Raw genomic sequence first — 121,896 nt, 5'->3', positions numbered from 1 at the left:
GAGGCTCTGTCCTTCTCTCCCTATGCCTCCCCCCACAGCATGTTTGGCTGCTCTCCCTGGCAGCTGGGTGGAGAGCAGGACAGAGCTGCTTCTGCCTGAGAGACCCTGGTCAGAAGAGCTATGTGTAAGCTCAAAAACTTGTCTTGCTCTCCAACAGAAGTTGGTCCAATAAAAGATATTACCTCACCCACATTGTCTCTCTAATATCCTGGGACCAACACGGCTACAGTAATACTGCCTAAAACAAAGGAAGATATCTTGCTGACATGGCAATATAGCAACTGCCAATCAGCAAGCTGGGTTTTCGCTAAAAGGGCACACATGCACTCAAGCAAATTAGGAGAAAGACACCTAGGAATGATTGCAGCTGGTCAGGATCTCAGCTACATCTCAACTGAAAGAAGGTATCTTCAACCTCAAGGCATTGGTTCAGATGGAAGAACACTACTCACTGAATCTCCAGTTTAGCTCGGAAATTCCCAGCTTCCTTTTGGACTCAGACTTTAAGGCCAGAAGGGACTATCATGATTTTCTGGTCTGACCTCCTGCTCATCGCAGGCTACAGAACTTCACCCACCTACTCCTTTAATAGACCCATAACCTCTGGCTGAGTTACTGAAGTCCTCAAACCATGATTTAAAGACTTCAAATGACAGAGAATCCACCATTTACTCTAGTTCAAACTAGCAAGTGACCCGTGCCCCACACTGCAGAGGGAGGCAAAACACCTTCAAGGTCTCTGCCAAATCTGAGCTGGGGGAAAATTCCTTCCTGACCCCAAATATGGTGATTAGTTAGACCCTGAGCACGTCAGGGAGACCTGTCCATCAGACATCTGGGAAAGCCTCCCTCCACTCGCATGGAAGTTCCCACCTGCCATGTCCTGCTACACCAAATCATGGCACAGTTGCTCCGTTCTCTCTTGTTGGTCCACTTTTCTAGCCTTTTCAGCCAATCTTCTCCTTATCTTTTTGCTATCCCTTTTCCATTCACTTGAGCCTACATGCTCCACAGAGAGCGGATGTCTACTGGTGGTTCCTTTGGCAGGGCCTGCTGTGCTCTTACAGCTGAGAAGTGTGGAAGCAGAGCAGAGAGGTTTGGGTGGGCAGGCTGCCGCCTGAGTTTGCACTCCTGTATGATACACAGGAACTTCTCCTGTGATTGGCTGCATTAGTGGCAATGGGAGCGACAATGCATGTCTGACAGCTTTCAAGGAGCCACATGCAGCTTTATCACAACTAGAGCAGAATCTTTGTAGAGGGAGGTGGTATGAATCTGGAGTTGTCAAACTTTCTCGATGATCAGAGCTTTTCTTGCCTGCCCCCCCAGTACTCTGGACTCATCTGTAAGTAAATTCCACTGTAAGTGTTCCTTTTAATCAGTTTCTTGATGTTAAAGAGAAAAGCCCTGTTTAAAGCAATGTTCCGTTAAAGACTAAAACCTTGTTTCCTGGACTGAATTTTATTTACAAACATAAAAGTTTAGAAAGATAAATATAAAAGCACCAGGACCACAGGCCCCAACACAGATCTACTTTCCATTTGGGGCTATTACAAGGACAACCAAAACTGCAAGACCCAAGAGCGTTTGTAACTTGCCAAGTTCCCAAGGGCTGCACATACTCACAGGCATACATGATTTTTAAAAAGATAAATGCACTATCTATGTGCTTCTCAATAAGTGAGCAGATACTGGTCATTGTTGAGTTCATCAGCAGTAAGCTGTAGTTGATCTGTTTTATCCTCATCCTGCAGATACAGGAAGAGGACAGTCCCAGGCCATGTTTAGGGCTCTCCATAGGCTGTATGTGACTCTCAGCCCAGGGCAGTTCTGTTCTAACAGGAAAGTCTAGTCCTCAGCTAACCATGATTTCATGATTCTCATGATACAGGTAATCTGAAAAAGAAGCTAAGACTTGATCTTTTCCATTCTCCACTAGGTACATTTCAAAATAAAAAGAAATATCAAACCCACCACCACACCCCATGCCAGTGGTCCCAACCTTCCCCTCTGTACTACGTTAGAGAGAGAAAAGCAACCTGGTTTTTTTCCTTTGCTCTTCAATTCATCCTTCCCTCCCTCCTAAAGGGAAGTAGTCACTATTATCTTCTGGAAGTTCAGTGGTATGACCCATAGTATATGCCCTACATCAGCTGATGTTTTCTGCCCTTGGAAGGCAGAGTGGGAACAATGCTGACAGTAGGATCAGGTACAATCACTTGCTTTGAGTCAGTTCTTGTTTGCCTCTGCTTCTGCCGCAGGCCATGCAACCTGGATGTGGTATGGCTCTAGCTCCTCAGGGGTGATGTAATCTGGAGCGTTGCTCATAAGGTCATGTCCCTTGAAGGATTTGGGGAATGCAATGACATCTCGAATACTTGGAGCTCCAGCCACGAGACAGATCAGTCTGTCAAGTCCTAGAAGCAGACATCAAATTAGTTAAAATACTTGTGTTACAGCCCCACATTACTTCCCTCTGAATCTATAAAACTTTATGCAAGGTAGGAAACAACATTACTGGAAACCAGGAGAAGGTAGCACATCTGGGGAAAAATAATCAGAAACTGGGACTGAATGGGCAGGAGAACATGATAAGCTGGCCTAGGGCTGACAGTGAATAGCAAATTAAATAAGAGTGTGCAGTGCAGTGTTGCTAAGAAAAGCCCTATGCAATTGTGCTGAAAAGGCAAAGACATCACACCACAGACCAGGAAGGTGGCAGTCGCTCACTAGGGTTTGGCTGAGACTACACCTAGAACAAGGGGTCAGGTCTCAGCACCTTAACAGATGTAGATAAACAAGGGTGGAGGTGTCAGGGAAGAACAAGGGCAAGCAGATAATTAGAGGGGATTGAGCTATACGGGAAGACTAAAGGTGAAAGCAAATCTTAGTTTAAAAGCTATAGCCCAAACCCGCAAAATTCTAAGAGGAAAACACTACATGGCCATTGCTGTAAAGCTGTGTAAATAGCACTGGAGACTGACCACTTCTGAGATGGATTACCACATCCTTAAGGTCATGAGCAATCTCAGATGCAGGCATTCTGGTTTTTCTGCCAGAATGAGTGATATCACAAGCACCCCCGAGAAAGCAGGAAGCAAGCAGCTCAGATTTCCAAGTAGCTTTCTTATATCATAGCACTTGTATTAACACATCAACTACACACTCCTTGCCTTGTTTGGAGATTTAAAACCTGCTTTTAAGTTTTAGAAAAGCTTCTCACAATGCACTTGAAGAGTGAAATATGCACTAGCAGGGTTCAGTGACAATCAAGTAGGAGCTATGACTGGGGAAAGGCATCTACAGATCTTTGAAGGGTGGAAATACCAAGGAGGAAGAGGAATTATTTAAGGTGACACGAAGGACCGATGGGATGAAATTAAGAAAAGGGCTGATGGGTTAAAGTTCCGTAATGGTGATATCTTTCAGGCTGTAGAATAGTTTCCTTTAGGAAGGGGTAGGTGTTGCTTGGGACATTTAGGACTAGGTTGGATATAAACACTAGGACATGCACTGAAGGGAAACAATCCTGCAGTGGCCAAGTGACAAGATGGACTAAATGACTTAATTTCTATGAGGGTGCTATCTCTAGGGCTGCAGACAAGGACTGTTCTCAGGACCCAGATGCCTGCAACCAAGTCTGCATGTAAGAACTGAAAACACAACACTATGGGAACCTGTCTCCTCCCTCACACTCACTGCAGTCCTATGAGCACAGTGCGTGCCCCTTTGGTGTTGCCAGGTTAAGTGATGCCTGGGATCCATGTTCCTCTCTGAATGCTCTAGGCAGAATGAAGAGAGACAGTAATGCAGGATCAGAAGTGGAGAGACAAGGTGAGCATGAACAGTGATGCCACCACTGCAGTCCTGATCAGGAGGGGAAAGGGTTTTTGATAACCGGCACAAGCCCCCTTTCTTGATATTTAGTTTGTTGCTATGATTTGAGTCCTGATATGCCAGTGAAAAGTCACCAGCACAGTTGTGTCTTGAGGAAGCATCTCCCACTGGGAGAGCTACAGTGCACCTACCTAAAGCAATTCCTCCATGAGGGGGCGCTCCACACTTCAAAGCCTCAAGCAGGTGGGAAAGCAGCTCAGGATCCTCCTGGAACATTACACACAAAATGTCATCTTGAGCAACAAACGCTTGGATATATATGTGAAACTGTTTCAGAAGGCAACGCTAGTTATAAGTTATGTTTTGTATCCAAAGCCAGTAATTAGTTGCTTGATGTTTTATACACAATAAATGCTTCTTTGACAAGCTCCCAACTTCCTTAGTGAGACACCAGGAATTAGATGAACTCCAGGGTTCAGCAACCCAGTAGCACAGGGTTTTTTAATTGAAACAGAAGTCCTTGTATACTGGTACTATAGGCACACATGATTCTTCACCTCTTGTATGAGTTATGGTCCCTTCCTCACACTTCATGGAAGACAGAACTGGTATTCCACCTCCAGTCCTATCTAGATTTGGGAGACAGTGTTGCCTATTGGATAGTGCACTGGACTGAGACTTGGGAAACCTAGGTTCTATTCCCAGCTTTGCCGGTGACCTTGGACAAGTGACTTCATAGCTCTGTGCCTCAGTTTCCCCATCTGTAAAATGATACCGCTTTCATCTGTAAAGTACTTCAAGATCTAAAGATGAAAAACAGTATATAAAAGATAGATATCATGAGCATCACCATTCTCAGGGAGCTAGGAGGGAAGAAATTTACATGCATGACTCCCAAAAGCATGAGAGGAGTGAGAGATATCAGTCTCAACAGAGGAATAAGCCAGTGTATCGTATCAATGGGACCACTCATGTAAGTAAACAGGTGCATAAATGTTTGCGAGATTGGGTGCTATAATTTTTTACTTTACAGAGTCCCTTTAGTGTCCTCACAAATAGGGCATCTGTGTGTCAATGAGATGCTCCTATTGGCACAACACTGTTGTTAGTAAACATAATTCCTCTGGATTTCTATAACCAATAATTGCACCATTTGCAAACTAGTTTGAGGTTTTTAAATGCGTCTATTTTAATTTAAAAATTCCGAGAGGGCATAGGAAACTTTTGCAGGCTGTTACCTTCAGCACTGTCTCAAGAACAAAACGTTGCTGCTCTGCATTATGGATTCGGATGGAGCCACCTCCAATCTCACTGCCATTCAGCACAAGATCATAGTGCTGGCTACGGACCTGGAGGATGGGAGACAGACAAGTGCATTAGCATGCCCGGGGTGCAGTTCACTGTGCTCAGATTATTCGTAGCTCAGATTGCCAACAGTCTGATGAAAAAAAAGACACATTACAGTTTTGCTTTATCAACGGAATCTCAGACATTTGGAGGGGTCCAACAGGATGTTTAAACCACTACCAGGAGGAATCTTTCTAACTAATTCCATTGTGGGTCTCAAACTTCATGCTTTGGTAAGTGAAGGATGCTTATCCTGGACCTGATCCAAAGCCCACTGAAGCCAAGAGAAAGATGCATTTCTGTGGGCTTTGGATCAGCACTGCACAATGCCAGGCACAGTGCAAGTAGTTGCTGTGCAAGCCTCCCTTCTCCCCCCCCGGCAGCTCTCCCAGTGCCTCATTTGTGATATTGCTCTCTCCCTCTTGCTGATCCAGTCCCGGGAACCACACACAGCCATGGCACCACCAACTGGTGCACCACCAATCCTGATCTGCGACACACTCAGGAAGCCAAATGCAGGGCTTCTCTCTCAGAAAGTCCTTCATAGATTGAACAAACTCCCACTAAGACTTGGTTGCGGCCACTGTTCTCATTGCAACTGGATTCTTAGGAAAGCTGTAAAACAAAACAAATTTTCCCAAAACCCTTTCTGCAGATGTTGCTGTCATTCCCCCAAATCTCCTGGGACTGGCAGTACTGACAATTAATCAAATCCCTCTCTTACTGCCCCTGGGTAGTGAAGCCCTTAGGTTGCTCCTGTTAAATGACCCCTTACATCTGAGCTCAAGATCAAGACTGTACTATTGAAGCAGAAACACATCAGATAGTAACTGCCTAATCCTTACAGCTCTACAGACGAATGTAACACCCATCTTCAGAGACTTGTAGGGAAGAGTTCTGACCCAGCTTTGCCTTCCAGTGAAACTCCTCTATATCAATTGTTTCCCATAAGTCTTCAGGAAGCAAGCCAGTTAACTGGTGACACACACTTAGGTATTTGCCAGTTCTGGGTAACCTGGGATCCACCTTTCCTCAGCAGATATGTAGAATGCATATTTTTCTTCCATTAGTTAATGTCCCTTAATACAGCAGCTAAAGTTGCACCTCGCACACTTTTTCAAGGAAAGTCAATATGAAAAAATTAAGCCAGAGTGAAAGGCATGAAGGTCATAGTCACCTTTGCAGGCTCAGAGTACAGGAGCCCGGTGTCTGATGGGTGAGGGGCCGTGAAGGGGTGATGAGCAGATTCCAGTTCTGCAGGGTTTTCTTCCTTGGGAAGGAATAGCGGGAAATCCACCACCCACAGGAAGTGAAAAGCAGCGGGATCACGGAGCACCAGGCCTCTCGACTCCAGAAAGTTCGCACACTCCAAGCGCATATTTCCTAACACTGAGCACTGAAAATAGGGGGGAGAAGGGAGGGAGGGAAAGGAAATAGAGAGAGACTGATGAAGTCCAGTTTAATGTCATGAGCAGAGAGCTCTAGGGAGGGTCTCATCGTACCCTCTGGCGGGGGTGTGTGTGTGTGTTAATTTTCTACAGAGACAGGATCTCTCACACACACACACACACACACACACACACACAATCATGTCAGTTTCACTGCATTTTTTGCATTAGCTGCAGCATCTTTAGAAGGCATCATCCTTTTGCTGAGACAGCATCATAACAGGGGAGGCATTTGTGTAGCTATTGCCAGTCCTCAGCATTCTAGATTCTGCAAAGTAAGGCTGAGCAGGAGCAGGAAAGTTCATCTTTCCCAAATGCTCCAGTCTCATTGGGACAACGCCTGGCCAACCACAGTGATTCACAGCATAAAAAGACACTCTGCCCCTCTATTGCATCTTTTGTGCATGGATCTCAAAGCACTTCACAAACATTATTTACTTCTCACAACACTTTAGTGAGTTAAGACAGCAATAATATCCCCATTTTACATATCAGGAAATGGAGGCACAGAGAGGCAGGGCAACCTCACGCAAGGTCCAGAATACGTTAATGGCAAAGCCAGGAACAGAATCCAAGACTAAGTCACAGCTTACTGGCTCTAACAACTAGATACAACATTGCTTCCCTAATCAACAACAGCAAGAATTGCAAGCACAGTTTTCAGAGATATACTTAATCGGGAGTATCCTGACATCCACATCAGGGTCAGATCCTCTGCTGATGTAAGCCAGTCTGTCTTCATTATATCGATTTGCATGAGCTGAGGATCTGGTTCCAGGACCAGAACTGATTTTTAAACATGAAATAGTGTGGTTTTCACCACCTTGACTGGTATGTTTTCTATTGTAAAACCTTTCTTACAGCTGACTAACACAAGCATTAAGATCCTAGTTGCAAGCTGTACTTACTTTGTATTCCCATGTTAGGATCAGAGGAAATTCAGACTGTTTAACTATAATCCCTATATCAGAGCTGTAGCTGAGATCATTAGTCTCTATCGAGAGTTGGACACTCATTTAAAGTCATATTTCCGTAAGAGATACTATCGCCGCTTTGAGTAAAGGACTTCCTAAGCAGAGAGGAGGGCTCTCTTTAGCCACAGTACCCTGAATTCACAAAGTGAGCTAGAGAGAAAAATGGTCACTCTTTTTGGGCTTGTGCCTCACAACTCTGGATAGTGGAAGCACTTTGCATGACCACACACCTTGTCACCTGTTCCTGCTGCTTGGAAGAGAACACATTTACATTTGTCCAGGTTCTCTTCCCAGCTCTGCTCTTGATGTATGATTTGGGGCAAGTCACTTCATCTCTCAGTGCCTCCCTCTCCCCATCTATGAAAAGGAATTCATAGCACCTCTCTCACAGGGGGTTGTGGGACTTCGTTCATTAATCTTTGCAGCGTGCTCTGAGATCCTCAGGTGGAAGGAATTACAGATATGCTAGGTATTAATATTAACAGACAGTGATGTTCAGTCCTCACAGACAGCCAGGGATTTCCCTACCACTTTTTCATGCTCTCCAGCTGCCAGCAGCACCACATCATCTGCCTGGACATTCAGTGCTTGGATGAGTTCCGACTGCTGCTCCTCACTGAGAAACTTGCTGATTGGAGATTTCAAGCTCTCATCAGGCTTCAGGATCAAGTGTAAAACTTCCTATTGCAAAAGAGAGGCAAAGATGTGAAGCTTGTTCAGTTCCTGCAGTACATCCACACATCTGATCAGGTTGTTCCTTGTCTTTGTGTTGCTGAGAGTCTGTCTCTTTCTCTCTCAGCAGAGGATGCATTATTAAAAACCTCCTACATCCTGAAGTTCTTATATCCTATAAAACCACCTAACATAATTTACCATCTCATTTACTAGAATACTCAAGGGCACTGTAGGAAGACACAGAACCATTATGCAGTGCACAATGAATACATACAGCTGCCTGGCTATTTACCTTCAACAGACAAGAAGTTGCCATCACCTATATTAAGTGGTCTCAAAACAAGATGATTATATGTACACAAAGTGGAAAACTTAACTTACTTTTCTATCTAGTATCTGATGCAAATTCCATGCAACACTTTATGCATTTTACCTGCCCCTTTCAGATGAACTCTCTACAGTGTAGAAGGTTTGTGCCTCACCTGATTAAACTGGGATTTTGCAGATTCCTTTAAAGACTCAAAATCTTTATTTTGAAGATGTCTCTGGAAAAAAGGGGAAAAAATAGAGACATTAAACAGTTATAACTGCTGTAAGTCAAGTCAGAAACTGAATCCAGTGGCTCAGCTCACTTTCCTACATGAAGCACTCGATTTCAGAATTACTTTTTTGGGAGACATGACCAACATTCCATTTTTGCTTTTTTAAATACACACCACATCACCACCTAATGGGATGCCTCAGACTTGCGCCTTTCACTGCCAAACTAACAATAACTAGTGAGAAACTGCGGTTGGAGAGCTCTAGCCTGTGCAGCAAGAGTGCAAGGAGATAAATCAGAATCTACCACCCTCTGTACCCAACATACATTTTATCACATGATAAACTTATTTGATACTGTCCTCCTTTGTAAAATGCTTTGACATCTATGGATGAAAAGTGCTATATAGGAGCTAGGTATGGTTGTATTTTTGTAAGAAGAATATCCCTACTACTACTTTGCAAACCCCTTGCAATCTTTCACTTTTCTTGCACCACTGTTGTTCAAGCCCATGTGTTACAAAACAGAGTCAGCTATAATTTGGAGAGTCACAGTGCATCAACTGTTAGATACAAACTCCTCCTAGATTATTAGGAGTTGAAAGTCATGCCCATATATTACTCCTGGGAGAATTCTGCACCAAAAATTTAAAAATTCTGTGCACAGTATTTTAAAATTCTGTGTATTTGTCAAATAACATAATATAATCACACCTATTTCAATTATTTTTAGTCATTTATTTCAAAATACTGGTCACCAAGTATGTCGGGGTAACAATACAGACAACAAAAAAGATTCAGGAAATGTTTTTTGACAAATAGATTCCTTAGTAGGCATATTAATACAGAACTCTGAGTAATAATTCATTTAAACTACAATACAGAAACATATATCCCACACCCCTCAGAAGCAATGCGAAGGCTTGGGGGAGTCTGGGGTAATGGAGGAGCTGAGGGAGAGGGAAGCAAATTGCAGGGAAGGAGCCTGGGTGTGAACTTGGAGGGTTGTTGGATATGGGTGGGGAAAAGTATGGAACAGGTTTTTTTTTTTTTGGGGGGGGGGGGGAGGGAGGGAGGTGGGGAGGAATTGTTAGGGAGCTTCCCCCATGGAGACCCTGGCTGACCCCAAGCCCTTCCCATTCAGTCAGGCACCTCTGCCCCATCCCCATGTGTTCCTGTATCCCTATGTGTCCCTCCACCCCCACTCAGAAACCCACTCCCTCCATCCCCATATGGCCCTGCACCCGCTTCCCCTATGTGGCTCTGTACCCCCACCCAGCCACTCCCCTGTCCCTATGTGTCCTTGTACCCCCTCCCCCATGTGTCTCTGTGCCCCCACTCAGCCACCCTCTGTCCCTATGTAGCTCTGCACCCCCTCCCCCATCACCATGTGGCCCTGAACCTCCCTCCCACCTGTGGCCCTGTGCTTCCACTCCCATTCAGCCCCTGCCCCAGTCTGTCCTCCTCCATTAGCTCTTATGAGCCTGTCTGACCTCCCCAGCACCCCACACCGTCTGTCTCCCTACAGCCCCGGTCTCACTACAGCCCCTGACCTCGCCTGACAGGTGCTGCGAAGAAGGCAGGCTCTTTCTCTTCCCTAGCTGGCTGGGAGCTGCTGCTGTGTTCTATCACCACAACGCCCTCTGATGGACAAAAGACAGAACGGCAGCAACATTTTGACAGCTTTTTTCTGCACAAAAAATTAAAAATATGCGAAGCTCATTAATTATGCATGTGTGCAGTATTCCCCCAGGAGTAATATATTACTGAGGTACACTGGACTGCGTAGGCGCCAACATCCCCTCTTTTCCGTGGGTGCTCGACCCCACCCTGCCCCAAGCCCTGCCCCCACTCCACCCCTTCCATGAGCCCCCATGCCAACCCCTTTTTCAAAGTCCCCACCCCAACTCGACCCCCTCCCTGCTCCTATTTCAATTCCTTCTGCAAATCCCTGCCCCGGCCCTGCCTCTTTCCTGCATCCTCCCCTGAGCTCACCACATTCCCGGTCTTCCCCCCGCCCTCCCAGAGCGTGCAAACAGCTATTTGGCGGTGGCTGGGCGGGAAATGCTGGGAGGTAGACAGAGGAGCAGGCATGCAGTGCGCTCAAGGGGGGAGGAGGAGGAGGTGGGGCGGGGGGGAGCTTGGCTGCTGGTGGGTGCAGAACACCCACTAATTTTTCCCTGTGGGTGCTCCAGCCCCACGGAGCTCCAACCCACGGAGCTCCAGCTCCAACCCACGGAGTCGGTGCCTATGCTGGACTGTATCTTGACCTTTAAGGAATACCTTACCAAGATGTCACTCAAAACTAAGACAAGGAACAACCTGATCAGCAAACTAGTTGGGTCTACCTGGGGAACCAATGAGCAGACACTAAGACACTCTTGGCTTGCCTTGTGCTATTCTACTGGGCTACCATCTCAGCTCAAACCATCCTGTTTGGACAAATCACCGCCAGGTGACAAGAACAAGCTTCAAACATAGCCAATGCCTATCTCATGACAGATCCAGCAGTCCAGCCCCCTGGTTTTGATTTTCTATGCCATCTTTAGGTAAAACTCAATTGCTTCAGATGTGCTGCTAATGACTATATGTGGGGCCTTCGTGACTTTGCCTTTGTGGTCCGTTAGAAAATGTAGATAATATACCTGCAGGCTGCAACCATTGGCAAAGGCTACCAGGTTCCCTTATGGACTTGTACAATGCCCTTCCCATAGCTTCTGAATCGTTAAGACACTTCAGCTAACTCGCTTACTTGACTATTTATGTAGATGCAATTGCAATATATATAAGGCATGTCAAGTGATTAAAAACATTAATCGCGTCATTAATTGCACTGTTAAACAATAATAGAATACCATTTATTTAAATATTTTTGGATATTTTCTACATTTTCAAATATATCGATTTCAATTACAACACAGAATTGAACGTGTACAGTGCTCACTTTATATTTATTTTTTATGACAAATATTTGCACTGTAAAAAACAAAAGAAAAAGCATTTTTCAATTCACCTCATACAGGTACTGTAGTGCAATCTCTTTATCATGAAAGTTGAACCTACAAATGTAGAATTATGTAAAAAAAACCAAAACAACAAAACCTGCATTCAAAAACAAAACAATGTAAAACTTTAGAGCCTACAAGTCCACTCAGTCCTACTTCTTTAGCCACTTGCTGAGACAAACAAGTTTGTTTACATTTGCAGGAGATTTGCTGCCCTCTTCTTGTTTACAATGTCACCTGAAAGTGAGAACAGGCATTCGCATGGCTCTGTTGTAGCTGGTGTCGCAAGATATTTACATGCCAGATGCGCTAAAGATTCATGTCTCTTCATGCTTCAACCACCATTCCAGAGGACATGCATCCATATTGATGATGGATTCTGCTTGATAATGATCCAAAGCAGTGCGGACTGACACATGTTCATTTACATCATCTGAGTCAGATGCCATCTGCAGAAGGTTGATTTTCTTTTTTGGTGGTTCGGGTTCTGTAGTTTCCGCATTGGAGTGTGGCTCTTTTATTTTGAAAGCATGCTCCACACCTCATCCCTCTCAGATTTTGGAAGGCACTGCAGATTCTTAAACCTTGGTTCAAGTGCTGTAGCTATCATTAAAATCTCACATTGATACATTCTTTGCGTTTTGTCAAATTTACAGTGAAAGTGTTCTTAAAACAAACAACATGTGCTGGGTCATCATCTGAGACTGCTATAACATGAAATTATGGCAGAATGCAGGTAAAACAGCACAGGAGACATACAATTCTCCCCCAAGGAGTTCAGTCATTAAGTAATTCAAGCATTATTTTTTTAACGAGCATCATCAGCATGGAAGCATGAAGGGGCATATGAATGTTTAGCATATCTGGCACGTAAATATCTCGCGACGCCAGCTACAACAGAGCCACGTGAACGCCTGTTCTCACTTTCAGGTGACATTGTAAACGAGAAGAGGGCAGCAAATCTCCTGCAAATGTAAACAAACTTGTTTGTCTCAGCAAGTGGCTAAAGAAGAAGTAGGACTGAGTGGCTCTAAAGTTTTACACTGTTTTGTTTTTGAGTTCAGTTATGTAACAAAAAAAAAAAATCTACATTTGTAAGTTGCACCTTCACGATAAAAAGATTGCACTACAGTATTGTATGAGATGAACTGAAAAACACTATTTTTTTATCATTTTTTAACAGTGCAAATCTTTGTAATAAAAAATAATAATATAAAGCGAGCACTGTGCACTTTGTATTCTGTGTTGCAATTGAAATCAAAATATTAAAAAAATGTAGAAAAACATCCAAAAATATTTAATAAATTTCAATTGGTATTCTATTGTTTAACAGTGCGATTAAAACTGTGATTAATCACAATTACTTTTTTTATATATAAATATACACATAAAATAGAAAGTAACAATTACTTCTAGATTTACAGTCAAGCTTGGATTTGATCTTTGACCTTAGTGTTATGAGTTACTGTACTAATGATCTCCACACAGGTAACAAACGCCCACATGGGAGGGAGCTGTTATCTGCGGGTCTGTATCACCAGTCCAGGAAGGAGTGATGCCTTGCTCAAGTCTATTTCAGACCCTTGCCTCTGGGCACAATTTATTATTCAAGCCCAAAACAAAACTGCTCCTCTAACCAAAGCAGGCTGCAGTCCCCCCAGAGGCTTTTCCCCTTGGCCTCTCTCAGCTCCCTCTGGGTTCTTGCCCTAACCAAGGGACACTGCAGTTTCTCTAGCTCAGCTGAGCTCTTGCCGGCCTTTATAAGGACCAGATGCTCTTCACACTATTACCTGATGACCTAACACCACAACCTCAGCTGAGAGGCAACTAATCAGTCAGAGGTGGGACTAGGCCAATGTCCCCAGAAAGGGGCCAGTCACACTGTGACAAAGGGATTGTTATTAAATCAATAGAACTTATTAATTTCTAAAATTTACTTTCTTTATACTGTGCTTTGCCACTAACAATACAGAACTACACCACTCACCACTCCCTGAGGAATGCAAATGGCTTTGACAGAGCCTTGGGGCTTGTTGACAGCATTCTGCACAAATCCGATTTCCGTCCTCCTAAACACGTCACTGACATCAGTTATCTGAGAAAGAGCACATAAAAGAGAAGAGATGTCAGGAACATGCAGTGGGGAACTGTTCCTGTGTCCTCCATTTGCAGCAGGATCTCCCAAGACAGCAAACCATGCTTCAAGAAACCACAGAGCATTTATAAAGAAACAAATGGAGCAGTGGTTTAGAAGTCACAGACTTCAGGAAGAGAAAGTCTAAATATGAGACTGAGTGAGAGACTGGATGGCTTAAGGGATTGCTAATGGAATCCAAAGACTTTCACGTCCAGGTGACCAGTCTGAACGTGGCCCTCGTCAGCAGTGGCCAAAGGGTGTCAGCAGATAGTATCGATGAGAGCTCCTATAAGACATGAGTTTGGTGATCTCAGCCCAAGTTCCCCAGAACACATACCCACAGTGGGATAACATCAGCTCAAATCAGCCATGATGCAGCCCTTTCAAATCTTCAAATAGCAGCAAGTATAAAATATTGTGTAACATTTTTCAGTACTGCTTCCCCCATTATATTTATGAACAGTTATTTTCTGCACAATAAAAATTATTGAAGAAAGAACCAAAATCACAACTGGTAAGAGTCTCAGAGGGACCAAGGACTGAACTGGACTGGGGAGACTGAACTAGCCTATCTCTTGAGCAGGTCCTGGCAGGTCAGGAGCGAGACACATTGGTGAGCAATCCAGACAATTTTGCAGTTTCTATGGATGATTCGAGGACTTTCATTCCCAGCACTGTCAATCCTTCCTGCCCTACATGGCGTGTCCTTAGTGTTAATGTATCCTTGTTAGGATATAAATGAGAAAGACAGGACACCCCTCCCAAAAGAACAAGTTGGTTGGAAGATCCCAAATCCATCTTGCATCACCTGCCTTAATATCCCATTAGTACAGCTTCCGGTGACATAAGGGGCCAGCTATAGTTGCAGGGCTTTCAGAACTTGTAGATATTGTGGCACCAAGACACACACACTTCCATTCATGTGGAGAAGTGGAGTATAAACAGAGATGATCAGGAAACACTACAAAGGAGAAGGAGAAAGGATAGATGTTTCCAATGGGAGACAGCGCACCTTCATACCAAAGCGAGTGTCTGGCTTATCGGTCCCATACTCAGCCAATGCCTCAGCGTAGCTCATGGAAGGGAAAGGGGTGGCAATAGGGCCGCTCTCATTAGGCCAGGAATACTGGAGCAGGCCCTCAATCAGTCTCCGGATCCCAGCTTGGTCTACAAACGACATCTCAATATCGATCTTAAAGACATAAGAAGAGGATCATTACACATTAGCTACAGGCACCAGGAAAGCTGCATTCTATTCCCCCCTTATAGCTCTTCTTGGGACCCAAAGGCTTTGTATATAAAGTGATCATAAAGATGATTAGATTCAATATACTGTATATACCACAACTGCCTTACACAAAGGGCATGTGGCTAACCTCACATAGTTAGATACATCATCACAGAGAATCCTGCCCAGGGTATCAGCAATAACCCCCTGTTCAGAAGCCTAATGACCATTTGTGAATTCAGGGCACAAGGAGAAGACTTGGAATGAGCTGGGTCAACCAGTCCTGTTCAGGAGCCAAAAGCTGTGAAGCACACTGCCCTGGGAGCTCCGGTGGAAGAGGAGCAGGCCAGCCCTGGAGAGCAGCACACGTTTCACCACCAAGGTGAACCAAACTAGCTGACACTGGTACCTGTAGCAGTTGAAACCATCCTTCATCCCAGACCTCAGTGAATACCCACTAGGACACGTGAAATACATGTCCCCAAACACTAGGCCAAATAATGTTTCTAAGGTGAACAGTGATGAACAAGTCTGATACCAAATGGATGGACTGTACCAGTGGTTCTTAATCAGGGGTTCGTGTACCCCTGGGGGTACTCAGAGGTCTTCTAGCGGGTACTCAACTAATGTAGATCAATGTTTCTCAACCTGGGGCTTGCAGCCCTGTGGGCAGTCATGGGATGGGTTTGGGGGGGTCGCAAATGCTGGGCTGGCATTAGGAGGTGGCAAGCAGGGCAACTGCCCAGGGCCCCATGCCATAGGGGCCTCCGGCAAAGCGGTTGTATGCTTCAGCGCCAGGCTGCAGGGCTTTGGCTCCAGCCCTGAGAGGCAGGGCTTGGGCTTCCGGCAAGGCTCACATGTGAAAAATAGGCTCAATATCACACTGAAATGTACGTACAATACTTCTATTCCAATCGATTTATTTTATAATTATATGGTACAAATGAGAATGTCAGTGATTGTTCAGTAATAGGGGGCTGTGACAGTTCTGTATTTTCATGTCTGATTTTGTAAGCAAGTAGTTTTTAAATGAGGTGAAACTGGGGGTACTCAAGACAAATCAGACACCTGATAGGGGTGCAGTCATCTGGAAAGGTTGAGAACCACTGGGCTATACCAATAATACTTGCAACTAACAATTCTGTTTGAGATCTAAGTGGCCTGAGACCTTGCCAGAGTTAAGCAGCTAAAGAGTCTGTTTGGGGATACGTTACCTGAGTGAACTCAGGCTGCCTATCTGGCTTTGAACCTTCATCTCGATAGCACCGGGCAACCTGAAAGTACCTGCAATTGAAATTAAAGGCACCCTAAATTAAATTGTGGCTAAAGGATTGCACCCTCAGCAAGTTCATGGATGACACTAAGCTGGAGGGAGAGGTAAATACCCTGGAGGGTAGGGATAGGGTCCAGAGTGACCTAGTCAAATTGGAGGATTGGGCCAAAAGAAATCTGATGAGGTTCAACAAGGACAAGTGCAGAGTCCTGCACTTAGGGCGGAATCCCATTCACTGCTACAGGCTGGGGACTGACTGGCTAAGCAGCAGCTCTGCAGAAAAGGACTTGGGGATTACAGTGGAGGAGAAACTGGATATGAGTCAACAGTGTGTCCTTGTTGCCAAGAAGCCTAACGGCATATTGGGCTGCATTAGTAGGAGCATTACCAGCAGACCGAGAGAAGTGATTATTCCCCTCTATTTGGCACTGGCGAGGCCACATCTGGAGCATTGCGTCCAGTTTTGGGCCCCCCACTATAGAAAGGATGTGGACAAATTGGAGAGAGTCCAGCAGAGGGCAACGAAAATGATTAGGGGGTTGGGGCACATGGCTTACGAGAAGAGGCTGAGGGAACTGGGCTTATTTAGTTTACAGAAGAGAAGAGTGAGGGGGGATTTGATAGCAGCCTTCAACTACCAGAAGGAGGGTTTCAAAGAGGATGGAGCTAGGCTGTTCTCAGTGGTGGCAGATGACAGAACAAGGAGTAATGGTCTCAAGTTGCAGTGGGGGAGGTTTTAGACTGGATATTAGGAAAACTATTTCATTAGGAGGGTGGTGAAGCACTGGAAGGGGTTACCTAGGGAGGTGGTGGAATCTCCATCCTTAGAGGTTTTTAAGGCCAGGCTTGACAAAGCCCGGCTGGGGGTTGGTCCTGCTTTGAGCAGGGGGTTGGACTAGATGACGTCCCGAGGTCTCTCCCAACCCTAATTTTCTATGATTCTAAGGTTCATTATGTAGTCCTGCCATGAGTGCAGGGGACTGGATTAGATCTCCTCTCAAGGTCCCTTCCAGTCCTATGATTTCTCCTGATGATTCGTGCTGTAGATACCAACCAGGATAAGCCACCTTCCAGCAGTGACCTCTTGGAGGAGGCCAACATCTCAGTGGCGCTCCACCAGTGCCATCTAGGACTCTAGGCAAAACCCCCCAACCAAACCTCCTCTTCTTCTATGTTATACTGGGCTATGCAAGCACATCAATGGCATATGAAGAATTCTTATGGGGTTGTCCTCGCAACTGGTCTGATGCTGCTAGGAACAGAGGTTCCTCTAGAATGTTTCCCTACCACTCTCTGGCATTTCCTGCTTTTATTTCACAAAGCAGGCATGTTACAAGGTATTGCACTCCTGTGCTGAGACTGTGCGTCTTTTCCAAGTCTCAATCACACACAACAGTCTAGTTTTATCTCAATGGGAGTTGGTTATATTGGTCAACCCCAGGTGAGGGCTGCATCATGCTTTCATTTTCTGCTTTCAAGCATTCCTTTCCTTGAAAAGCCTCCTCCCAAGTTTTAGTTCAGAATGAGACTAAAATGGAAAATTTCACACCTGCAACTATGTGATTTGGCCACACCCCTCCCATTCATTTCAATGGGAGTCATGTGGCTAAATCATTACTTGGCTTTGAGAGTCACAATGTATGCTTTACAATTTCTAAGCTTCTCCCACATTAGGTCATTTACCTCATCCATTTAAGGCCATCCTACCCCCACAAAAACAGCTCTAGGGCCCAGATCCTCAAAGGTTAATTTAGTTGCCTAACTCTGACTGAAATCAGTTCGTGGGGGAATTTTTAACTTCTCCCAAGTCAAAGAGAATGGACCCCATAACATTAATATCTCAGAGAAAAGAAGGCAAAGGAATGCTCACCTGTCCAGACCTCCAACCATCAGGAGCTGCTTAAACTGCTGAGGACTCTGTGGCAGACAGTAAAACCTTCCAGGCTCTCTGGAAGGTACCACAAATTCCTTTGCACCCTGGTACGGAAGAGGGGAGAGAGACTTTTTAATGGGTGTACAACTGCCATCTTGAACCCTGCAATAGCATCTTATTGATGCAAATAATGTAGTAAGTTTCAAAAGAGAACTAAACAATTATGAACCTGACCAAAAGCCAGCTGAAGTCAATGGCAGACTTTCCACGGACTTCAAAGAGCTTTTTGTCAAGCCCCTATGAATAAGAACAGCACCTGTGGTTTTACGCTAATTAGGATCAAATTACAAAAGTTGGTGCTAATGGGGCATAAGAGCCTCACCAGCGGGATGGAGTGAGGAGGATATCTCCTCGCAGGGTACAGAACTGAAGAATTAGGTACACTAGGCAACAGCAGGGTGTGGGGGGACAGGACAGGATGGTCTACCTCTCTGGTTCTCCCCCCCCTTAGCTATTTTTCCTGTACCAGGTTCTCTGCGTGGTATGGTCGGATGGGATATGAATGCAGAGTGAAAGGGGCTGCGCTCTTTGTTTTCTTTCTTCTTTTTGTTAATAGCAGCAGCGTTTTTTTTTTTCTTTTATCCTCCCACAGAAAACTAGGAAAAGGAGAAATAGGCAAATGCAGCTGCCCATGTATAAGCGACTCTTGGTGGCTGCCAATGACCAAAAAGCCAGATTAGCTAAATCTTGCTGGAAAGATAGGAACCTGAGGCACACCAAATGGGTTAAAAGTTATAAGCCTCAGGAGATGGTGGCCAGCCAGGGAAGTTCTGGTTCAGAGTTTGTGGGTGAACTTCATGTTACGTTTCTAACCATCAGAGGAGTGAGGTTCTGGAACAGCCTTTCAATCAGAATAGTGGTGGCAAACCATCTAACTAGCTTTAAAATGAAGCTTGATAAATTTATGAATTGGATTGATTGTATGACAGCATTGCCTGTGATAGTAAGGGACTGGACTTGATGGTCCAGGAGGTCTTTTCCAGTCCTACATTCCCATGTTACAACATAAGGATCTTAGCCCAAAGTATTTCACAGTGACCTTTGTTGTATTGGGGGGTTTTGGTGCCATTTTCCAAGGCGCAGGGAAGGATTAATACATTCTATTTCTTTTACCCTATCTGCACCTGTTTTCTTTATAAATCCATCCCATCTACTTGGCCTCTCTGTTAGAGGCTGACCCTTCCACTGAGACATCTGGCATTAGTAACTATTGTGGAGAGGATACTGGACCAGAGGGGACATTGGTCTCATGCTCTCTCTCCATATCACACACCCACCCCTATTGTTTCAAAATAGTCTAGATAGAAATCCCTTCCATTAAAACTGCCTCAAGCTTCAGGTCTCTGAACTTTCCTGACAGGTGAATATGTTTTGAGATGACGATCGACCAAACTCAGAGATGATGCACATGATGGCGTAGGTTTCACTTTAATTTGGTGTAAGTTAGGCAATGGAGGGGGAGGTTGTGGCAGAAACAACCACCAATAGGAGGGGATGAGATAAAACAACTGCCCACCCCACATACCTTACAGCTCCTTACACCCTCCTGTTGCTTATTGTTCTGCTGCAACTTTGGCTTTCTGTCCTCTCAGCAGGTCAGTTACAACACCTTACCAACAGGAAACTCATACACCACCATGCAAATCCCCTCCGACTCTGGCCCAGCATCCAGGCTCTGAGAGGGGAATATTGGGTGCGTCACTATCTTGTCCTCAATTCTATGTCATCAGGATGAATACCCGTCCCTGCATACTGGGGGAGCTGACAAGCCGGTTCTTTTTTCGGCTCCTGGCAGGTTGCCTGTCTCTCAAGACAGAGCTAAGTGGAAACTCTAGCCACTGTTTTCTCAGGTGACCAAACCTCAGATGCAGGAACAGGCTACAAACAGTAGCTAGAAATGGGTGAGCTGCAGTCTTTTGCAAAACTAAGAAAAATACTATTCTAATCATCACTACTGAAATCTGGGGCCACCCCTGGTGGCTGGGCACTTAGGACTTTGAACTGGCACGTGTACAATGTGGGTGTGAATCCCAGTTCTGGTGCCACATTCCAAGGGTCACCAGGGATTGGCAGCCACAGTTTGGTCAGCCTCAAAGGGAGGAAATGCCTGGTGTTTTCTACACTGACCCTTCTTGTCACTTAAGGAGTTGCATCAGGGGGCTCCGAAAAGATTCCTGTCCTCTGGCAGAAGGCTAGTGAGTGGGGTTCAGCTTTGATTGGCAGGTTAACAATGGATTAAAATGGGAGGAACTGAGAACTGGGCTCTGAAAATACAAAGGAACCCCTCAAAGAGAAGAGAAAAATATTTACAAACCCATTATATTCATTCATTTTCTAATTCAATAGTTAATCACTCCTATCTCTTTCATGGGATTCACTGACATGGCCTGCCTAGGCAAGAAGTTAATAAGCTGAAATAGTCAATGCAGCATTGACCCTAGTATGGCTACTCAGGAGAGGTTAGCACATTGGTTAAGGATGAGATGTACAAAGGAAAATGAGCATAACAGAACTTCAGGCTGTACTCAGAATTCTCTAGTCACTGTGGTAAATCATTCCCCTGTAAGGGCCTAATCCAAAGCCCACTCATGTCAACAGGAGTCTTTCTATTGCATTCAATGGGCTTTGGACAGACCCTCGCTATCTTTGCTCCTGCTACAGTCCGACTTCTATGCCAGCACGTAAAAGGCAGCTCTGTGTTGAGCTCAGTGCGACCAGAGCTAGATCCAGGACCAACAACCTGGCTTCTGCCTTGCAGAAAAAAATGACGCAAGCTCTGACAAACTTACTCCTGAAGGACTCACACAGTCTGGCCTAGGTTTATATGGTGCAGAAACTGGGTGGACTTTTGTTAATGCTTGTGGTATGGGTCTCCACAAATGGCTAAAATCTGTTGTGAGAGGCTGGACTGAACATTTACAAATGTGTACATAAATTAGAACTTAAAAACCAGCACCCCCTAGAAGTTTGAGAAGAAAATGTCCTGTGTACAGCTTGTTGAATCTACTCAGCCAGGACTGGATGGTTCCCTTCCGTATATTTGATAAAACTTTCTCCTATTTAGTCTTAAACATCCCAAAGGATTGTCTTCATCACTTCTACAATAACATGCTATCCAATTATATGGATTTAAGAAGGCCATCTAACCCATGTTTTGACTCAGAATCTTTTAGTATCATGAAAGAACAAAGCTACTTTCTTGCAGTGCAATGCATTTGTTGACTCTGAATCCTGTTTTTCGAGGATCATATTCCAGAAAACACCCATCCTCCAAGCATTGCATTCTACTGGCATGTATCTCTTGTGCAAGTCACTACAGTAGTACACCTATACCCCGATATAACGTGGTTCTCGAGAGCCAAAAAATCTTACTGCGTTATAGATGAAACTGCGTTATATCGAACTTGCTTTGAGCTCGAGCATTTCCGTTATTAATACAGTATTTGACAAGAAGTTTTATTCTTGGTGTTGTTTTAGAAAGGGCGCATCTGATGTCGTCCTTCACATCAAGCCTGGGGATGTGAGTTGGGGTTGGGGCTCGCAGCCCAGCACCGGGGTCGGGGCTCGCAGCCATGCATCCCTTTCGGGGTCGGGGCTCACAGCCTGGCGCAGGGGTCAGGGTCAGGACTCTCAGCCGCGTGCTGGGGTCGGGGCTCGTAGGCCCACAGCTCAACACAAGGGTCGGGGCTCGCAGCCATGCATCACGGTTGGGGCTCACAGCCCGGCGCTGGGGTCAGGGCTTGCGACTCCCCACATAACCGGGTCGCGACCCCCAGTTTGAGAACCAATGTTGCAAATGAGACAGAAAACCATTTTTTGCTTTACTGCGTTGTATCCAAATTCGTCTTATATCGGATCGCATTATATCGGGGTAGAGGTGTATTCCCATTTAAGGCTATTTAATTTCCAATTTTATATTCTGGATTTTTATTTTGTTAAATAACAATGTGATGGTAGAGACTGCTAGCCGAGTAATGAATGGTGTAAGGATCTATGCTCTGTCCTCTAACTGACCTATCTTATAGTTCTCACTTTGTCCTATCCACCCCTCATGCCTCAAAAGGACCCATTTGACATATTAGTAACTGGCAGCAGAAGCAACATTTGCTGAGGGGCAAGGGAGGCAGTTCCCCCTCAACATGTTCGTTTGCCATCCCCTGACTTCACAGTATACAATATAATCACATATAATGTTCTATATGCTGACACGACTGTGCCTGCCTCCCACACCTGGAATTTTCTGAAATGATGCCCCTGACTGGCAGGTAAACAGTTAAGTGGTAACACATGACAGAAATAAAGGCAGGGGGCGGACAGGGACACATGAGCAAATAAGTAGTCTATATTATTGCAGGAGGCCAAGATGGATGACTATACATACCCCTGGAGTTCTCTTAAATAGTGTTGGAGTTTCTACATCCACAAACCCTAAAAAACAAGCATAAGCTTCAGACATTGAATATGCTGAGAATGTTGGTTTCAGACAAGTTGGTTGGAGACTTTGGTTAATCAGCTTGAGGTAGTCTGGCAGAGCATGCAGGTCCTCAGTCATATACAGACTCATTTGACTTTTTTTCCTCAGGATGACTAAGGATTACTTATGCAGGCACAGCCTGATCCTGAAGGGTGCTGAGCACCCACCATTCCTATCACGACTAGTTCTCAGCCTCCCCTGCCATAGTTGCTTATATTTGCATTGGCTACTCTGAACAACTAGGCTAAAATTTTGCAAAAGTGACCAGTAAGTTTAAGATGAGCACCTGCCTCTGAAAATTAGGCCCTTATAAAGGCATATAAAGAAAGACACCCAAAAATTGAGATGCCCAAATATCACTAATCACTTTTTAAAATCTTAGCCTTAACATTTATTGTATAGATACTGCTCATTCAAAAATGATCATCTGTGGCATGATAAGGGACTTAGAGCCGCTGTGCTCTTTAGACATCCCAGTATCCCACCCCATGGTATGTTCCTGGGATATAGAGCCATGTCAGGGCAGCACTTTGCCCAGCACCTCTCCCCTACCATGTCAGGCAGTAGTAGAGCAGATAGCAAGAACAAGAAGAAAAGAAAAAGATGATAAAGTGCTAAGAACTAGATACATTTCTCTTACCATGGAGATTACAGAGGTACTCCCGCATTTTCATAACCATCTGCGACCTCAGCCGCAGGTTATGTTGCATCTGGAAGCTGCGCAAGTCCAAGTAGCGATACTGCATGCGCAAGGCCTCAGATTTCTAAAGAGAAAAGGATTGTGATTAAAGAGCAAAAGCCAAACCAGATGCCTATAAAAGCTTCTTCAAAGACCACAATGGAAAGGTGGAAGCAAACATAGGACCCTGCATTACTGCCAGTAACTCATCACCTATGTGGAAGAGCATTAGTAATCTAGGTCACACTTTGACTCTAACTGTGAGAGGAGCTGCATGCTATAAGCTCTATATTCCGGAATGCTCACTTTTCACTTGGCAGCAACAGATCATAATAATCCTACTTGGGACTTGTAGGATATTTTCAATCATAGGTCTCAAAGCATTTTGCAAAGGTGAGCAAGCATTATTAAACTAATTTTACAGATGGAGAAAACTGAGATACAAGGCATTGTGTGAGTTGCCCAGAGTCACATAGTGAACCAGTGGCACAGAGGATATAGAGCCCTGTTCTCTTGAATGCTGGTCCCAACCCCTATCCACTGGTCCACATTTCATACGACATACCTAACCATCAGTCTGATTGATCTTACTGTCCTGGACGGATATAGTCTCTTGCTAGCTGGCCGCATGCCTGGGTGAGGCTATATACCTTAACTTTTAAACACACTAGTCCTCCTGCTTCACAATCACAAAAGATGGACATGAGCCTAGATTTTCCTTGTTCCCATAATACCACCAATTCTTACTGTCATTATATTTTTAAACCCAAAGCACAGAGCAGATTTAGGCATTACATTCTACTTTGCTATTACAGTATTACAATTTCACTGTCAGAGCTCACTCTAGGCATGTTCCATTGTGAACAACTCTTTCCCCAGAGCACAGAAGGTGGGAGTAAGAAGAGAATGCCCTACAACAGTGCAATGACACTGCTCTGCAATTCAGCATGGCAAATTCTAACTCTTCTGAAGAGCCAGTGCTTAATGCCAAAGGCAGGCAGCCACCTTGATAAAGTCTTTAATTTCAAAGGGCAGCTTCTTGCAGGAATTCAGGACCTCAGCTGTCTTCACATTCACTTCAATGTCGCCTGTCGGCATTCTCTGAAACAGAGAAAAATAGATTTGAACACCGGGCAAAATACTTGGACAAGTTTCTTTCTAGGTGTCAAGGTTCCTTCCCAACTCTGAACTCTAGGGCACAAATGTGGGGACCCGCATGAAAGACCCCATAAGCTTATTCTTACCAGCTTAGGTTAAAAACTTCCCCAAGGTACAAACTTTGCCTTGTCCTTGAACAGTATGCTGCCACCACTAAGCATTTTAAACAAAGAACAGGGAAAAAGACCACTTGGAGACGTCTTCCCCCAAAATATCCCCGCAAGCCCTATACCCCCTTTCCTGGGGAAGGCTTGATAATAATCCTCACCAATTGGTACAGGTGAACACAGACCCAAACCCTTGGATCTTAAGAACAATGAAAAATCAATCAGGCTCTTAAAAGAAGAATTTTAATTAAAGAAAAGGTAAAAGAATCACCTCTGTAAAATCAGGATGGTAAATACCTTACAGGGTAATCAGATTCAAAACATAGAGAATCCCTCTAGGCAAAACCTTAAGTTACAAAATGACACAAAAACAGGAATATACATTCCCTCCAGCACAGCTTATTTTACCAGCCATTAAACAAAAGAAAATCTAACGCATTTTCTAGCTAGATTACTTACTAACTTAACAGGAGTTGGAAGGCTTGCACTTCTGAACTGTTTCCGGCAAAAGCATCACACAGACAGAGAGAACCCTTTGTTCCCCCCGCACCAGATTTGAAAGTATCTTGTCCCCTCATTGGTCATTTTGGGTCAGGTGCCAGCAAGGTTACCTTCGCTTCTTAACCCTTTACAGGTGAAAGGGTTTTGCCTCTGGCCAGGAGGGATTTTATAGCACTGTATAAAGAAAGGTGGTCACCCTTCCCTTTATATTTATGACACTAGGTTAATGGATTTTTAGGCTAGAAAGAATTCTTATGATTATCCAGTCTGACCCCTTACAGCATAGGGCAGAGAATGTCTCTTAATGATCAGTTTCTCCAAATCTTCCTCAATATTCATTGGCAGGTTAAGGCCAATCAGTTCCTATTTAAGACACACTGGGTCTCACTCTCCGTCAGTAGTGTATCCATCCCTATTAGAAGTGAACCTGCTTTCTTGCCCATAACCTGCTCTCCCCCTTGATACGTATGAACTACAAGACAAGAGTTAGGGCCTGATCCTGCCAACACTCATGCCCATGCTTAACTTTATGCACAAGAGTAATCTCCTCAGGTTCACTGATGTATAAACAGAGGAATTGCATACAAGAGTAGGAAGGCATTTGACACTGGTGTGACCACTGCTGGAAACCTGTGTAAAAAATTCAAGAAGGATGTTGATAAATTGGAGAATGTTTAGAGAAGAGCCACAAGAATGATTAAACAATTGAAAAACCATACTTTATAGTGATAAACTCAAGGAGCTCAATCTATATAATTTAACAAAAAGGTTAAGGGGTGACTTGATCACAACCTGTAAGTACCTACACATGGGGAACAGAAATTTGATATGGAAGGTCTAGCGACAAAGGTATAACAAGATCCAATGGCTAGAAGTTGAAGCCAGAAAAGTTCAAACTAGAAATTCGATGCACACTTTTAACAGTGAGGGTAACTACCCACTGGAACAACTTACAAAGGGTAGTGGAGGATTCTCCATCACTGGCAATTTTAAAATCAAGATGGGATGTTTTTCTAAAAGATATGCTCTTGTTCAAACCAGCATTAATTCAGGAAAATTCTACAGCCTGTGTTATACAGGAGGTCAGACTAGATGATCAGTGTCCCAATTGGATTAATAATCTATGAATCGATAAATGCTGGCAGTATCGGGCCCTTAACCTTTAATGTGGAGGAGAGCTATGGTTCAGCTCATTGGTAAATGAATTGCCCCCCATGATACCCAGGAACCATAAAGGTTACACTAGTTTCCATAAGTAGAGTTCCCACTTGAATTCTAAGGTAGACTTGAGTTTTTCTCCCATCTATCATCGCGGCCACAATAAAGACCACTAAACTCTGTTATCCATTCCTTCCCATCTTGCAGGACAGAGTGGAACACCTTCTACTAACCAGAGAAGAACACATTCAAGTTTCCAATACGTGTCTTAAAAAAAAAAGATAACTGTGGAACCCAGAGCTGGCATACTTTGTGGTAGCATCTAGTGGTTAGAGAAGTGGACTGGGCATTCGAACTCCTGGGTTCTGTACTCAGTCCGGCCAATGACTGGTGGTGTATGGTCTTGGAAGAGTCACTTAAAGCTTCTGACAACGAGAGCTGTGGGTATGGAACACCTCTGAACAATCAGGCCATTAACCTCCATGCTTCAGCTTCTCGATCTATAAAAAGGAGCTAATTAAACTTACCTACAGCAGGCATGAGTAAAAATGGTCAACAATTACTGCAGAAGCACTATAGCATTTCTTATATTTAGACTAGAAAACCAAAGCATGGATGGTAAAGTCTAGCCTTTTTCAATGGTGACCAGTAGTTGTCAAAGGAGTATTGTTTGACTTCATTCATTAGTGTTTGTGAAGTGCTTTGAAGTTCCTGGAAGGTGCATGCCATAGTAGTTATTTTTATTTCACTGTATTCACAATTCTTTCACATCACTCCAAGATGGATTATCATACCTTGGAGAAAACAAGCTTGCTAATGGCAAAGCAATGACACAACGTGTGCAGCATGAATCCACCTGCCAAATCTCTGTGCTAAATTCAGTGCACTTTACCAGAGTGCCAAACTCTAGAAAATCCCAGGAAGATTTCAAAGCACTAACCGGGTTCTTCTGCCCCAGGGGCCGAGAGATGACCGTCCCAGTTACCCTCACAACAGATTCCAGAGGGGCATCATACAAGACCTTCTTAACATGGGAATGTGCCTGCAGGAAGAAAATACTGAGATGTCATGGAAACTGAAGTCACATTGCAGACTGTGCCATGCTTGGATGCTTTTCTGTTTTCTTTATGGCCCCCTCTCAGACAAAATGTAAAGATCATTCTTTATAAACCAGGTGTATGACATTATTACTACTTGCATTGCAGTAGCATCTGGGAACCCCAGTCGTGGACCAGAACCTCACTATGCTAAGTGCTGTATACAGACAGAACAAAAAGACGCCCCTTTCCCAAAGATCTTACGATCTAAGAAATCTTACATTCTGAGCACAGCTCACTCCAAGTTAGGTCTCTAGCTCAGCCAAAAGCTTTAGTAATCACAGTCCTTTTGCTTTACTTCAGGAGTGCTCACTTTTTGCCCAACCCGGGGCTACGCTAGCAATCTGTCAGGAGACTGAGGGCCACAGATGATGTACATAAATCAGAGCAGACTGCAATATGTAATATAAATTCAGTTTCTTCATTCTGCCCTTGACACCATGGGGGACAACAAGCCTTTAAAGCAAAAAAATCTAGAGACTCATCCCTTGGTAGCCCTTACCTCATCCTGTGGAATGATGATTTGTGTCAGCCCCTGGAAGTCCCTCAGAACCAGGAACAGGCCCTGTCTGAACATGATGAAAACAAAATGGAAAGAGTTGTTTCTGCCAGGGTTCAATCTTTTTGCTTTCTAAGCCAAAGCCTATGTTAATATCTTGTATTTATGGGGATATTGTGGCTTTCATCTCAAAGCACTTTAGAAACAACATGAATCTAGGAATCACTTTACTCACTTTGGAAATCAGGGATGAAACAAATCTTTAATTTGGATTAGATTCAAGTACCAAACCAGACTATAAAAAACGATAGCAGCAGCGCTTGAATGTGAACACTCATCCATGAAGAATAAGAGTTTTGAATACACAACATAACATTTACAGCCCCTTGGTACTGAACATGCTCTGTTCTACTACTAGCAAGATCTCCTATAGCACTTTTCACCTGTAGATCTCAGAGAACTTTACAAAGGAGAAAAGTATCACTCTCTCCACTTTACAAGAGGGAGCTAGTAGGAGGGAATCCCCTCTGACTGATTAAACAGGATGCTGCTCTCAATATGGTAGGAAAAACAACTGAAGCTCCTCAGCCTCCCCCACAGAGAGCTTCACTGGATACAGTGAAAGCCAATGGACATAAGGAAGCCTGTCCATAGCTTCCAGTCCCACCTCCCTTCTGGGTCCTTGCAAGTTTTAAATACTAATCTGACATGAATCTCATTGTTCAATACCAACACTTCAGACAGGGCAGAGCTGGGAGGAATGTGTGCGCGCAAAGGTGACTTTAAACCCCTCTTCTGGGACCATGAGGGGGCCTGCCTGACCACTGCATAAGATAAAGCAGCCTTAGAGCTACTCTAATTTACACTGTGCTTTCTGCAGCTCCTCAGTAGGCCCAGGAAGCAGAGAACAGCCATAGTGCATGCACTTCGGCCAGACCCTGACCTGTCCCTACACCCACGTCTGGGCACAGGGCACTTAGAACTGTTTCTCTACACTGGCCAAGAAGCCACCCTACACAGAGGATAGTCTCAGGAAGGGGTTTCCTCCCATTTTTAAGCCCCTTTATGCTGCCAGGGTGGTATAAAGGGCCGTTAACATAACCAAGAATCAGGTCCTAGGAGCTGCCTTGGCTCCAGCAATGTAACCTCTCCTCCATCCATGTGGGCTGCGTTTACCTTTGGTACTGAATCCATCCACACAAGGTGACCTCTTGGCCCACATGAGCAGAACGCAACTCTCCGCAAGTGTTGCTCCGAGCCACAAAGCTATTGAAATCTTGAGACAAAGCCACAGAAAACCAGTTTCAATGGGAGCATGAATGCTAATGTAGGTATACAATAATGAGTGCTATCTTATTCAAAGATCACCGTACAAACACACAACAAAAAGGACAGTCCCCGCCCCCAGAGTTTTTTGTTTGTACAGTGCTTAGGACAATGGAGTACTGGTTCAGGATTAGAACTCCTAGGCATTACGGTGATACAAATAAATAAAAATAATAATCTGAGTGTGTTTTATGGCCATATATAAGCAGATCATTTCTTCCACCACTAAAGTGACTTCTTGGGTGGAAGCCAGCAGCCTTTAAGGATAGCAGAGAAATACTATTTCCTTGCCTAAAATGGTTTGTAAAGAATACTGTATATCCAAAGAAAACAACAGAGACAACTTTAGGGAGGCACAATTGAAACATGGCCATATGTGAACATAATCAGCTTTCTTAGAATCATAACAGTGATGTTTGCCATACCTTGCGTCAAACAACCTGTATATACCAATTCTGGCAGCCTAGGTTGATGATCTGCTTATGCAAAGTGTAACAACAGGTTTGCTGATCTCTCATCCTAATTCCAGGATGGCGCTCTTTGAGGTTAACACAACATTTAAGCATAATCCACCACATTTGCCAATTTCTTCTCAAAAAAGACCCAGGACAAAAATAGCAAAGGATGCTGCAGGTATTTATTGAGTCATGTTGGCCGAGCTGTGTTGGGGGTTGAGGAACAGAGCAGCACTAGATCAAGGTCTAAATGTATTGACAAAACCACATAAGGGAAAATTGAAAAAGTCTCTGCCTGCTTTATACAAGGCTAGCAAAGGCCCGATCCAAAGCCCATTGAAGTTAATGGGAGTCTTCCTATTGATTTCAATGGGCTTTGCACCAGGGCCTTAGACAATAAAACCAGACTGGTCAGTTTCACGCTCTGGTTGTTAAACATTCACACAGTGCTCTTGGGTTTTAAAGTTTATAGTATTTTAGAAGGTTAAAGGGAGACTGTCAACTTAGGCACATTCCTGCCTGAAAACATTTCACCTACTATTGTTACAGACCCTTAAAATTACTAGAGGGGAAAAAAATTTCCCTCACTTTTATGTCAGGCACAGTCACTTTTCTCTGTTTGTCCAAGTCCTTCACACTACAGTTAGGAGAAAGGGAAAAACCGGTTTTCAGACAGGAAAATGTGATTTGAAAGCCACAAAAATTGGTTTTGGATCATGCCCCATGTGGGAGTAATGTGCAAAAAGTAAAGAGCATAAATGGGTTAAGGTCTTTTTTAAAATATACATTTAAAAAATATCTAGAGGGAAGTGCTAATACATGTTTCATTTTAGTGATTGTTTAACTTTCTGTCTGGATTACCATAAGAGGCTCTGTCACCCCGAATAAGAGCAAAGTTGAAGATAAGACAAATAAGATACAAAACCTATTTTTGTAAATTCAGTATGTGAATATAAAATATTGTATTCAGGAGACTTCTCCCTACCCCTGCTCACCTGATGCTCTTTTCTCTGAGCTAAGTGCCAAACTGTTGGAAACGTATCTGCACCAAGGTCTGTTTAGTTCTCTAGAGAACAGACACGGCTGACTGTACAGCAGTCGCAGCCCGTGGTGGAATGACATCTTACAAGCCACAACAGCGGGATCAGAAACAGAAGGGCAGTCCTGGATCTTCCACACTCTGGACAGTTTTAGGAAAAAACAACATGGAAAGTAATTTCACTTTGCAACCCTCAGATTCTATTCTTCAATCAGTACTTGTGTCAAATTCTCCCTTGACTGACCGGCTGCCCTTATTTCCCCGAAGGGTCCACATGGTCTAGTGCAGAGGCGGACAAACTTTTTGACCTGAGAGCCGCATTGGGGTTCCAAAACTGTATGGAGGGCCGGGTAGGGAAGGTTCCATCATCAAGGAAGATCTCAAAAGGAGGTCTATAAACCACTTGCTGGTGATGTCTGGAAAGAAGGCAGGTCAGGTCACATGGCAGTGGCTCCACTTTCTTGCTTCCAACTCCATATAATTCAATCAGTACAAAAACTGTCTACTCTAGACATGCCCTAGAGATGATCAGACTCTTCATGGCAAAAAGTCAGCCCTTACCTACATACAAAATAGTCCCAAACTAAAGGTGTGTGTGTGTAAACTGATTGAGTCCAGTGCACGCTGGTTTACAGACACTCTTATTTCAGTTAAAGGGTCTCCTATTTTTATATAACTTATTTTTTTTTACATTATATCAAAATAGGACACTCAATCTGAAATAAGAGCACCTACCCACAAACTTATCAATAAATAATTAAAGGTGAGATTTAAAACAGACTTAGGCTGATGTACATTTTAAAATGTTACCAGCATAACTATATCAGTAATCAGAGTGGTAGCCGTGTTAGTCTGTAACAGCAAAAACAACGAGGAGCTCCTTGTGGCACCTTAGAGACTAACACATTTATCTGGGCATAAGCTTTTGTGGGCTAGAACCCACTTCGTCAGATGCACGGAGTGAAAAATACAGTAGTAGGTATATTTATACATAGTACATGAAAAGATGGGAGTTGCCTTACCAGGTTGGGGGGGGGGGGGGGGGAGGCTAACGAGACAATTCAATGAAGAGTAGAATACCAAGGGAGGAAAAATCACTTTTGTAGTGGTTGTGAGGGTGGCCCATTTCAAAGAGTTGACAAGAAGGTGTGAGTAACAGTAGGGGGAAATTAGTATGGTAAAATTAGGTTTTGTAATGACTCATCCACTCCCAGCCCTTTTCAGGGGCTCGTTCACCTGCACATCTACAATGTGATATATGCCATTATGTGCCAGCAATGCCCCTCTGCCATGTACATTGGCCAAACCAGACAGTCTCTATGCAAAAGAATAAAGGGACACAAATCTGACATCAGGAATTACAACATTCAAAAACCAGTAGGAGAACACTTCAACCTCCCTGGTCACTCAATAACAGACTTAAAAGTCGCAATTCTTGAACAAAAAAAAATTCAAAAACAGACTCCAACGTGAAACTGCCAACTGGAATTAATTTGCAAACTGGACACCATCAAATTAGGCCTGAATAAAGACTGGATAAATCCTAAATATACCTGCTACTGTATTTTCCACTGCATGCATCTGATGAAGTGGGTTCTAGCCCACGTAAGCTTATGCCCAAATAAATTTGTTAGTCTCTAAGGTGCCACAAGGACTCCTCATTGTTTTTTTAATGTCAGTAATGGGTGTGATTTTTTTTACCAATATAGTTATGCTGATAAAAGCCCTAATGTAGATGCAGTTATACTTGTATAGGACACTTTATACTAATATAGCATATTTTACTTTGGTAATCTGGAATAAGCTATACCGGTATAAAAGAGTTCCTACAGCTGTGTCTACAATGGGGAAAGGGCTTGCCGCTTTCTTCCTCGATTCAAGCCCAGAAGGCACCATTGTGATCATGTAGTCTGTGCATAACACAGGCCAGATAATGTCTGGAAAATAATTCCTAGAGCAGATCTTTTAGCAAAACATCCAGTCTTGATTTAAAAATAGCCAGCAATGCAGAGTCCACCAGGCCCGCTGGGGACTTTAACGATCATAGTGGCAAAACTTGGGAGGGTAGAGGAGTGAGCTGGCTCCAGCCCTGGCCGCCGTTACGGCATTACAAAGAGTGGGGTTGGCCAGACCAAAGCAGGCCCGGTGCCATCTGCGCACCCGGGAACGCCACCCCCGCAACCCCCCGCGTAGCTGGGGCAGCTCTAGGCACGGCTCAGCTCCCGCCCCCCCCACTGGGGACCGCCCCGTTTCCAGCCCAGCGTGCGAGGCCGGGGAATGCACCGGCCGGGCTGCTGGGCCGACAGGCCAGTGCCAGCAAGCGCCGGGGCGCGGGCAGTAACTTGCCCGGAAGCACAGCCCGCCCGCCGGCCCAAGCTGGGGCCCCTCAGGCCGCTGCTCGCTCTCCCAGCAGGGGCCTTGTCCCGATTTTACGGTGACAGGCGGCCCCCTTTTGTTTGCAAACTGCTACGGGGGAGCGGGGAGGACAGGTGCCCGCGAACCTGCGGCTCTCCGAGAGTAGCCAGCCGGGAGAGAACCCACGCGTCCGGGCTCCCGAGCCCAGCACAGACCCCGCCCCGCACTGGAGTGTTCGCTCCCTCGGGCGGCCCTCGGCCCCAGCCTCTTCCTGCTGCTGGCGGCGGGGGCTTGGCTTCGAGTCCCCACCCCAGACAGCCGCTCTCCCTGCCTCACGCGCTTTTCTTTCTGCACAGTCTCGGTCCTACCTTACGGATCGGGACAGCGCGAATCTCGCTAACTGTCCAGACCCGGCCACCGTTGCACCCAGTCATCACGTTTGATTAGGCACCTCCCCGCCCGCACTAAACATAGCGACGGAGCAGTTGTGCGTCACGTGACGGGATTCCTGGCTCAGTCTCGCGCGCGCGGGTGTCCCTGCCGCAGGGGCTGCCGGGAAGCGGATTCAAACGATCTTGGCGGAGCGCGCGAGAGCCGAGTCCGTAATGAGGCGATCGGGGCGGCCTAGTCTCTGGCGGCGGCAGGTGAGAGCCCGCCGCCCTGCGTCTAACGTACGGAGAATGACGTTTTCCCCACTGTCCGGTAGCGGGAGCCGGGGCGCTGGCGGCGGGCTGCTCGTGCAGCTGAGCGGGCTGGCGCGGGGGGCCGATCTCCTACCGGGGATCGTGACTGATGAGCCCGGGGATCGGAGGAGCCGCCCGGGGGCACTACCCCCCTAGCGGCCGCCTCTGCCCGCCCCGTGCGGCATGACAGGGCCCCATCAGCCGCTGTCCGGCTGGGCCAGGTGCGACGTAGGGACCTGGGAGAGGGAGCTGTTCGTGTCGTTACACCGGCCCCGCGCTGGGGAGGCACCAGGCTCCCCGCCCCACCCGTCCTAAGGCAGCCAGCTGCGAACCGGCCGCGAACGCCTGCAGCGGCTGGAGCATCTGCCCACCCTGGATGTGCTGCTGTGTAAAATCTTCCCCTTGCAGCGTGCTGGGGCCTATAACAGACACGGGGGGAACAAAGCGCCCCTCCCCCAAGCTTACAACCCAGGGCAGACTGGAAGGAGGGCATAGTTTACAAGATCTTTCACAGGCATTAACGTTAAGCTGACTTCAGTACATTGGAAAAGGAGGTGGGGGGAGTTATGTAGGAAACTTTTCGTTGCTAGGGTGGTTGAAGGTGACAGTTTGGGGACATGTTGGGTTTGGGATCATTTCCACCTCCCCTCTGAATCTAACTTTCAGTGTGCATTTGAGCATTTGTTGTTGTAGCAGGTACTTGACACCAACACCCTGGTCTGCATCTAAAACTGAGGTTGATCTAGCGATTTCACTTAAGGGTGAGAAAATGCACACTCCAAAGAGATTTAAGCCAACCTAAGTGCCACTGTAGGTACTGCTAGGCCAATGGATTTGCTACAGTGATGGGGAAAATGCCTTCCTCACTCTAGTAAGTGTCTGCATTACAGTGGCGTAGCTAGGAATGCATCCGATGAAGTGAGCTGTAGCTCACGAAAGCTTATGCTCAAATAAATTTGTTAGTCTCTAAGGTGCCACAAGTACTCCTTTTCTTGTAGCTAGAACTGTGGTGCTTGTAGTGTAGTAGTCATACCCCAGGTGAAGAATTTATGGCCAGGTCTACACTACAGACTGATGTTAGTGTAACTACATTGTTCAGGGGTGTGTGAATGATGTAGTTATATCAGGGGTTCTCACAACAAATTTTTGTGTGGCCTCAGAGTGCGGCCACCAACTCTCGCTGGTGGCCACTCTAACAATTTTTCCTAAAATACTTAATTAATTTTAGGAAAAGCAAATAAATATGCATTTATACATGTCCAAATCATTAAAATTTATTTGTGTAGGGGGCTGGTTTTTTTGCAGACTCAATTAAAAATAATGTACAATTGTCTCTATTCTTTACTGGACCTAAACAGAATAGAAACATAAATAAGGTGCTTTGCATGTTTTGCTTTTTTGGTTGCTTTTTTTTTTTTTTTTTTTTTTAAAGACTTGCTAGCTTGTAAGTCTGCTACTGTGAAAAGTGATATTTGTATATTAATGTAATTTTTCACAGCAGACTTGCTAGCTAGCTGGGAGGCTATGAAAAGCGATATTAGCAATATCACTTTTCACAGCGGACTTATACTCAGCCGTGGCAAGCTGGGGAACAAATTAAGGCCTGGATGGGGAGGTGGGTAGGGGGCCCAGGGGTGATGGGAGTCAGTGAGAGCCAGGAAGATGGGGGTGGGAGGGGAGATAAGGGCGGGAGTCTAAAGCCCTGCGGCTGAGGGATGGAGCCTGCTGCCACACGGCCAGAGACTGTCATACAAGCCCCGAGGCCCAAGCCCCACTGCCCCCAGGAAGGTGGGGAACCCATGCTGGCTGCCTGCTTCTACAGTGTTTGTGTCTCTTGTAGGGGACAGAGACCAGCCCCTGCTGGTGGCCCCAGGGGAGTGGCTGCTGCATTGCTTCCCCCCACCCCCCCATCACTGCCCAGGAGGCTGTGGCTGCAAGAAAAGGTGCATTTGAGAAACTCTTTGAGTTATACCAACCTTAACCCCCCCATGTAGACACTGCTTTGTCAATAGGATAGCTTCTTCCATCCACATAGCTACCAAGTCTTGGGGGGGTGGATTAACTACACCTAAGGGAGAGTTCCCGCCCGTCAGCATAGGAGCATCTTCACTTTAGCGCTACATTAATGCAGCGTTTTAAGTGTAGACCTGCCCTATGTTTGGGAAGCTGTGGCAGAGTAGCCAAGGGCCATCAATGTGGAACTGTTCTACTCCGGTAGAAGAATGAGTTTGATACCAGCAGTGCCATTGATTCTGATCCACTGTTAGACTAGAAGCCCAGGGGGTAAGAGGTTTGTTGCCTGGAAATTCTCCAGCAGAAGATTCCATCCCCACAGAACAGACCAGTGTCGTCCAACACTGGGAGTCTGGGACAGGACTGGCTCGTGACAGAAGGCATTTAGGCTGTGGCTTTGTTCCTTACGTTGTATTTGATCTGTGAGAGTATCGTCATACAATTGCGTGCCTTAGTATATTTTATGAAGGTAAATATTGTTGAGGTGGTGGTTCCTACTTGCTGTTTGTGGGGAAAGCAAGGATTTCTATGTTGAAACAGCTTTTACAATTTATTAACTGTGTCTAGTACTTTGATCCTCGGAAATGCTCTTACATTAAAATAAACTTTCAATCTCTACTTTAGCCAAGGTGGATAAAAACATGGTTTTTAACTTTTAAATGGTTATTTTTGAAAACAGATCAATTTATTGAATTTAAATCAAATATTTGTATGTGCATATTGCTAGTTCTTCCATCCCATTTTGTAGTCAAATTGCAAAGGTGAATATTTTGTATTTGTTTCGTTAGTTTCCTAATTCTTAGTAGACTTTATGCAGATTTCTTTCTACTAAAAAGTTTCTCTCATTTAAAATGTTCCTTTATGCTGAACAAAGCCCAGGGACTTGTAACAACCTTGATAAGCAACTAGCCAATGTTATATTTACAGCCAGCACCACCTTCCCATGTGAACATACATAAGAACATAAGAATGGCCATACTGGGTCAGACCAAAGGTCCATCCAACCCAGTATCCTGTCTACCGACAGTGGCTAATGCCAGGTGCCCCAAAGGGAGTGAACCTAACAGGTAATGATTAAGTGATCTCTTTCCTGCCATCCATCTCCACCCTCTGACAGAGGCTAGGGACACCATTCCTTACCCATCCTGGCTAATAGCCATTAATGGACTTAACCTCCATGAATTTATCCACCTCTTTTTTAAACCCTGTTAGAGTCCTAGCCTTCACAACTTCCTCAGGCAAGAAGTTCCACAGGTTGACTGTGCGCTGAGTGAAGAACTTCCTTTTATTTGTTTTAAACCTGCTGCCCATTAATTTCATTTGGTGGCCCCTACTTCTTATATTATGGGAACAAGTAAATAACTTTTCCTTATTCACTTTCTCTACACCATTCATGATTTTATATACCACTATCATATCTCCCCCTTAGTCTCCTCTTTTCCAAGCTGAAAAGTCCTAGCCTCTTTAATCTCTCCTCATATGGGACCGTTCCAACCCCCTAATCATTTTAGTTGCCATTCTGAACTTTTTCTAATGCCAGTATATCTTTTTTGAGATGAGGGGACCACATCTGTATGCAGTATTCAAGATGTGGGTGTAACATGGATTTATATAAGGGCAGTAAGATATTCATCTTATTCTCTATCCCCTTTTTAATGATTCCTACCATCCCGTTTGCTTTTTTGACTGCCGCTGCACACTGCGTAGACGTCTTCAGAGAACTATCCACGATGACTCCAAGATCTCTCTCCTTATTAGTTGTAGCTAAATTAGCCCCCATCATATTGTGTGTATAGTTGGAGTTATTTTTTCCAATGTACATTACATTTATCCATGTTAAATTTCAGTTGCTATTTTGTTGCCCAATCACTTAGTTTTGTGAGATCTTTTTGAAGTTCTTCACAGTCTGCTTTGGTCTTAACTGTCTTGAGCAGTTTAGTGTCATCTGCAAAAATCATATGCTGAACTTTGACTCAGGAAAGCTGAATGCTTCAACCAGGCTATATTCCTCCATCAGGGTTTGCAGTTTGAAGTCGATGGGATTTGTGCTTCTAAATTACTTGGGTGCTTCTGAAAATTTCACCATGAAGCATGGGCTTAGAAGCTTAATTTTCTAGGCTCCCATTTTTGAACATTTTGGCCTGTTTATAAAACAATTTGTAATAACTCTGTTCATCAATTGCAAGTCTAAACTTTTCATTGTATGCAGTCTCTCTAATAAACTTTTTATTGTCAATTCAAAACAAAATTGCTTCAGTGTTTTGATTTCATGCTATTAATATCTTTTTAAATAAAACTATAACTTAAGCATGTGCATAAGCGTCTGAGCTAAACTTTAAGTACATTAGTTCCTTTCATGTGAGTAAAGTTATGCATTTGCTCAAGAGTCTGCAGGAACACCACCTTAATTTTCATATTTATTAATAAATATTAAATATTTGTCTCTTGCCTATAGCAGTTCTGTAAAATTCAAATAAGAGACTCTACCGTAGTGGGCATTTGAATTAGAAAGAAACATTTATAATTTATCAATTTGAATTAGTTTTACAAAGGCTCAGTGTGATCAGACTCAATGATTTGCAAATACTTAATTGACTTAAATTAATAATTTAAATCACTCCACCCGACTATAGCAAGTTTTCAGTCTTTGGGCTCTTTTCATGTATAGGATATGGATACTCCTGATTCTGGGGGCATGACCCGTTTAGGAAGAAAAACTGCAGAGACTGGAATCAACTTTACAAATACTACTCGTTTCTCAAGAGGTTTGACGTTCACCAGGACACACACCCTGTGTGGTCAGAGCCCAACTAGGAGAATAATTCCACAAACATCTTTACTGCAGGTGGGCTTTTAGTAGTTTAATATAACTAAAGAAAATGTGTCTATTCATATCTTAAATCAGCTGTCACATCTTATATAAATAAGAATAAAAACTGATTAGCCTGTATATTTGATGCAGTGTACACGTGTTTCTTCAATTTCATTACAGGAATTGTGGGCAGGCTTAGAAAACTGAATACTGTTCTCTTGATTCTAGGAAAATGCGGATCCTCAGAAGATAGCATTCCTTCTACGCAAACAATGGACCTTGTATAGCGTGACCCCCATGTACAAATTCTCTTATGGTAATCTGAAGGAGTATTCTAGACTTCTGAGTGCCTTTGTTGCCACTGAAAAGCAGAAAGGACTTGCTGTAGAAGTGGGCAATGATCTTGGTATCAAAGTGATTTTGTCCACCCTTTTAGGACTGAAAGGTACGGATCAGGACCAGGCTGCAATCCTTGTCCAGGTAAGGGCTGCAGCTAGCACTGTTGATAGCAATGGTGTCTTAACACTTCTGAATTGCCTTACTGTAATATGTTAAAATATTTATGGCTGCTACTATGGTAATTTTCATGTATCCTGTGGTTCAAACTCGTTTTCCATCTCTTTGCTTTTAACCAATATGGTTGTTGTCTGTTTTTAATACCCTCATGGAATTCTTCATAAACTGTTGATCCATTCAGACATAGACTTGGGAACAAATCTTTGTTATAGTTAGAGGACAGAAGTAGGAGTTGACACTCTTCAGTTCTCCTCTGTCATCAACTTGATGTAGGATCTTGCATGGGTCATTTAATTTCATTGGTAAAATGGATGTAATGCTACTTCCCTGCCATAGTTAAGGCCTATTAACACTGAGGTCCTCAGAGGAAAGATGCTATTGAAGTGCAACATTTTGTATTGCAATTATTGTAGGAAAATTAATGCACAATACAAATGCTGCATTAAGCAGCACTAATGTAGACTTACGGATTGCTTCTATTCCCATTGAAGTAAATAGCAACACTTCCACTGACTTCAGTGGGAGGAGCCAGGCCCTCTCTAGGCATAATAGATGAATTGCAAAAACTGTCTTTAAACAGTCTAGATATCTAAAGTGGTATAATGGCATAGAAACCAGTGCAATGCAGTGTCAAAACTTAGGGTTCTGGCTGGGCCAAAATCTTTAAATTGGGCACCAAAACCCATATAGCACCTCTGAAAATCAAGCCACTGATTTGGAGCTGATTCCTTCTGATCTCTTGCTATTAAAATGGTATATCAGGGGAAAATTCTTGTGCTTTAGCAATTCTTATTAGAATCCATTTCGCTCTGGCTAAGAACTGTCAAATGCACTCTAGAACTTGATGATGTAATGCAGACTTTTTTTCTTTTAGATTGCATCAAGATCTCAGCTCCCATTTGAAAATGCAGAAGACAAAGTGGTGTGGTCAGGCTGGTTCTGCTGTATATCTGGAGATGATCTTTCGGAGAGCGTACCAGAGGATTTTACCTGTTTATCTTTGTTCCTTGCAAATGGGGCAGAGAGTTACACAGCCATAGTTGGTAGTTGGTTTCAGAAGACCTTTGACTGTTATTTCAGTCGTTTAACCATTAGCCCACTCAACCTTGCCTGGATGGCTGCTATGTGGACTGGGTGCAAAGTGGACAGTCATATGGCTGCGACAGAACTTGTTTTCTCTGTGCCCTGCATTCCCCAGTCTCTGGACATTTCATATGCCATACACCCTGAGGATGCAAAAGCCTTATGGGACACAGTGCAAAAAACTCCTGGGGAGGTTACTCAAGAAGAAGTGAATTTATTTATGGACTGCCTTTACTCTCACTTCCATAGACACTTTAAGATCCACTTGTCAGCCACAAGACTTGTGAAAGTCTCTACATCTATAGCATCAGCACACTGTGATGGGAATATAAAGGTACTAAATTGAATTCCAGCTATGAGGTTTTGATTAACACTGTTCTAGCCAGTATAATTAAAATAGTGCTACCTGGCCAGAAAGAGCTGTCCCTAAAGTTGGAGGCTACTTGATTCTCGTAACTGATTCCCCCCCCCCCCCCCCAAATCAATTTAAAAATTTGAGCCTCTACCAGACATAACTAGTTTCCAGTGGGTTCCACAGCACATCTGGCAGTTGTGCAGTCAACATTTGGTATTGTGGTAGACCTCCCAGGCATTGTGTTGGCCGCTGTACACGCACAGAACAAAGACAGCCCTTGTCTCATTTTGGCTAAAATTTGGATTTAAAAATCCCAAACTTATACAAAACCTATAGCCACTAGAAACTACAACTGACTTTTTTGATATTAAAATTTTTTTAAAAGAAAATCCCCATATATTTATGTGTAAGGCTATGATTTTTTTCACGGAGGTCGCAGAAGTCACAGAATCCGTGACTTTCAGCGACCTACATGACTTCAGCCCCAGGGCAGGGACCTGCAGGGTCCCCCTGCCCCGGACGATGGGGGTACCCCGCAGCTCCTGGGTAGTAGGGGTCCCCAGAGTTCAACATGGGCCCCTGCAGCTGCCCAGCTGCTGTGGATGGTGTGGGGACCCCGCAGCTGAGCTGCCCATTTTGTCATAGATATTTTTAGTAGAAGTCATGGAGCGGTCATGGGCTTCCTTGAATTTTTCTTTATTGGCCGTGACCCGTCCATGACTTTTACTAAAAATATCCATGACAAAAATCTCAGCCTTACATTTAGGTGCTAGCACAATGTTGGGATTGAGATGTAACATGGTAATGACTAGTGTGTTTTCACTGTCCATGCTGGAAAATGAAAAGTTAAAAGAAAACCATACTAAAAATTGATTCATTTATAATGATCTGAAGTGCTAGCAACATAGCTAAAGAAATAGGTTTTAAAGTTGGAAGCTGCCAAATGGGTGCTGCCAATCTTAAGTATCATCTTTCTCATTTCATGGCTGCTTGGCCTATTTAACAATTGACTATAGGAGCCCTGCCTCATTTAGTGGGTAGGAAAATGCACAGGAGACCTTTTTAGACTTTTTAGAATGTGAACTCTAAGGATGTGGATAAATTGGAGAGAGTCCAGCGAAGGGCAACAAAAATGATTAGGGGTCTGGAACACATGACTTATGAGGAGAGGCTGAGGGAACTGGGATTGTTTAGTCTGCAGAAGAGAAGAATGAGGGGGGATTTGATAGCTGCTTTCAACTACCTGAGAGGTGGTTCCAAAAAGGATGGTTCTAGACTATTCTCAGTGGTAGAAGAGGACAAGACAAGGAGTAATGGTCTCAAGTTGCAGTGGGGGAGGTTTAGGTTGGATATTAGGAAAAACTTTTTCACTAGGAGGGTGGTGAAACACTGGAATGCGTTATCTAGGGAGGTGGTAGAATCTCCTTCCTTAGATGTTTTTAAGGTCAGGCTTGACAAAGCCCTGGCTGGGATGATTTAATTGGGGATTGGTCCTGCTTTGAGCAGGGGGTTGGACTAGATGACCTCCTGAGGTCCCTTCCAACCCTGATATTCTATGATTCTAACTCTTTAGGGCAGGTAATGCTAATTTGTACAATACTCAACACAATGTGACCCAACCTGGTTATGATCCTTAGGCACTACAGCAATATAAATGTTCAATAATAACTTGTCAGACATGGCCTGAATAACAAAGAGTTCTGTGGGATCGTCAGATATCGCTGCTAAAGTGAGTTGGCAGGAGGGTGGAAGAGCAGAGTGGCCAATCGTCGGTGCTTCTTCCAAGGAGAAGTGAGGGGACAGAGTGGCTGGGACTTCTCTCTCCCTCTTTTAAAGAGGAGGCAGGAGCAGTGTGTCCCTTGAGCTGCTGATCTTTTCCCAGGATGGGAGTGAAGATCAGAAGGGCCCATGTAGAGGAGGAGGAGGAGATAGGACGCTAGCCCTCGTGTACACTCAACAGGAGGAGTCCTGCAAAGAAACAGGGAAAGTAGCATGGTGATGAGATTAACCCATAGTGCAAATCCTTCACTCCCCTCAGCAGTTGTCAGTGTGTGTTCTACACATTTAAATAGCAATCAGTGATTTAAATAGCTTATTGTATTTCTGTTCTGACTACAACTAATGGTTTTCTTGCAGATCCTACATAGCAAGCACCTAATAGGAGTGTTGACGCTGCTGACAGAGCTGGCAATCTCACAGATACAATGAAACCTTGTACTCTATACCTGCTGTCCTAAAAAAATTACAGATGCTCTGCTTGGATCACATTAAGTCCATCTGCAGTAGATTCATGATTGAGAGACATTGACTGCAGAAAGCTGGCTTTCCTGCAGATTTTTTTAGCCTCACAGAACTCCAGTCCACGAAGTGAAAGCATATTAGTTTCATTTGACCTCAGTGGTTCCTGGACTGAAATCCACAACTGGTAATGAAGCAAAGAGGGCCATAGGAGGAAAATTATAGATGCACATTTTGCTATAATAAAAATGTCACATCAATAAAGTAACATTTTGTAATGGGTTTAAGTATCATTTAAAGGGTCAGGCATGAGCTGGAACACTGCTCCTGCTGCATAGCTTAGATCAGTGGTTCTCAATCAGCACACAGCTGTGACCCATGTGACATCCTCAGGGCCATACAGGTAGTATATATATTGTGTGGATGTGGCTCACATAACACAGAGAGAGCTGCATAAGCAGCCCACAATGGTAAATAGGTTGAGAACCACTGGCCTAGATGGTAACACAGTAGTGCAGGAGGGTGGTGCATGTAATATAGGGCAGAAAAGTCTGTCTGTTGGGATTAATTTCTGCAAGGTTCAAAAGCACTCCCCTATGTTTGTTGAGTGAACAGCGAGATATTCAGAAGAATCAGTATGGCCTTGGTATCAGTGCTATTGAAGGAAAAGCCTCCTGCTTCCAGCTCTGCTATTAGTGACCTAAAGCAAATCTCTTAACCTCAATGCCTCTGTTTCCTGAACTACACAATGGGATACTGGCTACATTTAATACAGCTGTCTGAGTTGTACAAATAAAAGTGTTGTAAGGTAAAATGAGATTTCCCTGCCCCCACACTGTGAGTACATAGAGAGGGTTTTTCTCTCCTTCTTTGTTAGTGAAGCTAAAGTCAAGTAAGAGTGTCAACCTCTTTCACTCTTACTTGATTTTGCTGTTGAATGTACTGGCTCCAAATCAATGTGAAACCAGACTTCTGCTCAAGCTGCATTTTACCTGCTGCAATCTGTGCTAGTTCAGTTAAATAATCTTATTACCTGTTGATTGGTACATAATAGCACTGGTGCTGCTGATGTAGGCACTAATACCGCCTTGCCTACTCTTGAATTTGTCTATATTTAAATACTTTGTGGTACAGACCATCTTTTTGTTGTTTGTACAGCGCATGGCACACTGGCTATGACTAGGCTCCTAGGTGCTTCTATAATACAATTAGCAGGCAGGTGCTTATGTGGTGTGACTTTCAAAAGTGCTGAGCACTCACCAGTTCCCACTGATCCATGGCTGCTGTTGGATGACGGGTACCTAAATATTGTTTTTTTTTTTCTTCAGAGCATAGTTCCATAGTCCCATTTTTTTAAAATCTTGGCTTAAGTTTTCATTTTAAAAGAAGTACAATCTAGTCCTTGTGTTTGGCAAGAGACTGAAAACTGATACAAAGATTGGCAGCTTGAAGCAGTTCCTGTTTATATTGAGGGGTTTTATTCTGAAATCCAATGACTTAACTTGCACTGCTGATCAGTTTAGGAAAAAGATCCAACTACTACATTTATCCCAGAATTTTAAGTCTCTCACCTTCTCTGATACAAAAATCCCTCTCGTTTGCATGGTCATTACAAGATCTGAAATTAATATTTGATTTTAATACAAAAATTTAACACTAGCCCACATTCACTCCAGCTTTGACAAAGGAACACTGAAAGAAAGATCAATACAGTGTACGTGTGATATGAGATGTTCTACATCAATGAGTGTTTCCCTTGTATGATCTACAGCCACCTTCCACTTTTGAAAATGGTATTTAATCTACAACCAGCCTGCTAAATAACTTTGTTTCCATATCTTCAGTGTTACATAACTGTAGTTCTAGGAAAGTGTGCTAAAGTAAATGCCTGTCTGCAAATCAGTGGAATTACACTAGGGCTGGATTTGGCTTATGTTACCAGGTCACCTTTCCCTCCAGACAAATAGCTGTGTCCTGAACAATCCACTTCTAGGCTAAAGGATGCATGTGCCATTTCCCCCACCAACCAGACCCTCAACCAGCAGAGCTACAGGTCAGTTTTCCTTAGGAACTGCTTCAGCCAGCCATCTGTTCAGTCCAATATGTCGTCTTTACTGGGCTGATGCCCAATGCTTCAGGAAGGTATCAAACCCCTATTGAAAAATACTATACCCTGTGTAGTAGGGGGAGAGTAGTTCTGCCTGACTCCCATCTGCAGATCAGTTTATGCCTGAAAGTTGGAGCAGCGATGAGCCTCTATAACTTAACTGGAGAGTGGTAACAGCTTATGAGAATTTCTTGCGTCCCCTGCTCGTTAGAGATGTTGAAATGGGCCTGTTCTTGCTTCTCTTGAAGTCAAAGGAAGCAAATCAGCATCAAATTAAACCATAAGTTGTTATTCCTGCTGCTGTTTTAGACAAAAACGAACAAGCAATAAATAACAGCATAAAAGAAATTTATTAAGGTAACACTACTATTTATACAAGTTACTCATGCTAGAAAAGCATAAATGATACATGTAAACAATTGTTTACAGAATACTTGTTTTTCCTTGTAAAGGTGCAAATGATCATCAAATGTAAACACAAGAATGCCAACCTTTGAGGAGCTTGTTTTTTGTTAAAAAAAAGTCTTGTTTAATGACACATTTTTGTTAGCATAGTGTTATTTTTCTACATTCTCAAGCACATTAAAGTGCTGAGTTATAGGAATCAAACCGTACTGAGATGTTAGCACCACTCTTAATATATCAAGGATGTACATTCCTCTCACCCTTTCAAATCTCTAATTTAGTAGGTATGTCACAAAGTTACCTCGGTTGCATCATGACATTCTCTCATTCTGGAACTTAACAATACAGCAAACTTGTCTTGTTTGCTCAAACTGGATGGCAGAGTGCCCCAACGCTTTTTGCACTCACTAAAACATACCCCATTACTCACAATGCAATTGCACACCACCTCCTCCAGAAGTCTATTAAGCAGGCCTCATACCTTTTCCAGCTCTAAAGCCAACATAAGGAAGTGCATAAAAATTCACTAAGGGGAGGTACCATCTGATCCTTATCCTAACGTTCCCCAGTATGAATTATAAAGAAACAGCAGAGACACGGGTAGGGAGCTAAGCTGATTCTGACCAGAGCATTTTTCAGCAGAAGCTATTTCAAGTCTGCAATAGGGGCAAGTGCCAGGAAATTGCAATATCATCTTTCTAGATTGTCCAAAAATAACAAGTGGTTCCCATGTGAGCAGACACAAGAATTGATAATGGCAATAAGTGCTCTCACAAGGTTCACATACAGGAAAGACATAGATCCTGAACCTTTGTACCACACACTGGGAAAAATGCATAATTTTGGAGTCTAGCTATTTTTCACCTTTCAACCCCAACCTCCTTCTTGAGCATCAATAATTCAGCAAAGAGATGGGAGTTCCAGTCCTGCTTCTCATTTCCCAAAAAACTGACCAGACACTCCGGGCACTAATCTTCACAGCTCCTGTGCTCTGAGAGGCCCAAGTGGTGTGGCACAGCAGCATCCAGAAGTCTCACAGGATGTAGCCCTGCCCCAACCATCAGCCTGTCAGAACCCAATCTCAAAAAATTAAAAGAGATGGAATCTTTCACGGAGAGTGATACAAAGAAAATACATGATACAAATTAAATGAAAAAATAAATATATTCTGCACTCAGAAAAGCTTCTGTGCAAAGGTGGCACCCTTCTGGTCAAGAACTTTTTTTTTTTTTAAATGAAGCTTTCTGTAAATAAGGCAAAAGCATTATTTTCAGTATCACATTCCTCTTTCATCCACTGCATGGATGCCACTTCCACTGCTGGAGGAGGAGAGGCCCTCCTCTTTGCCAGACTCCTGGCACAGCTTGCAGTCCCAGGTCATTGTTTATGCTAGAGTAACTTTTACAGTTCAGTTTATTCAAAAACTGAGAGACTGTTTAGAAAAAAATAAGGACATAAGCAAAGCTTCTAGTTGTAGTCGGTGGTTCCCTGGAGTCTGACAAGTTGGTCTCCCATTGGGCGTGCGCTCAGAAAAGTCATTTTATTTATAATTCCATAGAAAGAGGCACCAGCAAAGAATTAAGGTGGATCTATATTTTACTAGAGCCGCATAGAGCTCCAGAGTCAGTAAGTCTCTTCAGTTTGTATAGGATAGAGAACAAAGGGCTTTTTCTCCATTAGATGCTTACCATATATGGGATTCACAATGTGTCATTTTGATAACGCCTACACCGCCTCCCAGCCGACGATAGTTCATTCCGCCGTACAACCTGCAAAGAAAAGTTGTCGTTGGTCATAGTGCTTAGGCTCTTAATGCACGCTCTTCTCTGGTAAAAGCATGAAACAGCCTCCGCAGGCAGCATGTATAGTTCAGCATAACTGTTGGTCTCCATTTAAGGTGATGACTGTGATTAAGCTGTCTGATGAGTAAGGCAGGGGTCCCCAATCTATACAAACACACATCTAAAGTAAATAGCCACATTTGCTCATATATGTATCTCCCTTGATGCGGACAGCAAATTGTTTTGCTTAGAGTCTTCCAGCAACAGAAAACTGCACTGAATTTCCTTTCTGCTCCTGTGTAGTTACAGGAACAGAGGGCAGCAACTCTATGGGCTGCATTAGGCCCTCTGGCTATGCTTTGGGCAACCCTGGAGCAAGGGATAAATCTTCTACATGGTGCATAGCTAATTTCAGACTCGTATCTGCTTTATACTACACACAGCTGAACAGACCAATGTATTATGCATTTCAAACATCATTTGTTCTCTCCATGCTGTGATACTGAAACAATATCCAGATTTCACATGGAAATCTGATGCCTATCAGCTCCCATTTCCTACTTCAGCTGCATATTCCTCTATGTGCTGAAGTAGTTACAGTCTGCTGGAAGAAATAGGACAGTTGAGTTCTTTCAGTAACTCTCACCAATGCCACCCATTAACCCCAGATTGCATATCAAGGATTTCCCAGCGGTGCTCCTCACATAGGAAAAACTTCACACAGCAAGAAGTCCCACAGCCAATAAAGAGAGGGAAGATGATAGTAGACACCACCAGCTTTATTCAATTCAGTGCTGGTAACAAACAAGCTAGTATCCTCAATAGCTACCTGTGTTAGCTACAAAAACATGCTTTGGCTGGCTCTCCATATTATATGTCCTACCACTTCTGCCAGGGAAAGTGGCTGTCACCATCCAGTTAAAAGGCAGAATTAAGTTACTCCTGGGGGAATTGTGCACCGCTGCGCAGGCACAGAATGTGTGTCCCCCGCAGATTTCTTTGCTTCCCTACAAAAAAAGGACTTCCTGAAGGGGAAGCAAGGGAAACCGCAAGAGTGGTCACGCGCCCCACCCCAGCAATGCGGGCACATCGTTTTGGGCATCTGGAGCAGATGGCAGAGAGGTAAATCACTGCATGGAAGGCAGGGCTGGGGATGCCTGGGCCGGTGGCTCCTACCCTCAGCTGCTAGTGCCAGCTGGGCTGGGGTGGACGGGACTTGCTCTTCCCCTGAAAGGAGCGGCCTGGGCCAGTTCAGATCCACCCCCAGAAACCTCCCCCGACTGCAGGAAGCTCCACACACGCAGCCCCCAATCTCTCCTCAGCAATGGGGGGGAAGGGTCACTGTACAGGGAACTCCTCCGCTGTCTGCCCCAATCCCTGTGCATCTGGACTCCTGCATACCCAGACCCCCCCCCACACCTCAACCCCCAGCCTGCTGAGCCTCACTTCCTGTAGTCAGACCCCCCCTCTGAACCCCAACCCCCTTCACCCAGACCACCCCCAGCAGTGAGCCTCCCTCCCTCACTCCAACCCCCACCCTGAAAAGGCCCCTGCACCCAGACCCCCACCCCACCAGCATCTGGACGCCCCTGCTAAGCCCCATCCCCCCTTACCCAGATTCCCCTGTTGAGCCCCAACCACCTTCATCTGGATCTTCCTGCAGAGTCCCATTGCACCTAGAACCCTGCAAAGAGCCCCGTGCATCCAGAATCACCCCCGCACCCAGACCCGCCACTGAGCCACCCATACCCAGATTGCCCCACACAGAACCTTCTCATCCCACACCTGGATCCCGCCAGGCTGAACCTGCCTGCCCACACCTGGTGTGCCTGGTGTGGAGGGGCAGGGCCCTGGAGCATTTCTGTGGCAGGCCTGGCCCTTGCGCCGTGTCACGGTTGGGTGCAGCCTCTCCTCTCCATCAAGTCTGTGTCCCAGAGAGATGGGGTTGGGGGGACGGACGGAGGGTGATCTCCCACCTCCGTGCAGCCAGTGGCCTGTGCTCTCCATTGGAATGCTGGAGCCTCCACATTTATTTATTGAAAAAATTTGTAGAATTTTGCAGAATTTTAAAATGCGTGCAGAATATTTTTTGGCACAGAATTTTTAATTTTTGGCACAGATTTCCCTCAGGAGTATTAAGTATATACTGCTCCGCACTGGGCTGGCTTTCTGAGCTGTACAGCGGCATCACCACACAAGAGTGCTTAACTGAGAGAAGTGCCTCCTACGCTACATAGGAAAATCTCAGCATGAAAGGGTTAATATACTAGTTCAGGCCAGCTCAGTAGGTCAAGGACATTAATTTGTTCCTATTCCCTGCACCCTGACAGATTTCTAAAATATCAAATCCCTTTCAAGGATATAAATAAGAGTCTGAAACTCTACACTGATTAGATTAATGCACAAACTGTTGTTTTCAAGTGCAGTTATAGTCAGAAAAGTGATTCTGGAAAAACAGCTTGTCTCTATTCAGTACATATTTCCCACCAGTGGTTTCATATCAGACCTGGTTAGTTTACAAGTCAAAACAAGATTTTTCTAACTGCTTGCCCTGCAAATTTAACAGAACTCCATTGACTCAAACTGCTCCGCTTCATACAATATATCCCCATCTAGAGAGATTCTGGAATCAGAGCATAGCACTGTGAAGCCTAGATAGCCCCAAAGGAGCATACTGAATTCTGTTCTGTTTTCTGTATCTTTAAGCTACCACAGCTAAGGTAGATGTTTATTTTTGTTGGTAAACTGAGCAGACATGGCTCAATGCATGTGTACGTACACACACAGATCTCCAGATTAGCCTACAAAAAATGTGCCAAAGCACAGCACTTGAGATGAGGAGGTCTAGGTTCTAATACAGTGTGTGCCAATGGCTCACCATGTAACTGACTAAGTCACTCGCCTTCTCTGGACCTCAGTTTCCCCAGCTGTATGATGGCAAATCAACACTTCCCTACTTCCTAATGGTATTGTGAGGCTTAATTCACTAAAGTGGGCAAAGGTCTTTGGGGTTCTTAAGTTCAAGGCACTGTAGTAGAATCATGTCTATTATATTCAAAATGAAGATGGTAGAGGGGACTTAAAGCACAGGTACTCCAGTTTTGAAAAAGGAAGCTGCAGGCCCTCGCCACAGGGAGCTATTTCAAAAATGGCTGTTACTCCTCTGGTCAGACGCATGGAGGAGCAATGGGCAAGACACATATTGGAACACAGCAGCACTACAGACCATTCAGATATGGATTGTTTTGGTGAAAGCCCAACACTTATGTAGAGGTTTGCTACCTCTCTTTAGGAAATGGCTGCGTAGGGAGACTTCACTGCTACTGATACAGTCTGTCAGCACTAAAGTGACAGCATTATGAGTGGTAAATGTCCCCATTTCCTTTCTGTTCTGAAACAGATTCCAAGCACATATGGGTGGCAGAGAAACACAGTTTCTCCACCTCCGAGTTATTCAGAAAGTGATTCTCTCTCTGGAAATGGGAGGTTAGTCATGTGACACACTGGATCACATTGCCTGCTCCCTTTGTTGGTTTCTCTTTTAAACAAACCAGCCAAGTCACACAAAGGGTTACAGTGGCCACCTCCATCAACCCAACTTCCAGTAAGATGAGGCACAACACATCTTCACTCTGCTGGGAAGACTAGTCATAGGCATAATTTAAGCAGGTGTGCCTAAGGTTTGCAATTTCACTGTTTCATGAATTTAAAGGTTACCTCCATGTGTTAGCATCAGGATCAAACACTTCAATGGTCTTCAAGTACGTTGTGCCATCAAAGCCTCCCACTGCCATTAGCTGTCCATTCACTACTGCAAGGCCAACCTGGAAAACAACCGCCACAGACATTATTCATGCTTCATTGCAGGTCTTGAAGGCTTGTCTCACAAGAAAAACACTTCAATAAAAAGCCATTCATTAATCAGCAGAGTCAAGCCTTGGGAAGATGTCAGTACACAGCACACGTTCCTGGAGGCAGTAGGAGTACAGAAGGGACAATTGTATTTTAATATTTCTGTTAAAATACAGATTCATAAAACCTAGCATAAAATGGTATTCAACTAGAACATTTCAGTACAGATTCCCCTAAAACACATGGCTACTTCCCTGGGATGCTGAGTAGAGTTAACCGAAAAAAAAAAAAGGATTAGAGCTTTCCCACTGTGTCAGAGAAGACAAAAAAATGTGTTTTGCTGTTTGTGCATTGGCAACTGTGTTGGACTCTCATTAGTAGTACATTGGTTTTACAAGTGATTTAAATGTCATTGCTCTCAAGACTGGTTCAGCTCATCAGATAGCACAAATGATACACTCAAGTTCATGCCCCAGGGACTGGGAGAGTAAAAACAGCAAGGGTTAGAATGAATAAGACCTTCATCACACAATAAGCAATCGGAGTTGTACTACACTGATCCCAGAGCGAACAGTAAGATCCTCCAGCCCCAGGCTCTGAGGACCTCATTGTGATGCTGGCAGGCCAGATGCCAGCTCTTGCCCAGGCTGCAGGCATCAGCTAAGAACTGACAACCTCATAGCTGGAGACCAGAGCAGGTCACCTGTATGTTAGTTTTGCTCAAAATAGGTATTATTCTTATAAGAATGTATTTAGTGTTTAGATTCTATGAAATGCTTGTAAGTTGCTGCATGCATTAATCACACTTACAATGTCTGTATTCCATGCTATTAGAAAATATGTACATTTTGCTTTATAACTTTGCTCTGTATAACTTTGTTTGCTCTGAATTTATGAACTTAGCTGTGGGAATCGTTTTCCCCGTCCATCCAGAAGGACTACCAAAATCAGAAAGGCCATCAAGGATCATTGCAGTATGAAAGATTGGTTAATGGCTCTATCATACCTGGAAAATGCTATATGCAAGAAAGCTCATCCTGTGGCCTTGAAAGCTGAATGAAGGAAATAAAACAAAGCCATGGGAAAATTTTCCAATGTTTTGGCTATTTGAACTCTGAAGGGCCAGAGACTCTAAACTGAAGCCAGGGGCTGCCTCCTGGGTCTGCCCTAAAAGACACTTAAGTAGTGGTCTGTCAATTCAATCACGCTTTGGATTTAGATGGTAACTCATTTGTGTGTATATGTTTGCTTGCTTTAACCTGTAAATAACTCTCTTCTTCCTTTTTCGTAACTAATAAACCTTTAGATAGTTTATTACAGGAATGGCTACAGGCATTGTCTTTGGTGTAAGATCTAGGGTAATTGATTTGAGGTAAGTGACTGGTTTCTTGGGACCGGAAGCAACCTGAATGTGGTGATTTTTGGTGTAAGTGACCATTTATCACTAAGTCCAGTTTGTCTGGGTGGCAAGATAGACTGGAGATCTATCATGTTCGTTTGCTAATTCCTCCAAAGTGCACAATAGGACAGGGCCTGTGTGTTTAATGGCATGTTCTTTCCTCTAATGGCTTCTGATGTTATTGGGAGGGCGGGGGGGAGGTTATCACTATTTACTGAAGTAGCACACTCAAGAATTCCCTGCTTCAGAATTAAGTGCTCGTGACTCAGTGCCAGTAGTCAAAACTCCTATGGAAAAAAGCTGCCTAAAAACAATTCCCCCTTCCCGGTTGTATTAAAAAGTTGTCATCATCACCCATTCACCCCTTGCAGCGCAGGAAGCTACTATTGCTACACCTAGTACTTCCTTCTGGGCTATGTGCTTTGCCTTTTTAAAAACATTTCCCTCTTAGAAGGGGGTAAGATGCAGGAAAAGTGAAAGAAGCAAGAAAAGAGCAGAGCCCTCCCTATGCTCCAGCTAAGTAGCTACGCACAGCACAAGCTGGCAAATGAAGCAGAACTCACGCCGCTCCGCCGTGATGTCATGGCCACCACAGGAGACCACTGGTTGGTTCTGGGGTTGTATCTCTCGGCACTGCTGAGCTCTGTGGTATCATCTCGGCCTCCCACAGCATAGATCATGTCCTGGTATACTGCACAGCCCAGGTGCTTCCGTCTAGTCCCCATGGGAGCTATTGTGTGCCAGCGGTTCTCTTGGGGATTGTAGCGCTCCACTGTGGAGAAAGTCATATTACAAATCTTTGGACACCATCTAATGCCCTTCTATTAGTGGCTCTGTGCTTGTAGCCATAACATGGATCAGACTGTGAAGAGACAACATTTCCTCCCCACACCAGAAACACATTGTGTCAGTTTGTCACCATCCACACTGCTTCTCCCTGCTTTCTCTAGAAGACTTGCTATTCCTCCTCCTCTCCCCAACCCCAGTCTAACAAAGACAGGAATGCCAGATGTTCAGTCATTTAATGCACCTCAGCTGAAGAATGAAATTCTGGTGAAGCTACAACTGGTCTGTACTGCCATCTACACTTGTGACAGAGTGACCTCCAGTAAGTATGCTGTTGCCCAAGCCAGCAAAGACCAGAGATATCACAGAGATGATGTACTGGCTCTTTGTAGGCAAGTGCTAAGAAAATGCACAAAGTAACTGCCTATTGCAACTTCCTAGTAAGAAGCAGACACACAAACATATAACCAGCTAGCAGTGGTTTAGGAGGATGGGGACAGTACTAATGTATAGCAAAATCAACTTCAGGTGAGGAACCCACTCAGAAAACTGACCACACAAATATTTACCAGCTTTCTGGGGAAGGATTATGGGTAAAAGAACAGGACCACGGAAGATACTGGTTGCAGTGCAGTATGGAGAAGTGACATACCTGTATTGAGAGGTGACGTCCCATCAGAGCCTCCCACAGCATAGAGAAAGCCCCCTAACACAGCCACTGCCACTCCCAAGCGCCTGGTGCTCATGGAAGCCACCCGAGTCCATTTGTTTTCTTTTGGATCATACCTGCCACAAGAAAAAGCAGAGACCAGTTGAGCTTCCAAGTATACACATCAGGCCCTGTTTCCCTTGGGAGCTGCAGCAAGCAACCAAAGGAATCTGTGGGGAGCAGTATTTCTGACAGTTCCACATTCAGGTGGGGTAATACTAACGTCTGTTCTGGTTTTAGCCTCTAAAAGAGGTTCAGCATATACACATCATGGCAGCTAGGCAGACAGTTGCTGTTTGCTGGAATTCAGGTTAAACTAAAAACATCCACCTTCAAATACAATCACTAACAAACCCACTCAGCATTTGTTGCCTTCTTTCAAACTCACATGCACCAACTGCATCTTCTTATAAGATCTTTCCTTCTCCTTCCCTCCCGCTTCCTTATTTTTAATACCTTTCCACAATGTTGAGACAAGAGACACCATCCTGGCCACCAACAGCATAGAGGTATCCCCCGAGAACTGCCACTCCAACACTGGTCCTGCAGGTGCTGGTGGGAGCCACATCACTGCTCCACTGATTAGTCTTCGGGTCGTATCTAAAAGTGTGTCAAATAATTCAAGTCTGCACTGCTTATCTACGGAAATCTCTGACTCCCCTGTGGCTTGTGATTAGTGGTATAGTGGAACTTGCTTATCCTGAATTCAGAGGAAAACTATGAAGAAGAAGGATGAAAGTCCTGAATTGTTCCAATACACTATGCAGTGCAAACTGCAATTCTGGTTGCAGTAAAACCTCATCTTAGCATGAAGTCATTCTTGGAAAAGTTACTGACTTCACTAAAAGCTGGTTCCACTGTATTTTACTTTAAATCACTGAAGGTTTCAAAGGCCCAAATCTGACCTCCATTCCTCCTCCCTTGTATGTATTTCCAACATCCACATAATTCTCTATTCACCAACCCAGAAAAGAATGTCTGGACAGTTTTCCCCACCTTACAAGTACATATATGCCTGCAGTCTTATCTTCATGAGCAACACTAATAAAACAAGCCAGTGGGAATGTATATGTAAGGAATTTAGCAAAAGCCATGCCCATCATAAACTACAGCCAGGCCCACTCTTACACTTCATTTCCCTACTCCTTCACATGCCAAAGGCTATGCCTCAGAGAGCTCGGAGCAGAGGTCAGACTAAGATTACCATTAAGTTAGGGATATAAGGCTACATCCTGGTATGTCTGATGTCTCAGTTTACTATAAAATTGATACAGATGTCAAAAAAGCTAGTAACAAGGGTGGATAAAAATAAATGATTTAAAAAAAAAAATAAAAAAAATAGGATTTAAATTGGCTTTTTTGATAAAATGCTTTTTGAAGAAAAAACCTATCTAAAGATAGTTTTAATTAAGATATCTTTGAGCTATAATGTATCTCATCATGGAACAGGGATTATAAATTCTAATTCTACAATATGAGACAATATATTCATGTAATGTTTAAGAAAAGTTTTGTGAATGAGTTCCAATAGTTCATGGATTAGGGAATATTTTAATGAAGTTCCTCTATCTGTGGGTAAGACAGGCATGCGTGCAAAATGCAAACAGTGCAACAAAGAAATGCAAGGCCTGGTTGCCCGAATGAAACAACATCATGAGAAGTGTTCCTTCTCAGGAGGAAGCTGCGTTGAAGATGATGAAAGGAACATGTCTGAACATGCAGGATCTTCAAGTTGGTAAACTTTTTTATTTCATACTTCTTTCTTAAGGACTGCCCGTCTTCCTTCTGGACTATTCTTGAATTCTCATGTTTGAGCAAAAAATATAGTTGTTACTCTATGGTACTATCATTTTAGATGCAGTTGTGATCAAAAATAAATAGCTGAAATCGGCAGATCTTCCTTTTACAATTTCACCTTTAAAGTAGTACTGAGTGTCAGTCAATGCAATGAGTAATACTAAATGAGCAGTATGGTAATAATAATGAAATAACTGCATTGACTTATTTTGTTTAGGAGAATCCATCCTCAACATACAGGATTCTGAAGACTATCCACCTTCAAGATCACCATCATTTTCTATAGTTTCAGAGTTATCTGCCAATGATAGTGTTTCAGTCACATCATGTATGTCACATAGCCACAGTACATCACCTGCAGCAAAAAAGAAAAGAAAAATCTCCATCATCCAGAAACAACCATAGATAAGTATGTGATAAGAACCAGCAGATTACAAAAAGAGATGATCGATGGAAAAACTGCCCAGTTTGTTTATGCAACAAATTCTCCTTTCCGTATGATTGAGAACCCACACTTCATTAACATGGTTCAGTCATTAAGACCAGGATACAGTCCACCCAACAGAGCAGATGTCGCAGGCAAATTGCTGGATAAAGTGTATGAAAAAGAAATTGAGCAGTGTGCAAAAGGTCTAGAGGGTGAAATTGTTAACCTTTGAGTCTGGATGCGTGGTGCAGTGTCCACAATGATCCTGTTGCATGTGCTTGTGTGACAACAGCAGGAGGGAATGTCTTCCTTACAGAAACAATTGATACATCAGGAAACGCGCACACAGCAGAATACTTACAAGAAGCAGCAGTAAAAAGCTATAAGAATCTGTGAAGAAAATTTCAAATATCTAGTACGCAGCTTGGTTACAGACAATGCTGCAAATGTATCCAAGATTAGAAGAAATTATTTAGAAGAGAGTCCCAAGCTAATAACATATGGTTGCAGTGCTCATTTGATGCACCTCCTAGCCAAAGACTTCAGTGCTCCAGAAATAAAGGCTAATGTTGTTCAAATTGCAAAATACTTCCGTAACAACCACTTTGCAGCAGCAGCTCTGAAAAAAGTGAGAGGAACCAAGCTAATTCTACCACAAGACATGCGATGGAACTCGGTAGTGGACTGTTTTGAGCACTGTATCAAGAACTGGCCTAATCTGATGACTATGAACAATATTGGGAACAAATAGATGGCACTGTCACAGCCAAAGTTCTCAACATTGGGCTTAAGACAAACGTTGAACACATGCTGAGTACCCTGAAACCTATTGCCGTAGCCTTGAACAAAATGCAGGGAAATAGCTGTTTTATTGCTGACGCTGTTGAAATTTGGAAGGAACTGAGTGAGATCTTAAAAAGAGAAATATGCAATGACAGAGTTAAATTACAAGCATTAAAAAAAAAAAAAACAAATGGGACAAGCACTATCTCTAGCTCATTTTCTTGCAAATATTCTCAGTAGTTGGTACCAGGGTCAAACCTTAACTGCTGAAGAAGAGGAGCTGGCTGTGACATGGACATCCAGCAATCATCCCTCCATAATGCCAACGATAATAAACTTCAGAGCTCAGCGTGAACCATTCAAGAAATATGTTTGCAGACGATGTTTTAAAGAAAGTCACACCAGTGAACTGGTTGAAGTCACTTAAGCACTTGGATTCAGAGACTGTTGAAGTGATAATCTCACTTTTAACAGCAGTAGCTTCTTCTGCCGGTGTAGAAAGAATATTTTCTTCCTTTGCATGAATTCATTCCAAATTGAGAAATCGTTTGTGACTTGAAAAAGCAGGAAAGCTTGTTTTTCTTTTCCAGATTATGAACTAACAGGAAAATGAAGGTAAGGATGACTGAGTTAGGTGCAGAAGCCAATATTTTAAGTTTCTCATGTTGACCTGGCTGACACAGTCGATTTAATTTTTTTTTTAAATATTTCATTTATCTATTTTAGTTAAAAACAATTTTAACAAAAACAAACCTGATTTTAAAAAACTTGAATATTTAACTAAAATTCAAAAATTCATATGCTTGTTTTGTTAAAATATTATATGTTTGCTGTTGAAGAAAAAAATCCAGAATGCATAACATTGTTGTTTTAGTTAAATAAAACAATTTAAATGTCTGTCTGGTGATGTTCTCCTCCTAATACAGCCTGGCAAGAAAATCCTCCAAATATTAACAATTAACCTGTTGAATTGGAGATATTTATGAAGACATTGGGAGGTGAACTATCTGCTTCAATTGCCTTTAGTAAATGAAATAACCAAACAATCATTCATTTTCTGATTTAACTGTAAAACTAATCTGAAAATTTTTCAAAATAAATCACTGAAAAATGTATATTGTGTACCTTCTAAAAATGAAACCTATATCTGTCTCTGAGTTGTGAAGAATATGTATTAAGGTTATAACAACCAACAAGAACACACTTTTATGTAGAAATCCACGATTAAATCGAGTCTTCCTGACTAGTGATTTAAATCAAATCCACCCTGCTAGTAACCACTGCCACATATTAGCTTATGTACTGAAGCAGGAAATGTAGATAGTATAGATGTAGTATTTCAGCCGTTCAGCATATAAGCAACACAGACAGCAAAATGGACGCCTTTATCACATGGCACCATGTTTTGATGTCTCTGCTGGAGACCTACCTTTCTACACTGTTAAGGTAAGAAGAACCATCATGGCCTCCCACAGCATACAGGAGGTCATCCAGAACACTGACTCCAACTCCACAGCGCCTTTTGCTCATGGAAGCCACCATCCGCCACTCATTGGTTTGAGGGTCATAGCGCTCCACGCTGGAAATTGCGTCCCCACTACACCAGCCTCCCACTGCGGGAATCAACACAAGAAACAGTGTCAGGGTAGTACATCAAACTCACACACTGTGCACTGTCTACAACAAATAATCTATCTACATCTTCTGCCCACAGATGCTTCTTAGACTGTCTTCTTGGGATAGTGTGTATCAGAATTATTCACTCAGAGAACTGTGAATAAGAAAACAGGATGGAATTTTCAAAAGTGCCTACGTGAGTTTAGGAGCACAAGTCCCATTGAAAGTCAAGTGTTTCAGCATGTATTATTATGAGTGCTACCACAGTGCCTGGGAGCGCTAATCATAGACCAGAAACCCATTTTGCAAGACAAAGGCCTTGTCTACACTCCAGGGAAAATTCGATCTAAACTACACAATCTGAGTTACGTGAATAGCGTAACTCAAATCGATATAGCTTAGATCTACTTACCGCGGGGTCCATACTATGCAATGTCGGTGGGAGACGCTCGCCCATCGACTCCCCCTAGTCTTCTTGATCTGGTGGAGTACAGGAGTCGACAGGAGAGCAATCTGCGGTTAATTTAGCGGGTCTTCACTAGACCCGCTAAATCAACCGCTGATGTATCGATCGCCGCACATCGATCCCCCAGTAAGTGCAGACAAGCCCAAAGACAATGCAAGACAAGAAGAAAGTGTAGGTTAACTCAAACTGTGGGATGGGTAACATAAAATGTCACTTCTGAAGGTCTGATAGTTAGGGTTGGCCATATGGATTAACTTTGAAACAAAGAGCATTTAAACTTGGATCTCACAGCCAAAGTTGCAGGCACTATACGCACCTGCAAAGAGCACTTCTCCACAGCGGATAGGTTTGCGTGGTCGAGTTCTTGGTCCCTGCATCAGCGGCCGTTCTTGGGGCAACAGCAGGTAGTTCTTAGCTTCATCCACCAGGTCCCTGTGCAAGAGAAAACTTTTATTCTAAATGTGTGGGTGACAGTGGCATTTTTCAGGAAGTACTATTTGGGCTGTGCCATCCCTAAAAATGGCAGCCATCACCAATCATGTTCCAGTTATTGCCATACTAAACAGAACATGCATGACTTTATGTACAATATATATATGACCTCTCTTAGGTATTCAAAAGACATCTATTGCTTTGCTAACCAAAGGCCTAATCCAAAGCCCATTGAAGTCAATGGAAAGACTGCTATTCATCTCAATGAATGTTGGAACATGCCCTCGTTGGAAATATTAGATTGGCACTAACATTTGATCAGTGTCAACATTAGATATTACTACGAATGGTACATGCGAAATACTATGGTTAACATAAAGACCCTACTATTTTAACCATGCCCAAAATAAGTAGTTAAAAAAACAATGTGCTGTAAGATAAAACTTGACAAGCAATTATTTTGTTTAGGATCAAAATATCGGTGGTTAAAACCTCACACACAATACCAATAGATGGATGAGGTATCCAGATGATAAAAATTTCATCATTCAGCTTTAAGTAGCTCACCCACCCTCTTATCTATCACCCTGCAAATAATTCTAACACTCCAAATCCCTGAGCAACTTCAATCGGTTTTTTTACTTTATTTTAAATAACCTGCCACAAAAAAGCTTCCACCTTCTCCACACAAAAACTGAACTCCTTCAGCACCAAAGTATTATACATGCCCAAAGACCAGGAAGGGAAAAATTTAGTCCTACATGAGTGACAATTTTCTGTATATAAAAACACCAGAGCTTCAAAGTCTGATATCTCGTGAGCCTGCAGCATTAGAAAGGGGAGCTTTACGCCTCTGTAAAGGGGAGCTGCAGCTTCCCCATAGTCCTAGCATTCTCTTCTAGTTCCAGGCGGGTTGGTATAGTCAGGAGTTCCGAAACTGTGGGCTAGGGCCCAAAGGTGGGCCACGACACAGTCTCGGGTGGTCTGCCAGCACAACTGCATTCTCCAGCCAATCTCTTAGTAAATATTTAACTTCATGTGACTCATGTAATCTAAGTAATAGCTATATAAATGTAATGTTTTGAGCTGTGTATGTTGGACAAAACAGAAAAAACTATTTATTTATTTTAAAAACAAGCTGCAATATGTCAAGTTTAATTTTTGTGAGTACAATGGTGCATTTCACTGCAAGGTAACCTAGTAACGTACGCACAGTCCGCCATTAACAACTGTAAAAATCGTCAAGCAGTATTTCAATTTGACAAGGATAGATTTATTTTTTAGAAAAAGAGAAGAATGCTCTGATGGAGAAGATACTGAAAATCCCAGACTATTTACAGCTATACAAAATGAGCCAGCCAAAAAAATAAAGGAAGTAGTAAGAAAATATGACAACACATATTTGACGTTTGGATTTTCCATTACCAGGTCAGATAAATACCTGTTGCCTCAGTGTGTTATAATATAATTGTAATTTTATGTTTTTATTTACAATATTTTATTCTTTTCTAGTTAGTAGAAAGCAAGGTTGGGTCTTTACTGACACAGCACAGAAATTCAGATTTTACACTAAAAAAATTGAAAACACAATATAGTGTTCGAAATTGGACAACTATTTTGTTTTAAAATCAACAAACAACACATTTTTTAAACAATTTTGTTAACATTGTGTGGCTTATTGTTCAGTTTTATACATTGTACATTTACACATTGCGTTTCCCCTTTCTGAATAAAAAAATGTGGAGAGCAAAATTTGGCAAAGTGAAGTGTAGTTTTACTAAAGCTGTTTGGTTTCAAAGATCTTGAAGCATTTCTTTGAGTGCATATTGCTCGGGATTTCTATCATTGTTTACATTAAAATGAAAAGGAAACATGCACATTGTGTATAGTGTTATCGTTTATATGTATGTAATAATTAATATTTATAATTTTCCCCAAGAAGTATTAATAGTGGGTTGCAGTGCCTATTGCAACTGGACGGGTGGACTTCAGGGAAAAAAAGTTTGGGAACCCCTGGCTACCCTGGCCATAAAAGTCATGACATTTTCAGGTACAGAAAAACTATTTTAGTTTGTTTAGAATATGGCTTCCTCTGAGCAGTGCTCAGTGGTATTCATGGTAACTAAGGCACCTGGCTTTACAGCCAAAGTGATAGGAAAAACAGGCCATCTTGTGAAGGGTGATTTATCAGAAAGGTAAATTGCCTACCCAAAGCTTTCTCTCCCACCAAAATATTGATTAAAAAAGCTCCTTTGAGGGTACACTGCAACTTCTACACAAATAAATACATACTTACAATGCAGTGCTTTCTTCTATCTCCCCTCTGCCCAATCCCAGAAAAGGAAACTGGTAAGTATCACCTTAGTTTTACCACTGACAAATCACAATATTCTTGGACAGCAAACACAGATAAGGCATGAAGTGAAATTCACAGAACTGCACTGTTCAGTTTCACTCTTTCCAGCGGGAGTTACCTGCATTCTTCATCACTTTTAATGAGTGGATCTGAGCCGACTGTACCCACCAGGAACTTGGGACTGAGTAGTGGCAGACGGACATGTTGCAGCACCTATGAGACAAAACAGAACACAATTAAAAGGCAACGCACTTGTCACCTTACAGATGGAGGGAGCAGTCAAATAGAGAGCAACATTAGCTAATTTGCTTCCACATGCTTTGTGATCCAATTAAGTTATAATGCAGTCACAAGGACAGAAAGATTAGCAATAGGGAGTGTACTAACAATCCCAGTAGTAATTCAGACCATGATACTCTGGCTCAATGCAACTTTTTGTCTATAGCACTTTTGCAATTTCAATAAGCCAGTGTCCTTATCCAGCAGGACATCATCAGATTTTAAAAGAGCTGATCCAATGAGACTGCTCATGAATGAAACCCAACAACCTGACTGAAAACCCTAAGAAGACTGCAGATGTCTATACATATTGTCCTAAGCACTTGTTTGGCTGACAGTTTTATTATCTATTTACCCTTTTAAGTGTACACTGCAGTGTACAGTAAATGAACTACATCAAACATGCCACAAACAGCTTACACTTTAAATGCACAAGCAGGTATAATAGAATACAGAATTAAACACAGATGAACATATGGTCCTACAAGGGACCAAAGAGTTGTAAGGGGTATAAACTAGAGCTGACAGGAGGATGACAATTCTGTTTCACAACAACTTTTGAAAGTTTTCATGAAATGCAATTGTGCTGAAATGTCCATTTTTGGAGCAAAAAGGGCAAAGCAGGGCAGTAAGAGTCTCTCTTTCTTTCTCATTATTTCTGACCAGAGAATCCTGGAACTCAGAAACCTTCCCCTCAAAAACTTTGTCAAAACAGATAATGCTGCCGCAAAATTTCAGCTTTGACAAAAGAACATATTTAATCAAGAATGTCCTGACCAGCTGTAGTATAAACCCTCAGACTTCAAGGCATAAATCAACTGCCTGGGGTTAAGAAGAAACTTCCCTTAGGAGAAGGTTATTCCATAATTGCATTAGGGGTTCATTCACAATCCTCTGAAGCATCTGGTACTGGCCACTGTTGAAGACAGGATTGCCTAGATGAACCCGGGGTCCGATCCAGTATAGCAAATCTTAATGTTTCTATCAGTAAGCATTTTTAAAGGGCCCGTTACTAACGTACCTGGGCACTGGACTTTTAGGCCTAAATGACTGGAAAATGTGAGTGTTCTAACACACCTGGAAAGTCAGGAGGGGAATTATTTCCACTACTTACACCAACAAAATCTCTCTCTCCTTGTACAAAGCAGATGCATGTGAACCACGCTCAAGGTTACCTGGGGTAGCTGGGGTCGCCTCTCCTGAATGCTGTACTTTACCCAGGCCATCACTGCATTGAACACCTGCTCCTCACTGCGAACATTCAACTCATCACTGGATATGATATCTATGAGCTGATTGGCTGGAAGAAGCATGAACTCCTCACTCTCCATCACCTGTTCAAAGAGATGATGACAAAGAAAAAGGTAAGGACACTGTTTCAAAGCACTCACTGCTTCTGGACTCTGCCTCAAAGTTAAAGGAGAAATCCTTCCCTTTAGATAGGATCCAATTGGTCCGATCCAGTAAGGTGCTGAGCACCTTCCAATTCCGTTGACATCAGTGGAAGTGGAGGATCCGCAGCGCTTCACAAAATTGGGTCCCAACAGTGCAGTTCAGATAACTTTTAGATGGCAATGAAAATGAATGGGGAAAATAAAAGTTCTGTAAAGTGGTAAGTCACAGAATGCACTAATCTATTTCAAAATTCGGGAATAGCAAAGCCCTTGTTTAAAGTCAGCCTCCTCATTTGCCATGTGGAATACATAAAACAGAAAGAAAAATGTTCTGCAGCTGATAAATATTTGAGAGGAAAGTGGCACCAAAATAAAGACATTTTATTTGTAATATTATAACAAATCCAAATCAGAACCGAAGGCAAAAGAGTCTCAAAAACAAATTACCAGAGACATTGTAGATATGTAGGAAAAATCTTCCTGACGTTGATTTGTAGCAGAATGGAAAGTGTCTCAGGACAGCAGATGGACTCATATGATCCTACCTCTCTCTCTTTCACTCTCTCTAAATATATACACAGAGTGAGAGAGTGCAAATGCACTTAAGAGGGAATCAGAGCCTCTGAAAAACCCCAAGGACTGATCTCCTATGAAACATAAGCCACTGACAACTTGCAAACATGTTAATAAATTCTTCTGTACCCAAGATAAGAAGCAAGTTTCTCAGAAGACTTTAGCCACCATTAGAAGACCTAGGAGATTCTTCTCCTTCCTATGCTCAGACCAAATGATAGCACAGTGATAATGCACTACACAGCCATACTGCAGACCGTCCTGGGTGGCTATGGACCTAAGACACACTGAATATCATGCTCAGGCACTCAGATACCAGGACAATGGGAGAGGTATAACAACCTAAATAAAACAGACCTATGGAAACGGCACAATTGCTGACAGCCAACCCATTTTCCGCACAAGTGTGCCCAGTTTCTACCACGGCACCTGAGAAAGAGGTTCAGCAACATGAAGTGCTTGAACATTGGCATTCCACAGTAAGTAATGTGCATGCAAGAGCTCAGCTTCCTGGCTGCAAGATTTGAAGCATAATAAAAATAAATTCTCTTGGCAAAGATTTCCACTCTTCTAGCGATCATCTGCATGGTTCATTTAGTTACTTGAAGAACCAATTCAAAATATTGTGTGGGTATTAGAAAATATCCAAGATGCTCACAAGAGCACATGTTGCTAAAAGGGACATAGCAGGCAGTGAAGGTCACAGTTATTTGACTAGCTTCCAATGGTCATAGGAGAAGCTGAGATAAAGTTGGTCAACAAACTACCTCGCCCCTGCAGTCCCACCGCTGGGGAAGGAGGAAGAAACTGGGCTGCAAGCCTGTCTGTTGAGCCTGCCTTCAAACCCTACAAAGGGTAGCTTGTGCCTAAGGCTGGCCCTGACAGTTGCAAAGCATCAGTCTGGACAGTAGCAGAGCACTGCAGGGAGCAAAATCCTGTAACTCTCCAATTTATTTCATAATGGGAGGTCTCTTAAGACCCTGAAAATAACGCTAGCGCTTCTGCCAACTGAGTTGCTATCTCCGTGTGACTTGCTAGTATACATAATTTAACAATTCCATCATTTAAAAATGTCTAAACATCACCTTTGTCCCAATTTGCCAGATAATTATCTGGCTAAAATTAATAGACTATTTGACTGCTTCCTTCCTGAAAACTTATAGCCCTACACAAGACCTTCAATGGGCTACACTGCTGTTTTCATGCTGATTGTAATCAGGAGTATTTATCTTACAGTATTGACTGTGATCATTTGATTTATATACCAGACAACATGGTTCGTCATCACAGAACAAATGTCTGAAAATAGACTATATGGCAAGAGCTTCGCCTACTGACACAAAGGCATGAGCTGTCCATCCTACAATCGATTCCCCCCCGCTCCATTTGCACAGATGTCAGAAACAGAACATGGCCCCACAGTATGCCAACATTTTTATGGCTGACTTAGAACAACGCTTCCTCAGCTCTCGTCCCCTAACGCCCCTATTCTACTTGCGCTATATTGATGACATCTTCATCATCTGGACCCATGGAAAAGAAGCCCTTGAGGAATTCCACCATGATTTCAACAATTTCCATCCCACCATCAACCTCAGCCTGGTCCAGTCCACACAAGAGATCCACTTCCTGGACACTACAGTGCTAATAAACGATGGTCACATAACCACCACCCTATACCGGAAACCTACTGACCGCTATTCCTACCTACATGCCTCCAGCTTTCACCCTGACCACACCACACGATCCATTGTCTACAGCCAAGTTCTGCGATACAACCGCATTTGCTCCAAGCCCTCAGACAGAGACAAACACCTACAAGATCTCTATCAAGCATTCTTACAACTACAATACCCACCGGCTGAAGTGAAGAAACAGATTGACAGAGCCAGAAGAGTTCCCAGAAGTCACCTACTACAGGACAGGCCTAACAAAAAAAATAACAGAATGCCACTAGCCGTCACCTTCAACCCCCAACTAAAACCCCTCCAACGCATTATTAAGGATCTACAACCTATCCTGAAGGATGACCCAACACTCTCACAAATCTTGGGAGACAGGCCAGTCCTTGCCTACAGACAGCCCCCCAACCTGAAGCGAATACTCACCAGCAACCACATACCACACAACAGAACCACTAACCCAGGAACCTATCCTTGCAACAAAGCCCATTGCCAACTGTGCCCACATATCTATTCAGGGGACGCCATCATAGGGCCTAATAACATCAGCCACACTATCAGAGGCTCGTTCACCTGCACATCTACCAATGTGATACATGCCATCATGTGCCAGCAATGCCCCTCTGCCATGTACACTGGTCAAACTGGACAGTCTCTACGTAAAAGAATAAATGGACACAAATCAGATGTCAAGAATTAACACATTCATAAACCAACCGGAGAACACTTCAGTCTCTCTGGTCACGCGATTCCAAACATGAAAGTTGCGATATTACAACAGAAAAACTTCAAAACCAGACTCCAGCGAGAGACTGTTGAATTGGAATTCATTTGCAAATTGGATACAATTAACTTAGGCTTGAATAGAGACTGGGAGTAGCTAAGTCATTATGCAAGGTAACCTATTTCCCCTTGTTTTTGCTTATGCTCAAATAAATTGGTTAGTCCCTCCTTTTCTTTTAACAAAAAAATTATGCAGGAACAAACCTTCACAGACTAAAGTTGTTAATAGATTTATTTCACATTATATGCATGAAATTCACAAGGGCAGATTAAACTGAGAGGAATGGAAAACTTGGAGAAATACTTTACTAAGGAATTAATGATGTATTGCAGCAACATACATAAAAATAAACAGAACCAGAAGGTTAGCACAGTAGAGTATATGGACTAATTCAAAGACTGTGCGCAAAGTAACTGACTGGCTTTGCCCAGTTGCCTAGTGCCTAATTGAACCGCAAACATTGCCAGGCAGGAGATTCCATCTTTTGTTTCATTCTGTCAGGTTGACAGAAGTATGTACACGCAATCCCTGTGGAGGAAGGAATGCCTTGCATTACTTATTAGTCTCCATTTTGGCTTATTAAATAGCCAGGTAACTGGGTTCCACACAGGATTCTGATCCATTCTTCAGGTGGAAAGAAGATGGCTGCAAGGATGGTGGCCTCAATAAGATGGGGAAAGAGAGGATGAAAAAATAGGGAATTCTTTAGGGCTCTGATAAGGACATGGATATAGAGGCATAAAAACAATAGCATCTGCCCCTTCCAAGTTTATATGAACTGTTTGAGTAAAGAAAAAAATACTGTCGTAATCACGGCAGCAGCTTTCTAACGGCCACACTTCAGTTTAGTAATTTATACACTAATATATTTGATGGGGAAGGCTCCCCCCGCCCCAGCCAAAGCTTTTGTGCGGCACGTAATCTGATGTGGGTAGGGAGAAAGAAGACTATGAAGACTGGGAGCTGGCTGTAGTGGGAACATAAAGAAGAAAGGTCCCAATCATAAGGAGTTCATAACACTTTCAGATTCCAGCTGCATGTATCAATGCTTGAATATTTCAATACAAAAATACTGGATTGTAAAAAGTTATTTGGAGGCTTGTAGTCATGCCCTACTCACGTAACAGTGGAAAGAACACAGCTCTAATAACTGAAAACAGCAAGCATTGAAAATAAACAACTGGCTGATTACTGTCGCTCCCCAAGAAAACAGCAGAATTAACGCAGTACAGAGAAAATGTGGAGTGGAATTGCCAGCTGGAAGCTTGGTCCTGAAAATTCACTCACCTATGGCAAATCAAGTTCTATGGAATTTAGACTCATTTTTTAAAAAACTCAGTTTCTAGCCCTTATGTCTGAGAAGCCTTCCAAATACATTTGAGCATTAATTGATGCGGTGTGTCTTCAGTTAACTATGGAGCAGTCTTCAATGTATGTGAAGACAGTCAAGCTCAAATCTGTCTGCCCCTGCTTATAACTTACTAAGTGGCACCAGACTGAAATGAACACAACTCTGGATAATTTCACACAGGCTCTTCAGAAAACCCTGTGGGTCACAACCAATCTGTCAATTACACACTGCTGCGGTTTGGGAAAGCTATAAGTAAAAGGGAAGGCATAGAAGTTATTCACAAGGGAAGGGGATCCAAAAATTGATAGTGGGGAAATAGGTAGAGTAGGAGTAACTCCTTTCAAGCCTCCTGGCTGCTGTGAGGAGTAAAGTGGTGCAGGTTCTGGAGGAAGTAGGAGAGATATAATGCTCCTTCTCCCACCAAGGGAGTTTAACTTCAAGTTCAGAATAACCTTCCTTCCAGAGGCTGACACAAAATATATAGCCCCTACACCACCAAGCAGTGACCAGGAAAAGCATCCTGATAAAAAACACAGCCCTGTTACTCCCAAAAGAGAATGTGAGGTGGGGCTATGCTTCTCACCAGAGCTCTGCCCACAGGATTCCTTGGTGGGAGTCCATCCTCTTCTATCATATCTATTTCTGGCAAGTACGACTAGTCCTTCACTGAGCTGATGTCTGGTAAGTCTTTTAAATCTGCTAGAAATAACTGAGAAAGTAAAAAACCTGGCTTTGGTTTAAAACGGTCGCCTCTGCAGATACACATGTGAATTACTTTCAAACTGTTGCTGAATGACAGATGTGAAACACAGTTTCTGATTAGGGAAGGGAGTTGAGGGCTCCTCTGAGGCCTCTGCAATTTTTCCCACACCTTCCCCAGTTCTCTCCAATCCCTTTATTAAAGCTCTATATTTAGTTTCTGAAGTGTGTGTGTGTGTGTCTGTGTGTTTTAAACTGTGCAGCACCTCAAACACTTCTGAAAAGAGACTGGAATGTCACAAACTATTGTTCAGGAACAGAGTGTCAGATGCAATCCATACACACTGCCCTTACCAATTAGCTTTCAGCATTCACTGTTTATAATATGTGCAATATTCACATCAGAACATTAAGTTGAGAAATAACTAGTATATGATACAGAAGTTATCATGCATCTTAGTACTAGTGCTGCAGGTACATCCTCTCCCTCTTACTAAGCTAGTCAATACTAACCAGGAACAAGAGACATTGCAGGTAGAAGGGCAGGATCTGTAAGGAGGCACTAAACAAGAAATGCCCAGAACCCACACCCTGCAGCTTACCTCCTGAAAGTTATGTTGTGTGAACTTGTCAGCTATCCTCAGCAGCTCACGGCAGGAGTGAGTGTCAGCAAAAGCCCGTATACCCAGGCAGTTGGAAGGGTCCAATTGTCTTTTTAGGAACTCACAGCAGGCTTCCTGGATCTCAGCCAGCTGGAGTAGACAAGCAGCTGGCAGTAAGGTCTGGACGTTGCCCTCTTCCACTGTGATCTGGGAAGTGTATGCAAAGTCAATCAGTAGCTCCATGGCCCTTTCATCAATGTCTCGAATCACTACCTCTGTCTGCCGACTTTCTGCCAGTTCCCCAGTGAACATGGCTCGGAAATAAGGACTGCAGGCTGAAAGTATCACCCGGTGGGCATAGATCTTTTTGGCACCCACGACTAGTACCACATCACACAACTCCCGGTGCTTCCGCAGAAGATTGATAACCTCCAAGGTTTGTCGAGGGTGCTTGTCTGAGATGTAGGGCATGCGAGCAGGTTGTGGTACCCCCTCTGGCAGTTTGTTGGGATCTCCAAGGGTGCAACGGCTTGTCACATCCATTCCGGTCTCTCCTGGTCGAGTACTGGTACACCTGCAAAGGAGCAAGCCATGAAACAGGATTATCATTGACTCATCTCTCACCAAATGTCGTTGGTGGCTCTGTGTCCATCACTGTCTGGTCTGAGCTGGACATAGAAATAGCACCACTTCCAGCTTCCTTGGCCACCTAGGGAAACAAGCACTTCTGATCAAATAGCTACAGAAAAAAAATTAGTCTAAATCAAAGCATCCCAGTGAGTTAACAAAAGCCAGTTTGCAATAGGCTCACGTTTACATCTATTTTATAGACTTTTCTGTACTCATCACTGTAGTATCTGAGCATGTCTTACACATTTAATTGAACCTCATAATAGCCCTGTGAGGTAGGAATGTAATATCCCCATTTTACAGGCAGTGAATTAAGGAATATGAGAGTGACTTGTCCAAAGTCACACAAGAAGTCTGACACAGAGCTGGAACTAAATCCCAGACCTCCAGAGTCCCAGTCAAACTCCTTAATACAAGACCAACCTTCTTCTCTTCTTCAGGCTTCCTCTATGTAGATTTTTATATCATCCATCACCGTGGTATTTGAGCACATGACATCCCTGTAGACTTTCATAAAGTAAGATGGTTGGCTACTATCTTGGTTATGTCCCTGCTTCTTGGTGCATCCACTAATTTATTTGTTCTCTGATTTTTGTACCTGGACTCTTCAGACACAATACACACCCTGGTGTTTCAGGTGGGTTCCAAGAGGTTGTTAATTTCTCCAAGGAATGGCATACTAAGGACTGCAATTAGTGTGATTGGATCCTAAACAGTGAAAACATTTTCAACAATACTTTAAAAAAAAAAAAAAAATCAACTCTCTTTCCCCAAAAGGAAGAAAATAAAGTCAAGATCGAAACCTTAGAAATTAGAAGCCATTCAGCAAGATATATAACAATAACATTTTTTACAGAGATTGGGGGAGGGCCGGGGGGCTGCCGCAGTATTTCACCAATGTCACTGTCATTAGCTAAGGTGTAAAAAGTTTTCAGCCACTGCTGCAATTATTTAGTTCTTTGTTGTCCTCCACTAGGTTTTTAGGCCACAACTACCTTTCCCATACGCCCTCTTGCCCCTGGACGGGTATCAGCCACAGGGTATCTTAAGAGTTGAGAGCCACTGCTTTATACTATCACCACCAGCCACACAAGCCCTCCAAAAAAGGGGTAGGAACTGCACTGTACCCCACCCGCACTGGCTATAAATAGGGAGAACACAGTTGCAAAAAAGGCCAACGTAATTCTGTGGTGTATTAATGTGTGTTGTATGTCAGACTTGGGCAGTAATTGTCCTGCTCTACGCGGCAGTGGTGAGGTGTCAGCTGGAGTACTATCTCCAGTTCTGGGCACCACACTGTATGGTACATTTTGCTGCATGCTTGAAGGAAGAAGTAAAAATAGATCACATCTTTTTCTCTCATTATGATCTCAAGTGCACTTTCTAACCACAGGAAATCGTGCTATTCATGACATTTCAAATAATTCAGTTGCATCTTAGACTGTTTTCCCACCAGCATAGAGCAGCTACATGAGAGATTTTACAGCGGCTCAGCTGCATTGCTACAGCTACGCCGCTGTAAGGTCTCTAGTGTAGACACAACGTTAGTTGATTTTGAGAGCTGGGAAGAGAACCAGGCAAAAACTATGAGTGTCTGCTAGAAGAGGGTCTCCAAAGCGGGGTGCGCAAGACCATTCCTGGGGGTGCGCGGCAGGAGGAGCGCCGCCGGCATGGCGGCAGCAGCACTCCCAGACCTTTGATTCTTCAGCGGCACACCGGCTCTCCCAGCTCCATCTTCGGCGGCACACCAGCGGCAGCTCTTTTTTTTTTTGGCATCCCTAGAGCTGGCCCTGGGGGTGCGCGATCCACAAAGTTTGAAGACCACTGCTCTAGAACAGTGGTTTTCAAACTTTTTTTCTGGTGATCCAGTTGAAGAAAATTGTTGATGCCCATGACCCAACAGAGCTGGGGATGAGGGGTTTGGGGTGTGGGAGGGGGCTCAGGGCTGGGGCAGAGCATTGGGGTGTGGGGGTGAGGGCTGTGGCTGGGAAGGAGGGGTTCAGGGTGCGGGAGGGGGCTCTGGGCTGGGGTGCAGGAGGGGGTCAGGGATCTGGGCTGGGAGTGCAGGCTCTGGGGTGCAGAAAGGGGCTCCAGGTTTGCGGGGGGGGGGAGGTCAGGGCTGGGGAAGGGTATTGGGGCACAGGCTTACCTCCGGCGCTCCCAGTCAGCAGCGCAGCCGGGGTGCAAAGGCAGGCTTCCTGCCTGTCCTGGCACTGCAGACCGTGCTGCGCCCCAGAAGCGGCCAGCAGGTCTGGCTCCTAGGCAGAGGCGCGCAAGTGGCTCCACACGGCTCTCACCCACAGGCACCCTCCCCCAAACTACCATTGGCTGGAAACCGGCCAATGGGAATGTGGAGCCAGTGCTCAGGGTGGGGGCAATGCGGAGCCCCGTGGCCCCCTGCCTATGAGACCTGCTGCTGGCTGCTTCCGGGTAGGGACTACTAGTTTTGCTACTAGTTTTACTGGCTGGCTGCCAGGGTCCCTGGGTGCTGAGCAAGGCGACCCAGTGTCTTGCATACAGGGCCGGCTCGACATTTGTTGCTGCCCCAAGCAGCAAAAAAAAAAAAAAAAAAAAAAACAACCACCAACCAAACAAAAAAAACCTGCTGAATACGCCGCCACCAGAGAGAACAGGAACATCGGAGGGAGCTGCTGCTGAATTGCCGCCGACGGCGAGACCCGAGTCAGAAGAGTCGCTGCCGAACTGCTGCCGCAGGAAACAATGGAGTGGGGCTTCTGCTGAATTGCCGCCGGGGCTGCTGCCGGACTGTGGCCCCAAGAAGTGCCGGAGTGCCGACCCATCAGCAGCGCTGCCCCAGGCACCAGTTTGCTTAGCTGGTGCCGAGAGCCAGCCCTGCTTGCATGCCGCGACCCAGTACTGGGTTGCGACCCGAACTTTGAAAACCCACTGCTCTAGACTGAGTAAAGCTCCCTATGAAATCTTATGCTGTTGAGCTTGTTATCCAGCTCGAGCTATATTTTAAGTTAGTTGAATTTGTGTGGTGAAAAACCTTAGCCCCTTGCCTCCAGTTGGGGAGAATGAAATCTCCTCCCTTCCACTAGACCAGAGGTGGGCAAACTTCAGCCCGCCCTTGAGTTCCCGGCCGGGGAGGCTAGCTCCCGGGCCCGCCCCTGCTGTCTCCCCTCCCCCGCAGGTATGCCGCCACGCGGGCGGCACGGCTTGCGCCCGCCCACCTCCCAGGCTTTCCAATAAGCCAGTCTTGCCGTTCTGAGTGGCATGGTAAGGGGGTGGGGGTTAGATAAGGGGCGGGAGGTCCCAGGGGATGGTCAGGGGATGGGGAGCGGTTTCATAGGCGTGGGAGTCCCAGGGGGCAGTCAGGGGACAGGGAGCAGTTGGATGGGGTGGAGGGGGAACAGGGGGATTGGATAGGCTTGGGAGTCCCGGGGGGGCCTGGTGTGGGGGTGTGTGTGTGTGTGGATAGGGGGCGGGGCAGTCAGGAGACAGGGCGGCTGGTTAGGGGTGGGGGTCCCAGGAGGGGTGGTGGTCAGGGGACAAGGAGCAGGGGGGGTTGTATGGGTCAGGGGTTCTGAGGGGGGCACTCAGGAGGTGGGAAGTGGGAGGGGGCAGGTAGGGGCGGGGGGCCAGGCTGTTTGGGGAGGCACAGCCTTCTCTACCCGGCCCTCCATACAGTTTTGGAACTCCGATGTGGCCCTCGGGCCAAAAAGTTTGCCCACCCCTGCACTAGACTGAAGTCAGTTTGAAATTGAATAGCTGAAAATGTGGCTTGTTAATACGAATTCCATTCTATGCCGGTTCTTACACCATGCCCATGATTATGCTATTCTAGTACCTCCAAGGTATCTGGTATATTTCCTAAAGGAAAGAGTGTTACTAAGGGTATGTCTACACTGGAAAATTCAAAGTGCTGCCATGGGAACGCTCCCACAGCAGCGCTTTGAAGTGGGAGTGTGGTCCCATGCGAGCGCTGGGAGAGAGGTCTCCCAGCGCTCCTGGTAATCCACCTCCACGAGCGCGGCTCCCAGCACTTGGAGCCTGTCTACACTAGCACTTTAAAGCGCTCAGACTTGCTGCACTCCCCTGAGCCAGCAAGTTAGAGCGCTATAAAATGTAAGTGTAGACATACCCTTAATGATTAAAGCAAACTAAACAGATGCAAGGAAATTCAAAGTCAACACTCCCAATTCATCCATAACTTATCTCTCGATAGTGCTGGAGATAAGTGGACTTGGGAATTTTCACATTGGATCAGACCAGATGCTTGATGTTATGTACTGTGGGCTGCTGCTACTTAGAGGTACAGAAGAGTGAATTAAAAGGACCCAGCTGATGGCATCTGTCTGAACAGGATAATAATTTAACTGTATTATGTGTGTATTATGCATAAATATGTGCAGGGAATGAAATGATGACTCAGTGGCTTAGAGGTGTGAAAGACAGAAGGCAGCACTTGATTCTCACATACTAGGCTGGCTGCCTTCCCCCACACAAAGGGCTGAGAGATGCTCCTGAATACTCAGGGTTGATTAAAAGACAGAGTGGGAGACTGAAGAGGAAATGTGTATGCAAGGATCAAAGATTCACACTCAGCTATGCAAATATTCAGGGATTAGCTTCCATCAGTGCGCAGGCTGGGGAAATCAGCAAATACAATGGGATTAAGAAGTGCTGACAAGATCACTTTGTAGCATACAATGCTGAAAAGTACAAATAGGAACACACCAGCCTGCAAGTCAGCTAAATAAATGGGCTGTTTTATCTCCTCACTGTATTTGGCTACGCTGGCTCCCAGAGCTTTATTCATCGTCACAAGCATTTATTAGGCTAATGTCTACACTTGCAGAGTTTTTGCACTGTCAGTTTCACCTGTGATAGGGAACCGGTGAAAGCGCTGGTTTGTGTACTCACTTGCTTCCACAGGCATCAGGTAGTGTTTAGATTTGCAGCATTTCCATCACCGATGAGAGGGCAGCTATCCCACAGTGCAGCTCTCTCCATTTTGAGGATAGGTCTTGTGGGAATGGGGGGGGGGGGGCAGGGTGAGCTCAGGGTCCAAGTTGGGGATCCTTTGCTCTGTGGAGCAGCTATGGTCACTTGGCCAGATCAGCACTTGCAAACAAAACAGGAAAGGGAGTTTCAAAGTTCCCCGGGCTTTACAGGAGGAGGGGTGGACGTCTGTTTACCTAGCGTCAGAGCAGCAGAGCTGCTGGCCAGAGTGGTCACCATAGGCACCATGGGATATCCTCTAGAGGCTAAAAGCTGTTTACACAGGAAGAAGTGTCTCCACTTGCACTTCACTGCAAAAGGATTAGCGGTAAGAACTATACACCTCTCATGGAGGTGGTTTTCTGTTTGCAGTGAAACTTCTGAGTTTCACCGCAAGAAGTCATTGGCATGTGTAGACACTCCCGTGGGTTTTGTGGAAAAAAGGGACTTTTTGCGCTTTAAATGGCAAGTGTAGACATGCCCTTAGGCATCCATCCCTGCAGGATACAAGTAACGTCTACAAGGTTCCAAACATCTATGGCTCTGTTTCTGAGTGAAATGTACACTGACACTTCAGTAATAATTTACTTTTAAGCACCTTTTGACTCTCAGCCTCTCCCCCCCACTCACTCACACACACCCTAGGGTGGAAAGCAGCCAGCTGCTTAACAGCACTCTGCAACATTCATTAGGAAAAGAAGCGAAGATCATAGTATCCAGTTGAAGCTGCAAGGGGACTGCATTTCAGTTTGAAGAATATAAATATCAGAGTTGGAATTTGGTGTGTACACCAGGCTACCAATCCCTAGATCTGTCATGGGATTTTCAGAACACAAGGAATTTGATTTTATGTCTCAGCCAGAATAAGTTACCTCCAACAGCACAGCGCCCACGCACAACATGCTGGGACATTAGTTCAGTATCGACCGTGAATACCACCTATTAGATCTTCAACCCTATGCACTGGATCAACTAGATGTTCAGTGGAGGCTTCTGGGAGCAAAGTACTAACTCTAGTCATCAACAGTGGAAACAAAACAGCGTCCCTGCCCTTCACAAATGTTGGGGTTTAAAGGGTGTCACGGAGTCCCCGGGCGATGCTCTGGAACTGCGCCCTATGAAGCCAGTCAGGACTCGGGTGAAGTCTCCTCTCTGTGAGCAGAGTGTCTTCAGGGCAAAAAGCTCACAGAGCTTCCATCTTCCTGGGTCTGACCTCGGAGCATTCAGCATCCTCTGCCCCTCCGTGCACTTCCCACAGCGAGCCAGCCCAGGCAGGGTCCTGGGGAAGCCAGAGGGTCCTGCCCCCCAACTTCGCAGTCAGACATGACTCTTAGCCAGCTAGTAAAACAGAGGTTTATTAGATGACAGGAACATGGTCTAAAACAGAGCTTGTAGGGTCCATTTTGGGGGACAGTGAGCCAGACAACCACGTCTGCACTTCATTCCACATCCCCAGCCAGCCCAAACCGACTCATCCTCCAGCCCCTCCTCCTCTGGGCTTTGTCCCTTTCCCAGGTCACCTGATTCCTTTGTTCTCCAAGCCTTTAGCTATCACCTTGCAGGGGGGAAAAAGGCCCAGGCCATCAGTTGCCAGGAGACAGAGTGTCGGCCATTTATATACACTGGCCCTTTGCTCTGCAACAATTACACTCCCTTATCCCACCACCTAGAGGCTTAAGAAATGCCTAGGGGAAACTGAGGCACCCCTACAGCATTCAGAGAAAACATTAAGAACAGTCCCACTTCGTCACAGAGGGACATTGTCAGTTTACAGTTATGTGTTGTGAACAAGCACTTTTCAAAAACCTGATACTAATACCCTAGATTATTAAAAATTAAATAATTGTAATAATCCAGTTTATCTGTCACTATTTACACCGCTTACTATGACAATTCTCTTATCTTAGTTAATTAAAATCAATTAAGTCAGTTTCACTACTATGAGATTATCTATACGCAGAAAGAAAAAAGCCAATGAGGCTCTGCAGCCTGAGTCTTTTAATAAGGTTTCTATGTCTTCTGCAGCTAATTTTACTCAGATGAGATCCCAGTCCATGCAGGTGGCTGACTTCCCCAGTGAGAAGCAACAGCCTTCCCCAAACTACAATTTAATCTTTAATTAACTTCATCTCATTCCTCCAGTGTAATCACTGCAGTGAAAACCCATACCTGCGATTCTTTCTTTGCTCAAGGATGACAGTTTTAACCGGTTCCCTCTAAAGCAGAGACGGGGAAACATTTTGGCCTGAGGGCCGCATCGGGTTTCTGAAATTGTATGGAGGGTTAGGGGAGGCTGTGCCTCCCTAAATAGCCAGGCATGGGCCGGCCCCCCCCCCCCATATCTGACTCCCCCTGCTTCTCGCCCCCTGATGGCCCCCCCAGGAGTCCTGCCCCATCCGACCCCCCCTGTTCCCTGACAGCCCCCCGGGGACCCCACCCCATCCACCCCCCCAGCTCTCGGTCCCCTGACTGCCACCAGAACCCCGGCCCCTAACTCACCCATCCAACCCCTCCTCTCCTTCTTGACTGCCACCCCTGCCCCCATTCAACCCCCCCGTTCCCCGCCCTCTGACCGCCCTGACCCCTATCCACACTCCCGGCCCCTGACCACCCCCCAAACTCCCCTGCCCTCTATCCAACCTGCCCCCTTACCACACTGCCTGGAGCACCAGTGGCTGGCAGCGCGGCTGCACCAGGACAGGCAGCCGCACACACAGAGCACTGGGTCAGGCTGGGCTCTGCAGCCCCGCCGCTCAGAGCATTGCACCAGTGGCGCAGTGAGGTGAGGCTGCGGGGGAGAGGGAATAGCAGGGGAGGGGCTGGGGCCTAGCCTCCTGGGCCAGGAGCTCAGGGCCGGGCAGGACGGTCCCGTGGGCCGCAGTTTGCCCACCTCTGCTCTAAAGGCTGGATACTTTCTATACAGGCCTACCAAAATCATCTGTCCAAGTAATGACACAGCCCAACGCCACTTTGCTTGTGAGCTCTTACAAGACCATCACACAAGGTGCTACTATGTCTGCAGGACATTGATTAAGTATAGAAGTAAATGCTTCCCCAATAGATTGATTTCATAGCAAGATTTGTTTGAAATACATTTTGGAAGCAAATAAGCAATAGGATAACAAACAAAACAGGAACCTAATGGCCCACACAGAGCTCCCTGAGATATGCAAAAGATCAGGAGGCCCCTGTCTCCAAAAGATCCATGCCACTGTCAGCTTCTGGTTGGACTACAGCAATACAATATACTTGGACATGAAGCTATCAGGTCTTAGGAAACTCCAGTTAGTACACAGCACAACACCTCAACAACACAAGTTAGCATTAGCACATAACAACTGTTGTCTGTTCTCTCTACTAGCTTCCTATAGAACACTGAGTCAAACTCAAGATCTCTGTCCTTCTCTTCAAGGTGCAAGAGGTCTGGACCCGGTATATCTAAAAAAATTTGCCTAATGTTCCAGGATTAGGACCGTGATAGACAATTCTGCTGCTCAGGCACAGTGGAGCTGTCCATTGCCAGGGTAAACTTGTCTGTGTAGGAGACGGAGCTAAGGCTGAGAAATGAACTTCCACAGAATCTAAAAACAACTTCAAACCTCAACACTTCCCATTCCTTGTCACACAGCACAGCAGCCAAAATAAATGCAGAATCAATTAAAAAACCTCACATATTTTTTCCCCTTGCACAAAAAAAAAGGGAGGGGGGGAAGAGAACCACACATAGCAAATGCTTATCACACTGCTTTATACACTTAGAGAAAGCATTCAGGTACTACAGTGTTGAGGGCAGTACAAGAACCTGAATAGAACAGATGTGTCCTTATGGTTGCTAATAACTGTTTAAACAGCCCCCACTGCAGAAGATAGAAATATCTGGTAGGTTATTCAGTCCATCCTCTGAGGAAAAAAAACCTCACAGCAGAAAGCCAACTGTGTCCCCTCATAGCCTAAATCAGTCTCCTTGTCTCAGCAAAATGATACATTGCTACAATGACACTTGTGTCACGTCCCAGGATGTATTTATTAGCTTAACTGAACCAGTAGCCTAGATAATCTTTTTCTGGTTGTTGAGGGGTTCATTTAACTCAATAACGGTTTGTAGGATGACATTACTGAGCTATTACACAATGCAATTCCTACCACCCTGTTACACAACCAAGTTTAGGTTAGTACTCGTTTCTGCAAACGCAGTAATTAATATCCCTCTACAAAGTGGCTTATGCTAAAATCCCACCTCTTTTCCTACTGTAATGTTTATGTGATTATCAGCATGCATCTAATAAGTTTTCCCCACTTCCAACAGATATTTTGACCTAATGGACACAACCAGCATATCAGGCTAGGTGACATTCATGAGTGTTGGCTGTCCAATACCTTTGAAAAGTGATTCTCAACCATGCAAACACAGATAGGCTTTTTGTAGGCAGTCTGTTTAAAGATACAGAAACATATCTGCTATAAAGCATAACTATGGCACACTCAGTATTAAAATAATCAAAATGGGCAGATATAATTCATGTCAAACAGGCTGGTCAATGTCTCTTTTTAACAAACACAATTCTTCTTTCCTTTGCAGGACAGAGTATGTTTCTGACATAGCTGATGTCAGCATTACACAAGAAGAGATTGCAGATGTGTCCACAGCCCATTACAGTAGATGCAATTAGTATCCACAAATAAGAGACAAATCCCCTCAGCCTGTAGAGAACTGGAGTCTACAGTAAAGGTCACACTAATGCACATCAGGAGCACGATTAGGTTTAAGAAATACTGCTAGATGGTTCATGAGGAAATATTGGTATAATCACACCATAAAATACGTGGTCCAAAGTACATTTTTTCAGCAACATAGTGAACTATTCTAAAATGGATGATTATGACAACACATCCTCTATACTTTCCTTTCTCAAACAGCATATTCATGTTAACAGATGTTTAGTTTTGCCCATTAAAATAAATATTCTTAGTTCTAGAATACACACCTCAAATAAACATGTTATGGGCTAGCTACTTACAAAATCAACTCAATACCAATTGTCAGATTTTGATCAGAGAAGAATCATTTCTTGTTCTGCACCTTACCTGCGCATTGGCTTTCCGTCCATGCACCGTGAAGAGAAGCCTGCACCTTACACTTCAAGACCTGACCTAAGGAAAAAGAAAGAATGACAAAAGTGAAAGTATGTCCTATTTTAGCTCCTCACCATGATACAAAGAATAACTAACCATACCCAAATAGTATGACTTCAAGCCCTTATCCAGCTTCAAAATTTACAATCTTGCTAAGCAATGGTTGGGTTGCAGAGAATAAGACAGAAGAAAAGTTAAGCACCTTACAAATAATGAGTTTAATACATTTAGCACAGTGATGGTGTAGGCAAATGTGACATCCATCATGCACTTGTAAACTGCATACTACACTGGACACTCTAAACAATTTTATCAAGGAAGGAAAGGTTATCTAGGACACCAGGGGGTGGGGAATGGGATGTCTCTCTCTACACTTCCAAAAAAGTGCCAGGAGATATTTATACTTCACACACTTACGAGAAAAAGATGGCACTCATTAAACAGTACAGCACTGACGTATATGATCAGGTTTAGGTCTGGACAACTGTATGTCCCAGAGGTAAGAGGAATGCTAACAAATCCATATATCCACAGAATAAATAGATGAAGTTGCATGATACTGTAACTCACTTTCACTTCTATTAAATGTATATTTACTTTTTCATAGAAGCAATAGTTACATACTTTGTACTCGTCAGACTTCCAATTCTAATGCTGAATACAGCCTCTTTTTACAGGAACACTTGTCAACTAGATTATTTTTAAAAATGACTGTTATAAAGAAACTCTGGTTTCTGATACAGCATCCTTTAAACGACATGTGAAACTTCTTTTTATTACTCCCCCCCACCCCCGTTCCCCTTTTAATAATCATTAAGGTCTTTTCAGCAAGCAAGAAGCTGACTGATAGGGGAGACCATAACACTGACTAAGAAAAAGCACACTCAAATATGCAAATGAAAAAAAAATCTATTAAAATGCTCTCTAACTTTTCAATCTTAGTAGGTAAAAAATCTATAGTAGGTACAAAAAAGAAGTGCAATGTTCATGTTTCTTTTAAAATAGGAACATCAAGCCAATATATAAACTAAACTTTACGGAAACACTAAATACTCCCTTCTGTATTGTGGTGTTTCATAATAGCCTTTAACATTTGAACTCAAGAAACGAGAGCAGTATAACAATACTTTCTAATTCTATATCACCTATCTAAGAATCAAACAAAAACAATTTAAGATGCACAACACTGCCAGGAGACTGGAAAGCAGTAAATTATACCACCTACAAGAGCAGATATCCTCAGCATATGAAAAAAGCTTCAGAAGGATGGTCTTGTAGTTAAGGCACCAGACAGGAACTCAGGAGATCTGGACTCAATTCTCTGCTCTGTCACAGATTTCCTTTATGACCAATCTCTGTGCTTCAGCTTTTTATTGTAAAATGGGCATAATAATAATAATTCCCTAACTCCTGTATATATTAAAGGTTTAGCTTTACATATCGTTTTTGCAGCCTAATTTATAAAAATCTTATATGGTAAGATCAAGAAACAATCATATGTATAGTCCATCAACATGATATATTATGAACGCATAGCGAAAATTTAATATTTTGCCCTAGTGAGGTTGTTGATTAATCAAGATGATGTTTAGATTTGCTATTTTTAGTTTTGCAGGCTTCTCAAATTATCAGTACCTATTTATTATTTGCTAATAAATGTGACTAATAAATCATTTGGAACCTATTCCTGAGGGGTGTAGAGCGCACATAACTCCGATGCCACGCATGAAACACTTTTCACATGCAGGAAGGGACTTCAGGGAATTATAAAGATCATTCCACTACAAGGTTAACAGTATCGGATGTCACGAATCACCTGTATACATTTAGATAAATAGGCATGTCCACAACTGACCCTTTTACAGGAATGTGAATAGAAGATGTTCACAGCATGCCGCAGGCATTTTGTAAAGGGACTAAGGCTAGGTTCTTCACAGTCCTTTTGTGTTTTTGTCAGAATTAATCTCCTCAAAATATATAAAAAAGAAATTTCTGTACAATTTTGCTACAATGTCCCTGATTTAATGTCCTCACTGGGATAGTAACACGAGGTAATACTTTGTCCCATTTGTTGTTTCATTCAATTAATAGTGTTCTTTACTCTCCCATAATGGCCCCAGCTCCAGGATATACACAGATATAGCTATATAGCAGAAATATGTTGCTGTTTTCATGGATAAGCATAGCTGGTTTTCTATCACCTCCTGATATGAGGCCTTCCTTTTGCATCATGTCATGCATAAGACGCGACATGAAACGAAAAGAAGTCGGCAAGAGAACTAGCAAATAATGTTGCTGAAATATAGAAAAGCAACTTAAACAACATTATTCCCTGTATCCCCCAGCCTCCAAAAAAATACTGGATCAGGCCCCTAGGTGCATCATCACTCCTCATACCATATCAATAAGAAGGTTTAAAACTCTATGCCTCTGTTTCCCCATCTGTAACACTGGGGGAGGGGAGGGAATTTCAAAGGCACAAACAGCAGTTAAGAACTTAAATGTATTGACTTCCAATATGAATGGGCCCCCTAACTGACATCTGTGCCTCTGAGACTCTCCCCCAAATAAGGTATTCATCTCACCGTGATGCCGGACAATTTGTTCACATTTGCAAGGCAGTATGGTGAGCCCAGGATGGGAGGGGCACTCAGATACCATCAGTACCCTAGAGACACAGAAAAGGCTCCAGCGTGACCCACTGTCTATTCCCAACCAGTTGGGGGGGGGGGGCGGCGGGCAAACGGATGCATTGGGAATTTTAAGGTATTACAGTAGAAAATGGAAAGCCCCTCCCCTCCCCCCAACCCCGATCCTGCTCCCCAGCTCCTCTCAGAGGCCCGACCCTGCACCCCAGGTCCCCTGCTCCTCCCCCCATCTCCTTCCCCCGGCCCCGACTCTGCACCTCAAGTCCCCTGCTCCTCCTTCCCCCAGCCCCGAGCCTGCACCCCGCTCCTCCTCCCGCCAGCCTGCACCGCGCTCCGCCCCTGCTCCTCCTTCCCCCAGCCCCGACCCTGCACCCCAGGTCCCCTGCTCCTCCCCCAGCCCCGCACCCCTGGAACCCCTCCCCCATCATCGCCCTACTCTCCCCGCTACTACTCCCCACAGCCCCGACCCTGCACCTCCCCCATCATCCCCCTGCACCCCGCCCCCCCAAGTCCCAGCCCCCCGGCCCGGGCCCCCAGCTCCCCGCCATCCCTTGCGGAGGCCTGACCCCTCGCTCGAACAGGGGAGGGGAGTCTGCCCCTGAAGGAGCTGCCGCTGCCGCCGCCGCCTGGGAGACTGTAGCCGGCGGAGGAGGGACCCGGACCCCCGCCCTGTCACTCACGGGCGCGGAGTCTGTGCCTGCCGTTACTGGGGCTGCGGCTGGTGCTGCGGATCCCGGAACAGCGAGTAACCAGCCCCTTCAGCCCGTCGGCTCAGCCAAGAGGACTCGGTCCGTTCTCCCAGCCTTCCCCCCGGAACCGCAGCCGCAGACATCACCGTTCCGGCCTCAAACCGGCCCGCCCGCTTTCCTCCCCCGGGGATGGGGGCTCAGGGGGCCCAATGGCGGGACGAGGGTGAAGGTGAACGCCTGACCGTCATGGCAGCAGACTGCGCTGGTATCGCCCTGAGTTGTCACGGCTGAGTCCCCACATGTAAAGCCCCTTGGCAGTGGGTCACCGCCAGCTAAGGTGGCCGCCAGTCCCTTATTACAAGGATGTCCTTTATTTTTTCATCTCTGAACAAGATCGGGAGTTTTTGAGTGCTGCAAAAAGCAGCAAGAAATACCCCATGCGAATGTAGGTGAGTACTGCTTATTATTGATGATGATTGATTAATAATAATGATGATGATGATAATAATGTCGGGAGGAGGAGTGGGGCAGGAGTGCTAAGAAAACAGTCCCTTATTTTTTGAAATGTTGGCAACCCTACTGTCAAGTGTTGCTGTGTCACGGCAAGGGTCACCACCAAGTGTCATGGCAAAGTGTCATGGTAGCAGGTCACCGCTAAGTGCCACTGTGTCATGGCAAAGCATCATGGCAGCAGCTACCACCAAGTGGCGTGGTAACGGATCACTGCCAAGAGTCACTGTGTCATGGCAACTGTCCACCGCTAAGTGTCATGGTAACAGGTCACTGTCAAGAGTCACTGTGTCATGGCAAGCATCATGGCAACAGTTACCACCAAGTGGAATGGTAATGGGTCACTGTCACATGTCACTGTGTCATGGCAATGGGTCACCACCAAGTATCATAGTGTCCTGGAGAAGCATTCACCTCACAGCAATGCATCCCTCCATCATGGCAGTGTGTCATGGAGAAATGTCACACTAAGGGGTCATAATGCCATAACAGAGCATCACCAGGCCACAGGAAAGCATCATAGCAAAGTGGCACCACATCACAGTGAAGTCACGATAAAGAGTCACAACGAACTGTTGTGGAGAAACATCCCAATGAAGCATCACCATGTTGGGGTAAAGCATAGCCATATCACAGTAAGTGCCACCAAACCACAGTGCAAAAATGTCACCAAATGTGGCTTAATGACTCAGCACTCCTGATGACAAGAATTCAGAATAATAAAATGCAGGGTCACACATTTTTTTAAACATTCCAAATTTGTAGGTGTGTTCAGGATACATTAGGATCCATAATTAAGGAGCTTGGCACATTTTCACTTATTTAAAGTGGGATGACCCTGGAAATTTTGGGGACAGGTGGAATTTCTTCTTGTTTGCTAGGTAGGGATTATTATCCCATTCTACAGATGAGGAAATGGAGGCATGGACAATTTACATGACTGGCCCATGATCACACAGTGAGTTAGTGACAGAGCCAGGTACGGAACTCAGGGATTAGTCCAACATTCCAGCACAATCCAGCAGCCTAAGTAAACCTGAACTAATAATATTTTACATTTCTGGAGCACCATTCCTCCCAAAGAATGTTAAAGTACCCTACAAATTGCAACCTCTGCAACAAGTGTGTTCTCTTTTTTATTCTTTGCCTATCAGAATAACTTAAGATGCTCAGAATGACTCAAGACAATTCCCATCTCCACACCAAGCAATAACACTGGTGAGAGAATAGCAGATTTGTGTTGGGTCAAAAATGAAAGACGAGCAGTTGCAAGGCCTCATCTCAGGGTATTCAATTGGACTCTGATTCTACAAAGACTTATGCCCCTTCTTAAGCATGACAACCCATTTCAAAACAAATGTGGGGAGATCATTCAGCCCTTATCAGCTCAATGACTGATTATCAAATATTATATCAGTTTCACTAGGCTCTGGGAATTCAATGTGCATTGATGTGAATAAACAGAAGTATTTCCTGGTGATTAGAGCAGGAAACTGGGAGTCAGGATTCCTGGATTCTGTTCCTGGTTCAGAGCCCCGACTTGCTGTATGGTTGTGGGCAAGTCATTAAATTGCTTTGTGCCTTGGTTTCCCCAGCCTGTAAAATGGAGATAGTATAACATCTATCTCACAGGAAAGACTGTCACCTTATTATTGTCAGGATTATATAGCTTTTCACAAGGAGTCCTGCAATTACAGCTGCCTATGGGTCCTGAATTCACTTTTGGGATCTGTGAAACATTATTCCTTTGAATCTCCAGGTGCTAAGGTAGAATTACAATCTTATGACTCATCCCCAGCGTAGCAATTTTGTCTTGAAAGTGGGATGGTTGTGAGGTTTAATCAATGATTGCATAGTGCTTTGTGATCCCTTGATGAGGCAACCGAAGAATGCAAAGTGCTATCTTGTTAGAATTGCATCACAAACTCAGCATCTCCTTAATTTGTTATGTAACCCTTCTGCCAGGCCAAGTTGATAGCAGCAAGGGCCGGGTTCAGTACACAGGGGTTCCCTCTCATCAAAGCAAATACAAAACTGGCTCGAGCCCCCACCCAGTGACCTGGGAAAATCTTACACACCCCCTGGGCGCCTCGAAGAGGCAATACTTCCCCTCTCGCAAGCACGGAGTCTCGGTGTAGTAGAGAATCTTTAATTACATGAGGTAAACGACATCAGCATTAAATTGGGAAAACACCACAACTAGTGTTCATTAACCAAACCATGAGCAAAGACCCACCCCAGAAAATTGGGCCACATCCTTTCCCTCGGGTTCTTGAGTCCCAGAACCCCAAATGTCTCTTGAGTCCAGCAATCCTCAAATCACCCAAAATCCAAAAAGTCCAGCCCCAGAGTTCAAAAGTTCATCTGCAGAGTGTTACTCCCCAGTCTGGCTAAAATGTGCCTGTGTGTGGGGGAAAGAGGTAAGGGGTACCTTACGTGTCCTGAAGCTGACTGCCCCACAGGGCTCTGCTCTGCTACGCTGTCTCACGAACGGCTCCGCTCCACCACGACCGGCTCCACTCTGCACAGCTCGCCGTCTCACGAACAGCTCGGCTCAGCTCGCCGTCTCACGAACACACCGCTGTCTCACGAACGGCTCCGCTCCACCACGACCGGCTCCCTCTGCACAGCTCGCCGTCTCACGAACAGCTCTGCTCAGCTCGCCGTCTCACGAACGGCTCCGCTCCACCACGACCGGCTCCGCTCGGCACAGCTCGCCATCTCACGAACAGCTCGGCTCAGCTCGCCGTCTCACGATCACACCGCTGTCTCACGAACGGCTCCACTCTGCACAGCTCGCCGTCCCACGAACAGCTCTGCTCAGCTCGCCGTCTCGCGAACACACCGCTGTCTCACGAACGGCTCCACTCTGCACAGCTCGCCGTCCCACGAACAGCTCTGCTCAGCTCGCCGTCTCGCGAACGGCTCCGCTCTGCACAGCTCGCCGTCTCACGAACAGCACCACTGCACTCTAGATCTTCCGGCTCCCCACTACTTGACACAGTGCTCAGTGATTTCAGCTCTTAGTGATTTCAGCTCTCAGTGATTTCAGCTCATAGTAGTGGGGGGCCTTAGTGCTGGTGCACCATAAGGCCAAAGTGAATGCAGCACAGTACCTGTAGCAAGACTCTTAATAGACCCAAAATTAGCTCTGACATTCCACAGTGGAGAGAGACAGAGGTGCAATTGGTGCGTCAGGCCCTCACAAAGGGGCCCACACCACCAGGTACTAATACCTGTCTCAAGTCTCTCTCCCTTCACAGAGTTTTGGAACCCATGTCCCTTGCCTAGCGAGTGCTACTCAGTTGATGGTGAGTCCCTCCATCATAACAAAAGGCCAAGTACAGTTCCAAGCACAGTTCCCATAATCAGGGTAATAACAATTTACTCTTCCCGCCCCAATAACAGAGACACTGGGGATCCCACAACAGCCAAAGTGACCATTTGGGCAGTTATGGCCTCATTCTAGGCGGGGTGGGTGTGCCTATGCAAATTGAGATCAGCCCCTGAAGTTCTTTTCCACTACTTGCCACACCTCACCACCAGATGTCAGGGTGGAGCCCATCCTGACTCTGCTTACAGTTAAATAAATGGAGTGGATTCAACTCCCTTCCTTTTTGATGAGTTACACTCACTTGGGGAGGTTTGATTGTGAAGTTTATATATCACTCTGCCTAGGGTGAGTTCTGCTCCACCACAGAAGTTGCTCCGGAAGCCCGCAGTCTGCAGATGCTGCACCATCCTGAGGAAACTGGTGTGGTGTGTGCCTTTTTTTGTGATCAGCCAACGCTACTCCCGTCTCCTCCTCCTCCTCATTGCTTTTAGCATGTCTTGCATATCAAGTGGGCAGTGGGAGGGAGCAGTCTGTGTGCTGTAGGGATTGTGATTGCACCCAGACACTGTGGGAATGGGCAGAAGGAGAGAAGCTTCATGTGTCTTACAACCCTCTTGCTCACCTGGGTCCTGATCCAAAGTCCACTAAAGTCAACTTCATTTCAATTCAAGGAGACTTTATTGGCATGAAAAGCTATGCAAATAGTGTCAAAGTGTTTAAAAAAAAAAAAGACAGACCCCCCTCAGGTATCTATTATGGCAGGTACAACCCACCCACGAATGGGGCCACACTGAGTTTGGGGCTGAATCCCTTGCATCCATTGCTCATTACTGTCCATTCCCAATCAGGTGGCAGGTTGCTATGTGGTGTGCTGCCATTCCTTTTCTTGGGACAAGGTGTGTGAAGTAGTATCTTTTATTGGACCAACTTCTGTTCTCTGGTTGAGAACAGAAGTTGGTCCAATAAAAGATATTACCTCACCCACCTTGTCTCTCCAATATCTTGGGGCTGACTCAGCTACAACAACACTGCATATCCCTTTTCTTGTTCTTGGGTCAGGCACAGTAGCAAGACTCCCATTCACTTGCAGTCAGGCCCCTGCTTAGTAGCTATGCACAGTCTAGTGCAAAATCTTGTGTGACTCCCAGAGACATCACTGACCTGAGAGGAATTTTAAAGACAGCTCACTGACATGATACCAAGGGTTTGGAAATGGCTTTTAAATCCCTTCCCTAAAAATTAGTGTCAGGAGATGCAGGCTGGCATCATAAGGCTTTGATGATTCCTCCAGCCATATTCACCAGTGATTTCCCTCTAACTTCCAGCCTCAGTGGCATTGTGCACCCTGGAACCCTTGGCAGCGGGCTGGGCAGAGCCATTCCGTGATGTCAACCTTCCCTGGAATCCGGAGGAGAGTGAAGGTGGCACACAGAGAACTGTTGCTATGGCAACAGCAGAAGCTGTCTGCATCGGTGGGGCCAGGCAGGGCCGGGAATAGCTTTCTTGGGAGGTGAGGACATTCCCGCTGTGCGCAGGTTTGTGTGAGCCCTAGAGGGGCAATGGGGCCCTAATTGTGTCTTGTTCAGTGTGGTCATTTAGGGCGTGATCCTGAGAATCTGCACTAGGGAGCTGTGGGACGTGCCAAGTGTGCTGCTTGTTGTCCCACAGCAGCCTGGGTCCAGTCGGGAGCCACTGAGAAGCATTTGAGCAGAGAACAATGAAGTTGCATGCACAAATCCAGTGTAGCAGGCCCCCATCTTGTGAGCTTCAATGCCACTGTGCAGGGGGCTTCCCCTTCGCAGCTGGCCCTTTGTCCTATGTTTTTCAACACAGTTACCCTGAAAACTGTGTGAGCATAGTACCTGCAGTACCCACTGGGATCAGTGAGTCTGGGACACTCAGCACCAGTCAGGATCAGGTCCTTCTATGACAAATCCTCCTCTAACATGGCTTTTCTTCTTCAATGTTTGTGCAAATGGCATTTTTCCATGGGCTGGAGAGAGAAGTAGCCTCACAGTAAGAATGTATTTGCCCTCTCATGAGAAAACAGAAACAAAATGGTTGCTGTCACCTTAAGTGACTACAGCTGGGCCTGATGCAATTTCCAGGTGTGGTCCCTTCCTCTTGTGCAGTCCCACTGACTTCACTGGGACGCCACATAATCCTCTGTCCTGAATTAACTGAGTTAGACCCGGATCCTGGGAAAATACATGCAAACTGTGCCTAGAAAGTCCCTCTCTTGTGGAGCACATAGATATTAAAGTCCCCGGTGTTTTTGTTCCTTAATCTCTAAGTGTTTGTGTATTTTAAATCTGTGGATAAGTGCTTTTGTGACAAAATGAAAATAAACAATGGCTGTATAGATATAGATAGATAGATATTACAGCTGTCAAACGATTAAAAAATAATTGCAATTAATCACGAGAAAAATAGTTGAAATTAATCACAATTTTAATCACACTTAATAATAGAATACCAATTTAAATATATTATAAATATTTTTGGATGTTTTTCTACATTTTTAAATATTGATTTCAGTTACAACCTAGAATACAAAGTGTACAGTGCTCATTTTATATTATTTTATTACAAATATTCACCATATAAAAAAGATAAAAGAAAGTATTTTTCAATTCACTTCATACAAGTATTGTAGTGCAATCTCTTTATCGTGAAAATGCAGCTTACAAATGTAGATTTTTTTTTACATAACTGCACTTAAAAACAAAAGAATGTAAAACTTTAGAGCCTACAAGTCCACTCAGTGCTACTTCTTGTTCAGCCAATTGGTAAGACAAACAAGTTTCTTTACATTTGCAGGGGATAATGCTGCCTGCTTCTTATTTACAATGTCACCTGAAAGTGAGAACAGGTGTTCGCATGGCACTGTTGTAGCCAGCATTGCAAGGTATTTCCGTGCCAGATATGCTAAACATTTGTATGCCCAGGGCCGGTGCAACCATTAGGCGAACTCGGCGATCGCCTAGGGCGCCAAGATTTGGGGGCACCAAAAAGCGGTGCCCCAAATTTTTTTTTACATTTTAACTTGTCTTCTCTCCGACGAGCACGGGTGCTGCCTGGCTGCCGCGCAGCGCACGGAGCCGGGGGACGGACTGGCGGCGTGGGGCCTGGCCTGGGCGCAGCTTTCACTGCGGCGGGCGGGGCAGCACCGCGGGCAGTAGCAGATTTACCATGGCGCCAGCTATGGTGCCGGGCCCACGCTCCGAAGGGGTCCCAGCGGCCACTCTTCTCCGTCCCCCGCTCTCCCCTGCGGGGGCAGAAGCTTGGTACTGTGGCTCCTGGGGCTCAGTCCTGCTCCAACAGGGCAGGCTGTGCTGGCAGCCAAGCTCCCCCCTCCCCCGCCTCTTCCAGCTGTCTGGGTTCCCGCCTCCCCCTCTCACTCCCTCTCCCTCCCTGCCACCAATCAGCTGTTGCCCTCCAGAGGGAGAGGGAGGAAGCGGAGAAGAGGCAGGAGCAGGGCCTTGGGGAAAGGGGTGGAATCGGGACATATCCCCTCCAGCCCCTGCCATCAGCCGCTCAGGGCAGGGGGCTGGGAGCATCCCCATGACCCTAGCCCACACCCCCAGCCCTCTGCCCTGACTCCTCCACCCCCCAGGCCTCTGCCCTGATTCCTGCACCCCCCTCATACCTCCCCAGCCCTCAGCCCTGACCCCTGCATCCCCCCACATGACCCAGCCCTGACTCCTGCACCCCCCTCACACACACCCAGCCCTGACTCCTGCATCTCCTTTGCACCCTCCCAGCCCTCTTCCCTGACTCCTGTACCCCCCTCACACACCCCCAGCCCTCTGCCCTGACTCCTGCACCCTCCCAGAACCCCATCCCTGACTCCTGCACCCCTGACAAATACCCAGCTGCCCCACACCCCATGCCCTGACTCCTGAACCCCCTCACACACACCCAGCCCCCAGTCCTGACTCCTGCACCCCCACATATATCCAGCCCCCCCACCTCATGCCCTGACTCCTGCACATCCCCACCCCCATCCTGAGCACCAAACAGGAGCTCCTGCACACCCCCCTGCACATATCCACCTGCACCCCTCGCACCGAATGGGAGCTGCCCCAGGTAAGCGCTCCACACCCAAACGTCCTGCCCCAACCCTGAGCCCCCCTCCCTCATTCTAGCTCCTGGCCAGACCTTGCACCCCAACCCCCAGCCTGCTCCTGCACCCTAACTCCCTCCCAGACCCTGCACCCCCACTCTCAGCTCCGTGCAGAGAGAGACGAAGAGAATGGGCTAGAACCGGGGAGAAGGTAGGTACCTGCTCTATGTGGGCAGGGGTGAGGGGGGGATCCTGTTTACCCCCTCCCCAGTCCTGCTGCACTTGCAGTTTACTCCCGGCCCCTCCCTTACTCCAAGGACCAACCCTAGCTCCCGCCCCGCTGTGCTTTTGTCCCCAGCCCCTGCCTTGCTCCAGTCAGCAGGGACTAATCCTCCCCCCATGACCCACTGTGCTCATCTTGCCCCTGGCCCCTGCCTCGCTCCAGCTGGGGACCAATCCTTCCCCCTGACTATGCCCAGCTATCAGAGTGGATAAAAATCAATGACTTTTAAAAAAAAATCAAAAAATTGGATTTTTTAAATTTAAATCGGATTTTTGAGGGAAAAAACTATCTAAAATAGTTTTAACTAAGATACATTATATCATGGAATAGGGATTATAAATTCTAATTCTATAGTATGAGACAATATATTCATGTAATGTTTAAGAAAAGTTTTGTAAATGAGTTCTAATAGTTCATGGATTAGGGACCCAATCTTATGGGGTTCCAAAGGCTCCTGTATAGATTATTTAGGTTAATTTTTCTATCTACCCCATGGGAGTCAGTGCTCAGTCTAGAGGATACCATCAGAGATGCTTAGTTTTGCAGTTCTCAAACTGTGGATTTGCGTCTCCAGAGGTAACATGCTTGTTAACAGCAAAAATGTTTTAAAATAAATAAATAAATAATATATAGGGGTGAGAAATAATAGACCTCAGCTCTATTGTCCCTCTGTAAATTTGTGTACACAGGGTGAACCCCTTACCTCTCTTTAAAAGTGAAAAGTTTCAAAAAGTTCAATGAATAGAAGATTGTTGGGGGCAGAATAGATCTGGACAAGGAGAAGAAATCTGGAGATAAATGTGAGAAGTGAGGGACAAATGCTTTTTTGTTAAAATATTATGTTTGCAGTTGAAGAAAAAAATCCAGAATATTTAACTTTGTTGTTTTAGTTAAGTAAAACAATTTAAATGTCTGTCTGGTGGTGTTCTCCTCCTAATACAGCCTGGTAAGAAAAGCCTCCAAATATTAATGATTAACCTCTTGAATTGGAGATAGTTCACCTCCCAATGACTTCAAAAATATCTGCTTCAATTATCTTTGATAAATAAAATAACCAATCTGAAAATGAATGATTGATATAGCTGTAAAACTCATCTGAAAAGTTTTCAAAATAAATCATGGTTTAAAAATGTATAGTGTGCACCTTCTAAAAATGAAACCTACATCTCTCTGTGTTGTGAAGAATATGTATTAAGGTTATAACAACCAACAAGAATGCACTTTTATGTAGAAACCCAGGATTAAATCAAGTCTTCCTAACTAGTGATTTAAGTCATGATTTAAATCAAATCCACCCTGCCTGCTGTGCTCTTGCCCCTAGCCTCTTCATTCCCCAGGGGGGCCCACAAATATGTTTGGTGCCGGGCCCACAAAAAGTTAGTCCGGCCCGGGGGGGAGCCGGGCCGGCTCCCTCTGGGGTGGGGAGCGCAGGGCCCAGCCTGCTCTGGGGCGGAGCACAGCCCCCGTGGGCCAGCGAGGTGGGCCAGGCTCGTCCCCCGAAGGCGGGACCCTTTGCGGAGCAGGGCCGTGGCGAGACCAGATGGGAGCTGCAGGTGGGCACTAAGGGGATGGAGCGGGACTCCTTGCCCAAAGCCTGAGGTACCTGGGTACCTGCCGCTGCCTCCCCGTGTGCCCCCTGCAGCCTTCCCGCTGGTGCCCCAGCTCCCCATAGCAAGCAGCCTCGGAGACCCCTGCCTGCCCCCCTTATTCTACATTTGGTCCTGGACATTTTTAAATTTCTTGGGGCAGTTTACCCATCTCAGGATTTCTATGGGAAGTGCTCACCTGAAGCCACAGCTGGTCAATGCAGAGATAAGCGGGCACCATGAGGCATTATAGTTACCAAACATGGAAACCTCCCCCTCTAGGTACCCAAATGCAAGGCACTGCATTTAGCCGTATGGAGTGGAAATCTATCAACTGCATGCCATAGTATGCATCCGATGAAGTGAGCTGTAGCTCACGAAAGCTCATGCTCAAATAAATTGGTTAGTCTCTAAGGTGCCACAAGTACTCCTTTTCTTTTTGCGAATACAGACTAAACACGGCTGTTACTCTGAAACCTGTCAGAATGTGTGTGTGTGACGTAATTTTTCTCGTCATGCGCAGCCATTACCCGTTCTGACAGGCTGTTTATAATGCTAAGTTTACTAGTTTTTGGAGGTTGTCAACTGAGGCTAACTATTTTTGTTGAGTTGTTTCATATTTAAGACTCTGGCAAGTGCTGCTGCATCATTTCGCTAATACTTTGTGTTAATTGTGTGTGTATGTTAAGTATTTGAGTGTATATGTTTATGTGCGAATATGCGTGTGTAGGTTGTTGAAATTCGTCATATTGATATTGTCATTGCCACTTTGTACCGTAGTGAAGCAGTACGAGGGAAGGGGAAAGGGGGGGGGGGGCAAGGTGGAAGTTTCGCCTAGGGCGCAAAATGTCCTTGCACCGGCCCTGTGTATGCCCCTTCATGCTTGGACCTCCGTTCCAGAGGACATGCTTTCATGCTGATGATTAAAAAAAATGTGTTAATTTCTGTTGGTGGCATCTGACTCAGATGATGCAAATGAAGGTGCATTGGTCTGCACTGCTTTGGATCATTTTTATTTTACTGTGCAAATACTTGTAATAAATAATAATATAAAGTGAGCACTGTATATTTTGTATTTCGTGTTGTAATTGAAATCAAAATATTTGAAAATGTAGACAAACATCCAAAATATTTATAATGCATTTAAATAGGTATTCCATTATTAACAGTGTGATTAAAACTGTGATTAATCATAACTATTTTTTAATTTAGTTAATTTGTTTTGTGTTAATCGCTTGTGTTAACTGCAATTAATTGACAGTCCATATATATACAAAAAACATAGTGTGCCCAGTTTCATGGGGTTAAAAACTATGTCCCTGTCCCCCAATCAATATCACTGTTGCTAGCTTCCTAGGGCTGTAATTAATTGCCTCACAACAACCTTGCAAATTTACATTATTATCCCCAATTTACCAGTGGTGAAACCAACACATGGAGAAGTTATGTGACTTTTTCTGAGGTCACACAGGGCCTCATACAACGTCTACTGAACTCAGTGGGAGTTTTTCCACTGATTTCAGTGGGTGATGGAGCAAGCCCATTGCTAATAAGTGACAAAGCAAAGTCTAGAACCCAGCAATCCCAACTTTCACTGGTCCATTCTAATAATTAGTCTGTGCAGACTCCCCAGCAGCTGCAAGAGAATAGGAGCCCATGATTTTCAATACCAAAATATGAAAAGGAGTACTTGTGGCACTTTAGAGACTAACAAATTTATTTGAGCATAAGCTTTTGTGAGCTACAGCTCACTTCATCGGATGCATGCAGGTATGCATCCGATGAAGTGAGCTGTAGCTCACGAAAGCTTATGCTCAAATAAATTTGTTAGTCTCTAAAGTGCCACAAGTACTCCTTTTCTTTTTGTGGATACAGACTAACATGGCTGCTACTCTCAATACCAAAATAATTATCCTTCTCCAGCAGCCCAGTTAGTAAAAGGTAAAACCATGAATTGCTATAAAAGAAAAGGAGTACTTGTGGCATCTTAGAGACTAACAAATTTATTTGAGCATAAGCTTTCGTGAGCTACAGCTCACTTCATCGGATGCATACTGTGAAAAGTACAGAAGATCTTTTTATACACACAAACTATTGCTATGTTTCATTTTAGCCAGCAGGGGGAGCCAGTAATGGGATGAATATACAGTAATGGAAATAAATTGACACTGGGCAGAAAAATTACATCTGAATACTTTATGTAAGGGCTACTAAGTTCAAAGAAAGTTCATTGTCTTGCTCATACCAATCTCTGCCTGATGTATAAACTCATGGAAATCTGTCTTAATTTATCACAATGATCTGCACTTAATTGGTTGCTAGTTAATTTGATCTACTCTGCCTGAGTTAGGTGGCAAGCCCTTTTAAACACTACATTCTGCAAAACTGGCATGTGCATTGGTAACACTGTATCGCCAACCCCAAAGTTCAAAACTCTTGAGCCTGACACACACAAATCACAAAACTGGCTTTAAAATCATGAGATTAAAAAAAAAAAAAAGTAAACGTTAGGTTCTTGGTATTTGCCCCTCTGGGGTTTAAGCCATTAGGATGGACATTTTCCAGCTGTACTCTGCAGCCATGAGGGACAAAGTGTACTTTGTTTTTTAAATGAAAGCTGAGATTCTCATGTAATATCATGGTTCCAACAGCTGGGGCTTTAAGAAAAATCACAGGACCCATGATAAAATAATGAAAGCTGGCCACACTGTAAATAAAAATAATACGTTCATATCAGGGAGGGTCATTGGTGAACATTGGATGTGCCCCATTCTATTTTGGAAAAGACCCAGGTTACAATCCTGGTGAATATATATATGGGCAAACCACAAAACCAATCAGCTGCTTTAAAGGATTCCATACTGTTCCTCCTTTTTTGGCAGACACTGCTCTAGAGACAATGGAGCTAGGAGAAGCAAAACAGCCAGCAGATACAGGGGAGCCTAAGGAGCCAGAGTATTCTAACCCTCTCCTGAGGCCTGCTCTCACTGGAGATGTGGAGGGTGTGCAGCAGATTTTTGCTGACCCAGAAGACCCTGATGGTGAAAAGGCCATGCAACTTCTCATGGAAAAGGACATCGTAGGGAGAGACCTACTGTATGCAACCAGCATGGCTGGACAGAGTGCAGTCATCAGAGCACTGGCAAAATACGGAGTGGTCATGAAGGATAAAACAGCCAGAGGTATGCTGCTGATAGCAGTGGGCAACGGATTAGGCCCCATACCTGCTCACTCCGGCCCTGACCCAGTTCCCATCCAAGCCAATGCATTGACTTCATTGGTGCAGGATCAGCCCTTCTGCTCCTTCAAGCTTAGCCTGATTTCTCTGAATTCACATTCACTTACTCCTTCCACCCTCCACTCTGCCTCTGTGAAGCTTGATCCAAGCACCACTGAAGTAATGGTATCCTTTCCATTGACTTCACTAGGCTTTGGATCTGACCCGAGATCCCCACGTGGCTTTATACTCACCTCCTCTCCAAGTTCACTCACTCCCCCTATCCTGACCTCTCCTCTGTTCCCTTCCTGTAACTCTCCACTGTTAGAAATTGATCTTCCTGTTCTGTTGTCCCAGCTGCTTGGTCATCTCTCACTTCCTGCAACCTAAATTCTCTAACCCTCTTGCCGCAAAACTTCCCTTTCCCCTGTCGTACCACTGATTCCAGACTTCACATGCCTTTCCCCTCCCCTCCGTGGCTGGCTCCTTCCCTGTACATTTTGTCTGAGGATTGCCCTTGGCCACAATTTTCTCCCCCTACTCCCGCCCCCGACTCTGCTGTGCAGCACTGGTTAGTTGCTGACGTCCCCTCCAGTGGCAGCTGCATTACAGGGGGGTTTCACATGTACTTAGCACTTTGGGAAGAAAATTGCTCTGAAAATGCAAAGTATTATTAGCTGGCATTTGACCCCCAGCAAGATACCTCTCCCTTTGGTTCTGATGACTTCTCTATCATTCCACAGGTTACACACTCCTCCACTGTGCTGCGGCCTGGGGCCAGCTGGAGACTTTGAAAACTCTGGTAGAACTGGAAGCTGATATTCTAGCGATGACCTTCCGGGGTGAAAAGGCCCGAGATATAGCCGACCGTTATGCACAGACAGACTGCGTCGAATTCCTGGACTGGGCAGGTGAGACTGGTAACGCCCAACTACACAGGGGAGGTTGTGATCACCATGGGTTAGAGCCTCAGCTGGTGAAAGTCCATCAGAGCTCCACTGGAGTGAATGAAGCTATGCTGATTTATACCAGCTGAAGATTTGACCCCCATGTCTGTAGGTCAAGTGAATTTTAAATACTACTCTAGGCCTGACCTGTAAGGTGATTGATCCAACAACAAATGCAGCTCCTAAGGTGAGATCTGCACCAGTAACTCTGTGCGTGGACCCTTGGTAGCTGCCCGTGCCCTAAAGAAAGTCCTGGATAGCAGAAACATAAAGCATCAGGCTGAGGTTCTTTGGTCCTGCCAAGTGATGCTCAGTGCAGGACCAGAGGAAAAGGGACAAAGCTGGTTTACCCTGTCCATGCAGCTCCCTGACACGCAGAGTGGTCAGGGAGCAGTTTGGCCCCTGGTGTGACCCAGCAGCTACAGTTCTAAGGGGCCATTCTAGCAGCCAGGGGTAGCTGGACACAGTGGCTCTCCAGTCATGCCCCCTGTTCCTTGGCCATGTCCACTGTGCTGGAGGAGATGGTGTACAGTGCTTATTCTGGTTCCATGCCATATGGGAATTCACCTTTGGCTAGAGGAGTCCCCAGCTAGCTGGAATAAGGCAGCTTTCCAGCTGCCTTGCATTGAGGGAGTGGCTCAAAGCAGCTGGATCACAGGAGAGAACTGGGGCTTCTTTCTGCCCAGTACAATGTTATTTTACTGACATTCCAAATTCAAACCGCTGTCACCATGCTTCTGAAAGACTTTTTTTAATAGTCCCTCTTTCTCCCCTCCTGCTTCCCCACCTTGTCCATGGGAACATGGACAGCGTTCAACTCTCAAACTGTCATCATTAGATAAACATTCAAACAAACAGCCATCGACTTCAGATTGGCTCAGTCCTTGACCTCCCCACGCTCCTGCCTTCACAATATCTTAGCAAAGAATATGTATAAACAATTATTAGAGCACGAAAATATGATTGTTGTCTGAGGAGTCCTTTCGCTTATACTTCGTGCATCACAGTATCCATGCTGGAGCTGTGGCTGTACGGACAAATAGGGAAGATCTCTTCATCCTTAATTTCTTCTTCCTTCCTCTTCTTACTTAACTTCCGGTGCCTGGCTTCTTTCCTATGATGGTGGCATACGTACTTCAGGTATTTCATCATGATAGACGTGTTTGCCACCAGCCTGCAGAGCATTTTGTCGACGTTGCAGGTGCACTCAGCATGAAATTCTGTCGTGACAGAAACGGAAGAGGTCTCCACGGACACCTGGAAAGACAAAGCAGATGACATTGTGACAGTAATTCTTTTCATCGAGAGCCAAAAGCCACCAGCCTGGCTTTATTTCTTACTTACTAATTCAAGAGTCCGCAGGCCAGATCTTCAGCTGGTGTAAGTCACCTCCACCGACGTCAGTGGAGTGATGCTGATTTACACCAGCCTGGGGATCTGGCCCATAGAATTGAGCAGAACTACTCTTCGTTACCCGAGCAGGGGATCTGATCCATGGACTTCAATGGAGGTATGCTGGTTTACACCAGCCTGGGGATCTGATCCAGTCTGTTGTTCTCCAGAGATTTACTCTCTGCAAGTCGTTATAAGAAAACTTCAGACTTATCCTCCCATCCACCTGCTAAGGCTCCCACTGGGTTCTACCCTAGCTGTTACAGTACTTTCAAATGTCTCCATTGCCCATTCTAGGGCTTAAATCAATCTCTAACTCTTAGGGTCTAGGATGAGACCTTCCTGGGGGCAGATCACCCCCACATCTGCCTACAGGAGGTTTCTTGCACCTTCCTCGCAAGTGTCTGGTTTTGCCAGAGACAGGAAGTCTGAGCCAGTCTGGCCGTTCCTATGTTATGTTCATGGTGCATGAGAGAAATTCTTGAGTGAATCCATGCTACGGAGTCCTTTGCCATTAGATTCAGTCTTCAGAATAGCAATTCAGTTTAAAATGATGAGGCCCAGTTGACCTGTCCCTTTAAAATCAGCCCTTTCCTCTTTGATGGTTCATGGAGAGGTTTCAAGCCTCTTGGAACGGTGCTGAAGAGGGAGCCAGAGCATTTTAAATGATCAACAAGTCAAGTTTCTTAAGCATCTTCTAGAGACTGCTGACGAAGGGTCTAATCCTGGGCCTGCTGAAGTCAATGGCAAAACTCTTCATCGGTTTGAGCAGGTGAGCTGTAAGGGCCACTTCCTGATGCACTTACGCTGAGCTGTACCTTGCTTTGTGAATAGTCCCAATGACATACAGCGCTCTGCCCCAAAAGCACCAGGGTCCAGGTCCTCAAAGGTATCTAGGCTCCTAATTTCCATTGATTTCAGTGGAAGTTGGGAGCCAAAATACTTGGAGGACCTGCCCCAAGATCTGACTGCAACTGAAAGCCCATGTGCAAGTATGTTGCCTCACTGAGGGCACTGCGTGGTCTGAGTACAGACGGCAGCCCTGCCACGTGGGCAAGCCAGAGGAAATCCTTGGACTTGGATTAATTAAGTGTTTGCAGCAGCAAGGTCCCAGGCATTGACTGTTTGGTGATCACCAACCATTTGGAGTGTTACCCGTATCATCTCTTCTCTGTTCCTTTCCTTACCTCTTCGGATTCAGAGAGCACCATTCAGTAACCCTAATCCAGTGGTTCTCAACCAGGGGTCCCTTGGGGGCCATGGGCAGGTTTCAAGAGGTGGGGGCAGAAAGCCAAACCCCCACCATGCAGGACTGCAGCCTGGGGCCCTGAGCCCTACCACCCGGGGTTGAAGCCAAAGCCTGAGCAACTTAGCTTCATGGTGCCCCCTGTGGCGTAGGGCCCCGGGCAGTTGACCTTCTTGTTACCCCTTAACGCTGGCCTTGGCTTTTATATGCAGAAAAACAGTTGTTGTGGCACAGGTGGGCTGTGGAATTTTTATAGCATTTTGGGAGGCCTCAGAAAGGAAAGGTTGAGAACCTCTTCACTAACCGACACGGTAAACTCTCTGGGGCAGGGACGTAAGAACATAAGAACAGCTATACTTGGTCAGACCAAAGGTCCATCCAGCCCAGTATCCTGTCTACTGATAGTGGCCAATGCCAGGTGCCCCAGAGGGAGTGAACCTAACAGGTAATGATCAAGTGATCTCTCTCCTGCCATCCATCTCACCCTCTGACAAACAGAGGCTAGCGACACCATTCCTTACCCATCCTGGCTAATAGCCATTAATGGACTTAACCTCCATGAATTTATCCACCTCTCTTTTAAACCCTGTTATAGTCCTTGCCTTCACAACCTCCTCAGGCAAGGAGTTCCACAGGTTGACTGTGCGCTGTGTGAAGAAGAACTTCCTTTTATTTGTTTTAAACCTACTGCCCATTAATTTCATTTGGTGGCCCCTAGTTCTTATATTATGGGAACAAGTAAATAACTTTTCCTTATTCACTTTCTCCACACCACTCATGATTTTGTATACCTCTATCATATCCGCCCTTAGTCTCCTCTTTTCCAAGCTGAAAAGTCCTAGCCTCTTTAATCTCTCCTCATATGGGGCCCATTCCAAACCCCTAATGATTTTAGTTCCCTTTTTCTGAACCTTTTCTAATGCCAGTATATCTTTTTTGAGATGAGGGGACCACATCTGTACGCAGTATTCAAGATGTGGGCATACCATGGATTTATATAAGGGCAATAAGATATTCTCCATCTTATTCTCTATCCCTTTTTTAATGATTCCTAACATCTTGTTTGCTTTTTTGACTGCCGCTGCACACTGCATGGACGTCTTCAGAGAACTATCCACGATGACTCCAAGATCTTTCTCCTGATTAGTTATAGCTAAATTAGCCGCCATCATATTGTATGTAAAGTTGGGGTTATTTTTTCCAGTGTGCATTACTTTACATTTATCCACATTAAACTATTTTTGTTTTACTACTGTCTGTACAGCACCTAGCACCATGGGACCCTGATCTTTTACTGGGGTCCATAAGTGCTATTCTAATACAAATAATAGTGATAGCATAAGGGTGGGCTTTCCCTAGACCTCTGGCCATATCCAGAGGACTCCCACCTCCCCCAGGAAATGGGACACAAGGCTCAGGGATGATCCAAGCCAAAGTGGTGGGTGCTATCCTAGGCTGGTTGCTATTTCCCACATTTAAGTGCCTTGACTCTAGCTGTTCATAGCCTCTAGTTGTATCATGGCACAAAACTCGACAGCTGACAACCGTCCCTGGCCCTCTGGCCAACACAGGATATTTCAACACCTAAATAAGTGGTCTGACTTCCCAAAGTGCCAAGCACACAGCAGAGCCCCTGGAGAGATGGGTACCATCAATGGGAGATCTTAAGTGCTTGGTATTTTTGACAATCAGGCCACTTTCAGAGTGTCCAAACATGGACTTAGCTTTAGGCTCCTATTTCTGAACCTCTTGGCCTTGGTGTCTTCAATGGCGCCTCAAAATGGAGGCACCCAAAATTAGCAGACACTTTTGAAAAGTTAGGCTTAAGTGACTTGCTCAAGGCCACCCAGTGAGTCAGTAGCAGAGTTAGTCAATTTCCAGTCCCATGCTCTAATCTAACCAGCATCATTCCTACCTTGCTCATTTACATCACTCACCTTCTTCTGCGGTCTTCTCAATTTGCTCCAAAGACAGCGTACACATAAGCCCCCTAGGAGGAAAAGTATAACTTTGCAGCTGGCACACAGAACCTCCAAGCATCCTTTGGCTATTTCCAGGTGAGTAAAGCAGTGAGACAGTTGGTCCAGAGGGTAGGGCAGGCAGTTAGATTGAAGCGGAGTTCCAAGCTGCAGTTGCTCCAGATCCTCTGGAAGAATTTCCCATCCAACTCTGACCCAGCTTGGGCGATCACAAAGGCAGAGGCTGTCTTGGAACAAGATGACAATCCAGACAGGAAAGACTAGGGAGGCGCCTCGGACAAACATCGTCTTTTTTTAAGAGGAAAGATCTCCAGTGACTTGATTGTCAGCATGTACCAACTGCAGCCAGAGATCCAGCAGCAAATAGTCTTTAAAGTTCATACTGTAGTGCCTTGGATGGATTTTAAGCAAATGAAACCCTCCAGCCTGGCGTTTCGTGGCTTGGGACCAAGCTCCAGTCCTGAGTGCCAGAGAAGTTGTCGGCTGGTGACATCATCAGCCAGTGGCGTTTGCTTTCAAGAAAGGTATTGTGATGTCATAAAGATCTCAAAGGTTTTCTCAGTGGGCACCGTAAGGAGTTAAAGATATAAGCAGCCTAACATGGTCTAGCAGCGAGAGTGGGGAAGGGGGAGTTAGAAAGACTGACTTCTAATCCCAGCTCTGCAACTGATTTAGCCGCTCTGTGACTCAGTTCCCCATTTGTAAAATGGAGATAATATTGACCCGTTTTGTACAGTGCTTTGAAATCCACAGATGAAAGGAGCTATATAAGTGCAAACTATTATTAATACAGATGTTTGACTTGCCAAGGATGCTGTGCTAGTACAGCCAGTTATAATTATGGAACTAGGTAACATGAGAAACCATGTGCACACAACTAGTCTTATTGAAGTCACAGCTCCTTGTGTGAGTAACTGCTCTGTTATGAGTCAGGGGTTCACAGTCTGGCCCCCCAATGACTTGGTCAGGGCAGTGCTCTGTGTTGTGCTCTTTCGAAGATGCACAGTTTTGCCAATGACTGACCCCTCAGGTTTACACCCTTAGTGTAGGTGTGACCCTGTGGAAGGCTGAGCTCTTGGGACTTCCCCTGAAGTCCAGGGGAGCTAGGGGCACCCACCACCTCACAGGAGCAGGCCCATCATTTCTAGATCCTTAGCTTGCATAAATTGGCATTGAAGGCAGTGATTTACACCAGCTGAGGATCTGTCCTGTTGTGCCTAGTTTCCCAATCTGTAAAATGGGACAATAGACTTATCTACCTCCCGGGAGTGTGGTGAGGCTCCATTCATTAATATTTATAAACCCCAAGGGCTTCCAAGGAAGGGCAAATAATTAGTACCTAAATAGCCTTAAAGCAGTCTGGATCAACATGAGACACAAGGCTGGTTCCTTTTGTGTAGCAGTCTCTCTATAAGCCCCTGCCTCGTTCTGTGAGCACTTCCCCATGACTAACCTCACGTGTGTCCTGTTTCGCAGAAGCTAAGCAGGCTCTGTGGACGTTCATCGCCCACATCCAGGCAACCATTGCAGACCCAGAAAAGGTGCAGGGAAGGCTGAACAAGGAAGACAAGGTACAATGCAGAGCTCTTATCAGGAGAACTGACCTATTTGCAATAAACTTTAGAACTGCCTTCATGATTCCACGTGGGGATATGTTTTCTGCTCACACCGCCCTTTGCAGAAAGGCTTCCCCAGCCAAAGGGGTGGAGACTACACTCAGCAGTGCTTGCAATGGGGAGCAGATCAGCGTATGAATGGTAGTACTTTGTTATCCTGCTGGAGAAGGTGCTGGATAAACACAAAGGCTCAGATCCCAAAGGTATTTGGGTGTCTAACTCCCATGGATTTCAATGGGAGTTGGACACCTAAATCCCTTTGAGGATCTGAGCCCAAATGCTTTGCGCATATGAATGAAGCCTTATAGGTCCTGTGCGAGGTGAGTGTTATCCCCATTTACAGATGGGGAAAGCGACCCGCGGAGAGGTGAAGTGGTTATTCCAAGGTTACACAGGGAGACCGGAGACCGTGCTCCTCCCTCCTGCTCTAGCACTTTCACTGCACTCTTAGTGCTGGATTGCTTGGCACCTCGTGTTGCTTTGCAGCATCTCCTGTAGCCCAACAGCGTTTATGGGCTCTGAAGAGAGTTGCGCCCAGTTCTCCTGAGCCCAGAGGCACAGCAAGAGTGACCGTCCGGTTCTGGATGATATCTTGGGAGCTCCTGGCTCCCAGTCCTGTGATCTGATCACTACACCATACCTCTCTCTTCAATTAACTGATACAAACTTAATCAATGTGCCTTATTTGTAACTTCTACCAGGAGAGACCAGATTTAGTTCAAGGCCAATGTTGCATCCTCTCTTTTGTGGCTGGCAGAGGCAGGCATGTAAGAAATCGCACAGGCAGTTTGACCCTGGGTTGCTACCTGGCCTTCTGATTGGTTGAGAGGGGCCACTCGTAACATCATCTAAAATGAAGTACCATATATATTTGTTCATAAGCCGAATATTTTTGGTAAAGAAAAGTGACGCATCGAAGAGCGGGGGTCGGCTTATAAACAGGTCTACACCAAAATTTGATGATTTTAAACTCTATGAAATCATTGAATTGAATATCTAATACATTGTAGTTTTGTTTACCTGGAGTGTCTGCAGGCATGGAGCCCCTCAGTTCCCTGTGGCCGCAGTTCACCGCCATTGGCTGGGAACGGTGAACCACGGCCACAGGGAGCTGAGCGGCTCCGTACCTGTGAACACTCCAGGTAAACAAAACGTCCCAATCCGCCAGTGGCTTACCCTGGTGGGCCGGGAGCCAAACCCTGAAATATAGGGTCGGCTTATGAAAGAGTAATACAGATTTTACTATTTTTACCTATCCATCTTGGGGTCGGCTTATAAACGAACTGGCTAATGAACAAGCATATACTGTAATTGATTTCCGGAGCTCGCCTTCTAAAGGTTAATGTCCCTTGTCTCTTCTACAGAACATGTCTCTCAGCGCCTGTCGTGTAAAATCTGACTGGCTTGAGAACACCAAGGAGCCCACCAGACAAGACTTTCTGGATCAGAAGCAGCAGCTGGAAGATATCATGCTTCCCATCTTCACAAAGCTGGCCATGCCCCGTGAGTATTGGGGCTACAGAGCTCATAGCCTTACGGGCAGGATGAATCTGTTATATGATTTTCAATATCTATATGTAATAAATACATAATAATAATAATAATTAATGGACATTAATAAATTACTGAAAAATAAATTCAAATAATCATAGCCACTGAATACAGGGTGGGCTCTTGAGTGACCATATCAATTAAAATGGTATACATGTGTTGCCCTACACAACATAGTATATGATATTTCTAGGACAAGATTACCTCAGGGAGTGCGGTGGCGGAAAGATTATGGGCCCCATTCTCTGGTCCTTTAGGGTAGCTTTGTGCTGGTCTCCACCCCTGCTGACTGGAGGGCGGGGAGGGAGGGATGAACACCTCCGTCCTTGTGTGTACAGAAGGTGCTTAGACTCCAGGCAGACAGGTGCCATAACGGAATGCGGGTGGAGAGATGGAAACCTGAGACGGGGAGGAATGGATCTGAAGAGTTATTCACTGTTGAGTTAGGAATGTGAGAAGGACACGCCAGAGGCCAGGGAACCTCCTAAGGATGCAGGGGGCTCTTTTCCTCCCACTGCCGGGAAATCCTGGATTTCCTTCCTCAAACGTATCCCATCCCTGATTATCCCTGGCTCGGACGCCCTCCCACTCCCCGTCAGCATCCCACAGTCACCCAGCCTTTTGACCCCTGCCACTCAAATCCTGATCTTGGAGCCACATAAAACCCTAGGGCCAGCACCTCCAAACTCATCACTGCCTCCAACCAGAGCCCTCTCTAAGTGCTCCCACTCCCCGCTTCTCTCCTCTATCCAAACCCCTGCTCTCCAGCCCAGGCCACAGGCTCTGCTTTCCTCAATACCTGAATCCCTGGACTGCCCTAATCTTCCCACTCAGTCCCCGCTTCCTGGCTAGTCTTTTCCCAGCCATCTGCTGTCATGAGAATGAAGCCAGAGAGGACTGTAAAGCTGAAGGGGCAGGGAAGCAAGTGATGGGGAAGAGACCCTGCAAGCTCTAAGGGAGTCGCTCTGCATGTGCCAGCTGTGCTGGGACTCCCCTTAGACACCAAAGGAAATTCCCAGACAAAGACTTTGTTAGCTGGAGTTAAGATGGAGAGCATGTCAGAGACTTCAGACTAAAACCCCTCCCAGGGACTAAAAGCACTGAGATTCAATAGCTCTGATGAGGAAGGGACACACAGCAAGGGAATGGTCATTCAGCATTGCTGTCAAAAGTGACAAGAGCACATAGCCCTGTCTCTAGGTCTGGTGATGATGTTGACAGTTTCCTCAGCTATCTCAGCTGCAATGCATTGTATTTGCTGTATCCATTAGTCTGTAACTGCACTAGAAGAGGCAGTATTAGAACGCAATGAAGCATCACTTGGAAATCTGCTGTCTTGCAGGTCCTCTGACAGCTAAGAGCACCAGGTCGGCGCTGAACTGCAGCAAAATCTGAAGCTTCATTTCCACAGCTCTTGCCTGCCTCGGGGTCTTATATTTTTTTAAGCCTCACACATATATAGTCATTAATCTGAACATACAGCCCGAGAGCCAAACTTTGGTATTTCCAGGACAAGATTACCTGAGGGTGTGCGGTGGCGGAAAGATTATGGGAGAGGCTGGATCCACATGCAGACGCAGCAGCATGGACCCATCTGTGAATAGTTTCTAAATGCCAAGATAGCAAGGTTGCTTTGCGGTTCGTGGAAGGTCAGATGAGGTGCTGGCTACCCTACATTACCGGAGTCAGTGGCACTTTAAATTCAATTCAACGAGACTTTATTGGCATGACAAGCTTTACAAGTGTTGCCAAAGCATAAGAAAGGGACAGACCCCTCAGGACTCTGTCAGAGGCAGGGATGACCCACTCATGATGAGATTAGACACTGTCTTTGGGGTTAGATGTCCTGTAGCTAGGTGTCATAGCTGGCCCTTTCTGATCCAGAGGCTGGTTGTTTCAGCACCTCAGTAATTTAGAGGCTGATCTTGAGGTGCTGAGCACCTGCAACTCCCAGTGACTCCAATAGGGGCAGCCCTTCTCAGGGGCAGGGTTTTCATTATAGTGTTTTTTTTCCACCACAAGTCTACTAATTGCAGACCTGCCTGAGATCCCCAGTGCCTGCTCACCCTGAACTTTCCACTTTAAAAAAATCAGCCTGACCTTGCAGTTCTTCTTTGATGCTTTCCCAGGTGTAGCTGTTGTCCCAGATGGCAGAAAACCTTCTGACGATCATGCCTCCTGACACAGGAAGGACAAAGCACAGCTGGACTGTCAGGCTCCCTCTCCCACTTCAGTTATTACTATAGGGCCCTAGTCATGTGAGGTGCTTTGCAAACATAGACGGCAAAGGCCCTGTCCTGGAGAGTTTGCAATCTAAAAATAGCAAGTCTCTTACCTGTCCCTCCCTCGAATCAATGGGTGTAGTTTAAAATCCTGCAGCCGAGCATGTGCTGGAGGCTGTGCTCTGGCTACCCTGGCTGTCCTTTGCAGAGCTTCTGGGTTTTTTTTTCCATGCTGGTTTAAACCTCAGTCTCGTTCTCGTTCGGGTCAAGGTCGTTCTGTGACGGGGATGAGGGCTCGGCCTACATGTGCTCATTGTGTTCTGGACCAAACGTGGGTGGTCCCCAAGGGTTATGCTGGGGCACCTTTCCCTGGCTGGAATCGCCTGGGTGCCAGAGCCTCGGTGATTTGCCTCCCATTCTGTAGTGCTACATGCTTTCCACAAGCACGGTGCTCACAAGAGGCTTTCAGCCAGGATCCCTCAGAATGAATTCCATCCGTTCAGCTGGCTAGTGGAGCCAGCACATGGCTGCTCAGACAATCTCCTTGATGATGCAAAAAATTAATCAAATAGCATAAAAGCTCCTTGGCCATCCAGCATGACTCACTGTCATGGCAGCAGGCAGAAAGCCAGCTTGCACCAAACATGCTGTAAAATGAGTCAAATCCACTGTGGTAGGAGCCATTGCTTTCGATTACTTAGCTGTCCTGTGCATGCACCCTTCATTTGAGCTCTGCCTGGGTTCCTAAGGCAAGCTGGTGGGTAAGTCAGGGAACAGCTATGTTTGGCCCCTCTGTTACCACAGGCACCTTATAAAATGCCCTGTTTAAAAAGTGTACCTGTCCGTTCACTCCAGGTGCAGTTCAGCCTATGTGGATAGCCACTGCAAAGCTCATGCCTCATTTAAACCTGACTTAGAAGGTTTAAGTGGAGCATAGGCCTTGCTCTGGCTCTCTGCATGAGGGGAGGAGAATGTCACAAAGAGCTGACACATTGCTAACCAAGAGGACGTGACCCTCAAGTGTCAGTGTAAAGGACTTGCTCAGGGGGGCCCTGTGAATGACTACCTTAGATGCACCTGTATATGTGGCTCTGAGTCTGCTCTGAGCGTCCCATCCTGGAGCTGTGTGACTCCTCAAAAACTATTCCAGCAGCTACAGCTGCTAGATCTCTTTGTAGCTGGCAGTTAACAAGCTGAACTCACTTGGAGGTAATAAAACCTGTTCTGCTCTCGGTTAAAGTGCAGTTATGGTCAGAAAAGGGTCTGTAAAAATAGCCAATTGATTTGCAGAGCACCTTTGAGTTCCAGCTGACCTCAGTGCTTTTGGCCCGTCTCAACGTTAAGTCTTGTTTATTGTCAAACCAGCACACACCCCTTCACGGCAGATGGGAAAGCTGTTGCAACCTGCATAAGGGTCCTTCCTCCACTTTCTTCCAATCTGCAGTCTTCACTCATGGTGCATACATGGCTCACGTTGGGCACAATGTAAATAGCATGACCTCCTTTTTTCTCAGCACCTCTCGTTTCACTAAGGTCCATTTCTCACCTGAGCCCCTTGCTGGGTTTTTCCCCTCTTGTAACTGGTAAATCTACCCTTTTCCACAGGAAGTGCAAATGAGTGTGCAAACATTCACTCTTGCCTTGCTGCATTTGACTCTTCCTCCTGTGTATTTGTACCTCTCCCGTTTTTGATCATAAGTAACTTTTAAAGCAAAGAAACACTCAGTAAAGACAGAGATGGAGCAGTGCTGCAGGCTGCCATAGCATTCTTAGCTGTTTTTAGGAGGTCAGGAAAGCCTCTGGAAGCTCAGAGTCCTGGCCTTGGCAACCACTAGGAGGCAGCATGGTCAGGTAGATAGGGTTTGGATTGGGAGTCAGGAGACAGAGCTTCTACTCTTGGCTCAGGCACTGACCTATGTGGGACCTTGGGCAAATCACTTACCCCATCTGTGCCTAATTCCCCTCTCAGCCTTTGTCTTGTGCAATTTAGATTGCAAGCTCTTGAGGGAAAAGATGACATTTTGCTCTATGTTTGCCCTAGCCCAGCAAGTCTGATTTTCCTTGGGACCCCTTGGTGTTACCTTCAAATAAACAGTCGCCTTGCTGCTGAATACGGCACTGATACTGCCTTTGTGAAAGGAGCAGCTTCACAGCCCACAGGGCAGGAAGCCCTGGCCTATCACCCTCTCAAAATAGGCATGAGGTGTTCATTCCTGGCACAGAGGTGATGCTAAGAGACTGGCTGAGGGCTCTGTGCCTCAAGGCCTTGGAGCTCCTGGAAAAGGCTCTGCCCCTTGGCTATAACCATCTCCCACTGTGACATTAGAAAAGGGAATGGTGGGGTGTTACCAGTGAAGTGCTGTGAGCAATAGCAACATGAGCCAGAGGAAGCAGCAGAAAATAGAAACGAGGCCAAGGATCCACAGCACGTGGCCAGGCAGTGACGTAGGTTTCAAGCAGTGGTGAAGAGTATTGGTATAATCCCCTGTGTCAGAACTGACACCAACCTCGTTGCCTGCCTCTGAAGAGCACCAGCGCTTACAACGTTCCTCCTCCTCCTCAAGAACGAGGAGCTACATCAAATCTGGTGCAACTCCAATGAAAACTACACCTGCTTCCAGCTGGTCTGCATGTGAGCCATGGGCTGCAATTCTGCAGTCAGGCACAGCTTCCACTGGGAGCTGAGCCCCTCTAATGAAGGGTTAAGCTGGGCCCAAGAGCTTTGAGCAAAGGGGGGATATAATAGAGGTCTATAAAATCATAAATGGTGTGGAAAAAATGAATAGGGAAGTGTTAATGCCTTTGCATGACACAAGAACCAGGGGTCATCTGATAAAATTAATAGGCAGCCAGTTTAAAACAGACAAGAGGAAATACTTCACACAATGGACAGTCAACCCCTGTGGAACTTGTTGCCGGGGTTGTTGTGAAAGCCAAAAGTATAACTGGGTTAAAAAAAAGATTTGGACCTATCCTCTAGAAAGTTATCTTGGCTATTAGCTAAGATGGTCAGGGATGCAACTCCATGCTTTGGGTGTTCCTAAACCTCTGGCTGCCGGAAACTGGGACTGGACAACAGGGGATGGCTCACTTGATAACAGCCCTGTTAATTCTTTCTGAAGCGCCGGGCATTGGCCTCTGTCAGACGCAGGATACTGGGCTAGATGGAGCATTGGCCTGACCCAGTCTGACTGTTCTGATGTACACTCTCCTTGGCAGCATTGTTGGGCTCACTAGCAGAGATTCCAATCTGTGGGTGGAAGAAGTGATCTGAAAGAAACCTCATCTCAGGCTATGCATATGTTAGTACCCCACACAGCTATGCAGGAGGCTGTGATTGCGTTTCCAGTCACATACTCACTAGGCCTCAGCGCTGCAGCAGGCTTTGGGGAGCAGACAAATTAATTAAAACTGTGTTGTTCCAGAGGGAGAATCTTAATGGCTTGGACAGCTATTCCTCATGAATAGCGCAGTACATTTACAAAGAACAGCCTAGGCCCTCCATTACCTCACGCAAGAAACCTTTCATCTATCAAGCTAAAGCTTCGTTAGGGCTGCTGGCTTTGTAGCACTTCTGTGCCTGTGTTAATACTTCTGTAGCAACAGTCGCGCGACCCTGAGCTAAACCTGACCACTCCTAAGCAGGTAAGTATTATCCCAGTTTTACAGAAGGGGATCTTAAGGCAACTAGAAGCTAAGTGACTTGCTCAAAGTCACATAAGGAATTTGTGGCAGAACGGGGGACAGAACCAGATATCTTGAGCTAGCCTGATAGAAAAAGTCTAAACTCCAGAACTTAGAAGTGAAGCAGAAGAAGAGCTACACCTGGGGGTCTAACTTCTACCTTCACAGGCTATTTCTAACTTTCTCATGCCCCTCATCAGGTTTTTATTAACATGGTGTTGATCCTCCAGCTGCAGCTGATTTTGCTGGTGTGTGAATGGGCAGGGCATGTATGATAGCAGAGCCTGCCAGAGAAGTGTATGGTGGTACGTTTAGGGCTGCCAGTGGTGGTGGAAGCAGAGTTTGAGGTAGTTCCTTTAACCAACTTTACTAATTCCTTTCCCTGAGAGACAAGCAAACTAGACTGGCTTCTTAGTCAAATGACTGTAATTTAAGATTTCAGAAGCCCTGGATGTAAATCCAAGCAAAGCCATGCTTCACAGTGGTGTGAAATCTAAGGTCCCCTCACACTGCTGACAAAAAACCCACCATAAATAAATAAAAAAGACTTCATAGCTAATTTAAAAATTCCTTTCCCAGAGAAACAAAAATTAACCCCGCAGCTGGCTTGATAGGGTACGGCTGTGCTTTGGGCACAGAACATAGGTTCAGTCCCTGATGAGCTTTTGTGCTGGTGAGGAAAATAAAGATGGGTGTGTTTCATGCTGACTTGTGCTGTGTGACTTACCAATTCATTGTAGTAGCACGCACCCAAAATAACACATCCTGTAGCTGGTGACGTTGGGAGCCAGTTCTGATGGTTTCAATATGTGATGGGCCCTCAGATTGGTTGTGAAAACAAAGATATCTTTGATCTCTGAGGCAACAGCTTGTGGGTGAATCACAAGTTCCTATCACTGAGAGAAAAAGCAGTGCGTGTTTCGGTCTGAGGGGATGTGTGAGAGACATCCTACCTGGGCAATGGTTATGACACATCAGGTGGTGTTCAGTTTTGGAGGTCATTCCTCTTGCTTAATGTGCAAATTCCTTCCCAGAGAAAGCCAGGCACCACATTGGCTTCATTAGTGGACATTATCAAGGTGAGACTTCAATAGGACATTTGGGGTCCCAAACCAACCCTCATGGGCAATGTTAGAAGGATGGCACCTTTACATTTCTCTCCAGAATAACTTAGGCCCAGATTCTCATAGGTATTTAGGACTCCCACTGCAATCAAGGACCTGGGGCTTGATGCCTAATTTACAAATGTCATTCCCCAACAAAGAAAAGGCAGCCCACTGCTTGGCCCATGAGTTGGCTTTCACTACAGGTTGCACTGGATTCAATTCCTAACCAGCACTGCCAGTGAAAAGGAAGGCATCTTTCCGGTTCCGTGAAAACGTCTTGTTTACAAATTGCTTGTAAAAATTACACGCTTGCTGTGCAGTATGGTGCTCAAGGCATGACTGCGGGAGGGGGAATGTCCTGACAAGTGCTGATATTGGTTGCAGAAACACAGGGATCTTTCACAGGCTGGGATGTGTCATTTACAAAGCGCTTGCAGAAAAAACATGCTGTGGGATGTACGTGGGGGCTGGTCACCAACCAAAGGAGCTGGGAGTGGAACTAGCGGGGGTTTCAACCTCTGCTGTAATGACTCATGCGTGATTGCTAAACATCTTTTCATGCTACTTGTACACGGGCCTGGCCCCAGTTTGGTCTAGCAATAGTGGCTGATGAAGGGGGGGGGTGGGGGTGGTGGGTGGGTGTGGGTGTGTGTTCAGTCCCAGCCAAGCACTCGGATTATGAGAACAAAGGTGACTTTCACCCTTTAAGGCAATAGCTCGTGTGAGAGTCACACCGTTTCCCTGGAGAAAGGAACACCAGCCTGATCCCTGACCTAATGCTCTGACTCTGGGGCTGAGAGGTCGCAGACAACCCCAGTCAGCGGTTGTGATGGTTAAGGTCCCATTCTACTTCTGAGTTAATTTCTCTAAGCAAATCCTCTGCGCCCTAAGCACCCTTCACAACTAAGGCCTGCTCTTTCCCTTTGATCCCAGTTCCTTAGGTGGCAGTGGCTAGTGGTGCTGGCCCTTTAGCTCAGGCAGCATAGACTCATCATTGAAGAAACTGGGGTCTCTCCCTGCAGCTAGCCCATCCAGCCCTGAGAGCACATCCATTCACTCATGTCTGAATACCGGTGACATCAGAGCACATTTTTTTTTGGAAGCCGCCTTGTTCCATTGCTAATTTTGCATGCTTGGCAGCTGGCTGCTCAGTGATCTGCTGCACACCATCTACCATCACCTCACTAGTCATCCCCTACTACGATGACCTGCCACCATTCCTTCCACCATAGCCTTCTCAAGGTTATTTCCCTCTCTACGCCTGATGTGACTGAAGTACATAAGTTTGCGCCTGTTGATTTCCGACAGCAGGGGCTGCTTTTCTCCAATATTATTTCTAACATGAGTATCTCCTGCAGGGAAAAGATGATGAACGCTTAACAGATTGTGGGAGCCAGCACCAGAGCTCAAAGTCATCAATTATCCCCTTGGTCACAGCTTTAGTTTCCCAAGATTCACTTCCATAAGTTGCTATGGAAAAAAAATGAAGCTTTTCACCAGTCAAACCTTGGTATGTTTTGAGATACCATGGTTTTTCCACGCTTTCATGAGGGAAGCCATGTCTGAGTGAGCCATCTGCAGGCTTCTTCTGATTTCGTTGAAGCAGCCTCCGTGGTGGGGTATGTATGAGCCCAGACAATTACATTCACGTACTGCCTCTACAGCTCGGCCATTAATTGTGATGTCCTATTATCATCGATGGGGGTCAATAATTGCTCTGAGAGCAACCCCTACTAAACATGCTTTACCAGAGAAATAGAGCGTTAGGAATCAAATTAATCAGGGGAAGCTCTACCAGGAGAAAACTGGAAAACAAGACCCCTGTTGTGTTTGCCATTACAAATAGCTCATCTATGTCTTTCCTCTCGCCCCTTCTTTATGCTATGCATACCATCCTTTGAGCTGATCTTCACCTCTTAGGTTAACAGATTAAACAACTCCATTTTGTCCAAATGGATGCCTCTCCAAGGGAAGGTGCTACAGCTTGGCTGACCCTGGGGCCTAAACCAGGGCTAAGAGCATGAGCTATTACAGTGCCAGCTAAAGGGCCAGGCTCTTCCTCCGAGTGCTGTACTAGACTCTTCTCCGCTGTGGAGCTGATGCAGAAGGAGACCAGTAGCAAACACTGCCCAGTGTGTTACACAGGCACACTTGGAAACAAGTCAAGCTCTTCTCACTCTGATCGTCAAGCACTCCTCCGGCTCTGGAACAGCCTGATAGGTAAACAAACTCTGAATGTTGGGAAAGGCTTTCCCCAGCTATTTCACTTGCTTGTCCAATGAAAACAGAATCAGTAGAGGAGAAAAAGTATTGTATGGCTTCCAAAAGCTAAGCAGTTCATGTCCCCTGGCTTGGTACGTAGAGCCTGATCCTCAGCTGGCATAAATTAGCATAGCTCCATTGAAGTCTCTGCTGAGACTTTGGCCCATAGTTATCCTTCATTGCAAAAGGAAATGACCCTATAATGAGCTGTCCAAAAACCCCCATCACAATTCTTGGTAAGTTGTTCCAGTGATTAGTTACTCACTGTTAAACATTTATGCCTTATTTCCAGTCTGAATTTGTCTAGTGGCAACTTCTAGCCCTTGGATCGTATTAGACCTCGCTCTGCTAGATTAAAAATGCCTTTATTAAATATTTGTTCCCCATGTAGGCTTTTATAGGCTGTGATCGAGTCACTTCTTAACCTTTGCTTTGTTAAGCAAAATAGATTGAGCTCCCTGAGTCCATCACTATAAGGCAGGTTTTCTAATCCTTTGATTATTCTCATGGCTTTTCTCTGAATCTCTCCAGATTATCAACTTTCTTCTTGAATTGTGGGTACTAGAACTGGCCATGGTATTCCAGCAGCAGTCATGCCCAAGCCAAATACAGAGGTAAAATAACCTCTCTTCTCCTACTTGATATTCTCATTGATGCATTCAAGGATTGTATTAGCCTTTGTGGTCACAGCATCACACTAGGAACTCATGTTCAGCTGATTAACCACAACCCCCCCGCCCCAAATTTTTTCACAATCTCTGCTTCCTAGGATAGAATTCCCCATCCTGTAAGTATGGCCTACATTCTTTGTTCCTAGGTGTGCACATTTACATTTAGCTGTATTAAAATGCATATAGTTTGCTTGTCCCTATCTTACAAAGTAATCTAGAATGCTCTGTCAGGGACCTGTCCTCTTCATTATTTGCCCACGCCCCCAATTTGTGTGTCATCTGCAAACTTTATCAGTGATGATTGTGTGTTTTGTACCAGGTCATTGATAAAAAGCATAGCATAGGGCCAAAACCAGATCCCCCCAGGGCTCCACTAGAAACACACACACTCTTAGTTATTCGCCATTTCCAATTACATGTTGAGACCTATCAGTTAGTCAAATGTGTGCCATGTTAGTTTTATATTGTTTTAATTTTTAATCAAAATGTTTTGCGGTACCAAGTCAAACACCATACATCAGTCTAAGTATATTACATCAACATTATTATCTTTATCAACCACACTTGTAATCTCAAAGAGAGATATGAAGTTTGACAGGATCTATTTTCCATAAATCCATGTTGATTGGCATTAATTACCCTCCTTTAATTTCTTTATTAACTGAGTACTGTATCAGCTACTCCATTATCTCACTAAGGATTGATGTCAAAATGACAGGACTATAATTATTTAAGCCATCCCACTTACCCTTTTAAATATTGGCATACAATTAGCTTCTTTCTAGTCATCTGAAGCTTCCCCAGTGTTCCCACACTTATTGAAAATTAACAGTCCAGCAAGCTCCTCTGACAGCTCTTTTAAAACTCCTGGATGCAAGTTATCCAGACCTGCTGATTTTAAAATGTCTAAATTTAGCACCTCTGTTTAACAGCCTATTGGGACAGTAGTGGAATGGAAAGAGTGTTATAGGGTATAACGCCATCTGCTTCTCTCTCCCAATATAGACCAGAAGTATTTATTGAATACTTCTGCCTTTTCTGCTGTATTGATAATTCTACCATTCCCAGCTAGTAATGGACTATTACCATTGGCACGATTTTTGTTGTTCTTAATATATTTTTAAAACTCCTTTGTCCTTAACACCTCTGGGCATAGATTTCCTCCTTGTCCCTTTGCTTCCCTTATCAATTTTCTACAATTCTTAGCTTCTGATTTACATTTATTACTATCAACTTTCCCTTGCTTCCATTTGTTTGTTTATATATATTTAAGTCATGGGCTGCAGTGGCACAAAAGGAACATTATAAAACAATCATTTTAAAAGAACTGCTGGAAGAGGAAGCCTTTATCTTGTATGAACTCCAGTCTTAAGTAAAGAGGGTAACCCTAACCTAAAGCCTTTCTGGCCGTAACTGATGCTTAAAACTACATACATTCTGCCTCTCATCACACTGGATCTGACTTTATCTTACCTCTTTATTCGCCCCCACTCGCCCAACAGGTTTCTGTTCTAGTGCAAACAGCAGGTTCTTGCAAATCTCTGTAAAAGTGGACACTGCATCTACCAAAGCCAGAACAATGTTGTCTCTCTTCTACAATATGCGTTTATAAAGAGGTAATTTAAGCGGAAAAACTGATTAATTAATCCAACCCATCCAAACTTGAAAGTACTCAAATTGTTTTAGACCGATCTTTTCATAACATTAATTATATTAAATAAAAGAGGACAAAAACAAGGCAGGTGTGGTAGAAATCCCCAAGAGGGAAAGGAAGCAATATACATTTGAAAACAGCACCTTTCCCTTTTAACTAAAACTAGATTAAGAAGCAGTATTGCTGCACTGATGCCATCTATTGAATAATGCAGCCATTGCAGTTCAGAAAACTCAAAAGCAGTTACTGTACTTCCAAATGCTTGTGTTAAAACAAAAATCCCACCTTTGCTGTGATGCTAGAGGAGTGACAGACGCTAGAGCTCCCACCTAGTGCTACCCTGGCTGAAAGAGCCCCCTCTAGGGAACCATGAAGCATTGCTAGATTCACTACACAGAGGTTTTAAGCCATGAACCAGAACGGTGTCTTTGTAGGCTCCTGTGGTTCAGCATGGATCTCTCCCCTGCCCCCCAGCACCCTTACCTGGAGTGTTTTCCCCAGGAATTGAAATGGGATGGGTTTTTTTTGGAATATTTGGGGCGGGGGGGGTGAGGGCCGACGAGGGATGAGACCTTGAGGGCAAAGGTGGGCTGTATGGCACCATAGTAAAAACTGAAAAATGTTTCACGACCATTTTTATTAGATTTAACTCATGTTTTAAAATCATCACAAAAATTAAAGTGGGCTACTCAAGCCTACTATGAAGCACTACATCTACAGCCTTCTTGGTTTCTTGTTGTAATTTTGTACTCTTTGGTGTCACCTTGCGTGCCCGTTACTTCCAGCCCTTCATGATATGCTCATGATCAGGCAGAAGGCGACTTCTTTCAGAACACAAAATTCTATTCAATGAGGAAAAAGAATGCTCCACTGTAGCTGTTGTGACTGGGAGTAGCAAGAGATGAATTCCTACTCCTTTCATCCCAGGAAACGTAGCACAAGGATTGGGTCGAACCACTAGTGATGATAAAGAAGTTGAAGTTAAATCTTCATTTGTTCGTCATATGTTATTCCACTCTGCGTTCAAAATTCTCTATTCTGTCCTGATCACATAGCAGCCCTACTGCTCGTAGTGCCTCACTCCACTCAACTATGGGTGTTTTATAAGACAGGCATCTGTAAAAGCTACATGGAGGTTGAATAGAATCCAGAAATCGCTAGTGTAGATTTGTAAGAATCAAGTCTGTGTACTTTTTCAGCTGGTTTAACAAGCACTTCTTTTCCTCTTCACTTAAGGAGTCAATTCAAGTACCTTCATTAGTCAGCTTCTGGACTGAAGTCTTTGCTTCTTCCAGTACATTTTCAATGAATATCTCTGATTTGATCCAAGGGTAGCTTCTATTGCTGGACAAAGATCTACTACTGTTGTAGCAGATGCCTGGATGACATTATTTAAATGACCCAAGTGGTTTCAACAGTAGATTTACAAGAGAGAATGGCGACAGTCTTCTCTGAACTTAGTAACAAAAATAGTCCACCAGTCTCACTACTTAGATCTGTCTTATCTTGGTGGATACTTTCCCAAGCCAGTAACAACGGCTGCAATAATTTTAAGACAACAGCCAAGACTCGCTCATGACAATGCCAGTAGGTTTTCCCAGGTTGGACTAATTTGAACTTCAATCGCAGTGTACCTATTTGTTTCCAAGATGTTCAGTCCTTTTGGACTCTCTTTTTTCAAGCAAGAGTATAAAAAAAGCCAATAAATTTATGGCTTTTTAATGTCTTTTGAAGATTCTGCAGCTTCTAGATTCTGTGTTAGCTGGAGTACATGGTCTCTGCAATGTATATAAGAGAGATTAGGGTTACACTTTTCTCTGAGCAAAACTTGTATTCCACTATGTCTTCCAGAGAAGCTTGTAGCACCATCAAATGCACAAGCAGCCTTCTGTTTGGGGTTCAATTTACAAGCATTTAACTCTTCTAAGATGTCAGAGATGGCAGGTTATATATCTTCAATAACCTGAACATCTAAAATGCATCTACTGATCTACCATGGACATTGCATTGGTGCATTCATCAGCCACATATGCACATATTTTGAATATGGTGAGAAAGTTCTTCACTTTTTCAAACTGCTGAGTCTTTCAGTATTGCACTGCACACTTCTAGAGAGTCAGCTGAGTTTTTCAGAAACACAGCAAGCATTTGCCAGTCTTGTTTGAAACCAGTGTCTGAAACAGTGTCAGGATTCACAAGTGACAATGCACTTAACATTGGCCTCCAGTTTGTAGTGTGTGGTATCTCTTGCTTAAATAGAAAGTACCATGCAACAGCCATGTTGGTTCACATGAACTGAGTTGTGTCTCCAGGATTCTTAACAGCCTCATTGAGTTCTTCTAAAACTAGCTTTGACAGTGACTGGTTTATAAGGCTTTCTGCATGTTGATGCAGTCCAAAGGCATGGTGTTTTGCAGCCTTTTCAATAGGTTGTCAATATTGGCTTAGGTGATCAGTCTGGCAAACCAAGCCCCTCCACTTTTACTATATAAATCCATGATATGCCCACATCTTGAATACTGTGTACAGTTCTGGTCACCCCATCTCAAAAAAAGATATATTGAAATTGGAAAAGGTACACAGAAGGGCAATAAAAATTATTAGGGGTATGGAACAGATTCCATATGAGGAGAAAGTAAGACAACTGGAACTTTTCAGTTTGGAAAAGCGACAGGTAAGAGGGGTATGATAGAGGCTTATAAAATCTTGACTGCTGTAGAGAAAATGGATAAGGAAGTTTTATTACCCCTTCACTTAACACAAGAACCAGGAGTCACCTAATGAAATTAATACGCAGCAAGTTTAAAACAACCAAAAGGAAGTATTTCTTCACACAACGCAGTCCCCCATGGAACTTTTTGCCAGGGATGTTATGAAGGCCAAAATTATAACAGGGTTTAAAAAAGAACTAGGTAAGTTCATGGAGGTTAGGTCCTCCAATGACTATTAGCCAGGATGGGCAGGGATGCAACACTATGCTCTGAGTGTCTTGACCCTAGTCTCTGTTCGCCAGAAGCTGGGAGTGGATGACAGGGGACGGATCACTCGATGATTCCCTGTTCTGTTCATTCCCTCTGAAGCACCTGGAATAATCAATCACCGTCAGAAGACAGGATACTAGGATAGATGGACCATTGGTCTGACCCAATATGGCCATTCTTACATAAAAATAATCATAAAAAAGTTTATGACAGAAACTCCCCTAGTTAATGACCTCTTGAGATAGCAATGATGTGATATGACTACTTTGGCAAATAATGCATTTTAAAAATCTTGGCCTATTAGGAAACATTTATATAAGTTTTCCAGTCACAAATTTAGCATTCTGGAGCCAAGTCACTAAAACATAGTCCAGTGCTCTGGCTGCTGTTGTTTGTAGTGCCACTGTTCACTCTACTGCTCCGTCCCCAATGGCCCTACACTGTCACCTTCTGCTGCCACTGTGATCTCTGCGAATCGGTCTCTCGAGGTTCCACCCAGCTCTCAGTGATTTCAGCTCTCAGTGCGGGAGCCTCGCTGCTAGTGCAGGCTGGGTTGTCTCTTCCACAGAAATGCTGTCCCACAGCAGGCCTAAGCACTTAGACTGATCATCACAGATTTCAGCTCTAGTGGTCAGTAATGAAGCCTAATCATCTCTCTCTCTCTCTCAATAGGAGAGAGGGGCAGATCAAATAGTGCCTTTGACTCTTAGGCAGAGCCCACAACCAAGCAAAACACCTGTGCCCTACCCTCTCTCTCTTCCTTAGGATGTGGCATCCAAACCCCCTGCTTAGCGAGTGCAGTTCAGTTGAGGGTGATGAGTGCTTAATTTGTAATGAAAGAGGTGCTGGGGTTCAAGCAAGTTTGTTACATTCATAACTGATGTGACAAGCCCCGAGGTCTCAGGGCTATAAACTGCCAAGCCTAGAGGTGCTGGGGCTCAGCCCTGCAAGCCCTAGCACAAAATAAGCACTGAGGGAGACCCCCTCATTCAGTCAGGCTAAGTACAGTTCTGCTTCCTTTTCCTCCTACAATGTGGATAACATTTCATGACCCCCACATTTAATACTTAAAAACAACAAGGAAGCCGGTGGGTAAAAAAACACTTCAGATGCACCTGAAGAAGTGGTTTTTTTTACCCACGAAAGCTTATGCCCAAATAAATCTGTTAGTCTTTAAGGTGCCACCGGACTCCTTGTTGTTTTTGTGGATACAGACGAACACGGCTACCCCCTGATATTTAATACTTAAGTGACTTGTAACCCACCACCAGCCCAAATTGATCACTTGGGCAGCACAGCTCTGTCCGCTGGATACCCAGGTAGAATAGGTGTGTTCATGTAAATGCAGTCTGGTCCTGAAGCCTTTCCACCCTCCACTGGCTCATGGCTAGCTATCAGGGGAGAGCTCATTCAGACCTTGCTTATAAATAATAATTTGAAATTGTTAGGTGGGCCAAAATAGCTGAAACAAATGTGCCGATATTGTCATAAATAACAGCTGTCTGAAGAAGCTAGTCTTTGTTCATACTTTTCAAACCCATTATGCTTTCTCAGGTACAAGTATTCTCATACACTGTATATGCTTTTAAAGCATGTATTGTTTCATTTTCAGTTCAAATTTCCAACCAACAACTAAATTGGCAACACTGCACGTAACTGGGGGAGTGGGGTGGGAGGGAATTCGGGGGTGGGTGTAGGGCCCTAGGGAAATCTCTGCCTGGAGAAGAAGGCCAGGGTAGGAGAGTTTGACCTCTTCCACATGGTGAGGTTAAAGTGTATTAAAATACAGGTGAGGTATACAAAGAGCCAACCCACATAGCCCAAGGAGCCAGGACAAAATGGCCTTACAATACACAGGGACTTAATTTTTAGTTACTAAAGCATCATGCAGTGAGCAGTATTACATAGGTTCCCGGGCCAGCAGGTTACCGGGGTCATCTGGTCTGAACTCCTGCATAACACAGGCCATAGGACTTTGAGTTAGGAACCATACTTTTAGGGCTACTGCGATTGCACAAGCTGCAGTGGTGCACGCAAGTCAGGTACACAATTGGACCCCTAAACCATGTGGGAAATCTGCTCTTTAAAGTGCCATTATTAGGCTATGGCTGCAGACCATTCTCCAAGTTGCTGAGCTGCTGGACTAGGACAGAGCTGCATGTGGAAGGTTCTCCCTGGCTGTAAACCAAAAAAAACAAACAAAGGGCTAATCTACACTGGCAACGCTAAAGTGCTGCCATGGCAGTGCTTTAATGTGTCTTCTGTGGTCATGGCACAGCACTCAAAAAAAAAAAAAAA

General features: G+C 44.8%; 5 protein-coding genes across 13 annotated transcripts; 2 read left to right on the top strand and 3 right to left on the bottom strand.

Moving 5' to 3' along the window:
* Positions 1–1,483: 1,483 nt before the first annotated feature.
* DARS2 (aspartyl-tRNA synthetase 2, mitochondrial) lies at positions 1,484–33,764 on the bottom strand. 3 transcript variants are annotated; one of them, XM_074960966.1, is made up of 18 exons: positions 31,135–31,230; positions 30,847–31,031; positions 29,247–29,346; positions 28,074–28,140; positions 27,415–27,516; positions 24,556–24,651; positions 23,512–23,635; positions 22,779–22,825; positions 18,335–18,441; positions 16,406–16,475; positions 14,976–15,155; positions 13,814–13,921; positions 8,764–8,826; positions 8,135–8,287; positions 6,362–6,580; positions 5,076–5,186; positions 4,029–4,104; positions 1,484–2,417 (listed from the first exon to the last, which is right to left on the bottom strand). In XM_074960966.1, the coding sequence occupies exons 1-18, from the start codon at positions 31,164–31,166 to the stop codon at positions 2,230–2,232; spliced, it is 2,028 nt and encodes a 675-aa protein (XP_074817067.1). In that variant the 5' UTR covers positions 31,167–31,230; the 3' UTR covers positions 1,484–2,229. The 3 variants fall into 3 exon arrangements, with proteins under 3 accessions (XP_074817067.1, XP_074817068.1, XP_074817070.1); XM_074960967.1 differs by lacking the exon at positions 31,135–31,230 and adding an exon at positions 33,614–33,764 and having other exon boundaries at positions 1,485–2,417; XM_074960969.1 differs by lacking the exon at positions 31,135–31,230 and adding an exon at positions 33,392–33,542 and having other exon boundaries at positions 1,485–2,417.
* On the top strand, positions 33,712–43,241 carry CENPL (centromere protein L). The gene is made up of 5 exons (XM_074960970.1): positions 33,712–33,889; positions 38,610–38,786; positions 38,982–39,233; positions 40,144–40,686; positions 42,844–43,241. Exons 1-5 carry the CDS (start codon positions 33,851–33,853, stop codon positions 42,913–42,915), a joined length of 1,083 nt encoding a protein of 360 aa, XP_074817071.1. The 5' UTR covers positions 33,712–33,850; the 3' UTR covers positions 42,916–43,241.
* A 2,224-nt stretch (positions 43,242–45,465) lies between these two features.
* Positions 45,466–83,428, bottom strand: KLHL20 (kelch like family member 20). Of its 2 annotated transcripts, XM_074960957.1 has the most exons (12): positions 83,283–83,428; positions 79,907–79,972; positions 69,227–69,800; positions 63,317–63,475; positions 61,981–62,075; positions 59,391–59,506; positions 58,421–58,604; positions 54,441–54,584; positions 53,928–54,061; positions 53,053–53,261; positions 50,956–51,062; positions 45,466–47,226 (listed from the first exon to the last, which is right to left on the bottom strand). In XM_074960957.1, the coding sequence occupies exons 2-12, from the start codon at positions 79,927–79,929 to the stop codon at positions 47,142–47,144; spliced, it is 1,830 nt and encodes a 609-aa protein (XP_074817058.1). In that variant the 5' UTR covers positions 79,930–79,972; positions 83,283–83,428; the 3' UTR covers positions 45,466–47,141. The 2 variants fall into 2 exon arrangements, with proteins under 2 accessions (XP_074817058.1, XP_074817060.1); XM_074960959.1 differs by lacking the exon at positions 54,441–54,584.
* Positions 83,283–111,518, top strand: ANKRD45 (ankyrin repeat domain 45). 6 transcript variants are annotated; one of them, XM_074960962.1, is made up of 8 exons: positions 86,491–87,112; positions 87,480–87,560; positions 88,461–88,645; positions 95,953–96,252; positions 97,031–97,198; positions 103,328–103,422; positions 104,832–104,970; positions 106,361–111,518. In XM_074960962.1, exons 4-8 carry the CDS (start codon positions 95,970–95,972, stop codon positions 106,411–106,413), a joined length of 738 nt encoding a protein of 245 aa, XP_074817063.1. In that variant the 5' UTR covers positions 86,491–87,112; positions 87,480–87,560; positions 88,461–88,645; positions 95,953–95,969; the 3' UTR covers positions 106,414–111,518. The 6 variants fall into 6 exon arrangements, with proteins under 6 accessions (XP_074817064.1, XP_074817061.1, XP_074817062.1 ...); XM_074960963.1 differs by lacking the exons at positions 86,491–87,112; positions 87,480–87,560 and adding an exon at positions 83,283–83,736; XM_074960960.1 differs by lacking the exons at positions 86,491–87,112; positions 87,480–87,560 and adding an exon at positions 83,283–83,740.
* On the bottom strand, positions 98,018–102,136 carry TEX50 (testis expressed 50). The gene is made up of 2 exons (XM_074961979.1): positions 101,810–102,136; positions 98,018–98,491 (listed from the first exon to the last, which is right to left on the bottom strand). Exons 1-2 carry the CDS (start codon positions 102,134–102,136, stop codon positions 98,222–98,224), a joined length of 597 nt encoding a protein of 198 aa, XP_074818080.1. The 3' UTR covers positions 98,018–98,221.
* Positions 111,519–121,896: the final 10,378 nt, after the last annotated feature.

The sequence above is a fragment of the Natator depressus genome, chromosome 8 (assembly GCF_965152275.1).
Source record: "Natator depressus isolate rNatDep1 chromosome 8, rNatDep2.hap1, whole genome shotgun sequence".
In the NCBI taxonomy this organism is placed as follows: Eukaryota; Metazoa; Chordata; order Testudines; family Cheloniidae; genus Natator; species Natator depressus.
Note: the sequence above shows the minus strand (reverse complement) of the source record. Positions and strands in the feature narration are given on the sequence as shown.

What these genes read in the sequence shown, in the direction of transcription:
- DARS2 (XM_074960966.1), bottom strand. Translation starts at nt 31,166, where the DNA reads ATGTGGACCCTTCGGGGAAATAAGGGCAGCCG. An exon ending in CCCTGGGGCAGAAGAACCCG is followed by an intron (nt 24,652 to 27,414) that starts GTTAGTGCTTTG and finishes TCTCTGTTTCAG; the next exon opens with AGAATGCCGACAGGCGACAT. An exon ending in ACACTCGCTTTGGTATGAAG is followed by an intron (nt 13,922 to 14,975) that starts GTGCGCTGTCTC and finishes GCTCTTTCTCAG; the next exon opens with ATAACTGATGTCAGTGACGT.
- CENPL (XM_074960970.1), top strand. Translation starts at nt 33,851, where the DNA reads ATGAGGCGATCGGGGCGGCCTAGTCTCTGGCGGCGGCAG. An exon ending in CTAGTCTCTGGCGGCGGCAG is followed by an intron (nt 33,890 to 38,609) that starts GTGAGAGCCCGC and finishes TTTCATGTATAG; the next exon opens with GATATGGATACTCCTGATTC. An exon ending in AGGCTGCAATCCTTGTCCAG is followed by an intron (nt 39,234 to 40,143) that starts GTAAGGGCTGCA and finishes TTTTTCTTTTAG; the next exon opens with ATTGCATCAAGATCTCAGCT.
- KLHL20 (XM_074960957.1), bottom strand. Translation starts at nt 79,929, where the DNA reads ATGGACGGAAAGCCAATGCGCAG. An exon ending in GACGGAAAGCCAATGCGCAG is followed by an intron (nt 69,801 to 79,906) that starts GTAAGGTGCAGA and finishes GCTCCTTTGCAG; the next exon opens with GTGTACCAGTACTCGACCAG. An exon ending in GGCGACCCCAGCTACCCCAG is followed by an intron (nt 62,076 to 63,316) that starts GTAACCTTGAGC and finishes TTTGTCTCATAG; the next exon opens with GTGCTGCAACATGTCCGTCT.
- ANKRD45 (XM_074960965.1), top strand. Translation starts at nt 95,970, where the DNA reads ATGGAGCTAGGAGAAGCAAAACAGCCAGCAGATACAGGGGAGCCTAAG. An exon ending in GGCTGAACAAGGAAGACAAG is followed by an intron (nt 103,423 to 104,831) that starts GTACAATGCAGA and finishes TCTCTTCTACAG; the next exon opens with AACATGTCTCTCAGCGCCTG. An exon ending in CACAAAGCTGGCCATGCCCC is followed by an intron (nt 104,971 to 106,360) that starts GTGAGTATTGGG and finishes GCTGTCTTGCAG; the next exon opens with GTCCTCTGACAGCTAAGAGC.
- TEX50 (XM_074961979.1), bottom strand. Translation starts at nt 102,136, where the DNA reads ATGTTTGTCCGAGGCGCCTCCCTAGTCTTTCCTGTCTGGATTGTCATC. An exon ending in TGAGAAGACCGCAGAAGAAG is followed by an intron (nt 98,492 to 101,809) that starts GTGAGTGATGTA and finishes TTGTCTTTCCAG; the next exon opens with GTGTCCGTGGAGACCTCTTC.